General features: G+C 48.3%; 1 protein-coding gene across 1 annotated transcript; it reads left to right on the top strand.

The window, feature by feature from the left end:
* Positions 1-39378: 39378 nt before the first annotated feature.
* On the top strand, positions 39379-95897 carry ICE1 (interactor of little elongation complex ELL subunit 1). Its single transcript, XM_044234151.1, has 19 exons — positions 39379-39663; positions 52323-52381; positions 52910-52944; positions 55353-55371; positions 56115-56226; positions 57751-57827; positions 58824-58861; positions 60205-60287; positions 60472-60511; positions 60593-60649; positions 67493-67579; positions 70462-70871; positions 72954-77741; positions 78947-79115; positions 81902-82062; positions 85952-86142; positions 88192-88298; positions 93946-94044; positions 94836-95897. Exons 1-19 carry the CDS (start codon positions 39580-39582, stop codon positions 95015-95017), a joined length of 6798 nt encoding a protein of 2265 aa, XP_044090086.1. The 5' UTR covers positions 39379-39579; the 3' UTR covers positions 95018-95897.
* Positions 95898-143376: the final 47479 nt, after the last annotated feature.

Here is a 143376-nt window from a genome sequence, read left to right as displayed (position 1 = left end):
GAGCAAGCCTTCCATTTTCTCCAGAGGAAAAAGAAGGGGTTTGGGATTGCTGCTGCCTGGGGTCGCTTTGAGCCCAAAGTGACCTAAATGTATGATGCTAACCTCTTCAGACACCTGCAGGCTGTAAGCCACTCCAGACGGCCACCTAGATGGTCAGTTCTTCATTCCTGGGTCCACAAGCCTCTGGGTTTTTTATTTTGTTTTTTAAAAGATATTTATTTATTTATTTATTTGAGTGAGTGGGAGAGAAGGAGCATGCATGGGGGTGGACAGAAGGAGCCCCCGCTGAGCAGGGAGCCCGACGCGGGGCTCCATCCCAGGACCCTGAGATCATGACCTGAGTCAATGGAAGATGCTTAAGCACCTGAGCCACCCAGGCGTCCCCATAAAATCTCTGCTTTTGGATCCTGAATTGGAGGTGAGTCTACAGAGCTGTGACTCCCAGGAGGGCTGTCTGGCTGGAGCCCTCGACACATCCATGTTTTCAGGCTGCCTCGGTGCCCACGTAGGCTCTGCCAGCCCTGCTGGGGGATCTAGGGTCCCAAGTCCCTCCACCTTGAAGCCAGCATGGTACTGGGGCCTCGCTCCCCCTGGGTCTGGGCCCACAGGTCACCTCCCCGCACCAGTGGCCAGGCTGTCGTGCATCCTCAGAGTCGGCCAGCCCCAGGCCGGGGGGCCCACCTGTAGGACACTCCTAGGCCTCTCAGTGGGTGGACCACAGGGAGGTGGCAGGCTTTCTGCGACCTAACATGGGCATTTCCCTGAGGAGGCTTCAGCATGACATCAAATAAAAACTAACCCAGACTCAGCACAGGAGACTTTCTTCAAAAGGATCAAGGCGGTACGGGGAGCATTTGCATGGTCGGGTCTTCACACTTCTCGAGAGTTAGGGGAAGAGTGTTTTGTTTTATAAGAAGGTGTCCCAGGGCTCAGAAGAACCCAGTGTGAGGGTGTGGGGGCAAAGGGTGGGCTGAGGGGTCAGAGGATGTCCCAGCCCCCAGGGCAGGCCCGAAGGCCCCTCGTGGGCAGCAGTGACTTGACCTTCTGCCTTGGAGCTGCAGAAGGCCCTCCGAAACGGCTGCAGACAGAGCCATGCGGAGAGCTGCAGGCAGAGGGACAGCCCCGTCCCCTTCGCCTTGAGCACCCAGCAGCCATACTCAGGCCTGACCACATGGGACACCGCTTGCTGCCAAAGTTGCACGTATTTAAGAAGCTTTGGTTAAGGCTTCTGTACCTGAGCTGGGCCCAGGCAGCTGCACGAGGTCTGTGGGGAGAGGCTGGTGACAGGACTTAGATCGGGGTCCCCCAAAGACCACTGGATCAGGGTTTCTGGGGGACAGACCTGGCATCGGTGTTCTTTCTCGAAACACGAGTGTTAAAGAAGTGTTGGCAGAGATCCTGGGGCCGGTGGGTCCAAGGGGCGGGGGTAAACGGGAGAAAGTTCCCCACAGAAGAAAGGATTTGAAGAAAAGATAGAGGTGGAATTGAGGCTCCAGGATGGAAACTAGAGAGACTACCCTGAGGCTTACGTCGGTTTGGAGGGCAGGGGCGGGGGCTGCCTGGGGGAAGGTCAGGGGCTTCCAGAAGCTTCCAACGCTGTCCACAGAGCGAGGAGCTGCTTCTTCCAGCCACGACCCAGCCTGCAGGAGACCCCTAGAGCTACTGCTCTGGTGGCATAGTGTACTGTGTGTTATTCTCTGGTAAATACTGGTGTGTTAATTTCTGATAAAGTTCATATAACCAAACAGTCACCATTTTACTGAGTGTCAAATATGCAAATCAGTGGCATCCAGTTAATCCACCTTTTATTTTAGTGTATGAGCCTGTTCCTATGTAATAATTTGATGTTCTATTTTTTTCTATTTATTTATTTTCAGAAAAACATTATTCATTATTTTTTCACCACACCCAGTGCTCCACGCAAGCCGTGCCCTCTATAATACCCACCACCTGGTACCCCAACCTCCCACCCCCCCACCACTTCAAACCCCTCAGATTGTTTTTCAGAGTCCATAGTCTCTCATGGTTCACCTCCCCTTCCAATTTACCCAAATTCCCTTCTCCTCTCTAACACCCCTTGTCCTCCATGCTATTTGTTATGCTCCACAAATAAGTGATGTTCTATTTTTAATTCAACTCTTAAATCTGAATGTCAGCACAAGGTTTGACTTCATGTTCCAACCAGAAAGGATGTGAAAGTAAAAATGAGCAGAAGACATGAACAGACACTTCTGCAAAGAAGACATACAAATGGCTAACAGACACATGAAAAAATGTTAATCAGCATTAGCCATCAGAGAGATTCAAATCAATACCACATTGAGATACCACCTTACACCAGTTAGAATGCCAAAATCAATAAGACAGTGTTTTGGAGAGGATGTGGAGAAAGGTGAACCCTCTTACACTGTTGGTGGGAATGCAAGTTGGTGCGGCCACTTGGAAAACAGTGTGGAGGTTCCTTAAGAAATTAAAAATAGATCTTCCCTGTGATCCTGCAATTGCACTACTGGGTATTTACCTCAAAGATATGGATGTAGTGAAAAGAAGGGCCATCTGTACCCCAATGTTCATAACAGCAATGTCCACAGTCATCAAACTCTGGAAAGAACAAAGGTGCCCTTCAACGGATGAATGGATAAGGAAGATGTGGTCCATATACACTAAGGAGTATTATGCCTCCATCAGAAAGGATGAATACCCAACTTTTATAGCAACATGAACGGGACTGGAGGAGATTGTGCTGAGTGAAATAAGTCAAGCAGAGAGAGTCAACTATCATATGGTTCCACTTACTTGTGGGGCATAAGAAATAACACAGAGGACATGGGGAGATGGAGAGGATAAGTGAGTTGGGGGAAATCGGAGGGGGACAAATCATGAGAGACTGTGGACTCTGAGAAACAAACTGAGGGCTATGGAGGGGTGGTGCTGGGGGTCGGTGAGCCTGGTGGTGGGTATTAAGAAGGACATGGATTGCATGGAGCACTGGGTGTGGTGCATAAACAATGAATCTTGGATCACATAAACATAAAATTAAATTTAAAAAAAAAGCAGTAGCTAATTCCAGGGATGTGTGCCTCAAACTTTCTGTATGGGAGGGTGGTTTGAATGAGGAAACATATTCCCACATCATCTATGTGTATAATAGTACCAATAACATCTTACTAATAGCCACACGGCCTGATGAAGAACTGACCCAGAAAGGGGGAGTGAGGTGCCCTGCTGGCTTCCAGAAAGAGAGGCTTCAGAATTCTGGGTCCCAGTTGCTCCGACTGTCCCTCCCTGCAAGCATAAATAAATGTTTTCTTTCTTCCCTGACAACATCTGTCCAATCACGGTGTCCATCCTCTACAAAAATAGAGCAGAACAAAGTCAGAAGAGACAGGCAAACATTGTACCCCGGCCGTCGACCCCGGACAGTGTTCCCACCTGGGCAGCCTGATCAGTCATCACAGCAGGCCGGTGCCTGGGGGCTGTCCTGCCGTACCCCCTCCTCTTGCCCACCTCGCTGCCCTCTTGCTTCCTATTTGAAAGCAACCACTAAAACTGTGTGTGTGAAGAAAAAAAAAGACTGTGTGTGTGTGTTTGACAGTTGCAAGGAGAGTGCACACACATTCACACATGTACATGCACACTCGTGTGCACTCACACACCACACATGTTCTATGTTGCGTGCTTGCATGTGCCACATACGCATTCCCCTGTCACAGGCACACGTGTGCACCCACATACGCATGCACACACTCTCAACCATGTACACACATGCACACATGTACATACATCATGAGCACACACAAGTACACGTTCTTAACCATGCACATGCACACATATGCACACGAGCACACACACATCCACACAGGCACACACACAGGCACACATCATGAGCACACATGTACACGTGCACACTCTCACCCATGCACACACATATACATCCACACACATCCACATCCACACACATGTATACACACACACAATCTCTTCTATGCACAACTGGCTTTCACTCCCACCTTTTTCAGAGCCGGGATACATCCAAGATTCTTTTTCTCTAAGCCCATGATCCATTTCCCTCCTGTTTCTTTTTTTATGAATATGTATTTTTCCACCAGCAAACTTGTTAGTTTTGAGGGACGGAGAGCAGCCTGAGGTTAACTCCAGGTACAGAAAGCTCTCGTGCTCTGTTGTGCGGCTGCGGAGCGGCCCTCGTGGGTCAGCCGACCTCGTGCCGTCCCCTCCCATGGAAGCCGCTTCCTGAGCGCGTCTGCCTGCTGTGTTCCCCGGAGCCGCCGTGAGTGGGTCGTTTCCCCGCTCTCCCGCTGCTGACTTGTTCTTGTGTCACCCCTGCTCTGGCACCATGGAGAGAGGAACCACATAAATTTAGGGTGGAAGAAAATCAAAGGTGACAACTGAGGGGTGAAGAAACACGTTTCATAAGGAGTGTGTGACACCGGTGTTCCCTCCAGCCCGCTGGAGTGGAGATCCGCATAAACGCACACACTTCTAATTTCTGACCTTGATTCTGCTTCCTTCCTCTAAACAGCAGGATCAGGATAAATCAAGGGGACCTGGCGATAAGCTCATAAAAGAACAGGACAACTTCTGAGTGAAGGCGGCAGACAAGGAGGCCAGGGAGCATTGGGCAGACACGAGAATGGCTGGTTGAATCTCGGCTCACTATTCTCCAGTGATGCAGATGAATTATTTTCTTTCTTCTAAGTGATGTTGGAATGTAAAGTTTCCAGTGACTACAAAACCATATACCTACCCTGACCGTTCCCAAGTAATAGCGGTGATGGCATCAAAGTAGAAGCCCACATCACCTCCTTGTGTTACATTCTCCTGTCTGCACTGTGGCGTTGATCTATTTTTTTTTTTTTAATTTTTCGATTTCAAGATGGGGAGGAAGAAAGAAACTCACTCAGACTCTGCGCTGAGTGCAGAGCAGGGCTCAACCTCACGACCCTGAGATCAGGACCTGTGCCAAAACCAAGAGTAGGACACTTGACCAACTGCCACCCAGGTGTCCCTGCACTGTGGTGTTTAAACAAATGGAGGAAAGGTCACTGGGAGGGAGGGAATTTGGTGACTCGGGCAACTGCCCTGACCTCGTGGATCGTAGACTAGCTTGAAAGACACTCCACCTCCAGGGGGGATTGTGTGGTCTGTGTCTGACCAGAGTCATCGTTTTGATGATGGTGGCCTTGCCGTCACATAGACCTCAGCCAGCCATGACTGCTGGTGACCGCAGATGCACAGAGAGTCCTGTCGCGCGCTAGCCCCTTTCCCACCCTATTTCTTAATTCCCAACTCCCTCCTGGCGTGCCACTCACATTCTTCTGGTTTGGACCCAATCTACGGGTCCTGTTTCACCCATCAAATCCGAACGAGGTGTGCCTGGGGCCGTTACAAGGAGCGGCCGGCGTGAGGCCAGCCGGCCAGGCCTCTTCCACACGGAAACAGCAGCCACTGTCCTACCATCTCAAGAAGAGCCGCCCCGTGTCCTCGGCCCATACCATCACCAGCATCCGTAGTCCTAACAGCAGCCGCTCCACCAGCAACTGGGAGGGTCTCCCTGCGTCCGAGCTCCCACCCGGCTCGCAGAAGCTGCAGGAAGATATTTGGAAATGGAGCTGGGCTACAGGGCTAGGGGACTCGTGTTTTGACTTTATTAAGAATGTGTCATGTTTCCAGGAGTAGGAGTATCCTGAGACTGAACTACGGGCTCCGCCACGAGGGATGGGATCAGCGGTTCCCGGGCCTGCCAGAAACACAGCTGTATAGACAAGCCACAGTGACCTAATCTCCCAGACTATGAGCTGGCCCCGTCCAGCTGTCATGGGGAGTGGGGAGGGATTGGGAGCAGCGTGGAAAGGTATGCAAGTGTGTTTGTGGATATGGGATGGGAGGGAAATGGCTGCGTCAGGCAGAAGCGGAGAGACGTAGACGTTATGATTCCAGGGAAGGGCGATGTGAGCAGACGCTGAGCACCCTGTGCCCGGGGAGAAGAGAAAAGCAGCAGAGACAGGACGGGCTGCTTGCGTCCAACAGAAGCGAGTTATATTTCATTTCCAGAAAAGTGGCTAATGAAAAGAAATCCCTGGTAAAATGAGTAAGTTTTAAAATCTTTGGTTGTTGGGACACCTGGCTGGCTCAGTCGGAAGGGCATGCGACTCCTAATCTCAGACTCGTGCGTTCGAGCCCCAAGTTGGAGGTAGAGGGGACTTAAAAAAAAAAAAAAAAAGTTAAAAAGTATATGTTACGGGGCACCTGGATGGCTCAATGGGTCAAGCCTCTGCCTTCGGTTCAGGTCATGATTCCAGGATCCTGGGACCGAGCCCCGCATCCGGCTCTCTGCTCAGCGGGGAGCCTGCTTCCCCCTCTCTCTCTGCCTGCCTCTCTGCCTACTTGCGATCCCTGTCTGTCAAGTAAATAAAGAAAATCTTTTTAAAAATGTATATGTTAAAAATAAAATACTGGGTTATTTTAATGAAGGGGCTACTGAGATGTTGAGTTCTCAACCTGACAAGGTTTTCCTTTCCCGGAACGAGGGTGGACAAACTCATATCTCTTCCCCACCCCTTGAGACTTAGTGAGAGGCGGTCTGGTGGGTCTCTTCTGCTCACTCAGTTGACGTCTGCTAAGCACCTGCTAGAGGCTAAACTCTGGTGAATGCAGAGGACGTGCATGGGGAGGGCACTGAAACTCAGTGTGGAAGAACAGAGACGTGACCACATGACAGGGTGGCAGGCTTCACACTGCCAACGGCATGTGGTGAGAGCAGGTGTGCCAGCGGGCGATGGGGAGACCGAGGAGAGGGCAGCCACATCTTCTGGGAGATCAGGGGGTGTGCGGAATGATGCTGGCCCACAGCATCCCTGCAGCTGGCTCACAGGGCAGAGGCTCAGGGGGCTTGAGGACATGGCCAGACCCCAGTTATTTCCTAGATGGAGGGTTACGGACTTGCGTCCAAGGTAAAGTAGATCCAAAAGAAAATGTTGTCTCCTGGCCTGGGATGCTCATTTCAACCCCCCTTCCCCTGTTGATTCTTCTCCTCCCTCTGCCATCAGCCCCCTCCTACCTGCTCAGAGAAGAGGGACCCACCCTGCTCAAGCCCAAGCCCCTGCAAGCCCGGTCCCAGGACCCGAAGCCCTTCTCAGTTATCCCAGGGGTCGTTCTGTCTGTCATTGTAGATCCGTTGGTGGTCTAGCGTTCCCTCCTCCCTGCCCTTCCTCAGTCCCTCCTGACAGCCCTTTCTCCCTAGACGCATTTCCAGAACCAACAGCCCCTGAAGGCAGAAAAGCCTCATCAACAATTTTCCTACTTACTGATCTTTTCCATTTATTGCTGGACAGTGATAAAATCATTAAGGTATTATTGAAAACATGGTTGGCCAGCCCTTTTGAGTCAGGAATTAGGAACAATGTCTCAAGGAAAAGAAACCATTGAAACTTCTAGACAACAAGCTTCAAAGATTCACATTTTCAAATATTTATCTCAAAGCAAAATACTTAAACTAGAAATACAGCACCTGTATTTCTACAGTGCTGGTTTTCAGTCACTCCAACTCTGCACGTAACTGATTTGATGAAAAGGAGACATTTGGGAGGAAATGGAGTGAACCATGATGTCTTGAATGACTCCTCCAATTAATTGGTTTAAAACATTCAAAATTTAGTCCAAATGCTAGAAACAGAGTCCCGTAAAATTGGAATCTTTCCTGCAAATAAGTAAGTTTAGTAAATAGCTCGTGGGGTTCCCCTTTTGTCTTTGTGCCAATACTGCATCGTCGGCAAGGTTGTCGGGGGAGACACAGAAGATCCCGGGGGACCTTGGCTGGATGTGTGGTCTCGCCTCCCCCTGCTTCCTTTTGGGAGCTTCGGAACAGGTGAGCAGCCCATCGGGAGGTCGGGGCCTGGCATAGATTTGACTCAAAAGCAACTTGTTTCAAGAGGAAAGTGCCACACTGAGCTGCTGGGTTCTGCGGACTTCAACAGTAGGAGGGTCACTGCTCGAACCTGTTAGCAATGAATCGTATTTTCAAAACCAAGGGATTTGGAAATAGTAGTGTTCTAAATGGACAGCGGGTGCGGGTGTCCAAGGCTCTGATCTTCTGAGAACCTGGGAAGGGGGGGAGCGGGAGGTGGGGCTTTGAACCACAGTGTAGCTTCACAATCATCCTGTCCTTAGGCACATCCTGAAGGCGGCTGCCGTCTGGTGCAGGCTGCCCGCTACTTGCAGCAGAGTCACAGATTCACCCGTGGAGAGGAGTGGGAAGGACCTGGAGGGGGCATGATGAAATTGCTCAGAAAACAGGAAGCGCTTCCGTCTTCGTGAAACGCATTCGAGCACCTGGACATCCTTTCCAGCTAGCTTTTGCCCCCTTGCCGATTTGGTGCTGATGCATCAGTCTGCTTCCATGAAGACGTATTGGACAGAGCTTCTGCTCAGCACTTGAATTCCCAGGCAGGAGTGCAGGGCTTGGGGCCATCGGTGATGTTGGCCTCTGGACCAGAGGTCGGGGTTCCCTCAACCTTGAAACACGCACTGTCTCCCAGCCTCCTGACTGGGCAACATTGAAACAAAAGAAAACCCAATCTTCTCACCTGTCTGCTTTCGACTTGTTGATGAAGGTTGATAAAAGGTTAAATTGGTAGAAACCAGAATAATATGAGGGTTTTTAATGAACTCAAGTTGGGGAAAACCCAGAGGGCCAGATGAAAGCTCTATGAGGTCGGGACAGCTGATCGCGAAGCCACAGATGTAATGACTTCGGTCATAGCCAGCATGTTCTCGGAGCGCGCCAGAACAGTCTGGAAAGAGACTGGCAAGCCTCACGGCGTTCACCTGGCTGTGTCTGGGCTGCGTTTCCCACTTGTGCTGCAGGATAACCTGCCTCCTAGGTCAACAAAAGGCAGACTGCAGGAAACAAAAAGATAAACCTGCTTGTTCAGAGTGAGATCAAATCCGAAACCGGGTTCCATCCAGCTGGCGTGATTAATTCAAAGAACCCGCTGGAATCAGAGACTTAAGTATGTCAGGCTGCTCTATTTCCATCACTCACCCCTCCGTGCCGTCGTTCAGGGGCTTAAGAAGAAGCCAAATTCAATAGGGACAAGACATTGAAGAAAAAAAAAGCCTCGTTTTATTTAAGACTTCATTTTATTAAACTCAAGGAATTTGTCTCTAGGTTTAGAGAGTTGATCCCGTGACTCAAAGGTTTCGTGCTGGCCTCCTCTGAGGGCTTGGGAAAGCCTCGAGTGCCCACAGAGGATGCAGCTGATAAAACAGAGACGGGGCTTAGCTGCACATCCATGGGCACCTCCCGTGGGCTCAGATGGGGTGGAAATGCCCCACTTGCACTGAGCCCTCTGGGTGCAGGGAAACACAGAAGCATGAGCCTCGCCCCAGGCTAGCAACAGTGTCCTGGTTCTTCATCGGCCACATCTATGACTCTCTCTGAATTGAGAAGCTGATCCAGCTGCCGCATGTCGGCCGATCTCACTTCCTCCCCGTGTCCCTTCCTTCTGTGTCCACTCTGCGGAAGGGCGACACGAACGGACGTCACGGAGGAGCAGAGTCGACGGCAGCCCAGCGCACCCCACCCCTGGAGGCCAAGCGGAGGGCAGAACAGGAGACCCCCCCTCCTGCCGTATAGCCCACCCAAGCCCCGCAAGAGGACAGGACAGCAAGTGTGTGTATGGTCTGCAGCTGTGTGCTTGCGATCACCAGGAGACACGTGTTCCCACAGCAAACCCCGAGCCGGGCCCTGTGTGTGCACAACGGCAAAGCAGATGTTGACTCCTGGAGATGTTTCACAGTGGATTCAATTATCGACATTCTTTGGTCATCCTTAATCACATAAACCAACTTGACGAGCACATATGTCTTTTTATCAACCCCGAAAGTGCTGAGTGATGCCTGGTTGGGAGATGGGGGTGAGGCAACACGCCTCTGTCTCATGCAGAGAAGGAAACGGCTTTCTTCCTGACATGTCTTTGGAGGATGACTGGAGGTCCTCTTCTTAGAAAGTCGATGTGAGGCCAGGCAAAACCCAGGCATATGCGTTTTGCCCCATACACACTCACACGCCCCCTTGCAAATAGCTGTGCCTTTAATTGTTATAGCTAATTAGGAGAGACGATTTTACTCAGAAGAGCTTAGCGGAGACTTTTGTTTATGATGCGCACTTCCCCTCTGAACTGGAAATATCATCGTAAATGCGGTGATTAACATCTTGCTGTCCGGCTCAGAAAGTGTTGACACAGATGTTTGGCTAATCATTCAGAGCAAACAGCTATTCCCATAAAGGCTAAGATTAGTCGGAATTGGCACGCACTTCTTTCTTCTGTGAGCCTCGTTTGATTATAGATGATGTTTTGTTAGAGCGTATCCATGCAACCTCATAAATGATGTAAAACCCAAGAAAAACAGGGACTCTGTGCCAAGACCAAATTAAATACACATCAGAAAAATGTGGGCTTGATCGGGTTCAGGTACCGTGAGCTTGCCTTGGTCTATTATTGCTAAAGCCTTCAGGAAAACTACAACAATCAACCCTGACATTCACGTCCACTTAAAGCTGGTGTGGCTGCCAACATTTATTCCACACCACGCTCACACCATAGAGTGGCGGCCATCGCAGCCTCCGGAAGCTCTGAATGGCCCGTGCAGAGCAGGCAAGGAGAAGCCTGTGTATCTGGGTCAGCACACGGCGACGGCCACCAACCTCCCGGCGCAGCACAGACATCCCTGGGAGTCAGACGCAGACCTCGCGCTCCGGGCGAGTGGCCTCAGAGTCGGTGCCGTGTGTGCCCTCTCCTCCCATCCACCAGCCCCGTGACACACAGCATCCAGCTTGCCGCCCCTCCCCCCACACACACACTGGGCTGGCTCTCCTTTCACGGGCCCCTGGAGATCCTTGCTGAACTACCACAGGTTCCCTCGGGAGCTTCTCAGGGAATCTCAAGTCCTCAAGTCCTCGGTCTTATTTCCCTGCTCCCCACAGTCCTGGTGGATGGGGTTCAGGAGGACCAGGGCAAGGCCAGCCCCCAGCGGAGAGCAGGTGCAGAGCCGGGAAGGCTGGCGTCCGCTCTGAAAAGGTGTGGGTTCCCACGGCAGATGTCTGCCACCGGGGAGCATCTGGGAAGGAAGGAAGCGCTGGGCAGGCAGGGGGTGGGGGAGACCAAGGCGGGAGATGGTTGCCTATACTTTGCCGGCACTTGGAGAGCACAGAAACAAAGTCACAGCAGGAAAGCCCATGCACAGTTGAAACTCCTGGTTGTTGGGCAAACTGGTATCCAACTTCCCCGGCAAATAGGAGCTGTCCCGTGCGAGCAGAGAGAAGGCTGAATCAGCTTCCTCCAGGGGGAGGGCTCTGTGAGTGGGGGCCCCCGTGTGGATGGACCCCGCTCCCCAGCAGCGGTCACTGCTCCCACGAGGTGCTTGGTCTGAGGGAGGTGTGGACTCCCATGGCCCTGATGGTCTTACCTCGAGGTGTTTAGTCCGCATGACATTCTGCACCTCCCGTGATCCCAGGCTAGCTCTTCTATCTCACGGACACTAGTTAAGCTCCTTCCACACGCAGCAGCATGTCTCAACACCCCCAGCATCTGGGCCGGGCTGGGCCTCTCTGTATATGCTAATCTTGCCAGGGACACTAGTGACACGCTCTTGTCTTGGAAGCAGGATGCGTAAGGAAGTGGTGGGCTAATGGGTAAGTGGACACATGCTGGAGGTGTTACATCTGGGAACATTTATATTTATTCTCGGAAGACCTGGTAGGGTCGACCCCGATGGGTCACACTCTGCTCTGCCTGGTGACTGCTGCTTCTCCTTGAGAACCGGGCTCAGGGTCAGCACCTGCAGGGCCCTCCGCCGTCGTGGTGCGGAGGGATAAGCCCCTGTGTGTTCACCCCCAGGAACTCACCGGATCCATCTCCCCGTCCGTCCTCCTGAAGCGGACTCTGCGCTCCTTCCGAGAGCAGGACAGAGGCCTTCCTGCCACAGGGTGTGGACTCCCTGGGCAGGAGGCCTCCGGCAGAGACGCGGGAGCTCCACATCTGTCCCGGGGAGCGGTACACACGTGTCTGGGAGCTGGATTCTAAGGTCTTTGGTAACCCAGGCTGTCATGACCAAGCACCGCAGACAAGGCTGCTGGAAACACAAGCGCCGCGCAGTGTGCGGGGGCAGCAGTCCTAAGAAGCAGGTGCCGTCCCCTCCAGCGTCTCTGTGCCCACCTCCTGTGTGCGCCCACGTGGCACTCCTTATAAGGTGGAACCCCACCCCAGGACTTTATGTAACCCTACTCACCTCCCAAGGGCCCTGCCCCCAAATGCCATCTCCCGGGGGGTAGGGTCTCAACATGAAACGAGAGGACATTTAGTCCACGAGCCGCGCATGGCTTCAGACCTCTTCAGCATGTAGAGTGTGACTGAGGGACTGAATACCTCCTGTCGGCTACCCTAAGTCGATTAAATGTGTATCTCCAGAGTCACATGCCGCTGACCACTCCCAGACTTGATGGCTCAGCTCCGGAAGCTGCCACACTGCTTGGAATAGAGTATTTAGTCCTTTTTTTTTTTTTTTTTTTAAGATTTTATTTATTTATTTGACAGAGAGAGAGATCACAAGCAGGCGGAGAGTCAGGCAGAGAGAGAGAGAGAGAAGCAGGCTCCCGCCAAGCAAAGAGCCCGATGCGGGGCTCGATCCCAGGACACTGAGACCACGACCTGAGCCGAAGGCAGCGGCTCAATCCACTGAGCCACCCAGGCGCCCCTGAACTGAACTCAGCTTAGGAGGAGAAACCATCTTGGCTCTTGCTTTAAAAGAGTTAAACCTTCCAAGATACCAGGGAAGTGACACATCATCATTTCTTCCTTTTCTAGGTGTCAGTGGGACAGCCCTGCACAAGCCAGCTTCGCTCTTGCCTTGGGCACCCCTGCCCCTCGGGGCTCCCATCCTACGGTGGGAAGGCGGGAGCTCTCCGGAGAGGGGATGTCTGAGCAGAGGCCTGGGTGCTCCAGGTAGATGGGTGGGACCCAAATGGGCAGAAAGGAGCGGCCCCTCTTGGAGGCCAGCGGGGGAAGAGGTAGCACAGAGAACGCCGACTGCCTGCACGGTCGTATTTGAATTTCATCTTAAACAAGATGGGCAGCTGTTGGAGGGCTCGAGCAGGTGGGGGTACAAAGCAATGCTATTTGGGTTTGGAACTCATTCCCCTGGCTCGGTGAGGACACGAGGTACTGGGGTGGGATCCTCCCTCCCAGTAGTCTGTGGCTGAGATGGAGCAGGCAGAGGGACGCAGGACAGGAGGGTATCCAGGAGGATATCCTGTCATGGGATCTGAGCTCCGAGAACACAGGAGAAAGCCAGGACCACCTCGTGAGTGAGGTATGAGGGGCAGGGGGCTGCTGATGGGGAGGGGGCTGGGGCCTGCCGAGGGGGACACGGGGAGGGGTGTGCGCCACCCACACCCACGGGGCTCTGTGGGCACGTGGAAGGAGGGAGGTGTCCAGAGTAACTGATCTCACCCAGCCACTGCCCCTGTTCTCGGCCAGGACAGGGCACGGCCTGCGGAGTGAAGCTGCAGCGAGGTTGTGCTGTGCTCCCGGGAAGGGGACTCTGCAGGCTCGGGGGGCTCCTCTAGACAGCAGGCTCGCTGCGGCTGAGCACCCAGGAAGGCCCTGAGGTCTACCCCCTCTTGCCCACACGCTGAACCGTTAGATAAAGTTGTTGAGAAATTCTGGAACGCCCCCCAGATTTCCGTACCGCTTTATTTCTCACAGTGGACTATCAGCAGTGAGATAGATTTAGACTCCCTGCTAAGCGTGACACACCACGGTAATTGTACAAGTATGATGTCTTAAATTACACTTTTATTATCTTGCATTTCTCTTCCAGCTTATAATTCTTCTTTCTCATCACTCTCGGCCTGTGCCTGATCTGTGTCCCTTCCTCCTCCTCACAAGACAATCATTAAATTTCTCCAATCACCAGTAAATGGTGGAAAGAGTGAAAGAGTTTGGCTTTAAACACTTCTAAGCAGACAGCTGGGAAGTGGTTGCAAATTAAACCCAGGCGGCTTAATGATGTTGGCGTTGCCTGCTTGAGAAACCCAGCCCGCCCCACTCCCTGGGTCCGTGGTACCTATGACATCAGAGCTCGGAAGGGACAGAGCAGGGGCACCTTGCGGGGCGGGGGCTTGCGTACTCAGCCCCCCGGGGAGGCTTACTAGTGTTGTAACAGGAAATCCATGGCAGCTTCCTCCAGTAGGTGGGAAGTCGGGGGAGGGGGGAGAGCGGAAGGTTCTGCAGCTGCACTGTGGCAAGGGAGCAGAGGGGCTGTCCCTTCCGCAGCCCTAGGCCCTCCCACCCCCAACACTGGCTGTAGTGGGGAGCTGTGACCAACGGATCAGGGTTCCCCCGTGGAGTCTGGTTTGGCTAAATGTTTTCACTGCTAAATTTCACTGAGCATGTAGGGTGATGTTTACAAACTTCCGATGAGCAGCTCGGCAGGTGAAGGCGGGTGTGCTGAGGAAAGCCAGGAGGGCAAGGATCTGACACTCCTGTCACACAGTCTCAGCGTGGGGGCTTGCAAAGGGCAAGATGATCTCTGTTGAGTGATGGTCAAGGACAAACAAAACCAGGATGATTTTAACGTCCTATAAAGAACAACAGTGGCATTGACTGGGAATGATGTGATTGCCCCCAAAACACTGAGCATTATTTCAGCCACAGACAACAAATGGAGCTTAAAATAGAGTCTTTTAAAAATATTCATTAAAAGGTGACCAATGAAGCACTGTGCAGATGCTCTCCGTCCCTAGGGCAGAAGGGGCAGCCCGCACGGAGGGAATTGGTTTTGCCAGATGCGAGAAGAACCTGGCCTGATTGTCAGCTTCTGCTTCCTGGGAGCCTATCTGGACGTCTCACGTGTTCTACTAAGTCTAAGTGAGAGCAAATCTCTTCTGGCTCATTTTTTATTTCCCCAAACACACATGGACCATCTTAGCAGCACAGAAACTTTCTAAAGCGAGTGCAGTCCTGGTGCCCCACACCAGGAAGGGGAGGCAGCAGGCAGAATTCTCACAGGCCTTCCCAGACTCGCACCACTTCCCCCAACCCTACTGTGTTCACAGATTGCCTCCCAGATACGCGATCATTGCTAATCTAGGTACTGCTGTGCCTGGATCTTGTAGATGGGATTAAGATCCAAACCAAACTGACTTCAAGACAGGAGATTCTCCTGGGTGAGCCTGACCTAATCAGGTGAGCCCATAAAAGAGATGGAGCTCTTCCTGAAGCAGCAACTTGAAGGAAGCATGGGGGGATCAACATGAGGGAGATTCCCTGTTGCTGCCTGAGGAGATGAGAGATCCCACGGCCAGGAGAGTGCACGGCCCCTAGGACCTGGAGTCCTCAGTCCTACGACCATGAGGAACTGAATTCTGCCAACAGCCCACATGAGCTGGAAGCTGAGTCTTCCCTTGAGTCTGCAGAAAGGAAGGAAGTGCAGCCAACCCTGATTTCACCGCATGAGCCCCTGAGGAGAGGACCCAGCGTGCTGTGCTGGATTTCTGACCCGGAGGACTGTAAGCTAACACGTGGCTATTGGTCTATTCCATTAAGCTCTGTCCCTTTACACAGCAAAGGAAAATGAACAAAATCTGCTGTGCAATCAACAGATGCAGGCTCTTGCGTGGGCGCCACTGTCCCACGGCCACGGGACATCAGCCTTCTGGGCAAAGAGGGACGATAAATCATATCCTGCACTCCTCACTGGGGCGCGGGGAGGGCTGCCAAGAACACGTACAGAACTCACTTGGGAAAACGGAAACCGCCACCAAAGATAGAGTGGATCGTGTTCTTTTGTCCATGATTACCATTAATTATGGCTGTTTTCTTTCACTCTGCTGGCGACATTTTGTCTTTTTCAGCTTTGCCTGAAAAATAATAGTATCTGGGAAATGGTGCTCGCCAGGCTTCCGAGTACAGACAGCCTAGTGTTGACTGAGATCTCGGCGAAAGATGCCAAGGTCTAATAACCGCCACAGTCCTGGAGAGTCCCAGGATATGAACAGATTAAAGGTCCTGAGAAGTCCTGCTGCAGAGAACCTTGTTCTACATGGTGTAACAGAGCATTTTCTAACCCTCCTTTTCTGAAAGAACTTTTCTCCAGCCTCTCTGACAAATGTCATGGGCCTGGAGGAGCCCTGTTTGGGAAAACTGCTTCAGAGGTTAATAAAAACAAACAAACAAGCAAATGCATAGAGGGCTGCTGACCCCCCTCCCCCTGCTTGCAACCCCCTGGCCATGCGTGTGATGAGCACAGGAGCGTCTGCGCCCTCATACCCAGATGCCCTCCCTCAGCCGATTTCTGCGCATCCCACTGCGATCCTGGGCTGAAACCTCCCCAGACACGCAGGCATGGGGGAAGCCTGCCTGGTAAAAACATTAAGACAAACGACATGGCCTTTCACTCCACACAGGGGAATTCCATGCCCTCCAAGGGTTCACAGAGAAGTGAAATACCTCTTTAATAGGAGAATGGTTGGTTTGGTGAGAGAGGGAAGACCCGCTGTCCATAATAAAAAACAAAAAGAACACCTTTTTACGTATCTAAATTTTCACAGAGAAGTGAAATACCTCTTTAATAGGAGAATGGTTGGTTTGGTGAGAGAGGGAAGACCCGCTGTCCATAATAAAAAACAAAAAGAACACCTTTTTACGTATCTAAATTCTAGACAAAGAGTCACTCTACCATTTGCAAATAAAACTGGGACATTTGGAACGAGACCTGCTCTGGCAGAGAAAGAAGTGTGTGACGCGTCCGTCCTGAGTTCTACGTTGCGGCCTGGGGCCAAGACGGCAGGCGGGTCGAGAGAGTAGAACAGGCCGTCCAGGAACCGATTCTTCGCACGGGGACTTCGCATCTGAGCAACCGGACTTGAAAACATGAATAATTCAACAGAGCCCGGAAAACTGGGGGAAAAAATTGTCGTATCCAACTCTCATCGTTTAGAAAGGGGCTTGGTGTGGAACACAAACTTAAGTATAAAATAATAATTTCTAAATATATTAGAGGGAAGGGCACAGGTTCCAGGGCTGAGGAAGGGCTTCTCAACCTAAAATCTCAGATGGGAACCCATGAAGGCAGATACAGGGGAGCCACACTCTGTATCAATTTCTTTATTCAAGGGAAATTTGGAAAGAAGAGTTCTAGTATTTCTAAGAGACAAAGGAAGCATAGAGAATCGGGTTGCGAGTAGAGGAGGGGAAGTGGGACTCTTTATGAGGAAAACCGATCAAGGACACGCAGGCAGAGTGGATCCGAGCGGAAACGGCCCGTGACGTGTGAGGAATCCTGGAGCTCGCAGCAGTGAGGGAGAGGGAGTGAGGACGGGAGGCCCCTGCCCTGTGGTGATGGCTGTGGTGATGGCTGCCGAGGGAAAGGGATGCCCCTCTCCCCTGCTGGTGGCTGGGGCGGGGGAGCCTTGCAGTCAGAGGGAGAGGAACATTGGCACAATGTCAGGAAGTGATGGTAAGAGAGAAAAAGATCAAAACGCAGGAATAGGCAAGAGGATGGCTCTGTCTTTGCAAGGACACACGGGGTGTGCGTCAGGCTCCCAGGAGCCATCTGAGTCGTCAGGAGTAGCCACGTTTGCTTTGACTTGTCCTGTGCACTGAGTCGCGTGTTTCAGGCCCCGTGAGAGTCTGTGCTGACACAAGGAGGTCTGAGCGCCATGCAGACGACCCGTGTTCCGGAGCCTCGCAGAGTTAGACCCTCCGTGTGCCTGTGATTGAACAACTCCCTGCAGACTTTTCACCACGCTTTCGGGCACCTTCTCCGTGCTTCCTCCCAAACCAGACTTCACAGCTGCAACGTGTCTCACTGAACAAGACAAAGAATTCTTTGACATAGGCTCCCTAGATATGGGACCGAGGCTGTGCTTTTAACTTTTTGAAAGTGACACTTGGATCAAACTTTGGTAAAAAATGAGGCTAGAGTTCTCCATGGTTGCTTCTTCTCTGCAATAGTAATTCAGCCTCTAGGATGGTTCCCTCCAGGTATGCTTGGATGGAAGCAGAAAGAGGGCTGTAAAGAGATTCGGGCAGCTTTGTGCATGAATGTCAAAGCAAAAACAAAATAAAACAACTTATGCCCTTTCTTAAAAAATAAAGAAAATCTTTAAAAAAATGTAAATGGGGGTGCCTGGGTGGCTCATCAGTTAAGGGTCTGACTCTTGGTTTCAGCTCAGGTCATGGTCCCAGGGTCGTGGGATTGAGCCCCGCATTGGGCTCCACACTGAGCACTGTCTGCTTCTCCCTCTTTCTCTGCTCTTCCCCCGCCCCTAAAAAATAAATAAAACCTTTATTTTTTAATTTTTTATACTTTTTTATTATGTTAGTCACCATATAGTACACCATTAGTTTTTGATGTCGTGTTCCATGATTCATTGTTTGTGTATAACTCCCAGGGGTCCATGCAATATGTGCCCTCCTTAATACCCATCACTGGGCTCAAAAAAATTAAAACAAGCAAAAAACAACTGACATCTGAGGTTCTCAAACTTGGGGGACTCTGCTCTTGGGGGACATTCAGCCTTGGATACAGAGAGCTGTGATGGTCCCACTGGAAAGGGTTGCTTCCAGCGTCCAGGGGACAGAGGCCAAAGATGCTTAATGATGCTGGGCATGGGACTGTCCACCACACCCGGTGATCTAGACCTGAGAGCCCCAAGTGCACTCTGTCCAAAGTCCTCAGCTGTAGAGACGAGGTCGAGTGGATGAAGTGGAATGTTTTGCAACCATCAGGAAAAACTTATTCATGCTGATGCTTAGAGCTCTGCATTAAGTGAAAAAATGGTTCTTAAATTATATTTGTGACAGTCACATGGCTAGAAAAAATAAATATATTAATAGAATATATGCATATTTATAGAATATTATTTCATATTTTTCATAGAATGTATTTTTATAGATCTCTATAGAAAGTATGAAAGAAAAAATATATATAATATACACACATATAATAGTATTTATTCTTCTATACCTTTTCCAATTTCTCTCTCTCTCTCTCTCTCCCCTTGAGCTTTCTTCTATGGTGTGTTGATGCCTGGGGTCCCGCCATCAAGGGGTCTTCTCTCTAAGGGAAGACACCGTTAAGTCTGTAATAACGCGGGTGTCAGTGGGAGATGGCCCACTGACTTATCAGCTGGGCACCCTCCCTATGGAACACCTGATTGGATCGGCTGACCTGCCCATCACTCAGCACCTCCCTGAGGGACAGACAGGTGTGGCCATGATCGAGGACAGGTCCTCCGCGTGGCTCCCAAAAAGGGTCCAGCTCTGAGCAGCATGGGAAGAGCTGAGGCTGTCCTGCTGCCTTCCTGGCGGCCAGCCCTGTGTGTGCACTCACTGCGTCGGCCTGACAGTAGAAGGCATGGGGAGGCGGGGGACACAGGACCGCCTCCCCCAGATCTGGCCTCCAGCCCTGGCTCAGCCTCTGATCCAGGCTCCTCATTTGCAGAACGAGTGCCTCGACCCGGCTGGCTCCAGCGTGTCCTCAGTGCTCTGGTTCTGAGTTCTTCATCTTGGGTCCGTCCTCCGGTTTCGCAACGAACGAATGGTTTACGTCCTTGCTGCTGACGGGTCTGTTGAAATCACCCCCTCGCTTGACAGCTTTCTCCTGTTACTTTTGCATGATCGCAGACACCGGGGCGGAGAATTGAGGTAAATCTCTGTCCAAGTGCTGGGCCCCAAATGTCCCAAAGAAACGTCTTCCTGCAAAGCATTCTCAAGGTCTGGGATGTGAGCGTAGCAATCCAGAGGGCCAGCTGGTCCTCCGGCTCCCTGGGGAAGCAGGCCGTGGAGGAGGCTGGCTCTCTTGTGCATTTTCCAGTTTGGGGTTGGTTCTGATCGATCATTCGGTAACCTAATTTTCCTTCTATTCCTTCAGGCCCAATAAATCTTTTCCCACTCTGCAGCACTTAAAATTTTTGCCTCCTTGTCTAGTGAGTGTGAATGTCTACCCCAGATTGCTGTGGGATTTAAAACGTGCGGAGCTCGCTAGGGGCTTTGCAACCAGCTGCCGGTCACTCTTCCTTCCACCGGGTTGCGCTCCGAGGAGGCGTGATGGACAGAGAAAGAACCGTCTCTGTCTGTAAACAGCCTCCCTGCCCAGGAGCATCGCCTGCTTCACGCTCTCATGGAAGGATCGAGACCGGGTGTGCTTAGCCTGGGCACCACGGATGTGTGAGGTGGGACAATGCTGTGTGTTCATTTTCCTCGGCATCTCTAGGCTCCAACCCCTCGACGCCAGGAGTCCCCCCTCCACCCGAACAGTGTGATAATCAGAAATTCAAAAATGTCATTGCCTGGGGCTCTACTGACCCAGTTGGCCAAAGGCTTCCACTAGCAGGTGGAGAAGGAGCTCCAGAAGCTTCTCTGCCCAGGGAAGATGGACCTGTGCTCTCTGTGCCCTGCAGGGGCTGGCCCCTAACTGTATTTGTGAAGAGGCCTTAGTCACACTGAGCGGTAAGTCATGACTGAAGGAAGCCATGACCCTCAAGTGTCATAAGGGACTATCTCTTCATGGTAGAAATAGTAATAACTAGGAATGATTTTATTTCCTTCTTTGGATTTATTCATGTCATCTACATTTTCTTTATTCATTCCTTTTGTAGTTTTTCAGTGCTTAAGAAATGGAAAGGTTCACATAGTTATTTAATAGACTCTTCAGTGATGTGGTAGATATAGCATGAGGTGACCTCCCCAGTGAGACTGATGTCTTGTATAATCCCCACCCCTTGAAAATGAGCGGGGTTTGTGAATTACTTTGGATGATAGGATATGGCCGAGATGATCGGCAGTCACATAAGGCTTTGAGGAAGAGAGACCCTCCTTTGCTGCCTTTGAGGAAGTGAGCTGTCATTTTGTGTGGACACCTGTGAGGAGGCCATGTGACTGAGTCCTCCAGGAGCTGAGAGTGCTCTCCAAGTGACAGCCAGCCACAAGATGGGGACTTCGGTCCTGCAAGCCCAGCCAACCCCCCGAAACAGCTTGGAAGCTGATGTTTCCCCACTCGGGCCTCTGCTGAGACCCTGTCCCTGCCCAAGGCCTGCCTGCAGCCTGAAGAGACCCAAAGCAGAGAACCCAGCTGGGCCGTGCCCGGATGTCTGAGCAGCACAGAGTAGGAGATGGTTAATGTGTGTTGTTGTATGTCACTAAGTCTGTGGTGATTCATTAGGCAGCAGTAGATTAAAAAAGTGTGGGATGCTTCCTTCTCCTTTGAAAACACATGAGCCAAAAAACACCCTTAAGTACTACAGCTGCCTCTATATAGAGGGAATAGTGAGCCCTTCATTATCCAGTTCCGATGGATCAGAACCTAGGAGTACGTCGGAAGAGAAGAGCGGCCTCCAGGCGCTGGCAGACTCCTGGCAGCCTCGGCCGTGCCCGCGCCGCTGCCGAGGGGTAACAGTGTCTCGGAGCACCAGCGTCCCAGAAGGCCCCTCCGTGGGCACAGTTGTGCAGAGCAAAGTGAAGACTCCTGGAAAATCAGTCTGGACACAGGCAAAGAGCCCTGTCAAACCACACACCTGACTAACTGCCCCTCTGCCCTGGCGAATGGGAGTGGCTGTGGCTTTTAAATCAGCCTCACTCTGTTCTTCCCACCTTCTAGCTGAGAGTTATTGTGACCTGCAGTCCCAGAACCACGTCAGCTGATTCCTCGAAATCCCTCTCTGTCCTGCCCTCCCTCCCAGTAGTATGTATGTACACATGTGTGTCTGCATGTGTGTACGCATGTGTGAACCCACCCAGCCCTCTATCAGTCTATCCATCACTCTGTCCATCTATCCCTCTGTCCATCATCTTCTCTTGGTTCTGTTTTTCTGGAGGACCCTATATTACTCAGACTTCCACGACCATAGGTGGGACAGCTGAATTTCTTCTCCATCACCATCAGCTAAGTGTCCACATCTGGCCCCTTCCCTTCCTCGCTTCTTTGGGACCCTTCCACTCAGTGCCAACCCAAACCATTTCCTCTATCACTGGGTTACATGTCCAGGGAAAATCAGTTCTGGAAGACCAAGACAAACTGAAGGACATCGTTCTGTGGCCACTACTACTCTGTAACTAACTCGGAAACCACCGAGAGCCTCGTAGTGTTTGGAATCGTCTGTGCCGTTGCTTTCTTTCACGAACTGAGCATCTTAAGGGCTGAACATCTGGAATGACAGAGAAAGTAGAACACCATTCAGTGACCTGATGGTCAGCGAATAATTACAGCAGCTCTGCTGGCCTTTGTGTCCCAGAGCTGGAACGCACAGACGTCCTGCCCACAGACAGCTTGGCAGATGTAACAGGATCCGTGGTTTTAGATAGAGATACAATAGATGCGGTATTTACTGTCTGACACTGACCTAGGTCCTTTGTAAGAACTGACTCTGGGAACCCTGTACAAGCCCCCGGAGACGGTTCTAGCTCTAACGCCCTTTAAACACGAGAAAACTGAGTGCGTTCATTCCTTTCCTGCGGCTGCTGTGATGAATAACCACAGCTCGGTGGCTCAAAACAGCACAAATTTATCCCCTTATAGCCTGGAGCAGGCTAACAGCGAGGGGGCTGCGGAAAGAGCTCCTTCGGGAGGCGCCAGAAGCTTTCTTTTCCTGCCTTTTTCAGCCTCAGGCCACCTGTACTCGGGGCTCCCGGCCCCTCCTGCTGTCTTCACAGCACCTGACTCTGCGCTTGGCCCCTTCACATGGCGGCTCCTCTTTGCCGGGACTACCCGGTAGTGTTGGATTTGTCTACGAGGGGTTTGGAAAAAATGACATGTTTACGAAGTTTCTAATGTTTGGTTCGAGGCCAGTCCTCCAAATGGAAGTAGGTTCAGATTACGACTGGTTCAGATCCACAATATAATCTAGCTGGCCCTTGAACAACATGGGTTTGACCCATATAAGCTCACTTATACGTGGATTTTTTTCAATAAATAAAATAGAGGCACCTGGGGGGGCTCAGTGGGTTAAGCATCTGACTTCAGGTCAGGTCATGATCCAGGGGTCCTGGGACCGAGCCCAGCCTTGGGCTCCCTGCTCAGCCGGAGCCTGCTTCTCCCTCCCCTTGCCCTCCTCTTGAGCTCTCTCTCTCTCCCAAAAATAAAATCTTTAAAAATAAATAAATACAGTAGAGTGTTTTAAATGTATTTTCTCTTCCTTAACATTTTTTCTCTGGTTAACTTTATTGTAATAACAAAGCACATAATACCTGTAACACACAAAATACGCGTCAGTTCACTGTTTATGTTATCGGCAAGGCTTCCAGTCAACAGCGGGCTACGAGTAGCGAGGGTTTGCAGGAGTCCGAGATATACAAGGGATTTCCCCCGTGCGGGGCGTCGGCACCCTAACCGCTGTGTTGTCCAAGTGTCACCTGCAGTTTAGGAGAAACGGACTCAGAGAACCTTGAGGGCGTATCGCCAGGCACTGTTGTTCATTGTAAATGGAGGGGCCTGGCACCCATTTAAATTAACATTGGGGAAGTCCCTGAGATTAGCAATAAAGTTATTTGCAAGTTTTATCTTCCTGGGCAAGAGCTATCTGGAGTAGTGTGGTCAGACCGATTTAGACAGTGGGGTAGGTAGTAGACATTACTGTTGATGGCCAGTGACGTGGCTATAGATGCTTTGGTTCTCGATACTCAGCCCACCAAAAATTCCTGAATCAAATTAAGCAGAGCCTGCCTCTGGAGGCTCGTACTGCACAGAAAACCCTGAAGTTACCCCTGAATGAACACTGAGGAAGTTCGGTGGTGAGGACGGGAAGGTGTCACCCGGTAGTCACAAGGAAGGCAGCTGTCAGAGCAGAACACTTTCTCTGCATGACTTCCAAAACCCACACCCTGAATAACTGCCAAGTGTGAGTTCAAATGACAGAAAGTGTGGAGCTGAGACAGAAGGGGGACAAATTCTGTAAGGGACAAGGGCATCTGCCGCAGCCCGGCCACAGACCTGTCCCGCCTGCCACCTAACCATGGAGGATGCTTTCTGCACCGGGGAGAAGGGGTGCCGGCGGTCAAATGTTGCGGTGAGTTCGACTGTTGACAAAGTGCGAGCCCTTCTCATCCTGTAGAAGAACACGGAGCATGTCTGCAGGCGTGCAGACTGTTTGCAGGGAGACAGCAGCCTGGAGCAAAGGGCTGGAGAGAGCTTTTACAAGTACTGAACTTACGAGGAACATGATGTGTCCTCATAGCTCAGCATCTGTCACTTCCTAAGTACCTACTTGCTGACCAGGCACATGATATATGCAACTGAGTCAGCACAAAGAAGTGCTGTTGCCCCATCTTCCAGCGGCGCGAAGAAACCCTCCCCGAGGCTGGCAGGCGAGGCCACACGGTGAGCCGAACCTGAAACTCTTAGCTCCTGCGCGAAGCCGTACTGTCCTCCCCTGGCCTTTCCAGAAAGCCACGGTGACGCTTGCCGCCGCACGCTCCGTGTCATAACTATCCATGTTGGCACGAATCATCCTCGCATTCCACGGGCGCGTTTCTTTCCGTCCCGTAGAAAAGAGGAGTCTCTTCCCAAGACCCTCTCTTCCGTAGAAGTCCGGATTGTCCTTCAAAACCCTTCTCCTTCTCTCCTCCCCACTGAGTGCAGTGTCTTTGGGGCCCGACTTCTGTTTCTGGGACTCAGGGAGCCCTGCGGCCCGTCTTCGTGGAGCCCGTCGCCTCTGCTGCAGCACAACCTTCTTCCTAGCTGCGTGCTACCGGTCAGTGCCCCTCCTGAAGCCAGCATCGCTTCCAAAGCCGTCCCTCCGCCAGGAATGCCCTAGACCTCGCGGCTCTGTTCTCGACACAATCCTTTCTTAGGGTCCACCTCAAAATCCTGGGCTCGTCTCCTCCGTGTGGCTTTCCTGGATATCCAGGGAGATTCCTCTCGGACCGTGCGGAACCTCTCTGTGTCTCTACGTTACGCTCGGGCTGAGCGTCTCAGCTCCAGAGTGCTTAGGAGGCCAGGAGCACCAGCACCTCCTCAGCCCAGAGCAGTGCCCCAGCTGAGCACACGCTCAGTCTGCACGGCTCAGGAGCAAACGCAGGGCAGACAGAGGTGAGCTCTCCATGGTGGGGGGGGGGGGCTGTTTGCAGGAGGAAAGCCTCCTGCTCCTCAAACATATGGTGGCATCATCAGCCCCCGTGCAAAGTAGGAATTCCCCTCCCAAAAGAAGAGGAAAGACTCTCAGATAAGTGAATTAAAAACATAAACTCTGGCAGAAACAAGGATTTTTTGGTCTTCTTTGATAAATTAGTACCACTTGGGTTCAAAGACAATAGATCATGTTTGTCAAGTCTAAGATTTATTAAATTCCTTTTGCTTTCCCCAAATTTTAGATCTGTGACTTAAACATACTTCATAAAGCAAATTACACTGTCCTCTCCATGTGGCTATTTATCAGCGGGAAACAAGGTACTTCATAAACAACTCTGCGCTTTACAGGATTCCTATTAAGTGAGTCAGTATACAGCCCCCGCTTTGGGGGCAGAAAATCTGAAACACGAGCAAAAAAAAAAAAACAAAAAAAAAAAACACCACACACACAAGAAACGCACAGCCAAGTTGATGGTAGACAAAAACTATTTACCACCAGCACCTAGATTTGGTCACACGAGATGTCCTTGCCGCCTGTCCTTCTCAAGTGCCCATACCCCTTGTGTGGTTACAGGTTAAAGCTTATGGGCTGATCCACCCTAGGCATTGTGGAGGACAGTGACACTACAGGGTTCCAAGGACCTGTGCCCTCCTCTCTGACGAGTGCTGGGCTGTCCAAGAGGAACTCTCGATGCAAGGCAGTGCAGCATTTAGCATGGGGCTCAGAGGGATGGGGTCGAGTGCTGTTCCGGACCAGATGAATTAGGGAGGCAGCCCCCCGCCCCCATCTCACGGGACTGGGGCAGGAAGTCAAAGGCAGCAGCACTTGGATGAAGTTATGGGTGGGAGGGAGAGGTTCGGAACGAAAGGTGAGATCATCCAAGGCGTGACTGGGAGTCTGAGGGTTGATTTAATGTTCTAATTGATAACTGAGCTTCAAAGAACTTCCAGAAGGCCGGGGGAGGGCGAGAACGGGTGATGTTAACCTCCTTCTCTGGCAGCAAGGCGTTCTCTTGTGGGTTACTTTAGTGACAGTTTTTAGGACAAGAGAGTAACTTTCTTTAAAAAAAAAAAGAAAGAAAGAAAGAAAGTCTTTGAGAGAACTAGTATGTAAAGTAGTAAGAAGGGCGTGGAAGGATCCAGTGTGGCGCTGAGAGTCAGCAGACACACAGGGGCACACTTGGCTGTGATGAGAGGCAAGGCAGGGAAGCAGACGCGGGAACAAGGGAGCAGGTCAGGTACAGGCTGATGGTGAGAAATCATGAAGGTGAGCAGGGAACCTTGGGCTTGGGCATGGGGCTCAGGAGTAGCTGGTATTCCTGCCTCCAGAGCCCCATCACGTTAACAAGCAAGCAGCAGGAATCCTCCACTATTTTAAACAGATTTAGTGCAGGAACTGTGTGCTTCCATTAGGGTCAGAAGGAGGAGAGGTCTGTACCCCGGGCTGCAGAGGAAGACGAGGCAGGGTGAGGCCACCGCCGGAAGCTTCAGGAACATGCAGCCCTAGCTGCACCCAGACACCAGAAAGCTGCCCTGGCGGTGCAGCCGCCGAGGCCCGAGACAGGGGCTGCAGAAACACAGCGTCTCGGTCCTGCATGTGTCGGCGGTGACGGCCAAGGCAGCCGTGAGCTGGGTGCCCCGTCTCCAGCCTGACAGCGTGCCTGTGACGGTGGCTCCTTCTTGGAAGCTAAGGCACATGCAGAAGGCAGCTAGAACGGGAGGATCGAAATGCAGTGTCAACCGTGGACCTCCGGTGGGCACTTTGGAAAGAGTCTTGAATGGACCTTGATTGCCCGTCTGCCAACGCAGCCCGAATCAGAATCTGCACACACCAGCCAATGGTCGTGCCTGACGTAACAGATTTGTCCTTCATACAAATGAGAAGTGATTCTGCCTTCTCTGCAGGACGAAGAACGAAGCAAGCCTGTGCTTAAATATTTGATTTTTTCCCACCATCAACCATAAAATGCCCCACTGGATAGAAAGTCTCTTCTCACCAGAAATTCCAAATATAACAACAGATTCAGCAGGATACATCCAAGAGATATTTGGGGGTCGTACTTCCCTATCCTTTTTCAATGAAGAACATTATGCTAAGCTCTGTTTTTTTTGTTTTTTTTTTTCGTTCTAGTATAAGTTGAGTGATGGTCTCCGATTGTTGGAGCACCTGCAACAGATCTGGAATGTACCGTTCGAGCATAACACTGTTTTTCTTTACGGCACGGTTTGAAGATGAGCCCAAAGGAAAAATTCTGGCCAAAAGATGCTTGGTATCATTTTGTCTAGAAATTCAAACAACTGCTAGACCCTTATTCTAAATGAAAGACACCCCCCACCACCACTTGGCAATAATTTTCTGCCTGGATAAATTACAGAATGTACTATATTCTCATGATCTTAGAATAAAACCTTTCCAACTCACAATCTGAAACATCAATTTCAGAAATAAGGAAGTTCTGAGAATCACGACTTCTTAAAACCAGTAAGAAATGCAAAACATTGCTTTTCAAAAACTTCCTGACACTGGGGTGCAGGTGGTTTTATTGTGTGCTTTTTCCCAGAAAAAAGGTCAACAGCCTCTTTTAAGTTACATATATGTATGAATGGGCACATCCTTGACTTCCCTACCCAGTGCCGGTTCTTCCTTCCCTAGTGGGGAGATGACAGCCAGTATCCCACTCTATTTCCATATGATAGCCAAAACAAAAGGTTTTAATGCAAATAAGATAATTTCTTTCCATTTCTTAGAACTCCTTAATGGCTGTTTTGAGCACTTAAAATCTAAAACGTTTCTACTCTGGCTTAGGAGACCCTGTGCTATGGGTCTGTGCCAGCTTGGCTCCTGGAGTAATTCACTAGACTCCAGACCCAGAGCTGATTTATCTATCTATCTATCTATCTATCTAGTATTTATTTATTTATTTTAAAGATTTTGTTTATTTATTTGACAGACAGAGTAGGCAGAGAGAGGTGCGGGGGGAAGCAGGCTCCCTGCAGAGCAGAGAGCCCGATGCGGGACTCGATCCCAGGACCCTGAGATCATGACTTGAGCCAGAGGCAGGGGCTTAATCCTCTGAGCCACCCAGGTGCCCCTGAGAGCTGATTCCTGATGCTTTGATGGGCTAAATTCACTCCTGACTTGGAGACTTTCTATTGTTATCCCCACTGCCTGCAACTTTTTGATATATTTTTTAAAAATAGACTTTATTTTTTAGAGCAGTTTTATGTTCACAGCAAAATAGAGTGGAAGGTCCCGAGCCCCCACACGGCCCTGTCCCCGCACGGCGCGTAGCCTCTGTCACGGTCAGCACAGGGCGGGGTACATTTGTTACTGCGGACAAACCTGTGCTGACGCGTCGTCATCACTCAAGTCCATGGTTTGCATTAGGGGTCACCCTTGGTGCTGGACAGTGCACGGATTTGAGCACGCACACACTGACACGTCTGTGATTACTGAACAGTTTCACTGCCTGAACGTCCTCTCTGTGCCTCCCGGTCACCCCTCCCCCCCCAACCCCTGACAACCCGATTGTCTTACTGTCTTTACGGTTTCACCTTTTCCAGAATGACACAGAGTTGGAATCCTACAATATGGAGTCTTGTCAGACTGGCTTCCGTCCATTAAGAATATGCATTTCAGCTTCCTCCGTGTCTTTTCATGGCTTCATAGGTCATTTCATTTTAGGGCTGAATCATATCCCACTGTCTGGATGGAGCCCGAGTTATCTGTTACCTACTGAAGGACATCTTGGTTGCCTCCAAGTTTTGGGCATTTTTTTTTTTTTAAGATTTTGTTTATGACAGAGAGGGACCCGGCGAGAGAGGGAACACAAGCCCGAGGGAGCTGGAGAGGGAGAAGCAGGCTTCCCACTGAGCAAGGAGCCAATATGGGGCTCGGTCCCAGGACCCTGGGATCATGAGCTGAGCTGAAGGCAGATGGTTAACGACAAGCGCCCATGTTTTGACCATTTTAATAAAGCTGCTATAAAGGTGTGTGCAGGCTTTCGTGTGGCAAAACGTTTTTAACTCATTTGGTTAAATACCAAAGTGTGTGACTGCTGGAGCTCTTCTGAATCTCACTAGCTTTACACTTTTATTCAGATGGCCATCTATTTATTTATCCCCCCAGCGATCCTTTCAGCAACTATTTGCCCACTACCTGGCACATGTGAGGCAGGATCTAGGTATTGGGGTGAGGCAGAGGGAGAAGGAAATTAGCTGAGGTTGGGTACCTCTTCCACGGAAGTGTGGGTTTCAGTGGAGGAAAGCCCTCTGCAAATGGGTGATGGCAGATGCTACTGAGAGCACAGAAGACAAGGGGCCAGGGAAAGGGACAGAGATTGCCCAAGCTCACTGCTTTGGGCAGATCTGTGGTCACATGCCCTTGCAACAGAGACAAGAACGGGGTAAGGAGAGAGGCAGATTTTGGGTAGAAGAGCATTCTGTGAGAAGGAAGAGCAACACAAAGAGGCAGGGGGTGTCTGGTGACCCTCTCCAGCCCAGAGACCCCGGGCCATGATGGGGTTACATGGAGAAGTGAGGTGGGAAGGAAGACAGGTCTTCCAGGAGGGCTGAGGCTTTCCCTTCTCTTGGTCCACAGAGGAACCTACTCTGGTTTACGTCTGGAAGCACCAGCTGCATGAGTATGTGATGCAGAGGGGTGGAGCTCTGGGGACCCAGGTGCGTGGATGGCCCAGCTGGTGGAGAGCCGGACGAAGGGCGAGGGTAGTGCAGAATGTGCTGCCCTGCAACGCAGCGAGCGGGGGAATGCTCCGGATTCCTGCCACACATTGCGGGAGAGAGTGCACGGGCCCCGAGCACCTGCCTCTAGCGCCTAGGCCAGAGACCCAGGCTAAAACTGGTCACTCTGAGTCACATGGCTGGAGGAAATCGCCCGGGGTTGGGTGGGAGGGGGTAGAGGGAGTCAAGGGCTGAGCTCCGGAGCACTCCCTCATCAGGGCTGGAGTTGCAGAAGGGGCAGAGGGACCATCGAGAGAGCTGGGAGGAAGCAGCCTGGGGCCGGGGGTGGGGGGAGGCGTCCAGCCAGAGGGTCCAAGGCCCTGAGCTCTTGGGGTCAGGAGGAAGAGTGACAGAGCCGTGACAAAGGTTGCTGAGTCCTGCTGGACAGCAGCTCGAGGCCAGCAAGTGTGCCCCCAGCCTTATCAGTCTGCCCCTTGGGACTCGGGACAACTCTTGTAGGGCCTTCTGGGTCCCTGGAAAGGGTCTGTATTTTATTCCGAGGAGGAGGTCCAACATTCAGAATGACACAAGAGGAGTTCCATGGGCTTACACTGTGGTGAAGTTCACAGACAAGTTGCATTAGATCCTTTTCCTCTCTCCTCCTTTTCCAGGCAAAAATAAATCGATAAAATAAATTAGTCTCTCCCTTGACTCCACATTCCCCCTTCCAGCCACCAGAAAAACTTCAAAAGCAACTGCTAAGATGGAGAGCGGTGTTCTTCTGCCCCCTGCCACTACCCCCCGCAACAAGGACACGAGGCAAAGTCAAGAGTGTCCATGATCTCGGTGGCGCTGGGCCAGGGCGCTCCTGACCTTGCATCTAGTGGGAGGCGCGGGAAGGACACGGCTGCAGGGGACTCAGGATAGCCCCCCGGCCCTATCCCCAGTTCCTGAGAGCCCCAGCAGACCCACCAGGAGTAGCCACCAACTCCAGGCCCTGCTGGCAGAGCCCAGGGGAATGGCCTAGGCCAAGCTCATAAATCCATGAAAGTATGTCCCTGCATGGGACTGGGGACACCAAGGGGCCAGCTTGTGTCAAGCGTCGGAGGGGGTTCCCCAGACCTCAATGTCTAATAATAAAAAGATGACGGTGAACCATTGTTTAGTGTTGACTTCCGGGGAGATGTGTTAGTTAAACGGACAAGCAGGCAGCAATTCCAGGTGGGGCTCCCGGCCCGGGACAGTTTCCCTGGTCCTGGTGAGGCTGCTTCTCTGCAGTGGCTGTGACTCACATGGAAGAGAACAGGGGAGCCCGTCTTATAGGAGCATTACCGGCCTCAGACTGTGCCCATTAGAGAGCCCTCCTACAAGGATTGGGGGGTCACATGTAACCTGTGGACAGGTGCCAGGAGACGGCCTGAAGGTCAGGGTAGCTCTTAGCGTGGATCTCTCATGCTGTCTGCCTTGCTCCCATCACTGGGTACAGGAACCCACTCTTTTGAGGTGGTCATATTGGAAGGTTCTTTATAAGGCATCTGATCTGGAAAAGTCCTGGTGGACTCCTAGGAGGAGAGCCCCCCTCACCTGGCCCCGGCTCCAACTCTGGCAGAGGACACCGTTTCTTCTGGAAGTGAGATCTATCCTTGAGAGGGCATACTGGAGGAAGCCCAGTGGCTGATTTGCTCTGGGAAAAGCGGGCATGAGGGGACAGTAGCTGTCTCTTGCTCTCATGGTCTTTCCTGACCCAATGTTGGTGACGCTCTGAGCTCTCTTCTCAACGAGGCCCTGACTCCTGGGCTTCTGTGCTCATCTCTGCATCATCCAGTCTTACCCAGAGTCCCACTGAGTCAGTCTAACCAGGACCCCACACCCTCGATATCTGACCCTCCTGAATCTAATCCACTGTTCCCCAGAGACATCTGGTCATCTGGTCGGGCTGGCTGCCTCCAGCAAAAAATCCCGTGAAGTCAGTTTTGCCCAAAGCCCTATCCCCCTGATGTTCGCTCTTAGAAATGTTCCATTCTTTACATCATGAGCCCTGGGTGTTATATACAACAGATGAATCACTTAATTCTACCTCTGAAACTAACAGCATACTCTATGTCCATTAAATTTAAAAGAAAAAGTGTCCCCTTCTTAAGCTTCTCCCTGGGTCACCCAGCAGCTGCCCCAGAGCCCCCTGGAATCTTCAGCCAGGCCCCAGGAGAGAGGAGTAATGTACAGCATGGGTGGGAGGGGTCCTTTGTAGTCAGAATTGTGAAGGGCCTGGACAGTTAGAAAGGAGAAGCATGAGACCTGGAACCAGAGCTTGGTGATGGTGAGAAATCGGTCAATGCCCTTGGACTGGCCAGTCGGCAGTGGCTAGAATGGGGGCAGGGCTGCGGAGATAGGGGCAAAGCTCCCTTACAACGCACGGATTCTGAAATCCAGCGTGGGTTGGCCGTGACTGTGGCCCTCGAGGAAGTGGGATTTCGTGGGGGCTGGGAGCAGGTCAGGCTGGGAGGTAGCCACGGCCCAGGTGTGCCATGCGTTCTCACCAGGGAACTCTTGGTCTCACGCTTTGCTGCTGGCATCTTAAAATAAGCTTGAATAAGTTTTGAACGAAGGGCCTGGCTTTTTCGTCTTGCACTGGGCCCTACAAATTGTGTAGTCAGGCTCGGTACTGGAAGGAGGTAGAAGCTGGCTGGGCCTGCAGCACAGGTGCTTTTAAGAAGCAAGCCTGGTCCAAACAGACAAAGTGGCCGGGGACGGGGGAGGACAAGCTGCAGGGCGGCCGCGATGTGCATCCCACGACCCCTCGCTGAGGCGTCCCAGGGTCCCGCGACAGTCGCCGGCACACGTTCTCATCCAGCAGCATCTGCTGCACTGTGAATGAGCGCTGGGGAAGACGCGAGAAGGTGAATGAAATGTGGCCTCTGTGCCTGGTCCTGGTGAGCACACAGGTGAGCAGGAAGCAGGCCTATGTTACCACATAACTGCAGTACAAAGATCCTACTGGAAAGACCCTAGTGGATCCCAGGTGGACCTGGGGATACGCAGGAGGGCACCGAGTGGAGGCGGGGAGAGCCTCGGAGAGCCTGCAGGTGGGGGGTGATGGGATACTCCGGCCGAGTCCAGAGAAGAGCCAGGCAGGCCAACATGGGACGTGGAGGCAGGCACTGGTGGCTGTGGGACCCCGAGGAGGCCTCCATGTCACCTCCTCCCAGTGACATGGGAGACAAGCTACTTCACGGCTCTGAGTCTCACCCTGTAAACTAACATCCCCGTGCAGCTGCTGAGGCAGCGCACTTGTCCCCTCCAGGGCCAGGTGCTCCAGATGTCCACGCTCCTTTTGGCTCCAAGTCTGGGAAACACAAGCTGAGCAGGTGGCTGCTTCCCCACTCCCATCTGGGGAGGACAGGAGACAAGGCGAGGCTTGCATCAAGTGTGGCCCCTCACCCTGTCACATTTACCTTCTTCTGGGAGAAGCAGGGGATTGTTGGGAAGCAAAAGCAAGAGCCATATGTGAGGGGCACATGGGCTGAGATCCGGAGCAGGGGAGCAAGCCGGCCCCAGGAGGTCTGGAGGACAGTGGGGTGCATGTACGAAGGGGGCACGGACCAGATCCAGGGGAGCCTTGCTGGCCATGGACGGAGGTCCCAACCTTGTTTCTACAGCAGTGGAGGCGAAGCAGCGAATCCGGAGCCTGTCCACGTCTCTTCTCTTGGCTGTGTCGCCGTCATGAGCTTCTGGACGCCACTCATGCTGGTGGCAAAGGGCTGGAGCTCGTTGTGAGGGGCTCCCAGGCCATCCAGGAGCCAGTGCTCCTGGAGGGTAGTGGCGGCTATAGGCACGGGGCGGGTGGGCGGCTGGAGACACGGTCCCCACAGGGTCTGAGGATGCTCAGCTGTGCAGAGTGGAGAGGGGAAAAGGAAGAGCAGGAATGATATCAAGACAATAACATGAGATGTGTGGGGGTGCCCACTGGCACGTTGGTTGAGCGTCTGACTTCCGCTCAGGTCATCATCTCAGGGTCAAGGGATGGAATCCCCTGCATCAGGCTCTGCGCTCAGTGTGAAACTCGCTTAAGATTCTCACTGCCTCTCCCTCTGTCCCTTCCTCCACCCCCAATAAATAGATAAGTCTTTAAAACAAGGAGACCAGTAGAGCAATACCAGGAGATACCCACAGGAGGTGTGCGGGCACGAGGCTTGAGCTGGAGGTTGTACCACCGGGGATGCCGACTGCCACCACTCCCAGCGGGGTCCTAGAGTGGCGAGGTGTGCGGGCCATGGGGCTGGGCCTCGCCAGATGCTCGGTGCCCACAGAGAGGCGCAGCAAGGCGGGTGTGGGAAGGAGGGCCACACAGCGCACGCACCCCTAACACACGGCCCTCGTGAAGCCGCTCCACTGATTTTTCAGTCAGCGCCCCTGCGACCGGCTCTCTGGGGCTCCCTTACTCTAGACCATATCTGGGGCCTGGGGCCGCGCCAATGTCCTGCAACTCAAGCCCAGTGTGACTTATGGCCCCTCATCTCCTGTCTTTGGCTTGGCGCTTCTCTCATCTTGGAGGTCTCTGGTCTGGTATCTGATGCCAGCAGGAGGGGTGGGGACGAGAAGGCATGCGGGCTTCGCTCCAACCTCCCCAGGCAGTGTGCAGCCCCTCCAGGGTGGGGCTGGGAGGAGAGGGGACCCAGAGACAAAGACACCCTCTCTCAGGGCTACTTTGCTGTGACCGGAGTTCACGACCTGCTTGGACCAGAGTGTGAGCCTGATGAACTTGCTGTTGGGGTGAGACCCTCCTTGTGTTGGTGCAGGGACCTTCTGTGCTGGCTTAAGACAACCTAGGGAAAAGGCTGGGATGAGCAGAGCAAGGGTACTTGAAGGGCTCGTCTGCTGGAGCTCAAATTCAGACATCCCAGCAGAGGTCCAAGCGACACGGACAGGACGTGGAATCTGATGGGAGGAAAATCGAGGCCCTTCCCCCTCCTCCCAGAGGAGGGAGCAGAGTCTGTGGGATCCCAGTAGGCAAGGTGGACGCGAGACCCTACGGTCTCAGTATCACAAGGCAGGATACACAAGGGGAGGTTTGGGGTTGAGAGACAGTAGCTTCATCGCCAACTGTGTCCTGGGGCTCATGTCTGCTCTCACGGGCAGACACTAAAGAGCATGAAAGGGCCTTATAAGCTGGGCCCCGCTGCTGACATTCAACCAGAACAGAGCTGCAGGACTGCCGTGAGGAGGGCCGGGAGCTCTTGAATGCCGTGGAGAAACGGAAACAGACTTTGCTGAGCACCTATCATGATCTGCGGCTGGTAGCTCACCTAGGGGACCGGAGCTGGCCCTTTCCAGCTGCACTGGAAGCCACATTATCCAGTGGTGGGTGGAAAGCCACATTTTACTTCCAGCTGCGTGCTTCCACTCTGCCTCGGCCCTGGGCATCTACAACACTGGCCAGGCGTCTTACCTGCCTCCTGGCTGAGCTCTTGGGTCCCTGGACTGCTTCCACCCAAAGCCCACAGTACCTAGTGCACAGAAAACCCTTCCTTGGGCGCCTGGGTGGCTCAGTGGGTTAAAGCCTCTGCCTTCGACTTGGGTCATGATCCCAGGGTCCTGGGATCAAGCCCCACATCGGGCTCCCTGCTCAGCGGGGAGCCTACTTCCTCCTCTCTCTCTGCCTACTTCTGATCTTTCTGTCAAATAAGTAAAATCTTAAAAATAAATAAATAAATAAACCCCAAACCCTTCCTCTTGTCCCATGCTGAAGTGCCTCCTGCCCCACTCCCCACAGCCTGGGGCATCTTCCACCCCAATGGCCTTCCCAGTTCCCATGGAGTCACGCTGGGGCACAGGTCTAGCTTGGAGCGGTTCACCCCACATTCCCTGTCCCTCCTCCCTCTGCTGCCCTCTTCTTGGAGGTGGCTGCCCTGCACCCTGACCACCAACCCGAACAGCATCTTCTCCCCCCCTGCCCCTGAGACGGCCAGCCACCTCCCTCCTCCAAATCCCTGGAGCCCCTGGAAGCGTCTTAGGAGACAAGCTGTTACAGCTGCCTGGTGTTCACAAGATACCCCACAAAGGGAGTGATCCCCTATTCCCCTGGAGTCACACAACTGTGAGAGTCCTTTAAAACTGGGCTTGTTAGTAACCGCCATGTCGGTTCCGTGCTCTATTGCAAACGATGCTTGTTTTCAGAAATGGATTCTTCTGCTTGCTGAGTGAGCTTAATCTGCCAGGGAGCACCCTTCTTTCCCCCCCAGCTGTGTATCACTTCCAGGGTGGAAGCTGGGCTCTAAGCGAGGGTCCAGGGCCTCTGCTGCCCACAGGGACAGATCACGGCCTAACCCAGGACAGTAAGAAACACTGGAGCAAAGGTAACTTAGGACCACGTGTGGGGGACAGTGAAGGGGCACAGGTACCCTGCAGAGTGCCTCCCCCTGGGACTTGCAGAAGAGAGCAGAAATCTGTTGGAAAGGCCCTTTGTCTCTAGGACGCAGGGCAAGACTGGCATCTTGTGGCTATTTGTCAGCATTACATCTCGGAGTGGAAAATGCATCGAACTTCATCGGATACTGTCACCGAATCGAATCTACTGTTAGAGCCGCCACGGACTTCATAAAACACACCTAGGGGTTTTTAAAGGAAATAATGTACACGGTTTATTTTCATTACAGATAAGCGCATCAAATGAAAGAATGCTCTTCATGAAGCAAAATATAGAACTTCCAGAGAACAAATCGCTTTTCACTTTGAGTTCAAATGATGATAATCTATCAGCCATTTCGGTGGAAGCACGTGTTAATAAATAATCAGTGTAACCATCCTTTTAATTATGTTACATTCTAATTTGGAGAAGTGACGGACCATCTGGGAGGTCGTGAGGCAAGGACTGTGACTTCCAGAGTCAGATTCTCTGAACAGAGGACTGGACCCCACGGCCACAAGGAAGCTCCCACATCAGAAGCCAGAATCTAGACATTCCCTCCAGGTCTGGTGACACAGACACAAAAGGGCAACATTTTTCTTGGAAATTTGATAAGAAAAATGATTTAAAAAAAAAAAAAAAAAGGAGCAACACCCCAAAATGAAAACCAAAACCACCTACTATTTTTTCTGTAAGGTAAAGACGCATTTGTTTTCCCAAGAGGATCACGCCATCGATAGCTTGTTACGAACTACTCTCTGCATAGCAGATCTTGTGCATTTGGTCCTGTCCTGGTCACCTTTCACTTAAATGACAGCTAATGCTCTGTAAGGGAAGACCAACTCAAATAGGCCACTCACTTGAGAATTTACAGTCAGGTGTTTGGTTCTAAATTCACTGTTCACGGCTCTCTGCAGTGTAAACACTTGCTTGTTTCCATCACAATGACGAACAGGTATGGCTCCTCATGTGGGAAAGAGGAGAAACCCAATTTTCAGGATTCCTCAATGAGTGGCCTATATCAATTCCCATTATTACCTACGACGTGTTTCTGTATCGCCTGGAAGAATGAGTTCTACACTTTTTAAAAAGATTTTAAGTCATCTCTACACCTAACCTGGGGCTCAAATTCACAACCCTGAGACCAAGAGTCACATGCTCCACTCACAGAGCCAGGCAAGAGCCCAAGTTTTATATTTTTAGATGGTTCTTTACGAACCAAAAAGTAATGACAAATACGAAGGGCGATCTGTAGTGCCCCCAAAGCCTAAAACGGTTACCATGTGGCCCTTTACAGAGAATTTGCTGAGGCCGCATTACACAAACAAGACTTTTGTTTCTTTCTCTAAATGCCGTAAGGACGGTTTGAGATAGGCAGAAGGAGAAACAAATGCACCTTCATTTCTGAACGAGTGCTTTTTCTTTTTTACCTTCAATTAGCTGCAGCAAATTGGGTCCGCTCTGACATTCACCGAACACCTACTGTGCACAGCACTTCACAAGGTTTGAAAGAAAAACGGAGAAGTCTTAGAGGACATGAAAGTCACTGTGATCCTAGTCAAAATGTTTTGTTACCAAAAAAAGAGAGAGAGTGCAGAAAAGAAGGCAGGTGTCAGTAGTCCGGGTGGCAGAGGTCAAACACGGGGGCGGGAAGGACTAGCTGGCTGATTCCAGCTGGTGGGGCGGGGAGGACGCGCTCCCCGCAAAGACAAAGGCAGGAAGGCGGCGTGAGAGCTCTGCGCGCCGCGCCGGCGACAGGAGGTGCGCGGTGGGCGCGGGCGGACCGCCTGGAGGAAGAACAGGCTGAAGGCCACGCCGGTGTCCCCCTGAAGTAACCTGGAAACAAAACACAACAAAACACAACGCCCACTTGGGAAACCGTAAATAAAAGGGAAGTTACTGTGAAAACCTATTTGTCTGGGATGCGAAGCCCGAAATGGAAACCATCAGGGCGCACACACGGTCCCCTCTCCCCTTTCTCTCCGGGGCCCCACGGCGGGCTGGGGGGGGGGGTGTCTCCCAAGGCGCGTCCGCTTCCCGCTGGGCCGCTGCGCGCTCCGCCTTTCCCTCCACGCCCGGCTTCGTCTACTCTTGGGTAAAGGGACCCATCAAAGCGGCTCCTCTGCCAGGCGCCGTCGGAGGCGTCAGGGACGAGAAGCGCCGCGGTCAGGTCCCGGACGCCGGGTCCTCACGCCGCAGCACGTGCAGCCGCAGGGTCTGCGCCAAAGGGCAGGGCGGCGTCGGGGCAGGAACCGGCCGCTCTCCCGGAAGGGCTGTGTCCAGCCGCAGGTCCGCGCGCAACGCCGGGGCAGGAGCTGGCGCGGCCCGCACGTCCCCTCCACGCGGACGTCGCGCGAACCGAACGCCACGAACTCGGACTCCGTCGCCAGACGCCGGGACGGCTCGGCAAGTCTCCGCGCGAGGCAGCGACCCCGGAGAAGCGCATCCTGGTGGCGGGGAGAGGGTGAAAGCTCGTTCAAGGAGCGGGTCGGAGCCCGACTGAACCAGAAGCCGCGGGGACAGGACTTTTAACTTTTCCCTCCGAAGAGGCGTGAACCCGGGATCCGGCGGTGGCTGGCCGCGGGACTGCGCTTCGGGCCGCGGCCGGGAAGGACGGACCGCCGTCGCGAAGGCCGGGGCGAGGCGCTCAAGGGCACCCGGCACGGCCTCAGGATCGCTCGGGGGCGTCCGCCGCGCGGGGCGTCGGGAACCGTAGTCCTCCAGCTCCTCCGGGTACCCGGCCAGACTCGCACGGAGCGGTTCCCTCCGGTTACAAATCGCACACCTGCCCGTCCGGGTGCGGGTCCTTCCAGTCTAGCAGGCGCCTGGGTGACGTCATCACGGGGGGGTCACCGCCCCCTCGCTGAAGGCTTTAGGTGTCTATGGAAAGTCTGTCCCACAGCAAGCTGGCAATAAAAGACTAAGCCTCTACACGGCACAAGGAGTGCACCTCCGGTGCCTCTGATCGACCTGACTCTTCTTTGGTGGGCGCCTCTCCCGTCGCCTCGGCCCGACGCCCCCCCCCCCTTCCCATTTTGCTCAGGCGGCACTGCGGGCAGCCCACGCCCAGGCGAGGGGCGGGGCGACCAAGGGCGGGGCGGGGTCCTGGCTGAGCGGTGTCGCGTTCGGGGGCCGCGCCGGGTCGCGTTTCTCTCTAGTGCCCGAGGCGGCTCCTTTCGGGAGAGCCTTTCGCCAGCTCCACGGGGACCTCTGTGCACGGATGGACCCGCCCGGACCCGGCGGGAAGCGGCCTGGCAGGCGGCGGCCCCGGCGGCGTCAGCAGAGGGAGGACAGGGCCGAGGCCGCGGGTCCCTGAGGCGCGCGGGCCCACAGGGCCCGGCGTTGGCACCATGATGCCGGGCGAAACCCACTCGGCGGCGCCCGGGACGGCGGCGGACCTCTCGCGGTGTCAGGGCTGCGCCTCCCTGCAGCAGGTGCGGCGCCTTCCCGGGCCCCGGGCACGGAGGAGCTCAGCCGGCCGGCCAGGGCGCGGGGCTGGGGGTCTGGCCGCGCAGGCTGCGCCCCCGCGCGCTGCTCCGGCTCCGCGGCGGAAGCTCCCCCGCCTCCCCTTCCCGCTCCCCTTTCTACTGCAGTTGTTTGGGGGAACCGCCTCTCTTGCTTTATTTAGGCTTGCAACCCAGGACTCGTTTGCCGGGATGCGGGGCGGGGGGGGGGCGGAGTGAGCGAGGTCTGGAGGGCCCCTTCCTTCACTTACCCGGTCTCAGGGCTCCCCGGGGCTGACTTCGAGCGTGACGAGTGATGGGCGAAGTGCAGGGGGAAGCTCCCTCTCGGAGGGATGAGATTTTCGATTGCTCTGGTTCGCCCTGAGGTATTTTTTGCCTGGAGGCGCGACGTGCGGGTTGGCTGGGAGGGTCGTTCGTCAGTTAAAGGCTCGCAGTTACTGGACGTTTCTAACAGCAGAATGGCCTGTTCTCTACGGTGACAGAAGAGGCGTTCCTAGTGTCCGACTCCCAAGTCCTGTGAGGTAGTGGAAATAGTCCCAGGTACTTACTTCCGAGCAGATCCTCTTCGTTGTCCGATATCGAGAGTTTCTTAGCTTCTAGGGTCTGTGCCTCTAATGGCAAAGTAGGACACGCCCTCCCTCCTAGATTGAATTGAATTATCACCCTTTCTTCGTAGTGTTCTAGACACCAGGGTCACAGTGGTGAACAAAACAGATGATCTGCTCATAGAAGTAAGACACGTGTTGAAGTACGCCCGTATAGTATTTTAAATATTCCGAAAATAAAGGAGGAATTGGAATGGTGGTCTTGTCTCCTGGCTGGGTTCGTTGGCAGGACGTTTCTGGGGAGGTGAGATGGGGAGATCTGAATGTCGAGCAGCAGAGATGTGGGAGGAACTTGCTCCGTGGGGGGACTAACAGGTGGGAAGGATATGAGGGGAGAAGGAGCAGGGTGCCTTTAAGAAGCGGACCAGTGTCTGGTTGACATGAGCTGGGTGCAGAGGGCAGAGTGGCTGTGGTGAGGAGACCAGAAAGGAATGTAGGCTACAGGCTATCAAGATAAGCTGCCCCCTTTTTTTTTTTTTTTTTAAAGTGCATTATCTGTGTAGCGATCCCAGATGTTTTAAGTGTTGAGAACAGGGGAGAGAGGAAGGGATCATGCACTGGCATTCTGGATGGAAGGGAAACAGTTAAATCATTGTTTGAGTTGAGCAGCACTGTGTAGGCGTGTATACGTGCATTTTTATTTTCCCCTTAAAACCCCAGGAGCATGAGTGAAGTTCTCTTGGATCTTTAATAAATTGTATTTATTCTTTGTGCCAGTTTCATCCTAAAAGTATTTATAGGTCACATGCTGTATTTTAGGCAATGTGATTGTAGCAGCAAGAAAAAAGGCAAACATCCTTGATCTCTTGGAGCTTCCATTCTAGGAGGGGGGAGGAGATAGATTAAGCAAGTTACATGAGAAGATAATATGGGAGAGAAAAATTAAGCGAAGAGGGTGGAAAGGGCAGATGGGCGAGGAAGGGGTACTGGCCGGTGGAATTTATGTGGGAAGTCCTCGAAAAGCCTTTCTGAGAAGGTTATATATGAGCCAAGATGGAGAGAGAAGCAGCTCTGGACGTACTTGAGGAGGAGAGCGTCCCATGCTGGGAAGGTCAGGTGTGGAGGCCTGATGCGGGCGTGCTTGATGTGCTTGGGAAGAGGAGGCGGCCACTGTAGCTGGGGCGGAGTGAATGTAGAGGTCTTGCTCTATTCTGGGCTGCTGTAACAAAAGGGCATAGACTGGTGGCTTCTGAGCAATAGAACTTTATTCCTTAGAGTTCTGTTCACCGGGAAGTCCTAGATCAATGAGGCCTGGGCAGATTTGGTGTCTGAGAGGGCCTGATTCCGCTGTTTTCTTGCCCTGCCACCTGGTGGATCATCTAATGGGAAAGCCAAGCTTTGTGAGGTCTTTTTTAAAGGGCACTAATTCCATTCATGGGGGCTCTGCTCTTATGACCTGATCGCTTCCCAAAGGTGTCCTAGCATACAAATTTGGGGAGGGGAGCAGAAAAACAGGTATAGCAGTCAGGAAGTCCGATGACATGAGTAAAAGAAGGGTGGGATTGTGTAGGCCCTCAGACACCATTGCAGGGATTTGGGCTTTTACTCCAAAAGGCTAGTGAGTTATTGGAGGTGCCTCTGCAGGAGAACAGCTGGCATCAGTGACGCTTTTCAGTTGTGGATCTGGTCTTTCTCCAAAAGCCTGATCTGCCCATGACGGTCCTCATCTTTGCTAAAGGTGGCACCTGGCGGGAAACTATAGGTGTCTTCCTTGGTTCCTGTCTTTCTCTTATCTCCTGACCCCCTCCTTGACTCACTCTCTCCTCACTGGTTGCTGCTGCTTTCAGTCCTGGAACCAGAGTGCTCTCTGGCCTAGAGGTTCTGGCTCCAGTCTCCGAGGACGCCTCCTCTTCCACTCTTGCCGCATTCCTCCTCGTGTTCTCAGAGCAGCAGGAGGAGGAATCCCGTAAAGTCCTGCAGTCCAGGGTCTACAGACTTGTTCTGCGAGGGGCAAGAGCCTCAAGATGTAGGGCTTGTGGTGTGTTTATAGGTCCTCTGCCCATTGTTCATAGGTCGTCTCCCTGCTTGGACAGGGTACAAGCCGAGCAGGCAGCAGTAAACGGGTGGGCCTAGCTGGGCTCCAGGGGAACTGGATTTACAAAAGCAGACCCTGCCTTTTGAGATCTCTTTCCTAGGTCAGAATACTTACATTTGGGGTTCTGCTTGAACATCTTTTTAGGGGAAGAGGATGACTCGTTACATGTAGAGTCTCAAATGAATCTTAAATTTTGCAAAGGCAGGCTGAAAAAATAGGTTCGCGGCAGATCATCGAAGATCTTGAATGCTAACCACATTTAAGTTTTATACTTATTTTTCCAGGGTTATGGCATAGAGAAAGATTTTGCACATTACCACATAAGAGCTGTGTTTTGGGTAAAAAGAGCAGGTGGTGGTATACAGGTTAGGTCGGAGGAGGTGCACCTAGCTCGGAAGGGTATTTTCCGAGCGCGCGCTGCTGGGAACAGTGGCCTGGGTGGGAAGCTTCCCGGGAGTGGGAACAGAAAGCGAAAGGGTTTCAGTGTGAGAAACTACCAAGGGGAGATGGGTTTCAGATCTGGGGACGAAAGGATCCAGAGATTAAAACCAGAGTGACCGAGAGCTGTTAGAGGGAAGAGAAGTGGAAACCAAGACAGAAGAGGTGTTGGAAACGTGGGATCGAAGTTTTGGACTGAGGTCGGAGTTGGAATTTTCAGCTGTTTTCACATTTGCCGTTTTTGTGGGACATGGGCCCCCAGAGCACGTGGTGGCCTGCCGAGATGGAGCAGAGGCCTGGCTGGGTTGGCGCCGAGTTCCTTGTGAGCAGTTTCAGGAGGAGAGATGGTGGTAGGAGAACGGGTGAGCACGTTCTGTCCTTTGGAGAGACTTTGAGAACCTTTGTGGCACATCCTGAGACGAGGTGCCGTCCTTCCGGCTGCTGACGGGGGCTGGGCGAGGAGTGGGGACAAGGAGATCGGGAGACGCGCTCTCAGGAAACGGGGGTGGGAGGACAGAGCGGAGCAGGTGTCCGTCAGGGTACGTCCCCTTAGCAGAGGCTGCCGGGCTCCCTCCCTGAGAGACACTTGCGTCCGAGAGCCTGGCGCGTGCCCTGCACGGAGGTGGCCGGCTGGGGGGTGTCACACGGGCGCTTCGCACCTACCGGAAAGGGGCAGGCAGGCTGCGGGTCTCCCCGCGGGAGGTGGTCGCGGCCACACGGGGCTGGTTCGGAACCGCGGCGGGAAGCGCTCTCCCCTGAGTGGAGCCGTCTCGTCTTCTTGCTGGAACTTTCTCCCTGCCGTCTGTGCAGCCGTGTTGACAAATGGGCGCCATGTCTGCGATGGTCGCTCCGTTCGAAGGCTTGTGGGTTAACGCCTGTTTGGTAGCCTTTGCTCTGTAGCCCTCAGTTCACCTCCTGTCTGTGGCCGCTGAGTGATGGGCATGGTCGGTCCCGGAGCTCCAGTCCAAGGTCCCTACGTGTTGCTGGACTTGAGCAGTCCCGTCGGAGCAGCGCGGGTCCTTCCTGCAGGGGCCGTGTGCACGCACACACTTCTAAAGCTGAGTTGTTTTCAGTCCAGCGGCACAGGCTGCTCTGGTGGAGGAGAGCCTCTCTTCACGAGCACCCTCCACTGCAGAGCTCAACAGTTTAGCGCTTGGGAACCCTGGTGAGGGAGCGCGCGGTTCTGCCGCGGAGCTCAAAGCACTGCAGTAGATTCAGCGTAGGTGGTGTTCCGCTGCCCTCGGTGCAGAGTTGAGCCTGTTACTTACTTGAACTTGTGTTGGACTCCCAGTGATATTGCCAGTGGTTTGAACTTGATCATCTGGAACCTAAATCATGATTTCTCTTAGATGCACTGATTTGTAAATGATTATATGACAAAGAAGGCTCACAGAATTGTACTTCATTCAGTGAGTAAACGTTTCTTGGGCATCTCTGGGTCTAGGATGCCATGCGTTGTTTTGGAATACGGCCATGAACAAGAGGCTTGGGGCTCGAGTTCTAGTCGGGGTGACAGATGGTGAGAAAACGACCACAGAAGGAGTATATAAAATAAGTTCCATGCTGGGGGGGCACCCAAGGGAGCCTGGGAGCACCTAGCAGGGACAGGGGAAGGCTCTGGAGGAGGTGAATCTGAATTGAGGTCTGTCTGAAGGGTGGTTCTTAGTTGAGTAAGAGGAAGAGATGGAAGAAACGTGTTGTGGGCAGAGGGGCGCCACGTGCAGAGACCGGGTGGGAGAAGGTAGTTTGTGCTGGAGGAGGCATGATGTATGCAGTCAGGGCAGCTGAAGACCATGCATGTGAGACTGGGGCCTGCCTTCCCAGGAGGCGGAGCCTCTCACCTGGTTTGGTGGAAAAGTTCCCAGAATGGAGTTGGTGGTGGGGGAGGAGGGGTTCACAACCTCCTGCCTTGTTCCAGTCCACTCTGCAGAGGATGTCCCATGGGGGTCCTTGAGCACAGCTCGGGAGATACAGAGATACACTCAGTTCTGATGCAGATCGGTGTAGACTTTCCCTAAGAGCAGTGAATAACAAGTTAACAAGTAGGAGGAGGAAATGTCGCGTATCAGAGAGGATTCAAGCTGAACAGTGAGCCGGATTGCCCCCAGCAGAGCAATTAATGGCATTGGTATGATTTTTAAAAATAATTTCTTTTGAAATAACTAAGAACTTACAAGGAAATCACAGAATGGTACCAAACACTCTGGTATTCTCTTCACCCCATTCACCGGGTGTTCAGATGTCTCCTCCTTTGCTGTGTCATTGATAGGCACACACATGCTTTCTTTGCCCCACACGCCGCAGGGTGTGTTTCCCCGCAATCTGACCACTTTCCAACGGAATGAGCCTTCAGTCCTTCAGTCTGGACATGAACGTCGGTGCTGCCGCTCCTTCCCAATCCCCCAGCCCTTCGGGTATTGCTTGTGGGGCCAGGAATCCCGCCTGCCTTGCTGGTTCCAGGTCTGGTTGGGCATGTGTGTCGTAGGGCACTGTCGCGTCTGTTCAGCCGCCTCCAACTAAGACTTTCTCTGCCTTTCATGTACCTGAAAGCTTAAAGAGCACATTCTTGTATTCTCCTTGGGAAGGTGTGCAGACACTGTGGGAGGTCACGCTGTATCAGGTGTTCCCAGACCCACTCCCAGTTTCAGTGTCGTCCTGCTCTCCAAATGGCTTATTATAGTGAGAGCGTACGAAGCTCCATCCGCCAGGAGGAAAGGCCATGGGCTGGGACCGTGAGGAAGCCCAGTGAGGGTGAGTGACTCACTGAAGTTCTCCAGTAGTGCACTGTGACATGGCGCAGTGTCTCTTGGCACTGGTCCCATATGCCTACCTAGAACTTACCCAAATTCCAGGCTCCCAGAAGGAAAACAAGTTTCAGCATAAAGCACATCTTGTAGTTAAGCACAGGGAACCACTCTTAGCATTGGAAGAAGGGTGGGAAACCTCTAGAAATTCAAGTTCCCAGACACCACCAAGGGCCCACCTTCCTAGCAGGCCTTTCCAGCGACAGTATCTCAGACCTGCTGTGTTAACTCTGCATGTACACCTTAGTGGTTGAGGGAGTGCTCTGGCCACCTGGTTAGTAGAGGCCAGAGATGCTGCCGAACGTTCGCACAGGGCACAGGAGAGCCACCACCAGTAAGAATCCTCCAGCCTGTAATGTTAGTGTTGAGGTTGACTTTGGCAGTGTGCTTGTCCTGTTATCACCTGTATTTATCAGCTGCGTATCTGCACACTGTGCTGACTCCTTTAGTATTGCCATTTTCCCAAGCGTGCTGGCATCCCCTCTCCCCACCTCTGCCCCACGAAACCTGGCTTGCCCCTTGGCCACGGTTATCCTGCTGCCCCCTCCTCGCCCTGTGTGCTCAGCCACTGTGTTGATTCCACTTCTCTGAGAAGGGAGGGAACAGAAACATAGCCTGGATTTCTTTTCCCCAAGTGCTAAAATGTTCACAGTGACATTCGGGGGATATTGTGTGGATAAAATTAAAAGAGTGTGCTTTAGAAAAGGAGCAAATGGGGAATGGAAAGTCATAGAACGTGCTGCTCTGGGGATTGTATTAGCTGCATAAAGTGCAGCTTGAGGGACCAAGCCGGAAGCCAGAGAAAGAAGGAAGATACATGGTGCTTCGGGGAGACGACTGGGAGGAAGCCTGAGCGTTGGAGGCGGCGCTGCAGAAGAGCAAGGCCACCGGGGCAGAATCAGCAGTCAGGGGAAGCACATCGCTTTGCGCTCTCCCGGAGGGGTGCACCCTGCACCTTGCTTCCTCCCAGAGGCTGGACGGCAGTGGGGTGCAGGGTATCCCCATAAACGGACACAGGCTGCCGAGACCCAGCCTGCTGCACTCTGACGCTTCCGAGATACGTTAGAAATGGCTGCAGCCCTGCTAAATAGCATTTGGGCCAGAATGGAGAAGAAGACACTGTGTTGTTTGGGTGCTGTGGTATCTGCCCGAATTTGAGCTCTGAGGAAAAAGTCAGGACCTGGAATTCCGTAGGAAGCTGAGACTCCGTCTGTCCTCCGTCTCCGGTTTTTCCTGTGTCCTGCTTTGTGGTCTTAAATTCCTCTCTTTATCGAATATACGTGAACACAGTTCAGAGAGGTAGCTAGGTGTACAAGACGTGTGAAGCCAGCCGCCCGTTCCTGCTGCACCTCTCCCCTGCCGCTTTCACCTGCGCTGTGTGTTTTGTGATGAGCTCTAGTATCGTGAAATAATAGCCTTGTATTGCTACTTCTTGTTTCTTAGTGTAGGGCATATTCGATTTCTGCCTTTGGAAGGTGCAGACTGAACTCCCCTTCCACTCTGTACCCCACCTACCTGAGCATCCCTCCTGTTACCCCCCACCCCCGTCGTCTTAGCCTGCATAGGGTTTTGCTTAAGTTATTACTCAGAGTGGATGTTATCACTGTGTGTTATTCACAGCTATACTCTGGAGTAAATTATGATTATTTTTCCTTTCCCGTGTGTTTTCTTGTTTCCCCTGATGAATGATGATATCATTGATTCAATTTGCTCATCTCGAAAATGTTAAGGACTATTTACCATATGCTAGGAACTGGGTTAAACCCTTTCTGGGGCTTATCCTGTGTACTCCCTAGAGCTGGCCCACTCGGCCCCTCCCAGCGTTTCAGTCCACTGATCTATAGACTTGGAAAGGGTACTGAGGCAGGGGGAGGCTAAACAAATTTGCCCAAGGTTCACTCAGCCAGAAAGAGGTGGGACAGGAATTTGCATCCAGCTGTGTGTGACTCTGGAGTCTGGTTTCTGGAATGTTTCTTGCATAGCACTTAACATTACAGAACGGCATCTGGAGGCAAGGTGGAGAAAATGAGGCCAACTAACAACTGGAAGAAGGATGGAGGCGGGGGGGAGAATCGCTTGTACTTAAAAAATCATAATTTAAGTGCATGGGGAGTTTTACTTGGAATTCTCTGCCAGTTAGGTAGAAATGTCCTCTTCCTGCGTTCATGCCTCCAGATATTCTAGCACTTTCTTAAGGGAAAAAAATCCCCTCCTGAGCCTTTGTATCTGCTGAATTCTGGGGCGCAGCTCCCTTCCTGGATTCCCCTTCCCTCTCTTTTGGATGCTGCGTCATCTTATCTGGGTTGACTTCCATGCTTTTGGTGGATCGTGTTTACATCCTTTAGTACCTCCCTAAGTAAGGATGTCTGGGAAGTCAATTTGTAGGAATTTTGCAGATTTAAAAATGTCTGTTTTACCATCCCAATCGATTGGTAGCTTGTACAGATTTTATCTTGGAATTCACTTTCCTTCAAAATCTTAAAGACTTGTTTTCTAGGTCCTAGATGGTTGTTAAAGGCCTAAACCACTCTGATTCCCAGATTCTTTGTATATGATGTTTTGGTTTTATTTTTCTCTTGGGATTTCTGTAGGGTCTTTGCTTGTCTCTGATGCTCTGAAATTTGGTGCTGATGGTCTATGGTTTGGATGCTATTTCTGTTTATGTGCTGGGACCTTTCACTTTGGAAACTTCTGGCTTCAGTTCCGAGATTTCAAGAATATCACAGTTTCTTTGTCTTTTCTCTTACTTTCTTTTTGCAACTCATATTGTTGGGCATGTGAGGATCTCACACCAATACACCTGTTTTTATTTGTCCTTGTTCTTTCTCATGTCTGTGTTTTGCATTATTTGGAGGAACTTTGTTTTTTTTTAAATCATCAAATCTTTTGAGGCTTTTATTTTTCTTCCTTGTCTTTAATTTAGTTCTGCAGTTTTAGATATAATTCACATAAAATTCATCCTTTTTATGTGTACAATTCCGTGGGTTTTAGTGCAGTCACAGTTATGCAACTCTGTCACCATTTTGTAATTGTAAGACACGTTCCTCTCCATCCCCCTCACTGTGCCCCTGCCAGGAGCCCTCTGAGGCATTAGGAGTCAGTCCCCGTCTCCCTTACTCCCTGTCTCTGGCAACCGCTAGTCTACTTCTGTCTTTGGATTTGCCTGGGGTGGACAATTCATACGAATGGACTCGTGTGGCCTCTTGTGACCGGCCCCTCGCAGGTAGCGCAGCGTTTTCAAGGTTCATCCCTGTCGTTGCAGGGGTCATTCGTTAGTTTTCATTGCCGAATGGCTGTGTGATAATCTCATTTACTCCTTCATCATTTGATGCACCTGTAGTGTATTTTTGCTTTTTGGCCAGTGTGGCTAATGCTCTGAGTCACAGAGTTCAAGTTCGGCATGGATGTGTGTTTTCGGTTCTCCTGGGCAGGGTCCTTGGGGTGGAATTGCTGGATGACGTGGTGAACTGTGTCGGACATTCGAAGAAGTTACCAGACTGCTGTGCGCTGCGGCCACTCCACGCCAGCCTCGGTCGGGCACAGAATCCAAGGCCCATTTCTCCGCGTCCTCACGGATGCTTGTTATCTGCCATTTTGGTTTCAGGCATCCTCGGGGTGTGGATATTTTTAATTTTTAAGAGCTTTTAAAACAAATTTTCTAGGAACTCTGTATATCCCTTTCAGAAATATCGTTGCTTTATGAATATAACACTTATCTCTAACCATATTACTTTTTGAAGTTTTCTTCTCTGTTTTTGTTTACTCCAAGTTGCTTTCTCTTGTTCTGGTCTCACTTTGGTGTTACAGGTTTTTCTCTGATACGTGGAAGTCCATGATTGTTCCTGTTAAAACTGTTGGCTAATATGTTGGCTGGAAATGCTGAGCGTGTGGGGCTTCTGAAGTCTGAGAAGGTCTGGTGGGCCATTTATTGGAAGGATATCCCGTCAGTGCTGGTTAGATGTCCTCAGAGAAAGCACTTTCTGTCTCGTGCCTAGAGGGCAAAGGATTGGCTGCCACTGTCTGGGAGCGTAATGGGGACAAGCAGGTGGTCAGGGTCAGGTTAGCGTGCACAGGGTTGCCTCGTCCCTTTGTTTTTGGCACAGTGGTCCCAGTATCCCAGGCAGAGAATTCTTTAAACAGCAGACCTTTTGCTGGATGTTGGGGTGGCAGAGAGGTGGGAATTTGAGGATTTAACTCCTCTAAGGGAGCTTGCCACCAGTCCTGTTAGTGCTGCCCCTGCCTCCTGTCTCAGAGCAGCCCAGGGTCACAGACTCTCCCCTCTTCCCACTCTCCCACTCTCTGTAGCCTGCTAAGTCAGTATTCTTGAATCTGCTTTCCAGTTTCCATTTGTGTTTTAGTCGACTTTCATCTTTGTGGGTTTTGCCTTTGGGGAAAAAGTTTCCTGGCTTCAGTTTTAGCTGCCTTTTAGGGAGGGAGTCAAAGGGCCCAGAAATCTGTTGTTACATGAAATTTATTTTGTATATAATGAAAGGTTGTTTTTGAATGTGGAAAGCAAAATATACATTAAATACAAATACGGAATGGTCCACTCATTGTCCTTTTGACTTACGATGTTTAGAGTTTACTGTATAGAATATTAGAATGGTTAAAGATAGGAAAACACAAAACAAAAGCACAGAAGTAGTAGAATAACATAGAGAAGAATCCTTTTACCTTAGCATCTTGGGTGCAGTAGAATTTTCTAAATATATCAGGAAACCAAAACATTTAAAAAGTTAAAGATTTGGCTTTTTAAGATTTTATTTATTTATTTGACAGGCAGAACATAATTAGGCAGAGAGGCAGGCAGAGAGAGAGAGAGGGAAGCAGGCTCCCCGCTGACCGGAGAGCCCAGTGCAGGGCTTGATCCCAGGATCCTGGGATCAGGACCTGAGCCAAAGGCAGAGGCTTTAACCCACTGATCCACCCAGGTGACCCTGAATACATATATTTTTTAAAATGTTATTTACTTATTTGAGAGAGTGAGGGTGCGGGAGAGAACACGAGCAGGAGGAGGGGCAGAGGGAGAGGGAGAAGCAGGCTCCCCACGGAGCAGGAAGCCTGATGTGGGACTCCACCCCAGGGCTCCGGAATCATGACCTGAGCCGAAGGCAGACGCTTAAGGGACTGGGCCCACCAGGCATCCCTCAGCTCCGCATATTTAGAATTTCTGCATGCCTACCTATGTGGTGGTATTTTAGTGAGCAAGTGACAGACATTATGTGTATATTTGTAACATTTAATGAAATGTTGCTATTCAAATAACGCAGCTCATAGGAAAGTGCAGCCATACCAGCGAGCAGAGAGCAGAGTTAAGGAACTATTAGTAGAGAGAAACTGAATGGCAAGAGATTTCTCAGTCACACTCCTACAGAAATGTAAGTGGAAAAATATGGCTCTAAGATTTTCAAAGCTAATGACTATTCTGGAAGCCTATTTGGACTCGATCCTAGGGAAGTAAGTATGTCACAGGAACGGGCAGGGACAGTGATGATGGTATGCGGTTGGTGGGGACAGAGAACCCGAGTGGCCTTCAGTGGTGAGTGGCCGACTGAGCACACGCAGCCGTCCTTCACATGTGCAGGAACACTTCTGAGCAGAGAGCCAGGAGGAGGAATAGAGATTTTTAATTGCTGGCGGGAGTAAAAGAAGACAAAGTGTTTGTTTATTTGTTTGTTTTTAAGATTTTATTTGTCTGTAAGAGAGCCTGTGTAGAGTGTGTGTGTGTGTGCGCGCGCGCTTGCCCTGGGGCAGGGGGCGGGGAATAGAGAAAAAAGAAAGGGACCCAGAGACACGAGCTGAGCATCAGTGGGCATCCAGGCCCTGATCAGGACCTGAGCTGAAACCACGAGTTTTTTGAAACCCGAGTTGCCCAACTGACTGAGCCACCTACGCACCCCAAACTAAGACTTCTCATTTACGTATTTCTGTGTGGACCTTTTTTACTTTTAACTGCTACGTTACATGTCTGACTGCAAAGGAGATGCCCAGACTACTATAAAGGGAAATATTTCTGTAATTCTCAAAATCACTTGGATTATCTAGAAAAAGATGCTTTAGGATAATCAGTGAAAAACAAGTTGTTCTGAAGTATTTACTAAAGTAATATGAAGATATTAAGGGAAAAAGTGCCTTGAAAGAAAAAAATAGGTTTTTAAATCTTAGTAACATTTTGAGTGGTGTTACTAATGACGTCTTCTCTGTTGAATTGATAGCAGTAACTTAGAGCCAGATTTGTGGTTGGTCTCTAAAATATATATAGATCCTTTTAAAATGAGTTTTTCATTGAATTTCTTCCCTATTTTAATTTTCTTATTTGTTCTTCCCATGTTATTATTATTTTTTTTAATGGTTTATGTGACTTTTTGGTGTCTTAAATCCTTTCAGAGACAGTGCAGAGTGAGTTGTAGACTGATGATTACTGGTAATTGGTAAACTAAAAATAGTAAATACATACCAGATTCCCACTAAGAGCACACAGTCAGAGAGAGAGTCTGTACACCACCTTACTGTCAGAGAGAGCGCCGTTCACCTGAAGCAAGATTCAGAGAGGTACAGCATGGGTTCGAGATCAAACAGTTGTCTCTGTTCTTCTGCAACGTAAATAATACCTGTATGTATTTGTATGTTTATGTGAGAGTGAATATATTCACGTTTTACAGTAAGTCACATGGTATGGAAAGAATACTTAAAATCATTCCTATTACAGAAATAAGTAGCTGACTGTGGCTTATTTTTTTCTTTCAGAATTTAAATGAGTATGTTGAAGCATTAATTACCTTGAAGCAGAAAATTATTAATACAGAGTGAGTATGTTTTCCTGTGCTTTGTTGAACTTTGTGAACCTGACAGATAAGCCAGAGCGGGTGGTGTGTTAGGCCTTCAGTCTCTCACCTGAGCCACTGGGCTGTGGGTCATGGTGGAACCCTGGTGGGCTTTGTCCGCAGGCTGAAGCCTGTGTTGTTGGTCCGAAGCCTTTTACAGCCGGCCTGCGGGTCAGGAAGTGATTTTTTCTAGGGTGGCAATTATTTTAAAGCTGTTTTCTATCTTTAAAGCCTCCTTAGCTTTAGGACTGGAGCTCAGATTTCCTCACAGTATTTCATAGCCACAGTAGGAGATTTATTATTTTTTTAAAGTTCATATATCATTGCAATGCTTTAAAAGAATTGAAGGTGGTGTGTGTGTGTGTGTGTGTGTGTGTGTACATATTTAATTAATTAAACATGTTTTGTTGCAGGAGGCCTAGGAAGAAAGGGGCCTGGCATATTTTGAAACATGATGTCAACAGTATTTTCTAGATCAAAAAAGTAACCTAATTCTTTTCTTTGTTGCAGTAATTTATTAACAGAATATCAGAAGAAATGTGATGATATCCTTTTACTAGCTTTTTCCTTTGAGTTTTTAAATTTACTTATTTGTAGTTTCTTAGAAGAACCATGGGAATTGTCAGTTGAAGGTCGTGTTTACAGCTTCTAAGGAGGGAACCCTTCTGAGCAGCGCAGTGAACAGGAGTTTTTTCCTGTGAGCACATGATTCATGATGGTCTCTGTTTTAGAATATTCTGTTTTTGTCACCGATTTTCATTTTCTCAGGTCTTCTAACTTTTTAGTGGGTAGGTCTTTTTCATTTGTACTCAAGACATGACAGGTGCTTCAGGCTTAGGAATAAAGTGAAGCTGAAAAGTGTATGGCGAGAATGTCTCAGGATTTTTGTAAAGCCTGCAGTGGAGGAATATTCGGAATAGTGGAGAAAGGACTTCCGTTAATCAGCTTTATGATTTGTAGAGAATGAGTGTAGATAGATAGATAGATGGATAGATAGATTGATCTCCATAATCACAGTGTGATTTTGTATTTACAAGACAAGTTTGGTGAGCATTTGTTCAGTAACCATTCAGTGCACCTGTAGTGTAGTTGGCCTCTGTGAGATATGTTATTGATAGGGTGAAAACAGTGTGTGTAATTGACTTTTCTGCATTTCTTGGTGAAAACACTGTGAATGAAATCTCCCATGAAAATGAGCATGGATGTATTTTCAGGCATTCACTGAAGTGCCGCTTCAGCCTAGGTCTTGGGACAGATGCTGCTCCTCCACTTCGGCAGGAACCCCAGGCCTGCTGTGATAGGAGTTCTGGCCTCCTAGAACTTACACGTGGTCACTGATTATTTGTTTGTGTTGGTGCCGTCATGTCTGACTTGTCTGATCACAGTAATAAAATCAAGGCCTAAGACTTAGATTTATTTTTAGTACTGAATTTTTACATTAAAAAAGTAGGTCAGTGAAAATTTGTATTTCATTTGTTTAAATTCTCAGTCTGTTAAACTATAAACGTATATTATCACAAGAATACTATCTCTGATTATGAAACCCGTACAGAAACAGTTATTATAAGTATTTTAATTAGCTAAATAGGAGATAGGTAGCCAGTTAATTCCAGTATCAGGACAGCGTACTTTCATTATATCCTTTTTAGCATAAACTTGATGAGGTAATTACACATGTAATCTAGCAGGGAAATCGGTTTACTTTTAGAAATTTATAAAATTTTTAAATCAGAATCATTAAAATAGTTTATTAAAAATTGATAAACCTTGGAATTATGGTGGAATACCCATTCGGTGATATGGTATTCTTCAGCCTTGGGTACAAGTAAATATTGATTCTTTTTTTTTTTTTTAACACATTTTGTGTTTACCCCAAATACGTATTTTTTGTACCTTAGGTGTGTAGTAGTTTGCTCTTCCAACCGGTTTAAATGGGTTTGTTATGTAACTTGGTTTTTTACCCTTTTTTTTAAAGACATTTTATTGGAGAGAGAGCTAGCGAGCAGAGGGAGGAGCAGAGGGAGACTCTCCAGCAGACTCCCCGCTGAGCAGTGAGCCCCACGAGGGCTCCATCTCATGATCCTGAGATCATAGCCTGAGCCAAAACCAGGAGTCACATAGATGCTTAAGTGACGAAGCAACCCAGGCACCCCTTGATTTCTTACCTTTTTGTGTAATTCTGACTGTTCTGTTAAGTTTCTTATTTCCTTTTTCGGAAGGAGAGGATACATTTTATTTCATCAGGTATTTTTGAATTTCTCTTTTTTGCAAGGACTGGTAATTCAGGGTGAGTATAATCCCTAATCTGGAGAAGTCTGTATTTGTATTTGTTACAGAGACATGTTGTTACAGACATTTGCCACCTCATGGTGTATGCATAGAAACTTGGAGGAGGTGAAATTTAAAAGGATAATTGTTTTCACTGGCAGCATGAGATAGGAAATGAAGTTATCATAGTGTGTAAATTGTGAAAGTGAGAGGTTATCTAGGTTTTATGTGTTTCTTTTTTCTTTACTCATTGAGTATAGTGGTATCTGGTTCTCCTTAGTACCTGACTCTTGTCTGTTGGAATTATGCTCTGGACTATTTGAGAAATTCAGGTTAGGCTTTTGGGGGATTTTGTTATTTATAGGATCCAAAGTAGTGTTCCATTTGTTGAATGTTGCTTTGTATTTATTCTCCGAACTCCGTGTTAATCATCGATGTAATTGAATGCCTTTTAGTTTAGAGAAGTATAGATATTTTAACTTTAGGTATATGTTATGGTAAATAGAGTAACTTAGTAAAAATTTTTAACACTGTATTATAAGTGGACCTTGGAATACTGTTTTTTAGGAATTGTGAACTTGCCTGGTATATGCATTGAACAGAGATTTGTACAGGTGTTTTTAAGTGAGTTTAATCTTCTGACAAGTATCAGATAAAACTGAGAGTTTTCTTTAACAAGTTTTACAGCTGCAGTTTGCAAGAAGGTAAGTATATGTCTACATGGTGGGTTGGGGGGTGGACACTGATCAGACTAGATTTATAAATAGTCAAAGCGCTGCATTGGATTGACCCATCATAGAGGATGTTGCTTAGATGGTCATCATAAAAGATTTATATTTTCCTTACTATTAAATTACCCAAATGAATTTCTTACCAAGGTCTTAAATTACAGCCTGGTATTTAAGTTATTAGTTTTACTGATGGCGTGGCCATTGAAATGTAGCTTATTGTTGTCTGCGTGAATTGGATTAATAAGGTGGTTCTCATGTGTTATTTTAAACAATTTAAAATGAAATGAAAATTTAGTGGTGTTTCATATTCTGAATACATTCATCTCCTAGAAAAAGGCAAAACATTGTTATAAACCAGATCACAAATTGCCTGTCATTTAATTTGGATAAATGGGGATTGAGTTTAAGGTTGGAAAAACATAATTATTATTAATACTACTTTTTGGCATATTGTCCTTTCATATATTGTCTATCAGACTGAGAATCTACTTCTCAAGTAGGTTTTCATGTACTTTTATTAGAAGCAGATTATAATGTCAAAGAATAAAGAGCAGTGTGAAAATCATGTTGATATAAAAGGAAGGCATTAAAAAGAGAGATTCTTTTATTCCTTTTTTCTTCCAAGTTAGAAAAAATAGAATAGCAGCAGTTGACATATTTAATAAATTGTTGTAGGTGCTTCTGTATAATAATGCTAATATCTTGTCCATTTTTAGAGAGAATAGTACCCTGCATCACCAAGTGGAACAGATGCTTCAAAAAATTTCTCCTCTGCAGAAATGTCAGGAAGAATTGGGGTCTTTAAAAGCAGAGCTGGAAGAGAAGAAGGTACTGAGAGGAATTTTCCTACAAAAGTTTATCTTCCATAAACTTCCATAAACATCTGTTTATTCACTGTCATTGGTATGAGGGGGTATTTTATGTCTTAACAGAAGAAACAAGGGATACTCAAGAATCACTAAGTATATGTCTCTATTTAGAGAACATCGAACTTGTTAATTAATGGCTTGGTCCTCACAGTAATTACTAGCTCTCTGATGCTGTGTTAGTTGCTTATGTGGTCTTTGAGATTCTGCAGAGAAACCTTCTGGCTGGGAATTTTTAGGGCTGTGTGTGTCCTGTGTTGGTTGCCTTTTCACACTGGTCTTGCTGTAAGTATGAAAGAATCTGCAAAAATTTAAACTTAAAGGTGGAGAGATCGTGTTCTCTGTTTCAAAAGCAAGTTGCACTAACACAGTTATTTAAAATGCTGTGCTTGGGGCAGTACCAAAAAAAATGCCGTAAACTTGCTTGTTGTAAATTTTGGTTTACTCTTTTCAGGAGTCTTAGGAGAGAATTCATAGCTTTTACAGATAACATAATTCAAAGGCCAGTGAAGGTAGTTGGTTTTCATGAGACATATCCTATGGAAGCTGGAATGATGCCTGCCTCTCAGCCTGTTCAGTGAGCGCTTTTCATGGTGGAGTCTGGCTCTCAGTCATCGACAGGTGCTGTTTGTGTAATGCTGTGCACCGGGCTAGGGTCTTACGTAGTACTTGAGCAGCGACTGGCTTCCCTCCTTCTGCAGAAAGTCTTCATTATATATGTAACTACTTGAAGAAGATGAAACAGAACCAACCACAACATTGAATTTTGTCTGCTTCCAATATATAACAGTATTGTCCGCTCTATCTGAGAGGAAGCATGAACACTGGAGTCAGACCTCAATGTGAAATGCTGATTAGTCACTCATTCTCTGTGACTTTGGAAAAATAAGTCAGCTTCTGGATCCTCAGATATCTCATCTATAAAAGGAGGTCATAAAGTCCATCTGGTCGGTGGCCGTTAAAGACCTGTCATATGCACATTATAGTAGGATACAGTGCTTGGCAACAGATTCTTTCCCATCCCGTAGTGGCTATCAGGAGGTACCTACTGAGTGACGGTAGCATTTTCCCCAATGATCGTTAAATATAATGATTGTTTTATATTTTTGTGTACAAGTAATGATAGCTTATATCTGTTGAGCTCTAGAATTTCTTTAGATTTTGTTGAATTTTAACTGTTTAAGGAAAATATTGGCTATTCAGTCTTAGGAAGATTTGGAGTTGCCCTAAAATTAGTACATTTTAATTTGCGTAGCTTTGTTTGATGAGACTGTTAATCATATTACATCTGTTAAGCATCTGATTATCTCTATTAAAATGTTCAAAGAATACGCTTTGGTTTCCTGTCTAATAATAATGTACTCATTTGGTTGATTTTCTTACTGGTAAAAATAGTAATAATTTCACTTATCAAGGTCAGAGTTCCAAGTAAATTCTCACCGATGGTCAGTGACTTTCAAATTGACAACAGCTATCTTTTTCTTAGAGTTCTCTCAAGTTGTACCAAGATACTCACCAGGAATATGCACGTGTAAAAGAAGAATGCTTGAAAACCGATGCTCAGTAAGTTCTAAAATGACTGTCAACATTCGGTTTTCATGTCTGAAAATGGCTAGTTCTTAGATCGGTGCTCTCTCCTCTCTGTCTTTGGGTTATGGGCTGTAACTGTGAGCTTAAACAAGTTAGGCACGCAGCATTAGTCTAGAGGTCTGTCAAGTGGAAATTAGACCTCTCCTGGAGGATTATAAGGAGGATCGATAAGTCTTGATATGTTAAAAAGCTGCGCAAAGGAAGAACTCCATAGGAAGTGTTTTCTGTCTGTACACGTGCACGCATGTGTACATGTCTGTGTTTTCAAACATGATCGTCAGCTCCTTCGTCTGTACCGGGACTTCAGCAGGTGTGCTATGGAATGGGTGTCTGTGTCACCATTAATAGAAAGCTGTTCGCAAGCATCCAGGTGACGATAGTCACGTAATTCACAGAGCTTGTGAGCTCCACACGCAGTAGTCTGATGTAGACGTGAGGTCATGGTACCTCAGCGAGTTTCTCAGAGTTACCTGCCTTCTTTGACCCAAAACTCTCTCTGAAAACTGGTGCAGCTCTCCAGCCTCTTCTTCCCATAAGATGGAATTGTGATCTCTACCGCCACGCATGCTCCCAAGAGTGACGACAGTGGCCATGCTGGACTGGTTGTAGGCCAGTGGGGGGGCATCAGCTTAGCCTGGACATGAGGCCATTGTGGCTCCGGGAGACTCCCAGATGTGGCAGGACAGAAAGATACAGATTTCTTTCTAGAAATGTTATAAACTAAATGGTGTACTGTTCTCCCTTAGTTGACTCTACCTCAGAACGGCTGCTGACGATTTCAGTGGTTGATGCACCGTGCCCACCATGACTGACGTTTCTTGGTTATATCACTTTTACTAATATAAAAAATTTAATTTTAAAAAATGTACCACAAATTGTGTGTATATACACCCACATATATATGTTAATGTATATGTGTATATATATAACATATATGTGTTTTTACTATTTATAAAATTGTTTTCTCAGGAAGAAGAAACTAGAAGCCAAGGTGAAGAAGCTGGAAGGTAACTGGCACGGTTGTTATCTAGCTAATGGAAACCATTGGTCTTTGCACAGATCATTGGTGCAAATTTCAATTTAGCTAGGTGGGGCATATAGGCAAGAACTTGCTGAAAATGCTTCTGGGCTTGAATTTACCTAGATTGAACCCAGGTTTTTAGATTTAAACTGTACAGATACTTTGTTAAAATTTTTCCTCTGATTTGGTGTTCGCACAAGCACAATACGGCAGTAAATGTGGCATCACTGTGTTCTTTTTGAGTATGGCTTTCTCTTGCTGGTGTGTGGAGATAAGTGTCTATCTGAGGAACTGTTTCAAAGAGATCTGAGGTGCCTGTGTGTTTCAGACTCTGTGCAACTTTTAGGACAGATTTCCTTTGAAGGGAAGTACGGCCTTTACTTCTCATGTGACAAAAATATTTCTCCCCGGGGCACCTGGGTGGCTCAGTGGGTTAAAGCCTCTGCCTTCAGCTCAGGTCATGATCCCAGGGTCGTGGGATCGAGCCCCACATCGGGCTCTCTGCTCAGCGGGGAGCCTGCTTCCTCCCCTCTCTCTCTCTACTTGTAATCTCTGTCAAATAAATAAAATCTTTAAAAAAATAATATTTCTCCCTAGTGAGTGATGTGGCATAATAATCAGGTAAAGAAACAGTCCAGCTCAGTAGAGGAGTCAGGAAAGAACTGTTACTGTGGTATTTCATGGGATTTTAGTTTTCATGGCACTTGTTAATACTGGTTAGATTCTTACTAATATATTTGGACCATGAGCTTCAGAATCAAAAACCAGACTGAAGAATTTGCTGAAGATCCAGAGAAGAACTAAAACAATACCTTAAAAGTAGATCTAGAGCAAAGGTATTGGCAGCTGGAACTATCAGCTTGTTGATGGGGATTCCAACAGAAGAAGCATGGAGAAGATTGTCCACTTCCCCAGTACAGAGGAAAGTATCGACTGTATTCTGAGATGAAACCACAGCTCCAAAATCTCTGAAACACGAATGTTGCTTATTGCTGAAGAGTAGGAGGGAACAGTGCCCTCCTAGAGAGGTCATGTGTGTTGGGTTCTTGTTTGACCAGAAGGCTTGGGCTGGCTTGTGCTGGGATTGCAAAGGTGTCTTGGGGCCTCTGCCAAATCAGTGGTTTTATGGTTAATAATTTAAACAAACTGTGTTCCTTCATTTATCCCTGACTGAGGAAGTGCTAAAGGGACAGTAACTTTTTGCAAAATTTGTTTCAAAGTTTTATGAAAAGAGAAAAGCTCTCAGTAGATGATACTTTGAGTATTTTCTTAGTGGTAGCTGTGAAGTCGGTAAATTATTGCTGTCTCTTGTTCACTGTGTCTTTAAAGAGGCTGCTGTCAAGCAAACACAGGACTTCAAGCAACTGAGGAACGAGAAGAAAATACTTGAAAAGGAATTTAAGAAGACACAGGTAATAGATAATAGTGTGCACCCAAGTGACGCTTGTGGCCTCAGGGCTCCATAGCGTCCTTGTCATGCGGGAGTCAGGAACTGGGCCGTCTGGTGGAAGTGACCTCCCCCCCACAATTACATCGGGTATGGGATGCCTGCACTCCCTGCCCCTTTCAAACCCTGTCAGCGCTTTGTTTCCACAGGAACAGCTCGATGAATTTTCTAAACAGAAAAATGAAAAGGGTGAGTGTTCACATACTGCTTGAAAATTCTGTTTTGATATGCAATATTCTTTATTAACTGTATTTCTCCCCATGATTTTAGAGTTGAGGCATATTGGAACACAAATTTCAAGTGATTCTTATGGAAGCATAGATAAAAGTGAGTATATTACAGATTTCTTACAAATTTCTGTGCCTTACTTATGGGCTGGGAGGTTGCTTGTTGCTCTTACCTGTGATTGCAGAACTTCTAGGGTGTAGCAGATGTTTGTGTTAGAGAAGTCATAACCCATTTTGCATCTTTGTGTGATCTGTTGTATGTATGATATCAGCGTGTTGTCTGGTCAAATAATCCGATGAATGAGAGTCAACAAGCAATATTGCTTGGGAAAGGGAAACCAGTCTGTGGTATAATCTCCATACTTTTCAATAAGTAAATATAGTTTTTTTATTAGGTTACAGTTTGCCAGTTTAATTTATAAAATTTCGTGGGTGCCAAGTATATAAAAATTGTTAAAGTCAAGCAGGAAAACTGGAATCAAAGCCCTCCAGTGTATTTTTGGAGGGAAGGCCAAGTGTTCTGGGGAAGTAAGACAGTAGTTGTGGAACAGGGAGTCACAGACGCTTCGGTCTTTGTTTTGTCATGCAGTGTGTTTTCTTGCAGGCGAGAAGATACAGCACTGGGTGCTGAGAAGTTGAAGCGTTTGCTTTAATATTTCTCTTTACTAGTTGTGTGATCCTTGGCCATTTACTTCTCTGCATTTCATTCTCCATTTTTAAAAAGGAGATATGGATTTCTGCTCTACCTGTTTTACTTTCTTGGTAGAGATAAAATTCAAATGATAAATAAGGAAATAATGGTATTTTTATGTCACCAATGTGTTATTTTTCCTCTAAGTGGAGATTACTGAAACCACTTCCATTGTTCCTACAAGGATATAGCGTCTCTTTACAAGCCTCCTTTACCCTTTCTCTTCATCCTGTCCTTTTGTTTTTAATTCAGAACACAAGATCACCTTTTCTTGGACTAAAGGCTTTAATAGTTAACACCTTTCAGTTGCCTGGGCACTGGTTTGGTGTTTGCCACAGTCGCTGCTTCATAGGATACGCCTCAGCCCTCTTTTCCTCGCCCTCCATGTGGAAGGCTAGTCTCTGAGTTCTAAGCGCTGCCGAGGGAAGCGGAGGGCTCACGGGGCTCGGTTGGCCCAGCCAGTGCTCAGCTGCTTTTGTCATCTTCTCTTTCGGGCTGACGGGTTTGTTTTAGGATTTGACTGTTTTCAGTTCTTGCTGTTTAAAACTGGACCCTCCCACGGTGTCCTCAGAATTGCTCTCTATCCCTGCATTCTGTTTTCTCCGCCCTCACCAAGAGGGTGAGTGTTGTCTGCTGTACATTTTACTTCTTCCAGGTAAATACACGAAGGCTTTAGGAATCTGTTAATTATTTACCTGTGGACATTGGGGGATTTAATTCCTAATTACTAAGTATATTTTTAATACTTTCCTCCCATATAGTTGACCCTTCACCAGCGCTGAGTTGAACCGCATGCATATCCACTTCTGTGCGGGTATTCTCCTATAAATACAATGCATGTATTTTCTCATGTGAATGTATTTTCTCTCTCTTAGGGTTTTTTAAGTTTTCTTTCTTCTAGCTTATTCATTGTAAAAATATAGTATATGATGCACATGGTGTATAAAATACATATTATTGCATTTTGTGTTATCAGGAAATGTTCTGGTTCACACTGAGCTATTAGTAGTTAGGTTTTAGGGGAGTCAGAGTTACAGATGGATTTTCAATTCTGCAGGGGGTCAGCGCCTCTGACCTCCGTGTTCAAGGCTCATCTGTACTTTTGAAAGAGATTCACAAGTGAGAAAGTATATTGGATTGACTTCACTTTTTGAAAGGCCACCTGAATGCCGCATTTGCCTTTCCTTCTTTCTCAATCCATTAGAGATGTCAGAAAATAAACAATACCAAAACAACAACAACAACAACAAATTCTTGTTTAGAGTTAAAAAGTTTACTACCAGTGGAGAAAAATATAAAGCAGATGGTATCAGTTGGTGATGAAACTCAAAATTACAGCAAAAATAGCAGGTTTCAAAAAGCAAACTTGATTGTAGAAGCCCTGCGTTTCTTGCGATCAGAGGTGCAGGGCGTGGGAGATGGAGCAGGACATTAGTGGTTTGTCACGTAATGGATTCAGGTTGAAAAATACATGTATAGCCTTCTGGTTTCAGAAACAGTTGCTGGCATTTATCCATACGTTGTGGCCTGAAGTTTAGTTCTGTGAAGTGTCATTTGCGACATAGGAGGCACTCTGAGTGGGTGTGGATATAAGAAAATCAGAAAATTGGGTAATTACACTGGCTTTGAAGGATAGCCACTCCTGTTCACAGAAGATGAGATACTTAGGTTCTCCGTATAAATCCTCGTACCTGCTTCACTCTGCATCCCTTCCCCCCGAAGGCAGGGCCCCATAGGTCCATGCAGTGAGCACTTTCATGTATTGCCAGAGGACTGTAGGCTGAAGAAGTGCACGCTGGCTCTCAGAGATGGCCGGCCTCAGCTTTCATCTCGAACTGAGAAGCAGCAGTCACGGGGAAGAAAAGTACCAAGGAAAAAACCCTGAGGAGATGGTATTAAATCACGAACGGGAGGAAAGAAAATATCAAAAATAGAGTCCGTGCCCTTAGAGGATCTCTTGGTGCAGGAGTTGAGCCAGTGGGAAAACAGGATCATACACGCTGCACTGGTCACCTGTCAGGACCTCTCCAAGGGGAGGCCAGAGCTCGAGGAAGAGGTCAGCAAGAAGTGATTGAAGGACACATCTCAGAGCGGGACACACATGCGGTATTTCTATGAGAAATGCTGTCAGGTGTTGAGCATGACTTTTGTGTATGGCCTTTATTTCTGGCATGTTAGTAGGAAGTATTTTTAGAATCAACTGAAGTGGGGATTGAATGTAGGGAGATGGACAGCGAAATTCGGAGCAAATGCTGACTTGAAAGGAGTAACCAGGCAGAAAGGACTTCAAGCCTGGAAAGGAGTTTACAAGGATGGAAAGGAAATAGCCAGGTTAGGTGCAGTTCGCCAGGGAGATGGTGCTGTCATAGACTAGGAATGTGAGACTCGGTGGTAAAATGCCTGGAAATGCTAGAGGGAGTAGTCGCCTGTTTCCGTGAGCGGCTTTAGTGTGTTTCTCAGATGCTGTCGTCTGTAAAAGCAGACAGAATGGTTGGAATTGGATTTGTAATTTCAGGATTGATGATTTACATCTAACTCTTAAACCGCAAACCTAGGATTCTTTAAAATCCTTTCAGATATATATGAAATCTGTTTGCTAGACAGCAGAAACTCCAGCCTAATATGAGATACTATTATGATACTGAAATTTAATAAGATATTAATAAAAATCTCTCCCTCCCCCCGAATCCCCCAGAACCCCACAACTTTCCATGTCTGTCTGATAAGTGAGCATGCGTTAACATAAACCAACTCCTTTTGGGTAGCAGAGAACATAAAAACTGAAACAACTGTAGGGCAGTATTAAAGTCTCTGAGATATTGTCAGTGTGGTATTCACTGGAATGAGTGATCTTACGAGATTATTTTAGAAAGCAAGAATGACAGGAAAGTAGGAAAATGCAACAGAAATGAGGAAAATGGAAAGAAGGAGAAGTTGTTGATTTGGGCCCATTAGAACAAACAGCTGGAACTTTGTAGGGCTGTTGAAACCGACAGTTTTTCGACAAGTCTGATCAAGAAAGGAAGGAACAGAAACACAAAGGCCTCACGGCTGGGAAAGCTACGAAAAAGCCACAATGAGAGAATTTCCAAATTCACACATTTATATTCCGATTGAATCTTGTTTGTGAAATGAACCATTTTCAAGGGAAGCATGCTCAGATTGACTTGGGATGGTTGTTGGAAACCTGAACAGAAAAATAATGCAAAAGAAATTAAAAAAAATTAGTTAAAGATCTAATACCATACAAGATCCAAATGACTTACAAGTGAGTTCTATAAAGGCTTCAGTGAATAAAACTAATGTCTTCTTTGTGTCTGAGAACTTAGAAAAATATAGACTTCTTTCCATGTCATTGTCTTAGACTCAAATAGGCCTGTACCAGAACCAGCTAAGAGTCACACACGCACACCCTCAAACACGTGCTGTCAGTTGGGAATACAGCTGCAAAAATACCAAATGAAATTTTGAGAACTCCATTCTCGGGGGAGTAGAATATATGGACTCGTTATGATTTAAGGGTTTATCTCAGGAAGACCACTGCCACTGGCTAAGAGAAAAATGATACGATCATCTCAATTCAGCACCCATTTTTCATAAAAAAAATATTTGGTGAGGTAATGGTAGAAAAACACGTTTGGAAATTGAGAAAGGTGGAAGCTGAAGAGCCTGGTCTTTACTGTCAGAAGGGGGCACGGCGCTTCTGGTTACCTCCGTTCTTTGTTATGCACTGGGGGCCCCGCTGAGCGGTGCAGCAGAGCCCTCACGGAAGAGCGGGGGCCATAAGTTGTCATAAGTTGTCACGGCAGAATTGTCATGGTTTCAAATGACAAGACAGTCTCGGTAGACTCAGTTGGAAAACAAGTATCCGAGTTTGGCAGAGTGGTGACATCGGCTTTGGGCACATCGAATGCGCTGTCCTCAGCCTATCGGAATCAGGACGGAATGAGAACCACCTGTTAAGGCAGTGGGACCAACGTGTCTAGGAAGAGAAAACTGGACAAGCAGTGTGCAAGGCCTCTGTGAAGAAGCCTGTAAAGCTGCGGAAGAGTGTGAAAACCAGACACGGGAGCGAACATTGTTACTGGGTCAGAGGCTCACTGCATAAAGATGGGAAGTTTCCCCAGAGGTATTTCTAAAGATCCAGCCTTACTCAAATCCCACTGAGTTTTAGATGGGAAAGGGCAAGCAGATGGTAAATTTAGGCTTATCAGGGTAGAATAATAGATGTTTGGAAGAATCAGGTTTTTGAAGAGGAAAAACCTGAGTGAGGCTCATGCGTACCCAGATTGTAAAACACAATTGTGACGGTGTCACTGTGAGCGTGGCGTTCGCGTGACGCCGGACAGGTCAGCGGAGCAAAGTACAGAGACTGGCATGGACGCCTTAGGTTTTGATACGGGCAGTTGATACTTAGCTTTGATCCGGGGGTTGGTGGAAGGTGTGCGGTTCAACATAATGAGCTTTTCTCTTCACAGCTAAGTAATGAAGCCACAGTGTGCGGTTTTTTGGAGGGGTGTGTGTTTGCGTTTTCTTCTTTATTGGGAACGGATAGTTCTGTTTTGTGAGCTTAGAGGTAGTGAGCGAGTGCTCAGAAAAGGCATAGCTCTGCTTAATAGCTTCCATAGGGACAGAAAAGTAACTTTCTCTCTTTTTTTTTAAGGTTCCTTGTTTGCTGCTTTGGGTATACGTAATAAGCAGGGATCCTGGTCAGGTCATTTAAGCAAAGGGGATTACAGTATTTGGAAGCAGGCTTTTGGGTAGGTTAAATCACAATGTAGATAAGTTACTTGATCACAGAATTTTCAAACTCGAGAATGGGTGTGCCTCATACACGGTGACAGAAGTCGATTGGGCTTCAGAGAGGTTGGAAATGGGAAACTTTTAAGCTTGCCTTGTTACTTTGTCCTCACCACTTACCCTAGCCCGCTCTTCTGGGGACAGCGCTCTTTGTGGAGTGATGCAGTTGGCCAGCGTAAATAGGGCTGACCTATTTCAAAATATGTGAGTTCTTGCAGATATTTTGGGTTAAAAGGTTGGTCTTTCATCTTCTCTAGAACTGGATTAAAGATTTCAGTATTTTCAATAAATGCTTCAGGCCAATTTAAGAACTTAAGGGAAATTATAATAGAACTTGAGGAGGCCTGAAATTATCTAATACTTAAAGCTTTTTTTTAGTTGAATTTTTATTAGCGCGGTTGGTCTTTTTATGCATATTTGGCCACAAGCTAGTCATACTTAAATTTTTATGAATATTTTTTGTTCTGGGAGTTTTTTGGGAATGTATATACATATTAATGTTAAACTCACTATAAAACCATAGCGTCATTTCTTAGTTATATGAATTTCATTAGGCTTGCTGTATTTAAAACGATCTGAATTCACAGATGATGGAGGATCTAAATCTGTAGAAATGCGTACTCAACCTGAACCAGTGGTTCTTAACTATTCTAGGAATCCTAATCCCTTTGAAAATGTAAAAATTCCAAGGCTTTCATTCCCTTTTAAAAGCTTATGTTTCTCTGTGAGTCTGCCTGTTTGTGTGATAATCTCTTCCTTTCCACGTGTTTATACAGGTTTCTCTCTTCCACCCTTTTAACCCCTTAAGACTGTTAATGAGTCTTCTATTCTCCACAAAGCCCCCAGGTTAGTTACAACATGGCCATTTTTTTTGTCTTTTTGATTTTTGTCTTTTAAGATTTTTAAAGTAATCTCTACATCAGTGTGGGGCTTGAACTCACAATCTTGAGATCATGAATTGGACACTCTACCCAGCGTGGTCAGTTCTGATGAGTTTTCTGACTCCCTCATGTCACTGAGGGGTGTTTTCTGCTATTGTTTGCAGTAAACGTAGAGCCAGCGTTTCCTATGTCAGACATTATATCTGTGCTTCTGTCCCTCATCTCTCACCACTTTCTGTAGAAAGTGCCAAAAATGTGTATGGTCCATTCATACAAATAGGTGATAAAGACTTTTACCAGCAAGTAGATTTGGTCTTAGGAGTCTTATGCCCTCCCATTCCCCTCACCCCTAGGGAAAAAACAAGCCTGTCCTCATCGTTCAGCTGGAGCGTTGCAGGCCTTCCCATCAGCAGCTTAGCTATTTATGCACAGTGGTTGGATTTGGGGAAGAAGTCTTGGTCCCTAACTGTTTCCCCAGCCCCTAAGAAATCCTGATTTCCCAGGAGTGTGTGTCGGCCTTTTGTAGATTGAGCCATATGACCTATCTTTAATACTCTGCTCTTTTGTGCAGGAAAAGTAAAGCTACTTCTGAAGGAGCTCTGGCTCTGCATAAACACAACACACAGACTACCTGGTGAAGGCAGCCGATGCATCACAGGTGAGAGAGAAGCTTCCAGAAGGACATTTCATGCACGGAAGTAGAAATGTTTACCGTGGGCATTATATGCCTTCAGCAAGCTTTGCTGCCTCCTAATCTGACATTGAAAGAATCAGGTAGACTGGAATGGGTACTTTGAGTTACCGAGCTCCTTCCCCGTCAGCGTGGCTTCTCGTCTCAGTAAGTGCATTTGGCTTGTACTGTTCCGATGGTGGCTTTCGTCAGAGGACGTGCAAGGAAGCTGGAAGGGCACATAGTGGAGTGCGTGTGGCAGGAACATGCAGAGTACTGGGGAGGCCTGGTGCTTTCCGAATCATTTCTCGGTGTCCTCTGTCCAGTAGCAGCCTCATTGGATTTACTTTTGTAAGCAGTTCCTGTGGTTGAGCTGTCTGCTGTACATTCACTGTGTCCTTTAGAATACTGGTGGTGTCCGAGAAGCAGTGGTTTCCTTTCATGCTGTCACGTCAGATTAGCACTCCGCAGTGCTGTCCGCTCATTTTCAGGTGTGGCTTCGTCTGTGGGCTGTCTTGATCTGCAGGCAAAACTGTGGAGGCCTTCTGCCACGTTCTCAGTTACACCCTACTTAGGATTTAAGCTTTGGATATAGGTATTAGTTATCCCAGAGTGGATGGGGAGACATTAGCTGTCATGCATAAGATTAAAATGCCCCTTACTTAACCCCCCCCCCCCCATTATACTGGTTTCTTATGATTCGCTGCTGTGAGTTCACAGATTGCTGAGGAGCTGAGTCTGGAGAGGCGCGTACCTAGTTTTCTCTCTCAGGCTCCAGAAGGCAGAGTTCCCTCAGAAAAGTGTTACCAGGCAAGTTGCTGATTCTCCTTTGTGCTTGACTCCGTGAGGTTTTGTGAGATGCAGAGAGGCCTGTTGGATGGGGCGCTGTTCAGTCAGTTGTCACGCGCTGTGTGGGGACCCTGCTGATACAAGCAGGTGGCACCTGGGTCTGCTGAGCCAGCCTCCGAGGATCATGGTCCAAGTCCTCATCTGCTTGGGCAGAAGTAGCCTGGGCCTTTTCTCAGTCAGCTTCATCAGCTAGTAGCCGTGTTTTATTCTAAACACTTGGTTTTATGTTGTTTAAGATGTTATTAAAAGGGCTCCCTATTTAATCTTTTTTTTTTTAAAGATTTTATTTATTTATTTGTCACAGATAGATACTACAGGTAGGCAGAGATGCAGGCAGAGGGAGGGGAAGCAGGCTCCCTGCTGAGCAGAGAGCCTGGTGTGGGGCTCGATCCCAGGACCCTGAGACCATGATCTGAGCTGAAGGCAGAGGCTTAACCCACTGAGCCACCCAGGCGCCCTGGAATCTTCAGTCTTAAAACATACTTTTTTTGTTTTTGTAATTTTTTGTTTTTATATGAGAAGGTTTGCAAAAATAGTGCAGGGAATTCTCTTAGACTCCAAATCCAGATTCCCCCAAATTTAACCCTTGGTGCAAGATGGTTAAGCTCAGTGAAAGCTCACATGGATGTGTGGGCGCGTGTTGGTCCCCGGAGCCCACCTTGCACCTAGCAGCCTTCTGCCTTTCGGCCCCCAGGTCTGGCGGTTCATCTGTGTTTCTTTGTCTCCTGTCTTCCTACTTTCAGAGAGGAAGCATCATTTCATAGGAAACCTGTCAGTTTTGTCTCGTGTGCTGTTTTCTCATATTAAGTGAAGTTTGAGTCTTTCCAGCAAGAACTCTGCAGTGGTTTCCTTGTTCTCTGCTCTGGACATTGTACCAGCGAGGGATTGGAGGAATGGATGACTTGGGGTGACAGCGGACGTGCTTGTTTAAGGTGGTGTCTGCCAGGCTTCTCGAGTGTTAAGTTACTGTGAATTATCTTGAGAGAGACACGTGGGTGCTCTGCAGTCAGTCACTTTCTCCCCGCTCTGGCCCGCTGAGTCTAGTGTCTGCCGATGAAGCCTGCATGTTACCATTACTGCCTGGTCTGCTAGTGATTTTGTCGTTCTCTGTTCCTTCTACGTTCATTAACTGGAACTCTTTATTCTCTGCCTGTACTTCATAACTTTGGTTTATTTCATCGTTCATATTGCTCCAGCTTTGGTTGTTGGGACTGTTTTTGGGTTGGCTCCCGGGCCCTTGAGGCACACCCCAGCCTGTTTTGAGAACTTCTTTCTGGCTCTGCAAGTTGTTTCAGGCCCTGTTTGTATTTTCCACTCCCCAGCCCTATAGTCAGTCACTTCTCCAGGGAGCCTTGAGTCCTATGTACAGCTTTTGAGTATGAAAAATGGTTATTTGTGGCTATTTCCCAGGACACAAATATCTTCACTGATAATTAGCACCACGGCAGTTCATCAAAATCAAGACCCCCAAACCACTGGCTTTTTACAGTAACTTTCCCATTGCACCGTAATGCGATGTATGTATGTGACCTAGTTGAGGTTCTTCATCACAGCCTTGTACAAATGTGGTTATTGGGTAGGCTTGATCGTTGGCTGATTTTTTATTGTTTTGCAGACAGAGGAAATTGTGTTCCCTGTCAGTCTCTCTGCACAAAGATGTGTCTCCGAATGCTGCCGGTTGTGTGGAAAGACAGTTACTGAAAAGGGGAGTGTGCCGACGAGGCCCGTTCCCGCCACCGTGATGCCTTTCCACTGTGCGCCCTGAGGCCCATGGGCCGCAGGCCATCATCTCCACCCCCGCCCTTCTCCTTGTGCTGCTTATAGTCAAGGAACTGTACCTACATGGAATGTGCTTAGGTCTTACAGAGTGATTATTCGCTAGAAAGGGAATGGGTGTCTTTTGAAAAATGTTCTTCTTTTTTGGGTTTCTTCAATAAAGCAGGCATTTTGAATACTTAGGGTAATTTTTGAAGTTTTCTTAATGTTACATATGTTTGATACTTACTCTTTTTCTCCCACAGAGAAACCTGCCAAAGAAAACCCCGGGCCCACAGAGTCCAGGGACGATGGTGTGCCCCCTCCCGCAGGAGGCAGGCCACCCCAGGCCGCAGCTGTGCAGACGTGCCTGGCAGAACTGTCCATGGAGATAGAGGGCGACTTCTCTGCATGTAGACATGTGGGGAGACACGAGTATGGTGGAGCCGCGCACTGCAATGACCACGTAGCTGACGAGGGCCGGCATCCTGAACTTGAGATGCCAAGGACTGACGAGGACAGTACTGACTTCTCTGATCGTGATCACTGTTTCGATGAAGACCTCCAGGCTGCAGTTGACTTCTTCAGACGTCCCCCTCCTCTGTTGTCTCCGGTGCCATCACCCCCTTTGGTGTCCCTACCACCCCTGAGCACGTTACCGTCTTCACTGGCGCCTGTGAGTCTGTACTTGGCATTTGAGTTCTCCTGCGGGCGCGCTGCTCCTGCGGGCACGCTGGCTATGTTCAGGGAGTGCTGCTCAGTGATATTCAAACCAGATTTGCTTGGGGCAGATGCGCGCATTGACGAGGGCATGCCCGCGCTCTTTACAAGAACGTGGAGCCCATGACATGTTCACTTAAGGTTGCGTTCTGTGTGTCTTTATCCGCACCCTAATTCACATTCCCCTGTGGGAGGACCGTGTTCTAGTTGTTCTTCTCTCTGCTGCCTGGAACCTAGCGCAGTGAATGCATTAAGGTATGGTTGCAGGCCTGGAGCTTTTCAGAGATGGGGAGTCCATGTAAGTAGCACACATGCCCATTAACCTGTTTGCCAGATTCCCTGCTTCCGTTTGATGACTTCATCACCTTTTCATGTGTTTGCAGAATGGTTTATTGTAAATTCTTAGGGAGTTAAGTCTTGATGAAGCAGATTTGTATGCTTTTTGGCTTAAGGAGCAGATAAATGCATTGCTTTGAGTCACTCCCTTTCTTCGGGAAGCAGTGTACATCTCTTCTGTTCCAGGGCCGCGCTTGGCCTGGGAACACGGATGTGACTTAGTCTGTGGTTACCACTTGGCTGGATCTTGTGTGGCAGTCGGGCAGGGGAGGGAGCAGGTGATCGCACAGCTGTGATAGAGACTGCCGGGCTGGGGGCACACCAGCTGGAGAGGCTCCTGAGGGAGGCCAAGGAGGGCAGGGATGCTCCGGGAAGACGGGACCCAGCTGAGTGTTCAAGAGGGTGGGGTGCTTCAGGTGGAGGACCTCTTTCACAGGGTCATGGGCCCAAAGGTGAGCTTGTGCCAAAGAACGTTCGCGCTTACCAGGTCAGCAGAGGCCGTCTGTGTCCTTAGGACTTTCCATTTTATCGTGAGGGCAGTAGGAAGTCCTTGGTGGATCTGGGAAGTGGATTTAAAGATAGACGTTCAGTTGCAAGTTTCCGTTTAGCCTCTGTGTGCTGGAGTAGGGAGTGGGGATAATCTGGACAGAGGTAAGAGCATAGGGGGGTATCCCGGCCTGAATCAGCAGCTTCCAGCGTTCTCCACACCTCATCCCCGCAGCAGCACTGGGGTCCAAGAGGTGGGGCTGGTTTGAGAAATGTTAGGAGGCTGATGAGCAGCATTTGGTGAGGTTTTTAGTGTGGTGGTTGCGGAGGTGGAGGAGGCGGGGATGCTGCGAAGTAGCGAAGGAAGGAAAGCAGCGGCCCTGCTCCGGGGAGGGGAGGGGCGCGCGTCAGTGTCCGCCGGGGGTGCGGGGCGCGCACGGGGCTTGCAGGGGACACGGGCACTAGGATTTTAGAGCCACGAGCCTGGTGGCGGTGGAGGAGCCAGCTCTCCTGCTGCGCCGTGCGACGGGGGCAGTTCAGCCAAAACAGCAGGGGCTGCCCTGGGGTGTGGGGGGTTTCTGGAGCAGAGATGGGGTGGGGGCTGAGTGGGAAGGAGCAGTGTCGGTGTGCATACTGTTGAAAGAGGTAGAGCTCGGTCACTTGGTAACAGCAGCCAGATGCAGCCCAGGCACGAGGACGCGTCTGCAGGAGGTACGTGGAGGTCGCTCCCCGGAGTGGTGGCCAGTTCCGCTCTGCTGGAGCTGGACGCCTGCCGAGGAGTGACCTGGAAGCGGGGGGTGGAAGGCCGTGCAGCTGGAGTTGGACATGTTCTGTGCCCGGAAACGGGGAGGAAGAGCCGGAGAGTAGGAATGTTTGGCCCTTTGGAGGATAGACTAACGCTGGCCCTGTCGGTTGTGGGAGGAGCGTGCCGTGGGAGTGCGGGGGGCTCAGGGAGGCGGTCCGGGAATGGTGGCAGGGGCCGCTCGGACTGCAGCTCGGCTCCCTGCTGGCAGCTTCCGGATGGGGCTACCCTTTCCTCCCCCTTTCCTCGGCTGTGTCTGAAAGGATTCTTCAGGAATGCATTTGATTAATAGTTAGACGCAGTCGGTCCAATTAGGATTTTTTAAGAATCGCTTTTTAAGGCATTTAATTGTTGGGTATGTTTAGTCATTTTAGTTAACATTTAACTAATAAGAATAACTCATTCATTTTTAAGGAAACGTACTTCGGAGAATATACAGATTCCAGTGATAATGAATTGTCCCAACATAGAAACTCTGCTGAGTCTGTTTCAGAAGATGAGACATCTGAATCACAGTATTTTGGTTCATCCAGAAAAAGTAAAGGAAGTGTTGGTACCTGGGAGGAAAAGCTCAAATCACATGAAGCCACCCAGGCTCTGACTACGTTGGAAGTAAATGAAGTGACAACTGTCGGGTTTGGGACATTCACAGCAACGCTGAGAGAGCCTTCAGCTGCGTACCCCGTAGCTCGCGAGAAACACTGGATGGTGTCACGTGAGTCCGCGAGGGACGGGAGAAGAACCGTTTCGGATGAGGCACAAGGACAGAGAGAGGTCAGGGAGGTGGATAAGTCGGTGCAGACCGAGAGCACACTTCATGAACCCATCAGAAACGTGTGTGCTGAGATGTCGTCTGGCAGCCAGGCACAGGGCAGCGGAGCGGCCCTCCGGAAGTCTGACGTGGGTTCCTCTCCCCTCGGCAAGAGGCCATTCAGTGAATTCATGGAATCCGAAGGAAAAACCCTACTATCCAAAATGATAGGCTCCCCCAAATCACAGTTTACTAAGTGGACATTAACTAATGAAATCCCTCTTGAATCCGATCGTCTGTCAATCTCTGACCACTTGCAGGGAATGTGTAGCGTATTGGGAAAGAAGCGAGATGTTCAAGGCTTCATTTTAGGAGCATCGCCTGAGCCAGAGGACGATGCAGGTGACGCAGCGGGTGCCCCAGGGCTCTGTGGTGATGCCGGCCTTTCTTCCTCTTCTACCTCGGGAGCATCGTCTGTCTGCAGTGACTCCCCATCTTCCTCTGGATTAAAGTACGCTCATGACCCACACATTCCTGCTAAAGTTACCGCGATGGAACTGCACCACTCAGAAGAGAAGCTACAAGCTGAAACCTTGAACGTGCTAGATCTGCAGCCTGCGCCCCCAGAGTGTCCTGCCGGAGAGAACCATCTGGAGAAGAGCTTGTGTGCTTTGAGCCCTGAGTTGGGAGCATCACATTTTAATGAGAGCGGCAGTGAGGTCAAGTCCAGAGACATTTTGAAAGGCATTCCCAAAGTCTGTTCACTTGCACAGTCAGTATTTATACAAGCTATGAAAGAGGCACAGTGCAGAAGCCAGGGTCCCAGCGCTGAGCTCCCCCTGACTAGGGCGGATTCTACACCATTGCTAGCGTCTCAGCGTAGCTTGACCAAGGGTGGGTTTGTTTTTAAAAGCCCTTCGTGGCACCATAGTGATGTGTTACGGAGAGGTGGGGAAGAAAGGCTAAGGGCTAAGTCAGAACCCGAACAGAAGACTAACCATCAGGTACAGCAGGCAGCATCATCCTTAGAAAGTAGACGGTCCACATCGAAGCCTGAACTTGCCTCAGAAAACAACCCCATGGGGCCCAGGGTTGCTACGTCACTGTTGCCTAACCAAGTGTCCGTGATCACTAAGCAGGCCCGGCCCGACAGAGTGCAGAGCGCTAGACTGGAACCCTGGAGGCAGCAGAGGACTGAGCCTCCCTTTGTGGCAGCACATGCCGGTCCTGGGGCTGTTCCCACATCCTCTGCAGCCAGACGTGGCGGAGAAAGCGAGGACACGGCGTGGGCTGCCCAGGGAGCGGCTGCTAAGGAAGGGACCTCGCCACAAGTTTCTGCCTCGTGGAGAAAATTAAATTTCAGTTTTCCAAGTGGTTCTTCACCAGTCGGAAGTTCTCATTGTTCCACAAATAGCAAACCGTCTTTCTCCCCTAAAAACATCCCTGTCCCAAACCATGGTGTCACAACCGGAGCCTCAGCACAGGAGGCAGTGCCGAAGCAAAGTCTGCTCCTTCATGCCTCGAGTCTGGACTCCCCTGGGCTGGATGGGGACCGACTCTGTCCCGCTCCAGAAGTGCCAGTGTCGAGAAGTTTCGCTGTTGACAGAGTGCCCTACGGGGGCACGGGCAGGTCTGGTAGCGAGGCTCTAGCCATCCCGGAGGGCTCTCCCCGTGTCCGCCCGAGCCTGCAGGAGTCCCCAGAGCTGCCGTCTCAGACTCCTGGCGGGGCTTCTCCTGAAGGTCCAGGCACCACAGGGACGGCTCTCCCGTCGGCGATTCTCAGAAGAGATGAAGAGACGTGTGCTGCCCCCGCGAGTGCTCTCGCCGGGCCTCTGTGTTGTTACACGGGCATTCGGGAGGGAGGAGGTGGCGACACAGAGGTGGAGGAGAGCGAGGCGCCCAGCGGCAGCGAGTGGGAGAGCGAGCCCGAAGCCGCGCTGGGGGACAGACTGCAGGGGGCTGCCCGCACCTCCAGAAGAGGTTTAGGAGCCCCAGGTGCTGGCGCAGCTGAGACCCGGCCTTCCGTCGAGGTGGGCTGTCTGACCTCCGCGCTGCAGGACTTCAACATCAGTACTCTTTCCGAGATGGACGGGCTCTCTACAGCAGAGGTCGTGATGTTTCTTGAAAGTTGTCAGTTACGCGATTACAGTTCAGGGGACTCTGTTTCAGAATGTTCTAGCAAAGGAACCCTGCATAAAGAAACGAACAAAGACTCAAAGCCAGGTGACCTCTCAGGAGGAAAGGACAGAAAGCAGCTCTGTGAGGAAGAGACCCTTGAAACCTCCGAAGAGTGGATTGAATCGGAGGAGGAGGACGGTCCTCTGAAGAGCACAGGGCAGCTCGCTCGGCGCTCCTGGGAAGCGCTGTCCGCGGTGCTCACCGGGTTTGGACGCGAGCTTCAGGCCGGCTGCGGGAGCTCTCCGAGAAAAGACGCTGCTGACTTAGTGCTCTCAAACACGCACGGTGGCGTGACCCGTGAGCCTGGCAGAGAGCACGACCCCCCTCAGGGGGCGAGGGGCTTCCCGCCACACCCCTCAGGTTCATCCCCTCCAGTAGCCAGCACGACCGGCAAGGGCCCTTCTCCTGCTAGCGGCTCCTCGAGTCACGGCGTCCCTCCTGGCAGTCCTGAGGGCGTTCCCAGTGTGGGCGGCCCGGTGGGCGGTGGGGCAGGGCCCTCCCCCCGGCGCTCTGACTCCGTGGCAGGGCGGACCATAGAAGGCAGTGCTGAGGAGGGGGCAGAAACGACGTTTCAGTGCCAGATATCCACAGTGACCTCCGAAGTCATAAACGTGCTCATCAATAAGGATCAAAATCTCGTCATTGAAAAGGGGGACCACTGGACCATCATAAATGGGGTAGCTCTCATGCCAGATGTGGACCAGGTCATACTGTGTGACACTCCTGAAGACACCCCTGTTTCCCCAGATGGAGGAGGCCTGGGAGCTGGCTTCATTTCCCTTACTTCCATGGAGAAGTCTCCAGAGACCGGTCACCCTGGCCCTCCGTTTCCAGAGCCCCAGTGCGGCAGCAACCCATCATGTGCCCAAGAGGAAATTTCCAGCAGTAGCCAGAGCACCAACTTTGATAAAAGCCGTTTGCGTAACAGGCCTGTCAAACCTAGCGTAAGGATTAGTTCTGAGATCTATGATCAGAACTTTGAGTCTCAGACCATTGCATCTGATCACACGTACTTTAACTCGAAACTAGAGCCGTTCAGCAAAAATAAGAATCGATCAAAGATTTCAAACAAAGATCAATCAAACAAGTCGGCAAAGGCTTTGGCATCAAGCCGAGTTGACACTAATCAGAATGAAGGTTCTCAGTCATTTGCAGGGGAAAGAGAGAACACAAAAACTCAGAGAAATCAAACTCAGACCATTCTAGCCAATGCTGACACATCAACTCCTACAGACTGTTCTGACACCCTGAGTAAAATCCGCCAGGAGGTGGGGCCCCCTCTGCCGCCCTTGCTTGCTCCTCTGGTCGCTACACCTCCAAGGACTTCGCAGCCAGTTTCTCCGCTGCTAGCCACTTCTTCTCCCTCCTCACCTACCTCTCCGCTTGGCCAGATTTCTCCCTTGTGTGAACTCCCTGTGCCTCCTGTGATGTCTCCTTTGCCGGAAGAGCCGGGATGCCTCTCTCCCCCGTGCACATCTCCGTCCCCATCTGCTGCACCGGCCGGCGAGAGGATATTGTCCTCACCCTTGCAATTTTGTGCTGCCACCCCAAAGCATGCCCTCCCTGTGCCTGGCCGCCTCCCGCCTCTGGCATCGGCCCACACAGCTGTGGCTGGACCCCAGGAGAATTCCGTTAAAATCCTCGACACCATGTACCCAGAGCTGTCTGCCAGGGCCCGTACCCTCAACATTCTCAAAGGGAACATTCAGCTCACTCGAGGTCCTCCTGCAGACCGTAAGAGCTTAGCGGGGCCTGTCAGTGCTATCACAGGCTTCAAGGCAATCACCTCAACATCCACCGCCTTTGTTAAGACAGGGGGCAGCTCAGGGAGCGACTGTAGTCAGGAGAAGTCCAGAGACGGGGGGACTCGCCAGGATGTAGGGGGGAAAAGGACGTTGTCTGCATCTACACTGAGGAGTGCCAAAAGACTGCGGCTGGACAGTGGGTCCCCAGAACCAGAAACTGGGGGCGCCACTACAGAAGGAGTCAGCAAGGCCCTCCGGAGGAGCCTCCCTCAAACTGAAGCTGTGGCGGCAGAGGAAGAAAGTTCTCCTCTGACCGTCAGTGCGGTTTCACAGTTGCCTCCAAACCCAAAAGAAACCGTAGAGTCGCATGACAAAGCCATAGCCGACGCGCTGAAGAAGATCGCCGAGTCTTCTTTTGATCTCCTACCTGTCATTCGAAGTCACGTGTATGTAGGAAATATCTCCAAAAAGCCTGTCATGAGAGATCAAGAGAAGGAAGTTGTTCATGAATTTAGCACAACCAAAAAGGTACGTGGTTGCTCTTCTGTAGGCGCGCTAGGAACTGCATGTCCTCAGAGACAGGCTCTCTGCTCGCAGCAAAGTGGTAGATGACCCTGAACAGAAACTTGATTTCAGAGATAGATATCCATATAAACACTGTGACCTACACTTTGTTTCTGGTCAGCATTTTGTGTACTTGAGTTGGGAAAAGACACTGGGGATCTGATCATTTGTATTCATCAAATACCTTAAAATTTTAAAGAAATAAAAGTGATTGTCAGGACTTCAGTTGCATATTTCCCATCAATTCTGGCATGATTAAAAGCTCAAAGTGATTTGCTCCAAAATAACAAATTACTTTCCTGTAATGGAGCCTCTCTTTTCTGTGAACGGTACGCACACATTTGAGTCGGAGCATCTTCCAGAAAGAGAGCAAGGGGTTCCCCTGTGCCGCCTTTAGTATCTGTCACCGACGAAACAGAAACCGATCTTGGTTTCAAGATAGGGACAGTTAAAGTGGGAACACTGTGCAGATCCACACAACTGGTGTCTTAGGAATTCTCTAGGGTTCAATTTTCCAAGTTTCCACGTCGACACCTTGTGTGGATTCTTCCCAGTGTCTCCTGGATCGCGCTGTGTTGGTTTCCTGCACACCCGAGAGCCACGGTGGGAACAATACGGATGTGTCTTCTGTAGATTGCTTACTTTCAGAAAGTAGAGAAAGTAATACATGTCACTTTGAAAAGATAGTTTTATTTTCAAATGAACAAATGGATCAAATTATTTAATGCCCTTCTTCTTAAGTAGGAAAATGGTTGCCCAGTATTTTTAAGACCTAAACAGGGAAAATGTGTAGGGCACATCAGAATTCAGAAAACAGGAATGGGCGAAGAACGTAGAGTGAGTTCAGTACACACACACTGAATTATTTTAGCCCAAACAAGGAAGAACACTTGGTTGGCGCGGCCGCAGGCAGACGGATGTGCTCGGCCAGGGCCCCTGGCCCCTGCAGGCAGCCTGCAGATTTGGACCTCTTGCCCCCCCACACCAGCGGGGGGACGGGAGGTGGGTCACTGGGCTGAGTAAAAGCAGGTTGGTTTGCCACAGTGACCGCTCTTTTCTGCTGGCTGATTTATGGCCTTATTTCAGTTTTGTAACTTTAACTATTTAGTAGACAGAAGCAATTCAAGTGTACATTACCTTTTCTTTTTTCTTCTTTTTCTCAAACCTAGCATTTAGCAGAGTGCTTGCTGCACTCTATTCTCTCAGAACTGAAAATTCAGAAGATCTCCATGGAGCGCAATTACATTCACGCCCTCTGCAGAGTGTATGTGGGCATCTGTCGGCAACTTGGGGACTTGGAAAGAGCTCGTTTGTTTTGCTACAGCCTACTTAAGGAAGGTACGTTTAGGTAGTGACATTTCTGTGTTGGAAGCCCACTTCTGCCTTTTTTCCTCATCGTTATGCTTGGATCTGTGTTTGCAGCTAAGTGTTTGCGGTGTATCTTTCAAAATAGTGTTAATGTTTGGGCATTTATCAGAGGCCATGAAGAGCCTGAGCTGTCCCACGCCCTGCCTGGTTTTCAGTGGGAGAATTGACATGACATACACGTGCTTCTGTCAACACATACGTGTCCACTGGCACATAATTCAGGGTCTCTCATCGCTGCGTGTTTGTCTCCTCCTGGTGTAGTTACTGAAGAGTCAGATGCTGGCAACACGAGGTAAGGGAATGACTGTAAAGTCAGGGACATACCCCAGTGCTGCATCGGAAGCTGGAGAAGGCAGAACTCTCTTACGGTGCAGCGATCCTGGAGCAAGAAGAGGAGCAGAGGGCGGGGGAAGGAGGGCTCTCCTGAGCCCCTTTTCCTTTCCTCTGCTTCCATCCCCACTAACGGGGCGGATCAGGAGTCAGCCTCTGTAACAGGACATCCTCAGTGGGAACATTTGTAAACAGAGTAATGATAAACAAATGCAGCTCAGTTTCCTATCAGAAAGTCTCAGCTCGACAGGGTTTTTCATCCTTCTTAGGGAGTTCACAGGGCTTGTGAAGCAGGGAATGGAATGTGCCCGGCGTGTGTCCATCTGTGAGCGAGGCTGCCGTCTGTGGCCCTCTTCCTTTCTTTGTTTCCTCTCTCAGTCGTTGGTGGACTCAGCAGTAGTTCATGGTGTGCTCGCTGGGTGTTAGGGCCTGGACGGGGACTGGAACCAGACGCAGACACGCCCGAGTGGTGAGGCCCGTGTTGGCTGGTCACGTGGCCCCGGCGCATGTGGGGCTCCCGCAGTGGCGGGTACTAGCGAGGCGAGCAGCGTGGACTCGGCTAGGCCCCCGCAAGGTTCTGTTCTTGTCAAACACCGCCAGCGCCCTTTCTCGTCAGGCTCGTGGGGAGCAGGTGTCTCCCTCAGAAGCGATCCCCCCCTGTTGTCGGGACTCCCATGGCCTTCCTCCTGCAGGCTCCTGGCTTTTTCTTCACGGTGCTTACCCCCCTTGCCTTGTATCCCGAACCCTTCTGTTTGCTGTCTCCGCTTACCAGATTGTGTGCTCTGTCAGGGCAGGGATTGTGTCTTGTCCCTACTTACCCCTACCCCTCAAGGATGCATTGTACGCAGCCATGGAGGATCTGTTGCTTGAGGGGCTGTGCCGTGGAGGGGGATTTGTGAGACTGAGGGGTCACAGAAGCTCTCCTTGTCAGAGCGGCTTCCGAACTGGAGGTGTGAAGACACCAGCGAGGGCCTGTAAGAAATGTGAGGGAGGGGGCGCCTGAGGGCCTCAGTGGGTTAAACGTCTGCCTTCGGCTCAGGTCATGACCCCAGGGTCCTGGGATCAAGCCCCGAATCGGGCTCCCTGCTCGGTGGGAAGCCTGCTTCTCCCTCTCCCTCTCCCGCTGCTTGTGTTCCCTCTCTGGCTGTGTCTCTCTGTCAAATAAATAAAATCTTAAAAAAAACAAACCAACAAACGAGGGAGAAGATGCCAGGCAGATGGCACCGCATGTGGAGAGGGGTCCTGGGGTGGATTTTCCGTCTCCGAAACAGCAGGTCAGAATAGACTGTGAGCGTCTGCTTTGGTTACTTGCTCTGGAAACGCAAGATGTGGCTTCCTGCCAAACGGTAACAATCTGTGTCCACTGGTTCAACCAAGTTGCAAAACACGGACGCTTTCTTACAAGATCAAAATCTTCGTTGGTCGTATGACCCAGAAATCGCACTCGCACGTCCTTAGCTAGCAGACGTGGAGCCATGCCTCCCCTAGACGGGTGCTCACGCCCCCGCAGACCTTCCCGGGCAGCCGCCCGGAGCCGGACGCGGACGTCTGTTGGCTGAAGGAGGGACGGGTGTGTGGTCTCAAGCAGCTCAGTACGGCGTGGCCACACCAAGGGAGGGGCTGCTGACGTGGTGGCAGCACCGTGGGTCGCGGAAGCATTCTGCTGAGTCAGGGAGCCGGGCAGAAAAGAGTCGTGCTGTCCGAGCGCGCCGACGGACAGCAGCGGAAAGAGCCAACCTGCAGTGTCGGTGAGCGGGTCGGGGTCGTCTGTGTCGGGGGCCAAGGGAGGCACCGGAAGGGTGCAGGCCGTGGCTTTGGGGAGGGGGAAATGTTCTGTGTGTTGGTTGTGGTGGGGGTTATACGTACACGTTCACTCATCAGAATCCATCAGACGGTGCTTAAGAGTGTATTTCATTGTGTGTGAGCGGCACGTGGGTTAGGTTGATGAAACAGAGCCAACTGTGGGAGAGCATTCACAGTAGAAGACTTTCATCCGTGACGGATAAAAACATCTACATATCAAAAGCCTTTTATGTGTTGCACAGGTGAGTTCTGTCTTCCCAGTGCATAAGAAATAGCCTGAAATGACACTTCTGAAATGGGGAGGTTCTAGGGTTTCAGAAGTCTGAAGAGAGAGGCTTGCCTTTGCTTCGTGTTTGGATTTGATGGCTCTTTTCATAAGAAAGTGCTGTATATTGTCCAGGTATTCTGTTTCAAATCTAGATAAGGAAGGTTTGCCAAAGGGAAAGGGTTGGGGGAGAGACAAGCAGATTTGCACAAAGCAGGGCCTCCTCGGGCACCCGCCTTCAGTGGTAGGAGACCCTGCAAGGCACAAGTGAAATTCTTAAAATTGGTTCTTAGCTTGTAATTTATTCACTTGATTAGACATAAAGGTTTTTTTGTTTTGTTTTGTTTTTTCCTCATAGATTTTCCAGAGTCAGAGAAACTGACTTTGTTCATTGCAAATATGTGGCATGATATATTTATTTCCCAATCGGTGATTAATAAGGCGATGCAGTTGGTTGCCAGGCAACGTGCTAAAGGAGAGGTCCGGAACTGTTTGAGAGCCTTTCTCAACTGGGAAAAGGTAAGGTTTGTTTTTATTTCTCAATTGTCAGACCTCACTTGTAGATCTCATATGAATGTCCTTACTCAGTTTTGTGTTCCGTGTTGAATTAGTTCATAGGCATTTCAGGGACAGGACTCTTCCTGTTGAATCCTTTAAAATACCATTTTAGCCTAAGCTTATGCATTTAGTTCAGGAAATGCGCATGAGGCACTTGGGGAAGGATTGGAGCTGTAGGTGTTTTGGTAATTTACCAAAAATTTTCTTTTCGTTCACTAATTTATGACTGATGATCATGTAGAATGTGTATGTAGGGGGTGGTTCATAGGAGCTGCATAGCATTGCCTTCTGTAGTGGGCACTTGGAGAGCTGAAAACTGGCATTGCAACTCATTCCTGTCTTGACTTTTTAAAATCTAAATATTGTGTTTTTCTTTTTGATTGATGGAATTTTTATTTAAATACTTAGTTCTTACGTGTTCTTTTCCTCTTTTTTTGGTTTTCTTTGGTAACTGAGTGCTAATATACCATCTAGATTAGTGTTCTTCTATGTTACAGCTGTGGTCTAGTGAGAATCTCTGGAGGCTGAATTGACAGTGGTAAACTCTAAGAAGCAATGTGAAATTCAGTGAGAGGTTGATCTTTGTTTTTTATTTTTTATTTATTTAGAGAAAGTGTGCACGTGTGTGTGGGAGGAGTGGCAGAGGGAGAGAATCTCTCTCTCTCTGTTTTTTGTTTTTTTGTTGTTGTTGTTGTTGTTTTGTTTTTAAGAGAAAGAGAGAGAGAGAGAGAGAGTGCAGGAGGGGCACAGGGGAGAGGGAGAGAGAAAATCCCAAGCAGATTCCATGCTGAGCAGAGAGCCTAATTCAGGGCTTGAGCTCATGAAACTGAGATCATGACCTGAGCCTAAATCAAGGGTTGGACACTTAATTGAGCCACCCTGGAGTCCCAACCTTGGTTTGTTTTTAAATGACCGTGTATTAATTTCCTCTTAAAGTTATCCTGGCTTATGTGTGTGGTGCAGTTTTATATGTCATTTTGCTTTCCGTTTTTGTGCATTTTGATATTAATATTCATTAGGTTTTTTTTTTTTTTTTAAAAGAGCATGAGTGGGGGCAGAGGGAAGGGGAGAGAGAATTTTTCTCTTTTTTTAAAGAGAGAGCTAGAGCATGGGAGGGACACAGGAGAGAGGGAGAGAGAGCATCCCAGCCCTACTCCGTGCTGAGCAGAGAGCCTGATGCCGGGCTCAGGCTCACAACCCGAAGATCCTAACCTGAGCTGAAATCAAGAGTCCCAACACCCAACTGGTTGAACCACCCAGGTGCCCCGACTTCTATTTTCTTGTAAGAAATAGAGGAAAGGAATATTGGTAAACAGAAGTTAAGGAAACATTAAAAAGCAAGACTGTAATCATCTTTCCAGCAACTCGTCTAGAGAAATGAGTGTCATCTTGGGAGACCCCATCGGACTCAGGTCGGCAGCTTAGTCAGAAGAGCCCTTCCACCTCATGCCGTTGACCTGCCTCAGTCATGCCGCGTCCTCCCAGATTCCTGCCGGCCAGTAGCCCCTGCTTGGTCCTCCTGCTTGTACACTGGCGCCTCCTGGTGGCCTGGTCGGGGTGAAACCAGACGTGGTAGTTTGATGATCAAAGACATTATAAAGAAAATAGAATTTCACTAAATGTGTTTGTTCTATATCATATCAAATAAAAATATAAAATCAAAGGTATAAAAAGTGAGTAATACTTGAGATAAAAATACCATTATAAGACTTCCAGATTTTCTCTCACAGAATTCAGCAGATCAGATAGACAAAAATGAGTAGAACAGTGGAATTCAATAATATAACAAGTAAACTTGAAAGAATATGTATTTCTTTGCATGTCTGTGGCACATCTATAAAACCAGTGATGAATTTGGCCACATAAAAACTTTAATTCCTAAAAAGTAAAGATTCCATACACAAAGTTCTTTGGTAGTAATTCCATGAAATCCTCTATAAGTAATTCAGAGATTCCATAAACACTACTTGAAAGTTGGCATACGTGGTCCTGGACAACCTGGGAATAAACGGGAGCTCAAAAGTAAGACGAATGTTGTAAAGTCATTGATTGAGAAGGAGAACGTCCCATACCAAAGAGTTCTAGTTTTTGTAAAACTTACACTCATTAAGGTAGTTTAAATGTTTTAAGACTAGATAATAGAATGGCTGATTGTCATCTTAGAAATTAAATATCTGAGATCCTAGAAGGGATCTAGAAAAAAGGGAATAGAGTTTAAAAGGTAATAGTAATGAAACAGAGAAGGAAAAAACACGTAGAAAAAGAACTCATTGCCTTTAAGAAATAGTAGCAAAATATAGAGCTCCCAGATCAGATTAATGAAAAAAGAGAAAATAGAAAATATTGAGGATTTCAAAAATGAGAAAGAAAACAGACTCCAGGGGCGCCTGGGTGGCTCAGTGGGTTAAGCCGCTGCCTTCGGCTCAGGTCATGATCTCAGGGTCCTGGGATCGAGCCCCGCATCGGGCTCTCTGCTCAGCAGGGAGCCTGCTTCCCTCTCTCTCTCTCTGCCTGCCTCTCTGTCTACTTGTGATCTCTGTCTGTCAAATAAACAAATAAAATCTTTAAAAAAAAAGAAAACAGACTCCAGATGTGGGAGAGAGGTTGAGAAGCCCACCACCTGCAGCTTTGTAGTGACAGGCCGGAAGCTGAGGATGCTTTCTTAGCAAAATAAAAATGACCAAACTTGGTTTTAGAGGTGGAACGCTTGATAAATCAGTTGTTTTCAGTTGTCACAAAAGAAGTGGAAATGTTGATGTATAGTTTACTGTATAAAAAGCATGTGTAGATTCCACTGAATTTTGGCTAGTTTTCTGAAGAACCAAGTAATTCCAGTCTTTTGCTAGTATGTTTTGCAAGTTTTTTATTTTTTACTTATTGAATTATTTTTTTTAATGTAGACTCCGCGCCCATTGTGGAGCCCAACACAGGGCTTGAACTTATGACCCTGAGATCAAGACCTGAACTGAGATCAAGAATCAGACATTTAACTGACTGAGTCACCCAGGCACCCCCTGTTTATTTTTAGTAACAGAACCCAGTAAAAAAAGGCATAAGAAAGGAAAAAAATTACAAATCCATTGCTAGGTATTTGTTCAAGAGATGTCAAATTAATGTCCACATAAAGACAGGTTATATGCACGCTCATAGCATTTCACGGGTAACGTGGGCTGGATAGTGTGGATGTCTGTGGGGGTGAGTGCGTAAGCAGACTGGTCCCTCACATAAAGGATAACATCCAGCTACAGGAGCGACTGTTCGGGCTCCCGGGACGTAGAGCATCAAATGTGCACAGGTGTGAAAGATGCCGGGTGAGGAGTCTGGTGCTGGCCGACTCGAGTTTATGAATTTTTGTAAAAAGACTGATACTGAGGGTCAGAGGATGATAGAACTGGAAGAACTTTTTCAAAGTTTAAAAAAGTTACAACTTTTCTTCACTGATTTGAGGTAAAACAAATTTGCATTTCTATCTGTATTGCAGCTTATCTCCTTTCTGCCTGATTAGATTCTGCTTTCTGCCTGGAGGCTTTTTTTTTTTTTTTTAATATTTTATTGATTTATTTTAGAAAGCACAAGTGAGTAAGCCTCTTCCCTGGGGCAGAGCCAGAGGGAGAGTCTGGAACATGGAGCCCCGAGGTTCGACCTCAGGACCTTGAGTTCATGACCAGAGCCAAAACCGAGAGTTGGCATGCGTAACCAACTGAGCCACCCAGGTGCCCCCTGCCTGGAGTTTTCTTATCTTAAATGATTATTCATCTAATGCTTATTACGTTCTTCCTTACGAGATGACTAACATAAGATGTGTTATATTTGAACCTCGAAATTTTCTTTTTTCTTTTGCATTTGCTAGAATGCTCCTGTGGATGTGGGTTTCATGGTTTCTAAGCTGCTGTTGACCATACAGTTGTGTCCAAAAACGGAGTTTCAGTCCAGTGAAAAATTTGGGGAAGACTTAAGTGATAACACTTGGGAGTACATATTTGCTATCGACCTGCTCTGCTGCCATCAGAAGTGGATTTGGACACATGATAACATTATAAGGTACAAGGCTGTTGTGCTAACTCAAAGTTGGGTTCTTGAATTGGAAGGTAGGCTGTCACATGGTTGCTGAATTGTGGTTTGAATTGGTTTTGCTCTTGAAGGTTGGGGAAACATTTTACAAGCAACATTCGATTTGGGTAAAAATTGGTAAAACTCTCGTTAAAAGACATGTATTATTGTTACATCCCCTTGCTTTGTTTTTGTGGTGGCTGTAACTTACTTTCCTTATATTCTGTTACTACTTTCTCTCTCCCAAGGAGCGGTGACCCCTGTGAAGGAGGGGTTTGGGTTCACTGGAACATCCCCAGCTCATAGAGCAGTGCCCAGAAAGGCAGCCCTCCATGACTGGTGTAGGGGAAAGTGCCATGATCAAATCTTAACATTCAGATACTTGGGAAGCCCATGTGAACAGACACAGGCAGAATGCCGTGTGGGCAGCTCTTCTCACCTGGCTTTCAGGAGGGAGCTCAGTCTCAGGCATCTGTTTTATGTCATGAATCCGCTCTTCTCTGTGCATGGAGAATTCTGGCACTAGCCATATACTATCTCTGGAAGAACAGGAGGTGGGAGAGCGGAGAAAATCGTCATTCAGGTGATTTTTCCATAGATCTTAATTTTCTTGGAAGCCTGATTGAGAAAGACTGATTTAAAGGAGTCTGGAATTTAAGAGGATTCGCAAAGGATTAACAGTCCGTATCCTGGAGGTACTTGAATGTGTTCTGTGGAGAACTGTTCCTCCTTAACACTAGAGACAGATTATGTGTCTAAATGTCAAATGATAGGGAATTGACTTATGGTACTGCCACAGTAAAGTAATCGCTGTAAGTGGATGTTTAGATACTGACATGGAAGTAGCTCCCATGCTTTGCTGGCCAAGGGAGTGACGGTGTGGCATGTCAGCACTGTCTGTATAAAGATGTGAGTGCCTCCTGTGGGCCTCGTCTCCTGACTCAGAGGAGCCCAGCAGGCAGGGTGACAGGTAAGTCCACCACAGGTGGTTCTGGGCACCCCTGCTGGGGGCGAGGACAGAGTGTTGAAGAGTGGAATCTGTGCCTGAGCCAGTGCCACACCCGGAGCCCCGAGTGCTGTGGTCACCTTCCCTGGATTTAAACTTGTGCGCCTAGAGAAGTACAGGGAAAGAAAAGTCCAGAATTAGTTGAGTAATGTTATCTGAAAATATCTTAATTTGAGGTGCTTTTAATTTGCCTTTTTTTCTGTGTGTTGGCATTTAACTTTTTAATACTATGAATACTATATAAGAAGTAAATACACTTTGGAAGGAAGGGAGAGCAAAGAGGAGCTGGCACTGCCTTCAGTCAGTAGAGAGTTTGTAAGGTGTGGTTTGATTGTTGCCTCCGAGCTCCACGCTCCCCTGAGGACATGGCAGAGGCTTCTAGAACTCAGGTGCCACATGCACGTCTGGAATGTCCCCAGTGAAAATCCAGACTCCCACCTCTTCCAATTCTGTGACTTGGGGACATTGTCTAGCGTCCCTCTTCAAAGCCTTGTCGAAGGGGTGGAAGCAGAATAAAGGTCCAAGCCTGTAGGTACTTGCAGCTTCTTTTAAGGCAGTGTGGACCCAAGTATCTGAATGGTTGGAGACTGGTGAGCTTCCGGTGTCTGGTCTCTTTTTAACCTAAAAGGTCACGTCTGCAGAAGACCTTGTTCTGGGGTGCCTGACTGGCGTAGTAGAGCATGTGACTCCTGATCTCACATGGGGAGGTGGCAGAGCGGGGACCACGGTTCGCATGCTGCTGGATCACGTTGAGTGCAGGGCTACATGGTACCTTTTCTGTCCCCAGAGAGCTCGTGAACTACCCCTGGCCCATCTGGTATTGACTGGATGACTCCTAATCATGCCCCACGTTGGGCATGGAGCCTACTTTAAAATAAGTAAATTAAGAAGAAAAGTCCTTCTTTATCAATTGTCTGTTTCTTATGGACCATTTTGAAGTTGTTGATCTTTGAGTGACGGTGAGCCTGCAAGCTTTCCACATTCGTGTATGTATATGCATGTGTATGTATATATATATTCTGTTGTTTTTTTAGTAAAGAGCTGTGGCCTGTAATGGATAAGTGGATAAAATACAGAAAAGGACATGCGAACATTGCATATACTCCTGATATTATTATAGCGTCGATACTGAGGCTGATCGGTGAGTTGTCTGTTTTAATAAAACGTTTTATTGTTACTGATCACATATTATATGTGGGAGAAGAAGTGTAATAATGCTTGCTGACCAAAACCTCCCGTAGTGACGGATTTCTGCCACCACCGTATCACAGGCATCCTCACTTCCTTCTCCTCGCTCAGACCCTTTCTTTATAAATCAGTGTTTTCTCTGACTTTGTCAGAGATGAGGTCTTCACGCGGTCCACTGGACATGTTCTTCCACATTTGGCTGGATGTCCAGTTGCCTGAAAAGCTTTTTAGAAGATGCGTGTGTGGATACCGACATCATTAAAGTCATACGTAGTCATATATTACAGGAATAATTGACAATACATAGTTACCAGTATTGTTGAACGTGTGCTGCTTGGTTCCTGCTGGGACACGCACATGCCCACGTGCCCACCAGCCCATGGAATTGCAGCCTGTGATGCTCGGGACTCGTTCGGTGTCTGTAATATGCTGTGTCCTGCTCGTGTACCACGTTCTTCTCTGCTGGCCCGTGGAAGGGCCACATCATGCAACTCCATGACCAGGGACTACTAGCCTTGTTCTCCTCCAAGCCCATATACAGAAATTAAAATGTTGCTTAAACAGATTTTAAATGGGACATAGATGCTCTTCTGTCTTGCGTAAGCAGGATCTCTGGGGTTTTTGGTTCTGCTCCCTGTCGCCCATCCTTTTTTATTTTTTATTTTTACTTATTTTTTCCTCCTTGCATCATCTTTGACGAGTTGCTCTCCAGACCGTGCAGAGTTATCACTGATGAGATCGGTTAATTTTGGGAAGGCTCTTCTTACTTTGAATGGACTTCTCCATCTCTAGCACATAGTCTTGCCCCCTGAGCCACACCATCAAGGCTCATCTGATAACCAGTGTTGTAGCCTCTCGGATCCTAGAACATACTCACCATGACTTTTAAGGATCTTTGGAGTTTAGTTAGTTAGAGCTTCAAGATAGTACCACTTGAAGTAAGGTTTGCGAATATTTAAGTTACCTAAGTAAGTCCCATAACTAGATCGTCTGTGACATGTGTCTAGCAGCTAGTTAGGTTGCCGTTCCAGGAAACCGGCATTGCTGCTCTGAAGCACATGGTGCTAAGTGAATGTGCAAAATGGTCCAAGCAGCAGCCTGCTCTTAGGGAAGACCTCTCCTTCCACTGGATAGAGCCAGAAGTACACCTAGGGGGAAGTTACCAGAAAGAGAGCCTGTGGGCCAAGTGATTGCTGGAGGCGGTAGGGGAATTCGAAGAGACGCCTCCAAAGACAGCTTGAGGTGTGGAAGTGGATGAGCTGCTCCCTGGGGGGACTGTCTCAAAACACAGTTTGCAGAGTCCCTTATTTCCGGAAGCCCTGAGAAACCATTTCAGCCCTCCCCGGCAGCAGTACGCAGGGAGCGGGGCTGGGGACACGCTCTCAGCAGGGCACCGGCCTCTGCACATCTCGCTCTGCTTTCAGTAGCTTCTTCTCTCCAGGAGTCAAGAAAAGTGTTCACACTTGGAAATGACATTTTAAATTGTAGAACCTATTTGAAAATTTTAAAAATTGAGAGATGTTGTTAAATCCTTAAATAGATCTATTGATCTAGATAAAGTATCTTTGGAATCTTGAAAAGAACATGATAAACTTTTTGAAGTCACACTTAGGAAATACGGTGTGATTTTTGCTGTTGTTTACAGATTTGTTTGTTTACATACACATACGTGTTGGCCGTTAACAGGAGAGGGGACGGGTGTGGGAGAGCGGGTCACTTCTGGTGACTTCCGCACAGTCCCTTGGCGTCCGTGGCAGAGCGTCCGCCTCATGCATGAATCTCCCCTACACTGGGCTTTCAGGAGTCTTCCACGTTTGGCTGGATGTCCAATTGCCTGAAAAGCTTTTCAGAAGATGCGTATGTGGATACTGACATCATTAAAGTCACACATGGTCGTCTATGACGGGAATAATTGACAATACATAGTTACCAGTATTGTGGGATAAAATGTCGACATATAAATACCGAATGTGACCCAGAGGGTGAATAGCTCGGAGGTGGCGATGGTGAAAGTGAGAGCAGAGGCGGCCTGGGAGCCTCCTTAGTTCCGTAGACAGGAGAGGGCCGCTGGGACGGCCGGGCTGGCCATGGTTCCGCGGGCTGGGGCTGGCCAGTGGCGGCTCAGCTTTGCCCGCTCTGGCTGGCTGTCCACCGAAGCGATACTCCTGGGCGACGGGGCGGGGTGCGGGTGGATGGCGAGGGTGGGGGCAGAGACAGGCGAGGCCTGCTGGCAGAGTTCTGAGGAGTCATGTCAAGGTCAGATGTGCGTGGGCCCGTCTGCACCCCTGTCAGACTTGGGAGGTGGAACTGTTTCTAAGAAGGTAGTCCGTTGGAGAACTTCCTGCGGTTTCTGAAGCTGACACTGAAGAATTTAGCAAGTAATTTACTTGCTGGGTTGTGATTTAATAATGACCAAAATCACTAATCATTCATAAAATAAAGGAGTTATGTTTATTTTTATTTCTAGATTTGCAAAACCCTAACTGGATTTTCACTCCATGGGAAATAAAAGATAAAATGCTTTCTGTCAGAGCAGTTCTGTGTTGTCTGGTGCTGGATAGGGGTGTGAAGATTGCTCTTGGCGAGTGTAGGATTGTGAGATCGGGGTCTGACATCTTCAACGATGACGTGTCAGCGCATTTTGTAGAGTGCATTGCTGTGGGTTCAGGGGGCCATGAGAAGTGGAAGAACCTACCTCCGTCAGGGCAGACATGAGCTTGGAAAGGCTCAGCCCTTGTTTCTGGGGCCACATAGGGGGAGGTGGCAGAGCGGGGACCACGGTTCGCATGCTGCTGGATCACGTTGAGTGCAGGGCTACGTGGTACCTTTTCTGCCCCCAGAGAGCTCGTGAACTAACCCTGGTCCGTCTGGTATTGACTGGATCCTAGAAGCTAGGAGAACGCCATTTCCCACAGCAGTTTTTTGTGGGGCCAGCTGAAGTAACCATTGTTGATTTGTACCCTGTCTCTTCTCGGGTTTGTTCCCTTTTCTTTGAAATTATCTCAGCGCACTTTTCCCTCGGGATGTCTGTATCTGCACTCCTGAATGAAAACCCTGGTGGCTACACAGGCACCTTCCCGGCTGGCCCCCAGCTGCCCTCCTCACGCTTCCCTGGGTGCTGGGCAGTCCGTAGACTTGGAGGTTAAGTCCACGTCTCTTACTGGTGTTTTAATGTGGCTGGGCCACCCTGGCCTCACATTCCTTCTGTAGGAGACTTTTCTTCCCATGTAGTGAGCGAATTTGTCCATCATCTTTGTCATCGTGGATGTAAGTTTTTTCCCCTAAGCCACCTACCTCTGAGTTATGACTTCCTCTTACTATAACCCTGATAGCTCCGTTAATTTAAATCACTTACAAAATCCAATTCATTAAGCATTTTTAATTGAAAGAACGGAAGCCATTTTCATAGGGTTCTCTATTACCTGCGATTACACTCACATCCTATGGCCGGATGAGCCCACATCTGTGTTTGGCACACGCCCGTTCCTATCTCTGCTGCCGCTAACGGGTTGAACACCCCGGTAGATTGTCTTGCAGGACAGATCTGGGGACATACCATTACCAGTCTGATCCGATTGGAAGCAGATAATTATCTGCTATTGAGTGATCAGTAAGTGAAGTTCCTGATCCCTGAAGTACAATACTTTTCAGCCTCAGTGGAAGATTTACCAGAAATTATCCAGATATTTATAGTTTCATCCTGGATTTGAAATTTTCCAGGCATTCATCCATCAGTAGGAATTTATGGAGCGTTTGCTCATATCATGGCATTTAGGGTGCATGTAACCAGCACTAAGTTGGTTTTTCTCGGGGATAGTAAGTAATAAAGGTTTGTGTAGTGCCCTCGGCCTGTTCTCCATATTAGAGAAAGAGATGCAGCTGAGGGCCTGGGCTCACGTGCAGACCGAGAATGCGTGTGGTACTGAGAAAACATGGATACAGAACTGTGAGATCGCGGGGTCCTGTCGTAAGAACCCAGGAAAAAGGTGGTAAGAGCGCGTCCGGGTGTGTTCCAGAGTCCTCTCCCCGTGAGACCGAGAATGGGGCCTCTGCTTTGAAGCAAGCTCGAGTCCCCGGATCCTGGGAATGAAGGAAGGACCGGGTGAGTGGGAACTAGCTGTGTGGCCTCCTCTTGTTTGCGTTAGCCTTCAGTTGGTGTTCGCTGCCCCCAGTGAGAAACCCCAGAGCTTCTGTCACTCCAGGTCGTACCTACCAGGTGCTAACATGTTCAGGAGTGAAAATAACATGTAGCTATTCATTTAACATTAATAACGATAAACCATTGTTCACATAGACGACATTCTCCGTGGGCAGGATTTGCCCAGCGACAGCAACGGTGAGGAGGACGGCATTTATCCTGTCGCAGACCTCTTCGCTGTCTGGTTCGGGGGCCTCTCTGCTCTGCACTCAGGCTCTTGCAGTACGTTGTTTTGGTTGAAGTGTGTGAAGAAAATCCAGTTTTGTGTGGAGCTGATAAAGGGAGAGGAGTATTGTAATAGCCTCTTCAGAGCATCGTGGATGTTCTTCGACACTGTGTTGAGCTTCCACAAGGGGGACCTCCCGGAAGGCTGGCTGCGGCTTGAAGTCTGAACCTCCCCAGGGAGTCTTCTGCTGAGCGGCCTGGGGCTCTCGCAGCGCGTGGAGGTGGCCTTCTGCCCAGTCGTGATTCTGTGACTTGCTCCGCGCACTTGGAAAATTCTGACTTGCACAGGTCTTCCGGATATCAGCAGTATCGAGAAAACAGGCATGAATGTCGTCACTGATCTCATCGGATTTTTGAAGCTGTCAAGCTCTGGGTGGCTGATGGAAGGTTTTCCAAAATTCTGGTTTTGCTGAAGAGCTCACATTTTATCTTGGACAACAGCGATAAATTTCCTTGCAGTGACTAGGTTCACTTTATTCGTTTTTGAGAAAGTGTCTATCTTGGTCTGAAGAGCTGTAGTCAGTCAGTCATTCTTTCAGGGAGATGTGGGTGTTGCACGGGGGAGCGTCCTGGTCCCCTCCCCGTTCCAGCAGCTCCCAGGTCCTGGGGCCCCGGCTTTCGTGCCGTCCGTCTGGGCTGAGCCCTGGGAAGAAGGCAGGTCGCTCCTGAGTGCAAGCGGTGGGACAATTGTTCTGACCCTGAGGACCCTGGGGGTCTGCGAGCCACACTCCGGTGCCGCTGTGCTTCTCGGCTGGCCCAGAACGGCTGTGGGTCGGACCCGAGCCAGGCCTGCCGGGCAGCTGTGCGGGGCTTCCTGGAACTTCACAGAAGTCCGCCGTTGCCCAGTGAGCCCGCGGCGGCCCGTCTTTCCCCTGAGTTCCACTCCTTGTGACCCCTTGGCTGAGACAGCCAGGTGCTGTCGTGTCCTGCGTGTGAGTGAGAGCAGGGGTGGCTGGTCGCCTCGGTCCCCACCGCCCCCAGTAAGATACATGGCGCTCCGTGGGGTCCCGGGGCCTCACGTTTTAACCTGTTTTCATGTAAGAAACATGTTCCCATTTGAACTTCAGGATCCTTCACGTACACGGGGTTACAGGAAGGAAAGCAGAATTTTAGAGCTTTACGAGAAGTTCACACTTCACTGAAGGTGGCTCGCGTTTTGGTTTCCTTGTGTCCTCAGGTCGCCTAGGCCAGCTGGGCTTGAAGGAGGGCTTCCCGTCCGCTGTGAAGAACATCAGCTCCGTTATCGGCATGTTCATCCAGCACGCCCGGGACGAAGGTAAAACCTTGGTTGACGGAAGTGGGTTTTGAGTCCCTTGCGTTCCTCCCGTTACACCGCATCTGCGTCTTTCCGCGCGCGGTGCTCGGTGCCCCCCTCACTGCCGCGCGCTTGCGGGGATCGGCTCGAGGCCGCTCGGCCTGCGCGCCCCGCGTGGGAGCTGCTGTGTGGTTTCGATTACAATTTAACTAAAAGTTAGCTGTTTTTAGTTAGATAACTTCTGAAAAGCCTTCTGCGAAATGAGAAGGCCCTCACGGCGGGGTCTCGGGCCTGGCTGCGGCCCGGCGGCCCCGGCTGCTGCTCCGGTGGTGCACTGCGGTGTGCGGGGCGGGGCGGGGCGGGCTAAGCTCCCCCAGGGCTGCGTTCCTCGTGTTCAGAGCCACGGGTAAAACTCCCACTGGATAGCCCGTGGGCTCACCACTTGGCCAAATGCTTTGGGATCCACGTTTTATGGAGACTCTGGAATGGAGTGTGATCCTTCCAGAGCTGCTCCGGGAAGCGTTGGCGTGGGTCACACGAGGCTGGGAGCTTTTTGGCCGCGTGGCCTGTGCTGGCTCTGCCAGGGCTGGGGGCCGGGCCCGCACCGGGGCCCTTCTGCTCGCTGCTCTTCTGTTCTTCCCATCTGCACACGTGTGCTTCACCCATTGTCTCATTACAGGACTTTCCTTCCATAGTTTTCATGCCGGCAGCGGGTATCCCGTATGTGAATGGTGATTCAGTGGAAGACAGCATGAACATTTTGAATCACAAGCATCTTCTTGTGTAATGACGGATATGAAAATTCCTTGCAGATATCCCGTGGGGCATCCAGCTGGCGGCTGTGTACGCGCTCTGTGATTTGAGTCCCAGCAATCCAGCGGAAATATCCAAGATCCTGGAGGCCTGGCGCCAAGAGACCGCGCACAGCGTGCCCTCCGCGGTGCTCAGCTGCCTGGAGGAAGTCAGCTCACTGTGCGCGGAGGAAGTCGGCTAAGCCACCCCGCGCCCGGTGTCTAGAGAAGTGCCTTTACGTATCTCGAGTACAAATAGATGAGTCAGCTCGCGGAGCACAAACTGAGGTTTCAAAAGGAAAGACATCGAAGAGAGAAAATGCCCAGAGGCTCTCCTCACCGTGCTGAGGAGACAGAAGCCGGCCGTGGCGGGGCTGCCTTTCCCTAAACCGCATACATTTCACTTAAGGCTGTTGTGATTCCATGACATGTGGGTTGTATTATTGTGTCTTGGTCAAACAACAAAAACTTGAACTTAGCCCTTTTTTGCTGCAGAAAGTGTCCTTTAGTCGCTTTTTAAAATTGAGTGGCATTTTATAATGAATTTAATATAAAAGCATTGATTTGGTTCCTAGGCTAATTTTGAACTTTGCGCTGAAATGACTGACTAGGGAAAAATAAGCTGGCTGAGAAAGAGCTAGAAGACTCTTCGGCTGTCTCAGCTGGAAATGGGCTTCAAATTGTTTCTCAAGGTATAGTGCGCGACTGATCAGAGGAGAACCCAAGAGAACCTTAGAGACCCGCTCTAGTGCATCATCTTCCTATCTCTGCAGGCCCTTCAAACTGTCACTGTATCAGGACGAGGAGGGCTGAGGAGTAGACGTTCACTTGCAGGCTTTGTGTCAGCGACCTGTACATAGACGATTCAGAGACGCACAGGCAGGTCTCTGTGTGTGCCGTGTATATATGGACCGTGCTATGATGTGCTTCACATTTGATGATATTCCACTTTCGGAATTTTAGTATTTGTACATAGAAAATGGGTTTAATAACTCACCGTGGTTCTGATTTGTCTTATATTCATCATTTCTTAAAATTCTTGTATGTGTTTTTTATAATAAAAAATTAAAAGTAAGCCATGCACATGATTGTTCTGATCAGTGAAGAGTGACACTTGGCATTCCTTCTACTCGAACCAAAGACGGAAAATTCTCCACTCTAACCAAAGATAAAACGGCCATTGCAAGTGGTAGAAACATGCTACATTACCATTGTCTAGCGGGTTTCTCCGAGATGCTCTTAGTGACATTGGAAACCGGATGATTACATACTGATTGGCCCCCGTGATTGGGTTTGTTTACTTACAAGTACTGCTGCCCTTTAAAAATTACATTTGACAACTATTTTGCTACTCCTGCCTCGTGTTTTTAAAGTAATTATAACAAACATAGTTGAGATTTATAAATAACTCTTCATTGCCCTTTGGAAGCTCTTGTTGGTGTGTTGCTCCTTATTCCAGTGTTCGCTGAGTATGTGCTCGTGCTAGGGGCCTCGCTGGGAGGAGCCAGAGAGCAGACAGCCAGGGCCCAGTTGGCAAAGACCTGTGACCTGCTGGGAGAGAAAATCCTACCCCACCCCAGTGAAGGAGCGTCCGAAACTGTAGTAAGGGCGTGAAGGCAGCGTGGAGCTGTGCACAGGAGAGGTGGGGGGCACTCCTCTCGTTCTGTGGATTGGGCAAGGAGTGTCCCTCTGAGGAGGCAGCAGGTGAGCTAGGGCCTGGGAGGAGACAGGTGACCGTCCTGGACCGGTGACTGGCTCTGAGAGGGAGGAGCCCATTATATGCGGGAAGGAGGCCGGTATAGCCCGGACACGCCGTTTAAGGAGGCGAGCGTTTGGTCCGTCACGCAGGTGACTGCCATCATTTGGACCTGGGCAGCTCCAGGCTTGGTGGTGGTTGGATGGAGGTTTGAGCAGAGGTCTCCTATGCGAGATCACATTTTAGTAGGGCCGTTCTGGGGCCGCAGGATGGGAGCAGGGCAAGAAGGGGCACCAAGACCGCTTAGGAAGTCTGGGGAGAGCCCAGGGTGGCCGTAGAAGATAAAGGGTACGTGGGTTTCAAATCTATCTTGGAGGTTCCCTGCTAAATTCACGCACTGGGGAACAGGGCCAGGTAGAAGTCGAGACTCTGAGGTTACTGGGTTAGGCACCAGGGGTTGGGGACGGGCACAGGTTTGGTGGTTGGAATCACACCTACTAAGTGTGCTTTCAGGATGTGGGAATCACGAGCATAATTTTTACAGGCAAAAGTATGGAGGTAGAATAAATCGGGCAGAAGCTGGGGAGTTGACATCGTGGGGGGACTATTTAAAAGGTGTGTACCTGCGTGTGTGTGTGTGTGTGTGTGTGTGCGCGCGCATGCACATGTGAAGTCACAAGGGAGAAGACCTTGGCAACAAGTACCTCCTTGTGACTTGAAGTTGCAGGGGCTGGAGGCAGTGGTGTGGTCCCTTGACGGTTGTCTCCTGGTCATAGCTAAGAAGGCGGGGAGGCAGGCAGGTGGCCACTTGTGCCACAAGGTCAGGCGAGGTGATGAGTGCATTTTGTCTTCAGTGGGTGGCAGTGACCTTGGGGAGCATTTCTCAAAGGTAAGCATGTTAAGCCAAAGAGATTACATTTGCAGGTGGCTTGTGGGGGAATTTTCTGGTGAATGGGTTGGTCATAGTTTTATAACCTCGGTAGGCTTATGTGTTTTTTGTTTTTTTTTTTTAAAGATTTTATTCATTTATTTGACAGAGATCACAAGCAGGCAGAGAGAGGGGGAAGCAGGCTCCCTGCTGAGCAGAAAGCCCGATGTGGGACTCGATCCCAGGACCCTGAGATCATGACCTGAGCCGAAGGCAGAGGCTTTAATCCACTGAGCCACCCAGGTGCCCCAGGCTTATGTGTTTTTAATTGGCAGAAGATAGGGAACCCCCGACTTTTTCCATTGGTTTCTCAGCTCTGGTCACCAGGGCTGTAGAGCTCACTTGTCAGTGTCCGTTTGGTGTTGTGGCCTATTGGACAGACCCGACGTCCCCTGGAGCGCTCTGGCACCCTCAGGCTGTGAAGCAGTTCTAAGCTACGGTTAGACTGAATTTCTGGTATCCAAGCCGACCCCTGGGCTGTGGGGTGTAGGATTTAAACGAGCGTGTCAACAGGTGAGTGAATGAGCACTTGAAGCCGGAGTGAATGGGGAGGCCTTAGACCAGCGCTGGGTCCAGGGCACCCGGGAAGCACACGGGCTCTGGGTGGCCCAAGCTGAGCAGCCAGGACAAGCCTGGCCCTCTGCTCCTCTGCTCCTGCGGCGACACTCACAAGGGGCCACACGCTCCAGGCTGGGCTGCTGGACACAAAGGGCACAGGATCCTGAGGAGCTGCCCCTGGGATGGCGCCAGAGAGGAGGGGCAGTGAGCAGTGTGGCCCATGATCTTAGCTCACTTCTGAGCCCTGTGCCCGTGAACTTTCCTGAGAAATCCCCAGCCTTACATCCCAAACACATAATCCACTGGCGTGTGATACTTCAGGCTGTCATTTCTCTCTCTCAAGACAGGGTGTGACTGTGGAGCTCACAGCCTGAATGTGGAGAGCGGGAGACTGCGCGTGAGCTTGGGAATGGAAAGAGTCGCACCGTGGCCGTTAGGGGGCGCTGCAGCCTCGCCCATGGACCGCACCACCGGGACCACAGAGGGCACCTTCGCAGGGATGCAGGCCGAGTCCAGTCACCCTCCCCGCGCCTGTCACCCAGGGACACCTACTTCTGCGCACGTGTTGGGCCTTGAGTGGAGTGCGTTCTCCCCAGCAGTGAACGGGAGGGATGCGTGGAGGTAACGTGGGAGACCGTGGAGCTGGGGAGCACTCCTCCCCCTCCCCGCCAACTACAAATGCAGATTTTGCCTCTTTGCTGGGTTCTTTTCTGGATATTCTTTAATGATCTTGAGCGGGATGCTTTGACAAAACGAAGAGTAAATAAGGCGGCCAGGTGCGTCAGTGGTGGCGCTGTGGGGGGAAGGCTGTGTGAGCGCTCCCACGGTTAGCCAGGCGTGTGACGCCAACCTGCCCATGCTGAGCGTTCCCGCTCCTCCAGGTCACATTCCTCATGTGTCCTCTCACGTCGCACGGTATTGTCAGGAACCTAGTGCAGAGAGCCCAGAAGTATACGTCTAACCGTGCCTCGTGAAGACTGAAGAAGCCACACAGGCTTCAGTGTGGAATGTTCTGGAAACACAGGGGAAGTGCTTCAGAAGGAAGACACAGCCACTAACTTAAAGCCTTCCTCCGTGTCATCCTTCTGTTTGCTGGGCACTTTCTGAGAAATTCAGTGCATGGTTTTCAAACCGTTCGCGTTCCTGCCTCGAGACTCCCGAGGAGGGACCTACGTGTACGGCGCCACATTTTGTCTTTATGTGCAGGGGTCATTTGTGTGAGGTCCAGAGTGGTCCTGTACTGAGCCAGCGTGTTGGTGCAGTGTGGTCAACGACCGAGCTGTGAGTGACGTGCCGGCGGGAGGTGGCGCGCTCCAGCTGCAGGGAAGCGACGGGGTCTGCGTTCTGTGGAGGACCTCGGGGGTTTGCGAACAACGCTACAACCAGGCCTTCCTGGCACACGTGCCCCCGCGTGTCCATGCCCACACTCGGAGCCTTGCCTCCCCCAGGTGGACCTCTGACTCTCCTACTGGACCAGAAAGCTGGTCCTGCCCAGCCCATTCAAGGGCTCTGTGCCCAGGGAGGGGACCCTGGGGGGCGCCGGGCAGACCAATCCCGGGATCCCTGGTTCTCAGAGGGCATGACTTCCGCCCACACCCGTTGAGTGCCAGGTTGTGTGTAACGATCCTGCAGGCCAGGTGCACACCTCCAGCAACGGGGGTCCCTGAGAGCTACCTCTGCCCTCCCAGCCACTCTCGGCTGAGCCCCCCTTGTCCCCTCCTGCTTCAATGTGGGGGAAACGGGAGAGGAAGAGGAGGGAGCCTGGTACTCTCTGCCCACCATGTAGAACCCTCGTTCTTTGTTTTAAATTATTTGCGGAGTCTTTAAAAGTGTTAATTTTTTTCTTAACAAACAGTCATTAATTGGCTGCTCCGGGATAATCTGCCCTAAATCAAGAGTGTACAGCCGCAGAGAAGGAAAGCTAGGGATCGAGTATGTAAGCTCTGAGCCCAGCACGCCTTTGCATTCATGGGAGCTGCTCCACTCCATTGTCCTGTTTCTGTCTGTAAATATGTATGATTATAGATCCATTTTAATCGTCTAATTGGGATACGGTGTATTTTTTATTTAATTTCCATGTTGATTTTGTACTGTTTGCATGTCATAAATTAAAAATGAAAGCAGGTCACACACTAGCCCATCAGTCTCCCTCCAGCCCCGTTCCTCCAGACCTGCTTTCTGGGCCGGCAGCTCCACGACCGGGCTCCTGGGCTTCCTTCCACATCCACAGGTGGTGTCCTGAGGCCAGTATCAGGGGCCACATGCCCCTCTCCTCCCTGTCTGCCACAGACCCCAGAGGTCACCAACAGCTGAGCTGCAGATTCTCCTGCCCATGGGGAACTGGGTCCTCTGGGGAAGCTGTCCCTTTGGTGGAAGGCACGGGGACGGGAGGGCCTGGGGTGACCCAAGAGAGCTGAATCATGTTGAGCTGTTGGAAGTGGGCACTCTCTGAAGTGGAAGATGCCGGGGGGTCTGGAGGGCTGTCCCTTTGCTCCAGCCTCAGGATTTGGAGCTCCCACTGGGGCTCTTGCTCCCCCTGAAGGGTGGGGAGCACTGCCGGAGCCCGCTGGCAGAAGGGGAGGGCTGGTGAGCAGGGGCGTGTGGCGGCCTGAACCCACCTTTCACCCAGACAGCTCATGCATCTGAACCTTTGTCTCGGGTGGGTGACTTCTATGATCGCCTGATGTCCAAGCCAACACCAGTCCGATTCTTGCAAACAACCTAATAATTAGGTAGCAAACCCCGAAGTGAAGGAACCATTCTGCCTTCTGGAATGGTATTTAAGCTGTTGTGACAATCCTTCAAAAATGAACACCTAGTAATGTTTTGGGAGTTGGAATCTAGAGGCAAGGAGTATGTTGTATGATGCGGAATTAACCAAGTCAGCATCTGTTTACACCTGCTTTGTTCCGTGCTGTATTTAAGGCCTCTCAATCGTATGGACTAACAGAAGGGGTCAAGAGGTTAGTGAACCGTTGGCAGAATGGCCGAGGCCTCACATGTCAGGCACTCTGCCTGGTCCCTGCACCTCTCCCACGGGGACCTGGGAACCACCTCGACCTGCCCATCCATCATGAGCAGAGATGATCCGGCACTCGTTTTCTTTTAATCATGACCAGTCCTGTTTGCCAATGTTTGGACAACCCGAATCCGACCTGCAGAAACTTCTTTGGCAGGAAGACTGGGTAAGTGCTGAGTGTGCCAACGCAGGCAGAAGGCTCTCCTGGCCTGTATCTCTGTAGTTCTTTAACAATGCTTCTCCGTCTGGAAAAAAAAATGAGTTTGTGGAGAAAAAGTGTAGAGTCTTTAAAAAAAAAAAAAAAAAAAAAAGGCATTTAGCCTACAAGGGTTTCTTGTGTTCCACGGAACGCTGCCAGCCCCCATAGCTGCCCTGCACAGAGCAGGGGGCGCCCCCATCAATGATTCAAATGTTCCTGTGATTTCGTCTGGAGCATCTGCAAGCACATCACCCTGGGGGTATGGGGGAGAAGAGGGAAAGAGACACCCCACATGGGGAGGACCTGCCTCTTGCAGAGTGTTTACTAATTCTGGAGCCTTATGAGTGTGGAAACTTCTAGAAAGGTAGAGTTGGGGTCCTTCATGGTGGCAACAAGTACTCAAGAGTCCTGTCTCTTCTGGAGAAATCCAGGGGGAGACCAATTGAGAAAACCAAACAGGACGCTGGCCTCCACCTTCAGATGCAAAAGAGCCGCTTTATGAAGTGGGAGGAGTCCCTGTGCGGGGCGGTCTCCAGCTGGGTCCCCAGGGACAGTCCCTGGGGAGCCCTCTTGCAGTGGGAGCAGGGGTGAGACCCAGGCCCCGGGGCTGTGCAGACCGCCTCTCCTCTGTCTACACCCACGGGCCAGCCTTTGTTTGCAGCCGGGAAATCTGTGTGTCTGCACTGGGATGGGAAGTAGTTTTGAAAGCGCTCACTCCTGACCTTTCCGAATTTGTATTTTTGAGGGGACCAACACAGGCCCTGACACAGGCTCTGGACATGGTGGCGGTCGTCCAGAGTAATGTCTTCAGATGTCTTTGCTCATAAAGCCTGCTTGTCTAGTGATGAGGAAATGAGTTCTCTGGATTCTGGTGCAACTGTGAAATCTATAACTTTCATTTCTAAATAGAAACACTGGCACTGAAAAAAACGAATTAAGATAAATACAAGTGGGAACGATCCGCTCACGTGGCTTTATTTTTGGCTTTCTCCAGCTGCCCACCCCCGTTTTCTCAGTGCACCCGAGACAAGGGAGAGGTTATGGTGCATGGTTTGTTTTTACATGTGGCCCTTTACCTGGCAATTCCGTTTCACTCACGTTCCACGGTGTGGCCAAGTGGGGAGAAAGGAGAGAGAGAAGGAAAATCTTAGAGTAAGAAGACTCTCCTGCCCAGGATTTCAAAACCATCCGGTGCAGGCGGGGTCTGTGACAAGCGTGGTGCGGGCTCTGCCTGGTGGGGGCGCGCTGCACCTGGCCCGCAGCCTGCAGAACGCCTCAGGCCGGCCCAGCCGCAGGGTCCCAGGTTCAGAAGTTCAGAAGGGCATAGACAAAAAAGGACCTCATGCATATCACAGGTGAGCCCAGATGTGCCCCCCGGGTGTGTTCCAGGGATGACCTACTGCGGAAGCACAGACGCAGGGGCTGGTGTTGGCGGGGCTCCTGAAGGGCCTGGAAAAGGGCTTCAAGCAAGGGGCTTTGGAGACCAAGCTCTTCCCCATTAACCCAATCCCAAGGCAGCTTCCCTGGAACCCTGGGGCTGGAAGCAGGGCCAGGGATGCGTGCTGTTTCTCAGGCGGAGTTGGAGGGGACAATGTTTATAGTCTTTGGTGACTTCTCGAGGCTCCTGGCATCCTTGGGATGGGTCTTCTGTCCTGGTGCAGCCATCACTGGTGCACACTCTAAGTCATATCCTTCTAAGAGTCGCCCAAGAGATTTTGGTGGGGCTCAAAACTGTTCTATAGAAAAGCACGGTGTCCCCCCAAAATGTCCATTCAGATCTTGAGAATCTGAGCTCAGGAGACATCACTTCTCACTAGCACAGCCCACTAAAGCTCTGACAGTCTTCTGCCAGGGTCCTGGTGGCCTGGTGATTGCAGCTAGTAATCTTGCACCATTGGAATGGAGTTGTTTTGATGGCTTTCTTCTACCTTTATTGTTTCCTTATTGATTCTGATTTTTGGGGAGTGGGATGGGAGATTTGCTTTAAATGTTCAAGTTTATATCCAAATATCACAATATTCTTTGTTAACTATTGAAGTAATTAAGTGCCACTAATTTCAATTGATTAAGCTTTTGAATTTTTTGCTTGGTAGGGAGTTTTTCAAGGCAAGCTACTTTTATTTAAACAGAGGAATGTTATACATCTCTTTCTTCCTTTGAGGCCATTTGAAACTCCGCTACGGCCATCACTGTAGCTGCTCCCAGAGCTGAGGGAAGGCAGGCTAGGACTCCTTGACATTAGTGACGATACGGGCTGGTAAAGAGCACTAGGCAGAATTGCAGGAACTTGTTGCTGGTCTGTGAAGTGTCCTTGTCAATGGATAAGGTGTTTCCTGCATCCCAGATCCTGGGTTTCACCAGGTAGACTGAGCAAAGCATAACATAAGGTGTCAGAAAGGTCAGACTTGGTTTATGGTCATTCCTGTTCTCTCTCTCTCTCTTTTTAATTTTAAAGATTTTATTTATTCATTTGACAGAGACACAATGAGAGAGGGAACACAAGCACAGTGAGTGGGAGAGGGAGAAGCAAGCTTCCCGCTGAGCAGGGAGCCCAATGCAGGGCTTGATCCCAGGATCCTGGGGTCATGACCTGAGCAAAAGGCAGACGCCCAACAACTGAGCCACCAAGGTGACCCTCCCATTGTCTCTTGATGTCTCTTGGAAGAAGGGAGCTGCGGATGTGCCCCAATCAAAAAGAGGATGGCCACTGCACCGCACGAGGCAGGTGAGTGTCAACCCCATTGCCCCAAGACCCAGCCATGGGGAGGCAGAGATGGCGTCCGAGTCTCTGTGGCTTCAGTCTAGAACCTGCCTTTCCTTCCTTTCTTCCTTTTTTCCTTAGATTTCATTTAACCTCCTGAGAGCGAGAGAGAGCACAAGCAGTGGGAGCAGCAGAGGGTGAGGGAAAAGCAGGCTGACCTCTGAGCCTAGTGCAGGACTCGATCCCAGGGCCCTGAGATCATGACCTGAGTCTAAGGCAGAAGCTTAACCAGCTGATACCCCCAGCTGCCCCAAGAACCTGCAGTTTCTAATGCCCACTGTGTCTTCCCCAGCTTGTGCCCACACATAAAGTATTTCTTCTCTGCAGGACGGGAAAGCATATTAAGAATTCCAAGACTGATTGCACTGTTCCCCTGGACTGGCCCACAGCATGTCTGTGTAGTTCCAGATTTGGCTATGGATTTCCTTTTACTGAGCTTGCACAGACTTACTCCACCTTTCACTCCAGAAAATCTCTAAGAGCAGTTAACACCAGACAATTTCTAGTCATCATTTAGAAGTGTGTATTTCTGCCCAATGATTAATTTAAAATTAGAAATGATTGTTAAGCATTTTTTTAAAATCATAAGGTCTTGTTTGAAATTTAATTTGACTAAAAGTAAGTTTGTGGTGATACTCTTAGACTTACTTTTAAACTAATATAAAAGTCACTTTAACCCAATATTTTAAAAATCCAAACGGGCTAGTGGACTGAGAAAGAAGCAGGCTTTCCCCTTCAGAAGCTCTGTAAGGTGGGTATCTGGATGAGTGTGTGGCTGCCTTATCTGACAAGTACACACAGTTACCCACACTTACCCAAATCCCAATGTGTGCTTTAAAAATACGGCTCCCAGGGTGCCTGCGAGGCTCAGTTGGCTAAGCGTCCGACTCTTGGTTTCAGCTCAGGTCTTGATCTCAGGGTCATAAGTTCGAGGCCTCAATGGCCTCCACGATGGGTGTGGAATCTGCTTAAAATTCTTTTCCTCTCTCTGCCCCTCCCCACTCTCTCTAGAATGCATGAATGAATGAATGAATGAATGAATGAAATGGCTCCTGAGTGCCCCTGGAAACCACAAACTTGCACACTAGTTGTCAGGTGAGCCCAGTAGAAGTGAAAGATCAAGAGGGAATCCTGCAGAAATGCAGACAAGGAGCACAACTAAAAAATGCTGAATAAAACCTGAAAACCTAGTGCACAGTCGAGGTGGCAGAAAATCAGAAAATCTCCTGAAGGTGAGAGGACAAGGAAGCTGAAATCCACAAAGGGAGGGATCCGAATCTGCCTGGGTGAGAAAGGGATGCAGTCAGCCAGGCTCAGATGGCAAACAGGTTGAGGTTTGCAGGCTGCAGAGAAGGGTAAAAATGACAAGACCTAGAGCCAGAAGAGCAGGAGGTCCACCAGTGACAACCAACCATGTCCCATGAAGCCAGGACACAGGTAGAGATGAAACTCTGGGGCAAGCCAAGAAAAAAATCCCACAGAAGGAGAAGGTAGAGATGGAATTCCCGGTTAATCCTAGTTATGGCTGGAACAAGGAAAACACACAGACACACACACACACACACACACACACCAGTTCTTGCACGATAATTTCTACCCCAAATCCTGCACCCAAGTGAACATGGGCAGGAATGTACACCACTTGTATGGCCCCAACCCTCCAGATTCATTCACAGCGATCCCAATTTAGTTATTTGGGAACTTAAAGCACCTGAGTTAAATGTCAATCCTTATAGAAGAAAGGTATTTTTAAGCCCAGTCTTTAAAGAATTTCCATAGAGCAATTTCTAAGGAACACGAATTCTTACTCATACCCATGAAATTACTTAACAGATGAGAAAATAAAACCCATCCTATGAGTGGGAACTTCCAGAGACAACAAAGTAGGTTTTTAATTGGATTTATGGAGTTTGTGTATGTCTTATTTCTCAGATTTAGGCTACATGCAATAATGGTATTTTGTATCTTAAAGAAATTGGATGGGAATGTGAAAGAATAACAGGAGAAGAGATTAGGGAGACTCATCAGTCAACAGATGTGAAGAACAAAGTAAAACTTCTAAAAACAAAGATACAGACATACACATGTATATATTTCAAAATATAAAGCTAGAAGGCAGGATATAAGCATATTAATTACAAATGATGAGATACTGGTTTATAGAAGGCACAATATAAGATTAATTACAAATGATGAGATATTAGTTTAAGATGGCTCTGTACATAATTACAAAAGACAACTCAAACAAAAATGGTAGAAAACAGAAGGTAAGAGACTCAGAAGATGTCTCCCAAGAGTCTCTCGCTCTCAGTAATCCAAACAAGATGTATAACCTGCAAAATCCTAGTCTTTCTAAACCAATCATAGAGTTTAGGATGTAAAAAAAATCCCATCAGGAACTGAACTCCAGAAAATGGCAAGGTATTCAGAGGTGAGAAGAGATCTATAGCTACTCTCGTTCCTGGTGTAGATATAAGAAAAAAGGATTCTGCCCTAGGTGGGGATAAGGAGAAGTGGGCATGAATTTTAACAATCTTTTAACAGCCACACAAGGTTAACAGATTAGAATTCTGAGGACCCCCCCTCCCCCAGTCACAGAGCAAGTCTTTCCCACATGCCTTAATCAAGTGCTCAGGATCAGAGCTGCACGGAAAGCAGGAGAATGTCCCCTGACAATCATGGCACCTCCTCCAAGTCCAAGACAACCACCTACCAAGGAGGGGAGAAGCAGAGCATGAGAACAGATATAAGTGAATCGGAGGCACTCTGGATGCACAGCTGCCAAAGGCCGGGCATGAGCAAGAGACCTGGGAGACTGTCCGTGAATGTTTTGCATGTGGAATGGGAGAGCTGAAAGAACCCATCCACCCACTCAAGGCAGAACAAGATCTCTGCCCATACGCCAAGGCCTGCGGCTGCCCCAGAGAGCAAAGAGAGCACCCTGACGATGTACAGACCTATTGGTTGACTTACAAACCAGAAAGATCTCATAGTATGGAAAACTGGTGTTTTGGGTAAATTAAGAAATTTGGGAAGTCTTGCTGCTGCCCAGACCCCAAGCACTGCAGAATAGAAAATCCTAAGCCCAGTCTCAAAATAATTGAAGATAGTGGTGAATTAACTAAACTTGCCAAGAAGCTCAGAGGTAGCTTAACTGTAAAACAAACCATTTACTTGGTTGCTCCAAGCCAGTGGCTAAACCAAAAGAGAAGTGCCTAAAGGGGAATATTACTTACTTCAGTCTCTACTGTTCTCATATATAATAATCAAGAAAAGAAATGGTAAATAGAAGTAGACCCATAAGTGGCCTAGATATTGGAATTATTTGACAAAAGCTTTAAAATAGCTAGAAATATGCTAAATGGTCGACTAGGAAAAGTATACAATAGCTATGAAAAGATGGTGAATTTTAACAAACACATAGAAACTATAAAAACGAATCCAGTAGAAATAAGAAATAGCAAATCAGAAATAAATATTTTATTGGGTTTAATAACAGAGTGACTCAGCAGAGGAAATAATCAGTACACTTGAGGACAGGTCTGTTGGAAGTATCCAAACAAAAATATAAAGAGGAAAAAAATATATATATATATATATATCAGATTAGATAAGAGTGTTTTAATTCGTAGGATAATATCAAATGGTCCAGCAAGTGTGTAACTGAAATCTAAGGAGAAGAGAGAATAAGAAACAATAAGTAATTAATGAAATATTTGCTCTGAATGGTCTAAAATTGATGAAAGACATCAACCAATAATTCCAAAATTCTCAGAAAAAGCCAATCAGGAAAAATACAGAGGATACACACACACACACACACACACACACACACACATGACTATCAACTATATCTATATCCTGAAAATTCTATATCCTGAAATTCTATATCCTGAAAAATAGGCTTAAAAAATGAAGCTAAGGCAATCTCAAATTGTTACATCCTATAGTTTCATTCATGAAATGGCAACATTACAGAAATGGGACACAGATTAGTGGCTTCCAGGGGTCACTGTTAGGGGATGGAGAGTGTGAGGTGTTACTACAGAGAATGCCATAGTAGATTCTTATAGGATGGACATTCTGTATCTTGACCGAACCAGTGTCAATATCCTGGCTGTGGTAGTGTAGACAGCTTTGGTAAGATGTTATCATTGAAAGAAATTGAGTAAAGCATACATGGGATCTCTCTGTTTCTTAAAATTGCATGTGGGGTAAATATTCTCTCAAAATAAAAAGAAACTTAAAAATGGGAGCAAAATACATTTTGAGATGATAAAACTAAGCGTATTTCTTTCTATTAAATTTCCCTAAGAAACACTAAAATAATTTTTTCGGGCTAAAGAAATATGTCAACTCCAATTCCAAATCTGTAGGAAGCAATGAAGAGCACCAGAAAATGTACATATTTGTATAAATATAGGAAACATTTTAAGTGTGCATGTGTTCAAGTAGAGAGAGGAAGAAATCAGGGGAGGTGAATCATCTGGAGACTGCCAGTCTGCACTATGCTAAACAATGGAGGGATGGAAGAAAACATTCTTTTGATGACAAGGAGACAAACAGTGATAAACAATTGTGGTTGGTAGGTCTGAGTGGCACTCAAGAGAAGCTGGACAGACAAGAAGGGCAGGTAGACCTCAGTGGACCATCGTTCCCAGGTGTATGAAAGCCAATTGTCAACATCTTTGCTAATTGCCAAATTGATGAAAGAGAATATTAATTGCTCTATATTAATACCTTGTATTTCAGTTTTTAAAATGTGCTTTGCACAAGATCCTTTTTTTTTTTTTTTTTTTTTCCAGAGAGAGAGCAAGAGCACAGAGGGATAGGGAGAAGGAGAGGGGGAGAGAGAGAGAGAGTCCAAGCAGGCTCCACACTCAGCACAGAGCTTGAAGCGGAGCTAGATCTAACCATCCTGAGATCATGACCTGAGCCAAAATCAAGAGTCAGATGCTCAACTGACTGAACCACCCAGGTGCCACTGCATGAGGTACATTTTTATAAAAAGAAACCCCAATCACAAATTCACTCCAAACAAAATCCTATTTGAGATTTTATAAAATGTAAAGGCTCAAACAAGAAAAAAGGAAAACATAGAAGACCATATTTTTGAGCTTAGGATAAACTAAGATTTCTTATAAGACAAAAGGCGAGTTCATAAAATTTAAAAACTGGTAAATTAAATTTCATAAAACTACAAAAAAGACAGTCTCTTCAATAAATGGTGCTGGGAAAACTGGACAGCTATATGTAGAAGAATGAAACATGACCTCACACCGTACACAAAGATAGACTCGAAATGGATAAAAGACCTCAATGTGAGACAGGAATCCATCAGAATCCTAGAGGAAAACATAGGCAGTAACCTCTTTCATATCAGCCACAGCAACTTCTTACAAGATATGTCTCCAAAGGCAAAGGAAACAAAAGCAAAAATGAACATTTGGGACTTCTTCAAGATCAAAAGCTTCTGCACAGCAAAGGAAACAGTCAACAAAACAAAGAGGCAACCCACGGAATGGAAGAAGATACTCACAAATGACACTCCAGACAAAGGGCTGATATCCAGGATCTATAAAGAACTTCTCAAACTCAACACACACAAAATCGATAATCATGCCAAAAAATGGGCAGAAGACATGAACAGACACTTCTCCAATGAAGACATACAAATGGCTATCAGACACATGAAAAACTGTTCATCATCACTAGCTATCAGGGAGATACAAATTAAAACCACATTGAGATACCACCTTACACCAGTTAGAATGGCCAAAATTAGCAAGACAGGAAACAACATGTGTTGGAGGGGATGTGGAGAAAGAGGAACTCTCTTACATTGTTGGTGTGAATTCAATTTGGTGCAGCCAATTTGGAGAACAGTGTAGAGATTCCTTAAGAAATTAAAAATAGAGATTCCCTATGACCCTGCGATTGCACTACTGGGTATTTACCCCAAAGATACAGATGTAGTGAACAGAAGGGCCATCTGTACCCCAATGTTCATAGCAGCAATGGCAATGGTTGCCAAACTGTGGAAAGAACCAAGATGCCCCTCAATGGATGAATGGATAAGGAAGATGTGGTCCATACTCCACTATGGAGTATTATGCCTCCATCAGAAAGAATGAATCCCCAACTTTTGTAGGAACATGGATGGGACTGGAAGAGATTATGCTGAGTGAAATAAGTCAAGCAGAGAGAGTCAATTATCATATGGTTTCGCTTATTTGTGGAGAATAAGGAATAACACGGAGGACACGGGGAGATGGAAAGGAGAAGGAAGTTGAGGGAAATTGGAGGGGGAGATGAACCATGAGAGACTATGGACTCTGAAAAACAATCGAGGGTTTTGAAGGGGCGGGGGGTGGGAGGTTGGAGGAGCCTGGTGGTGGGTATTATGGAGGGCATGTATTGCATGGAGCACTGGGTGTGGTGCATAAACAATGAATTCTGTTACACTGAAAAGAAATTAAATAAAAAAAATCATCCCCCCAAAAAAAATTTAAAAGAAAGTTAAACACTATCAATAAACTAAACTAAACTAAGATAAATGAGCAAGTCATAGACTGTGAGGATATATTCATAAGACAAAGTGTTTGTATCTAGAATATATAAAGACCTCCTGAATTCAATAATAAGGCAACAGTGTCAAAGTGTTAAAGGCAAATAGTCACTTCACACACACACACACACACACACACACAATGGTTAATAAGCACATGAAAAAGTATTCAGCTTTATTAATCGTCAAGAAAATTAGACATTAGAAACCCAATGCAATATTGGCTATGATATGATATGATGGTATTAATGATATACATGCTGTGCCAGAATGTCTAAATGCATAGGGTTGACCGCAGCCGAGACTGGAAGAGAGAAAGGACACCAGAACTCTCGCATGTTTTTGGCAGGAATATGACCACTTTGTCAAACTGTCAGTTCCTATGACACGGTAATCCCGCTCTTAGGTATTTGTACAAAATAAACGTGCGTGTCCAAGAAAAGCCCTTAATAGGATATTTATAGTAGTCACACCTGAATTATTGATCCACAGAATGGATAAGCCATGCTTTGTGCACACAGTTGAATATTATTCAGCAATGAGAAGAAATGAACTACACATTCACACACTATGTGTAAGTCTCAAAAATAATAGGCTGAGTGAAAAAAAGACACAAAAATATATAACCTGTGTCATTCCATAGATACAAATTGCTAGAATAAGCAAAAGAGACCTGTGGTGGTAGAAATCAGATCAGTGCTTGCCTCAAAGACCGAGGAATTGTCTGGGGAAGGAGCAAGACAACTTTCTGCTCAGGGAAGTGCTGTGTGCCTCAGTGGATATTCACAGCACCTCGTGGAATAGTTCACTTGACATCTGAGCATTTCAGTGTGTGTAAAACCCATTAAAAATGGAAATTGGGTACTATTGCTACCCAATAGTGAAATTGGGTACTATTGCTACCCCTGAGGCTGAGAGAGCAAAGCTGAAATGTGAAGTGGACTTCAGGGAGATTTCTTGAGGGGAGAAAGGAGCAGATCTTGAGAACACTCCTAGAAGAGCTGGCTCTACCTGCCCTCCCCCAGACCCTCCACCCTCCCTGGTTTCCTATCACCTCAGCTCTCTTTTTTTTTTTTTTCCCAATTTATTTATTTTCAGAAAAACAGTATTCATTATTTTTTCACCACACCCAGTGCTCCATGCAAGCTGTGCCCTCTATAATACCCACCACCTGGTACCCCAACCTCCCACCCCCCCGCCACTTCAAACCCCTCAGACTGTTTTTCAGAGTCCATAGTCTCTCATGGTTCACCTCCCCTTCCAATTTACCCAAATTCCCTACTACTCTCTAACGCCTCTTGTCCTCCATGCTATTGGTTATGCTCCACAAATGAGTGAAACCATATGATAATTGACTCTCTCTGCTTGACTTATTTCACTCAGCATAATCTCTTCCAGTCCCGTCCATGTTGCTACAAAAGTTGGATATTCGTCCTTTCTGATGGAGGCATAATACTCCATAGTGTATATGGACCACATCTTCCTTATCCATTCATCCGTTGAAGGGCATCTTGGTTCTTTCCATAGTTTGGCGACTGTGGCCATTGCCGCTATAAACATTGGGGTACAGATGGCCCTTCTTTTCACGACATCTGTATCTTTGGGGTAAATACCCAGGAGTGCAATTGCAGGGTCGTAGGGAAGCTCTATTTTTAATTTCTTGAGGAATCTCCACACTGTTCTCCAAAGAGGCTGCACCAACTTGCATTCCCACCAACAGTGGAAGAGGGTTCCCCTTTCTCCACATCCTCTCCAACACATGTTGTTTCCTGTTTTGTTAATTTTGGCCATTCTAACTGGTGTAAGGTGATATCTCAATGTGGTTTTAATTTGAATCTCCCTGAGGGCTAATGATGATGAGCATTTTTTCATGTGTCTGATAGCCATTTGTATTTCTTGATTGGAGAAGTGTCTGTTCATATCTTCTGCCCATTTTTTGATGTGTTTGTCTGTTTCGTGTGGGTTGAGTTTGAGGAGTTCATTATAGATCCTGGATATCAACCTTTTGTCTGTACTGTCATTTGCAAATATCTTCTCCCATTCCGTGGGTTGCCTCTTTGTTTTTTTGACTGTTTCCTTTGCTGTGCAGAAGCTTTTGATTTTGATGAAGTCCCAGAAGTTTATTTTCGCTTTTGTTTCCTTTGCCTTTGGAGACGTATCTTGAAAGAAGTTGCTGTGGCTGATATCGGAGAGATTACTGCCTATGTTCTCCTCTAAGATTCTGATAGATTCCTGTCTCACGTTGAGGTCTTTTATCCATTTTGAGTTGATCTTTGTGTACGGTGTAAGAGAATGGTCGAGTTTCATTCTTCTACATATAGCTGTCCAGTTTTCCCAGCACCATTTATTGAAGAGACTGTCTTTTTTCCACTGTATATTTTTTCCTGTTTTGTCGAAGATTAATTGACCATAGAGTTGAGGGTCCATATCAGGGCTCTCTACTCTGTTCCACTGGTCTATGTGTCTGTTTTTATGCCAGTACCATGCTGTCTTGGTGATCACAGCTTTGTAATAAAGCTTGAAATCAGGTAAGGTGATGCCGCCAGCTTTATTTTTGTTTTTCAACATTTCCTTAGCGATTCGGGGTTTCTTCTGATTCCATACAAATTTTAGGATTATTTGCTCCAGCTCTTTAAATCAATCAATGTGATACAACAAATTAATATGAGAAGAGAGAAGAACCACATGGTCCTCTCAATTGATGCAGAAAAAGCATTTGACAAAATCCAACATCCGTTCCTGATTAAAACGCTTCAAAGTATAGGGATAGAGGGAACATTCCTGAACCTCATCAAATCTATCTATGAAAGACCCACAGCAAATATCATCCTCAATGGGAAAAAGCTTGCAGCCTTCCCGTTGAGATCAGGAACAAGACAAGGATGCCCACTTTCACCACTCTTGTTCAACATAGTATTAGAAGTCCTAGCAACAGCAATCAGACCTCAGCTCTCTTTGCTTCCTCATGTAGGGCTGATGGACTCAGCAGCGTGCGTGTTCTCTGGGGAAGGAGGACTCTTCCTGCCCTGTGGAAGTTCTAGAGGGAAGGAAATCCATGCCAGCTAGGTTGGTTAGCTCTATCCTATACAGTTTGGCAGCGCTGTGGCGCTCAGATGTTTGGTCCAAGAGATGTTGCTGTGAAGGAAATTTCCAAATGTGATTAATATCTACCATAGATATATAGGTTTTTCTTTTCTTCAAAATATTTTATTCATTTATTTGACAGAGGCAGGCAGAGAGAGAGGGGGAAGCAGGCTCCCCACTGAGCAGAGAGCCTGATGCAGGGCTCGATTCCAGGACCCTGAGATCATGACCTGAGCCAAAGGCAGAGGCTTAACCCACTGAGCCACCCAGGCGCCCTGATATATAGCTTTAGGTATGTATATAGGTAGACAGAATCTCTCTATATCTATTCACATAAATAGCTATATAGCTATATAGAGATAGCATATCTATATATGTCTGAAACTAATATGTATCTGTTGTCTTTTTCTTATCTACCTAAGTGCATTAGTCAGGGTTCTCCAGAGACACAGAACTGCATATTCCTAATATATGTCTTCTTGGTCCTCTGTCTCTAAAGAACCTGGACTGATATAATATAAATAGGTAGATAGGTAGAATTATAGAGAGAATCTGTCTATGTATCTATAGATTTATAAAGATCTATCTACCTATCATCTATCCATCCATCCATGAGATCAGGGTTCTCCAGACAGAGGAAAATGACGTATTCATTACTAATATATGTCCTATTGGTCTGTGCCTCTGGAGAACCCACACTAACACACCAGCACAGCATCCCATTTTGGAGGAAGCAGGTCATCTAGTGTGAAAAGTGATTTATTTGGAAGGAAATGTTCTTGAAGTGATTCACAAGGGGATCTTCAGGCTGGCATTTTTGGAGAAAGGGGCATTCATATTTCTGAATCCAGATTCCCTAAAACAGTGTGCGTAATTGCTTGTCACAAACTCCTTCACGATGCACCTGTGCATTATTTCCTCAGTGAAAAGCAGAGGTTGGCTGAAAACTGGTTGAAGTGACATCTCTCCGTCTCGAGGCTGCAAGGGTTTCAGTCACCAGGTGCTCCTTTCTTCTGAGAGCAGTGCATTGTGGGTCACCCTAGGTGAGTACACCGGGTGGGAGAATGTCGCTTCTCACATTCGTCACAGGCGTAAGTGCTTGACTGTGACGGGAACCATGGAGTGGATGGGTATGGGAGCTTTGTCGACCCCGCCTGCACCCTGTCACCCTGGTCCCCGCCAGCACAAGGCACGCAGGCAGTCCCACTCACCCTCACAGCCTCTCGCCGCCTCCCCTCCCCTTAGGGTGTATGAGGCCCTTTGCTCCTAATCCCGGAGCAGCAGCTCCTTTCCGTAGTCCCACCACTGCCCCTTGAGAGCCACACGATATTCTGTCTCCCAGGGGTGCTCAGCTAGACTGCAGAAGCCCATGAGGGGGCCCAGCTGCAGCCTGTGGCCCTCGCTGTGTCCCGTGGCACGGGGTGTCATCAGCACAGAGCTGAAGAAGACAGTTGCCTCCAAACTGAGAGAGGCCACCGATTCCAGAGCAGAAGGAAGGTAAAGCCCGGGGGCTTAGAAAGAAGCAGTTCAACAGTACCCGATCCCCAAGTTCCTCTCAGGGACACGAAATCACCCAGCTTCAGACCTTGCCGTTCTCCGGATCGGCACCTCAGTCCTATCCCTGGCGCCCCAGCTCCTCTCCTTCCTCTCCTCCTTTCGGGTGAGGCCAGGAAGCCTGTCCGTCCCCTAGCACACCTCATCTTGGAGATGACCCACAGGGAGTCCTCAGTCTCCTTCCAGGCTTGAATCATTTTCCCCTGCTGGTTGTGAGGACGCTAATTCCACTGCCTTGACAGGGCACCTGCCTCCACTCACCTGCCACCCAGGCTATTGGGTGGGCCCATGGGGGAACCGGCATTATTGGCCCCTTGCTTCTCCAGCCTCTTCTTCTCACACACCACCGTGCACTGTGAACATCCAGCTGGGTACACTGCTGCCCCCCATGGCTTGGCTCATGTTACCTGTATCTGGGATTTCCTTCCCTTCAGACTCTTGGACAGCAAGTACCATGCATTTCAACAATGGAAGCCTCACCCCCTGCAGCCTTCCTGAGGAGGTTCCCCCGCTGCCCAGACTCTGCCCTTTGCCCTTCGCTCGGGCACGAAGACCCTTGGCCGCTTCCTTCTTCGATCTGCCACTCTCCCACCGGTCCCGGGGCTAGGCTTGTGCCTAAAAGCTGCACAAGAACACAGAAAGCAGCTGGCATCGATTTCTCCAACTATCGGGAAGTAGCATACATGCCGGCTTCCCCGGAGTGATAAAACATTTCCTCTATGGCTGAAAGGAACGAGGTGAGAGGAGAGGCTCAGGCGCGCCCCTCGTGCTGTGCACGGGCAAGAGTACGGAGAAAGAACACAAGGGGCTCTGGACTCAAGCATGCCTCGATCCCAATTGTTGACTTCTAATTCATCTGTTTCCCTGGAATCAAAGAGTTATTTGCAAAATCATTAAGTCAAAAAGAACCAAATATGATAAAATTGAATAACTTTTCAGTACTACAAAAAGAATCAATATGCTGCGCGTAGATTCAGCAATAACACAGCTTCCGGGAACACATATTTATTAAGATGGCCACTTGTGCATGTTTAAGGATCGTGCACAGTAATTTTATGGCATCCTTTCAATAGTCCCTTCATTTTGCTTTTTCTGAGACTCAATCCCCAATGCTGTAGCAGCGCTTACAGGAGATGTCATGGGGATGGTGGTCTCCAGAGCTAGAAACACACGTCGGGGGATGATCATGTTACAAAATAATGTTGAACTAAAAGCTGGTGTTCTATCATAATGGTAAACACAGCTGGAGGGGCAGGGAAGTCATCACCTACTAACCACTCCTGGCTTTCCAGATCCCATACGGTGGTAAAGAAAGTGTTGTCGCAGGGCTGGAATGGCAAGTGTGGAGCCCTGGGGAGCCTCTGACCTCACAATTTGACCTTAACCAAATCTCTGCAAATCTCTCTGCCTCACTTTCCTCCTCCATGAAGCAGGACTGCCTCCACAGGTTGTTTGAGGACTGAGAATCCTGTTTGTAGGAAATTTAGCACCATATCAAGAGGCGGCTAACGCACAAGAAATGAAGGCTTCTTCACGTTTGATTCCATTCTCACAGCAAGCCTTCCAGTCTCTATTTAAAAAAACCAAAATACTTGAGACCAAACCTTCATTCTCCAGAAAGCAGAGCCTGGGGAAAGGATTATGTGCTGCTGAATTATGTGTGTTGGGGAGTGAGGGAGGAGTGTGAGGCACCAGGGGTGCCTCATCTCCTCAGTCTGCCATGACAAATGACCACAGACTGGACCGCTTAAATGACACATATTTATTTCTTATCAGTCTGGAGATCAAGGTGCTAGGAAACCCAGGGAGGTCTGCTCCAAGTCTGCAGACAGCTGTCTTCTTGCTGCATCCTTGCATGTCAGAGAGAGCACAGAAGAAGTGATCCCTCTAGTGACTTCTCTTATGAGGACACAAATCCCATCATGCCAGTTCCACCTTTATTACCTTGTGGAGACCTCGTTACCTCTTGAGGAGCCCATCTCCGTATACCATCTCACTGGGGTTAGGCTTCAGCATATGAATTGGGGGAACACATTCAGTTCATAGCAGGTGGGAAGTGGAGCCAGGGAGAGCCATGGTCAAGTAGATGTGCACAGACGAACCTGCTCTGCAGGATGGCTCCAGGCAAAACCACCACAGGAAGGAGAAAAGAGGAGAAAGTTGTGGTCCTTTTTATCCTGACTCATACTGGCAAACATCCCCCAAGTTGATGAGATTGCATGTCCCCGGGAAAACTGCTGGGGTACAGATCCCATGTGTTGGTATCTTGACCAGTTTTGGAAGTGGTGGTGGTGCCAGAGGTGAGAGGAGGTCAGTGGTGATGGCGTTGGAGAAGTGCCACGCTCTGGGCAGTCTGCTGAGGCTCGGGGGGGATCTGGAGGTGCCTTGTGGCTCAGGCAAAGTCAAGTGCTCGGCGGTTTGGAGAGGTGGCAGCAGGAGGCTCCGAGGAAGGCAGGTGATGAATGGGAGGGATGCGGAGAAGCCGTGGGATTAGTCCCAGAAACTCAGCAGTGAGTCGTCAGGGGACCGGTCTGTTTGGTGCCGGTCTGCTCCCCTCTCCCTGCCAATTCAGTGCGAGCAGCTGGGCTCTTCCTCGAGGCTCTGACCTGGGCTGCTGGACCTGTCCTCCCTTCTGCACAGAGCAGAAGTGCTGGGAGTTTAGAGGTGACTGCTGACTGTGTCCCTGCGTGTGGGCGCCTGGCACTGGCTGCCTTTTTTGAGAAGGCAGAGCTCATGCCCAGAGCTCCCTGTGGGGTCAGGGAGGACTTGAAGGACTCTGCGGACATCACCCCTCGCTTGGCTTCCTTCCTGTCCTTGTCCAGCTTTGACCCTGGCACTGTTTTCCACATGGCCTTCCTCCCTATCACATGCACATCCTTCCTTGTCTAGGTCTGCTTTTCAAGACCCCAATTGGACACATCACCAAAGGCTGCCCAGCTCCAAGAAGGGGACTCTGGATTGAAACCACTCTGCTGCTCTGTCCTTTGTCCTGCTGCCCCTTCCATATGTGGTCCCATTTCTGGTCCTACAGTGCAAGTCTGCTGAGGTGCTGGGAGAGATGCACTAACGGCCCCTTGAAGGACCAACTGGGGGCCTGGCGCCAGTCAGCACCTCCCAGAGTTCCCACCAAACAGCATTCAAAGCCACCGTGTTGTTTTCCCTTCTTTTCAAAGGCCCACAAATGCAACCAATGCTTCTCCAACAATGAATGCTCTCTACCTGAGCAGAAAGCTAGTTGGATAACACCAGTCATCTCTGCAAAAAACTCTGGACGGAGAGAGAGGACTTTCTGTTCCATTAGGAGTGTCCATGTAGGGACGCCTGGTGGCTCAGTTGGTTGGACGACTGCCTTCGGCCCAGGTCATGATCCCGGAGTCTTGGGATCGAGTCCCACATCAGGCTCCCAGCTCCATGGGGAGTCTGCTTCACTCTCTGACCTTCTCCTCGCTCATGCTCTCTCTCACTGTCTCTCTCTCAAATAAATAAATAAAATCTTTAAAAAAAAAAAAGGAGTGTCCATGTAAACCGGAGAGTTCTCCAGAAAATGATGTCGAAGGTTGTCCTCAGACCCCCTGGGACCTTAAAAGTTCTTTTATTCATCATGGGCCCGTGTTAGGTTCACCGTGAGAACTACAGGTGGTAGAACCCATAGGGGCCCCTGATAATTATAATGGAGAAGTGGGTGAGGGCTGCAGGACAGAGGTGGGCTTTCAGGCAGAGCCCAGAATCCATGCTGAGGCTGGAGTCCACTCGGGCTCAGGCCTGGTGGCCTAAGGACCCAGGTGAGGCTAGAATCTCAGGGCCCAGGCGTGGTGGGAGTCTGGGGGCCCAGGCGTGGTGAAGGGCCTCACGGCTCAAGTACACAGGAGAACACATATTTGAAAGCACATTCTTCGGTGCTAGTATGATTTCTGCCCTTTCCACTGGCTGTCCACATGGAGGCAAGCGGTTGGCCCCATCCAGGACCAGAGTTTTGAAAAGTGGAGACATTAATAGTTTAGTTTAGCATTGTTTTGTTTTTGTCAAATTGTGCTAACGAAATGGGATACTACACGGGAAATTACCATGCATACCACAGGTCAGTATACAAATATAAGTGATCTTTGGTCATGGACCATCTGCACACACCTGATCTATAAATAGAGCTCACATCATAAACTAGAATATTTAATTTACCCATTTCCTGGCCATGCAGAAAACCAACTTTTGATTATTTTCTGTACATGAGATGTCTGTGCCTCGCGGGTGAATGTGATCTGGGGGAAGATGCATTTCTTGCTGCAAGTGCAGGAATCCCGAATTACTGGGCGCTGGACGGCAGCACCAGGCAGAGCCCGGAAGAAGGGACTGTGCTGTTGTTCCCCTCCTGTGGAGGAGGCTTAATTGGCAGTTTATTTCATATTGTTCTTGGAAAACAGGGTAGCTACGGCATCAGCTGCAATGGTGTGACGCATCTTAAGCAGGTATTGATTTCCATAATGTGCTACTGCCACAACCCAGCTCCCATAGGCCAGACTTTTTTTTTTTTTAAATCACAAACCCTTGGTATCCGGTAAAAAATAGGACAGCATAGCACGCTGACCGTGAAACAGTGAGATTTCAAGAAACACCCTCCTTAGAATGCTATTGTGAATAATCTCATAAACTTCTTCATTCGAGGAGCAACCCTTATCTGAAAGGAGGCGAGCTGTTAGCTGGAAAACAATGGTAAGAGTATTTGAATCAAATTTTGTGCCAAAGGCACTCCCATTCCAAATTGTTATTTTTTTCTTGTAATTTTTTCCCTAATGCTATTTGTCTAAACCTTGTGTTCTAACGCCTAGTTGCCCTCGGAGGAAACCACGGGGTGATAAACAGGGCGGGAATTCCATTCTAGTGACGCCAGGGGTCAGCACTTTTTTCCCTCCTTCTCTTAAGAACCCTTGTCTGGGTGTCTCCAATACCTGGTCTGCTCCGCCGAGCCCGCAGTCCTGAAAACCCCACCGACACGGAGCCTCCTCCAGCATATGCCCCGACACTCAGCCCCAGCGACTTTCATGGAGCCTCAGAAACCCACCAGACACATGGTGCCCCAGCGGCTTAGCGCGCTCTGTTTCTGTCTCTCTCCCTTTCCGTGCACCGAGGCTTGGCCAGGCTCTGAGTATCCCTCCTGCTGCATTTTTCCCTCTTGCCTTCTCGTGCTCCCTCAGGTCTGACAGCTACGATTTCTGTTTGTTTGTTCCGTTTTCTCACTTCCAAATCCTGCTTCATCTGGTTTTCCGCCCACACGGCAACGTGCCTATTGTTCTAGCTGCTCGTGTTGTTCCAGGTCTGCGTGTTCCGGAGAGAAATTAATCAGTGCATGTGATGCTTCAGATGAATATTTTTCTTAATTTTAAAACTTAATTTAGCTGGTGAGGGTACAGCTATACGGACATGCTCATATATTATTGGTGTCATCCTAAATCGTTATAACTCTTTGAAAATAAATCTGACAGGATGCCTCCAGAGCCTTAAGTCATTAATCCTCTTTAACCTAGTAATTGGACTTCTGAAAATCTGTCTTATAAAACCAATCCCACACTCAAGCACAAAATCACACACAAAGCTATTCATGATAGAATCACCCCTTAGTGCATCCAATGGGAAAAAAAAAAATCTAAATGAAATATTGGGATGGTTTTAAAAATGAAAATAAGGGTACCCGCGTGACTCCGTTGGTTAAGCGACTGACTTTTGATTTCAGCTCAGGTCATGTTTTCAGGGTCATGAGAGTGAGCCCCGAGTTGGGTGCCACACTTGGTGCGGAGTCTGTTTGAGCTTCTGTCTCTGCCCCTCTCCCTGCTCTCATGTGCTTTCTCTCCCCTCTTGAAAATAAGTAAATAAGTCAGCACATAAATAAATAAATACATAAAATCTTTAAAAATGGAAGTAAATGCACCAAAATAGGACCGTGAGAAATATAGTGAAAACTGGGTAAGTGGTAAATGGAAAAGTGGCACAAGGACAGGCAGAGACCAGAGCTCAGGAAAGAGAAGGCCTGTGACGGGGACACCGCGCACGGTTCAATGATGTGCCAGAACCACGGTGGGTGCAGGAGCTACCAGGGCTGTGTAACAAAGAACCCGGAGCTTAGTGGCCTAAAGCAGCAGTCACTCATCATGTTCACCGATCCCGCGGGGCTGGAATCTGCAGGGTGTGGAAGGTCTGGGGTCTCATCTGGAAAGACTCGAATGGCTGGGGTGACCTGAGTTGGGGACAGGACGCATCTGGCAGCTGCTTCACCGAGACATCCTGTGCCTGCGCTGCGGTGGCTCAAAGGCTGGACTCCGACAGGACGGTGAGGAGAGGGCCGGCGCAGTGGCTCTCCATGAGGCCACGTGGAGGCTGCCTGACTTCCGTGACCTTCCTTCCAAAGTCAGGCGGTGTTGCTTCCACAGTATCGACTGACTGAGGCAGTCACAGGCCTGCCTCTTGAGGGGACGGTCTGAGGGGAGACAACAGCACAGAGATGCGGCCGTGGAGGCCTGCCCGCGGATCTGTCATGCCGCTCTGTGGTCTCTCCCCATGTGTCTGGTGCAAATGTGTCCAGCCTTCAGAGAGCAGCTCACAACTCAAAGGGGCTTTAGTGTCAGAACACCAGACGCTAGGGGTTCTCATATCTTCTTTCTAGGAGAGCTACAAAATAAAGTAATAATAGTCCATGTTGAATAGTCTAAAGATATTTCTATTTAAGGTGAAGAAATCACACCAAATTCTTGGTTTCTATGGTTCATTTATAGAGGCCGTTTTCCCTTTTATTAACCTTTGAAGATCTGTAAGCAGAAATTAAAAGCCATGTCATGAGTCCCGAGATAAATTGGTTTAGTACTGGATGCTTATTATATACAATCCTACAAAGGTTCCTGGGCATAAACATGAATAATTAGCAGCCTGGTTTATTCATATCCATCTAAGGACTCCAGGAGGGGGGGAAAAAAATAGGAGAGGACTAAATCCACAGAATTGAAAGAAATACCTCTCTCCCTCTTTCCTTCTTGAATTTGAAAGTAAATTGAAAATATTTATAAAAATGAAATTCATGCTCCTTTAGTCATCATTCTGAATGCTTATTTCCAAATCTCCTGATTCGATGATCTCCCTGGCATTTTCCCTGTGTCTGTCCAACATCATGTATCATATCTTGTCTCAGATTATAGTCATTTGTACACCTATCCAATCTGTATTAGATTATATTCTAGTATATTATATGCATTTTACATATGGTCCAATTAAATATTTATTTTAATGAATTGAACTGCGGTTTTCCTGCCTTGTTTTGGGGTATTCACAATGACTAGCACCTAAAGTTTTAAATCCTAAAGGCATTTTTTTGTATTTTCTTATATGTTTGGAGCATTAACCATTTGTGGTCTTCCATCAGTGATAAGAAAAAAGACTATCTTCATGATCATTCATAATTTTATATTTTAATTATGTTTTATAATAAATTCTGAATTATGTGTTTAATTCGTTGGCATGAATAGGCAGGGGATGCCTGGCAACTCAACTGATGGAGCTTCTGACTCCCGATTTCTGCAACCATCTCAGGGTTGTGAGATCAAGCCCCATGTGGGCCTCCTACTTGGCAGGGAGTCTGCTTCTCCCTCTTCCTTTGTCCCTCCCTCACCTGTGCTCTCTCTCATCTCTTGCTCTCTTTCAAATAAATAAATAAATCTTTAAAAAAGTGAAAGGTTAGACTCATTTGCTATTTAGAGAATATTTCCTGTGTTCTTTGAAATCAATGTTGTGAATATCTTTGCCTGATCCTTTTTTTTTTTTTTTTTCCCAATGTGGTGCCTGGTCATCAGGCACCTGCTGACTTCCTTACGACTGTGGGAAAGTGGAACAGAAAAGGGAGCAACAGTCAGTAAGGAGCTGGGGGTAATGTGGTCAAATCCTGGGACGTTCCATATTGCCGCTTTCTTACTTGTAAATAGGATTTATGATACCTGCCTTACCGATATCATGAGGTTGATTTAGAAACAAGAGAAAAAATAATGATGCACCCTAACAGCACAGCAAGTCTGGAGTAATGGTCATTGCACACATTTTAATGGGAGAAGTGGCAAATACAGAAACACCTGTGCACTGCAAGCCTGACACTTAGTGTCCTTTGTCATTGACCTTGATTCAGCCTCAGAATGTTTCTCAACACAGTGGTCATTGGTAAGCTTTGGAACAGGAGATAAAGGTTTTTAGGGAGTATGTTTTCTAAGTGACTTAAAATAGTGATAAGTCAAGGAGAGTGTGGGCTCTTCGCCCCTCCTTTCCCATCTGCATCTGTGAGGATATCTTTGCCCATTTGTACGGGGGCAGCTCCCCCAACGCCATCTCTACTCTGTACAGTGAGCTCCCCTTCTGTGCCTCCTTACCCAGCCCTCGTGCCTCAGGCTTTGAGATGGGGTCCCAAGTGTAACAAGGCCCAGAGTCTGGGGGATACACAAAGGCAGACTGTGAGCAAGGCTTCAGCTCAAACTAATTACTGGCTCTCATCCTGCATGCTGTGTCTGAAGAAGAAATGGATAATAAATTAGGCTATGTAGGATAGACTTGCCTGATGCTATTTTCTCTGATCTGTCATTTTGCTTCTTAATTAGAGTTCCTTATTCCCCCTGAAAATATATTTATTAAGTATGAGGTTAGGTTGTCCATCCTGAAACACTGTATCCTGCCCCAACTGCTACTTGGAAACTTATAACCCACATGTTTTAATGAGACATGGACAGTTTCTAAGAACACAACATGCTGAAACCCAAGAGAGATTTACTAATTTCATAAAAAACGAACTCTTTAAGCCCTTTCTGACACAAAAGGAGGCAGGGGAAAAAAAGAAGCTTCATTAAGGAGGTTACTTGAATGAGTGAGCTTAATGCACTATATGAAGTCATTTGTGTTTGTACCTGTGGGGACAGCCCAGTGAACTGTGTCTTTCTAGGACTGTGCCGTGCTGATGGGCTATGAAGCTAAAAGGACCTTTGTGAACCTGCTATAAGCAACTAAGAAAAGACTTCTATTTCTGGTGATGAAGTCTAGATAATGCAGACCAACCTTTTCATCCAAAACAGTAAAAAAAACTAAACACAGAAGAAAGGAAAGAGACCAGTCTGTTTGTGGTTGTGGCCATTTCAAGGCCACAGGGTTTGAGGTCCGGGACCCTGGAAGGATGACGAGAGCTGAAAAGCCCTAACGTCAGGTGCCACTCTACCCTGAAGATGCTGTAGTAACCAAACGTCGGAGGGGCTGCTGAGCTCTCACAGTCTCCTGGGCCTCGGAGGACAGAAACAGGATCTCAGACACCTTCCTGAAGAAGTCCTTGGAATTATCCCAGACTTTCAGGTGAGAATCATACAGGATCGTATGTAAGAGAAGGACTAAGTCAGAAACCATTTAGGTCTTCTGAAGGAGCCCCACTGCACATTCTCCCAACCCTGACCACTAGGCCAAGGTGAGAGGTAGTCTTCCCCACAGAATGCTAGTGTAATGGAAACAAGCAGGGTGAGACAAATCAGCCAGACAATAGGAACCAAACCAAACCCAGACACTGGAATCAGCAGACACGGACTTAAAATAATAGTGATGAATATGTTCAAGAATCAAAAGTCAGGTTTTTCCCGAGAACCAGAGGTAGGAGAAGGAAAATATCCAAACTGAATCACAGAAAGAGGAAGTGATGGAAAATATGGCAAAGAACGGACAGAGAAGCATAATGAAAAGGTCGGATGTTCTTAGAATCAACAGCCCAAAGGTGAGAAAACAGAGAATGGATCAGAGATATCTTTTTTTTTCCTTTTATATTTTTAAAAATTTTATTTCTTTTCAGTGTAACAGTATTTATTGTTTTTGCACCACACCCAGTGCTCCATGCAATCTGTGCCCTCTCTAATACCCACCACCTGGTTCCCCCAACCTCCCACCCCCCCGCCCCTTCAAAACCCTCAGATTGTTTTTCAGAGTCCATAGTCTTTCATGGTTCACCTCCCTTCCAATTTCCCTCAACTTCCTTCTCCATCTCCCCTTGTCCTCCATGTTATTTGTTATGCTCCACAAATAAATGAAACCATATGATAATTGACTCTTTCTGCTTGACTTATTTCACTCAGCATAATCTCCTCCAGTCCCGTCCATGTTGCTACAAAAGTTGGGTATTCATCCTTTCTGATGGAGGCATAATACTCCATAGTAGAGTATGGACCACATCTTCCTTATCCATTCGTCCATTGAAGGGCATCTTGGTTCTTTCCACAGTTTGGCGACGGTGGCCATTGCTGCTATAAATATTGGGGTACAGATGGCCCTTCTGTTCACTACATCTGTATCTTTGGGGGCAAATACCCAGGAGTGCAATTGCAGGGTCATAGGGAAGCTCTATTTTTGATTTCTTGAGGAATCTCCACACTGTTCTCCAAAGAGGCTGTACCAACTTGCATTCCCACCAACAGTGTAAGAGGGTTCCCCTTTCTCCACATCCCCTCCAACACATGTTGTTTCCTGTCTTGCTAATTTTGGCCATTCTAACTGGTGTAAGGTGGTATCTCAATGTGGTTTTAATTTTAATCTCCCTGATGGCTAGTGATGGTGAACATTTCTTCATGTGTCTGATAGCCATTTGCATGTCTTCATTGGAGAAGTGTCTGTACATATCTTCTGCCCATTTTTTGATATGATTATCTGTTTTGTGTGTGTTGAGTTTGAGGAGTTCTTTATAGATCCTGGATATCAGCCCTTTGTCTGGAGTGTCATTTGTGAGTATCTTCTTCCATTCCGTGGGTTGCCTCTTTATTTTGTTGACTGTTTCCTTTGCTGTGCAGAAGCTTTTGATCTTGATGAAGTCCCAAATGTTCATTTTCACTTTTGTTTCTTTTGCCTTTGGAAACATATCTTGTAAGAAGTTGCTGTGGCTGATATGAAAGAGGTTACTGCCTATGTTCTCCTCTAGGATTCTGATGGATTCCTGTCTCACATTGAGGTCTTTTATCCATTTCGAGTTTATCTTTGTGTATGGTGTAAGAGAATGGTTGAGTTTCATTCTTCTACATATAGCTGTCCAGTTTTCCCAGCACCATTTATTGAAGAGACTGTCTTTTTTCTAGAGCAATCTATACTTTTAATGCCATCCCGATCAAAATTCCACTGGTATTTTTCAAAGAGATGGAGCAAATAATCATAAAATTTGTATGGAATCAGAAGAGACCCCAAATTGCTAAGGAAATGTTGAAAAACAAAAATAAAACTGGGGGCATCACGTTACCTGATTTCAAGCTTTACTACAAAGCTGTGATCACCAAGACAGCATGGTACTGGCATAAAAGCAGACACATAGACCGGTGGAACAGAGTAGGGAGCCCAGATATGGACCCTCAACTCTATGGGCAAATAAACTTTGACAAAACAGGAAAAAATATACAGTGGAAAAAAGAGAGGATCAGAGATATCTTCAAAGACGTGATGGCTGAGAATTTCCCAAATGTCCTCCTGATGAAGGATATTGACTCACAGATACAAGAAGCTCATTGATTATTATCACTTTGTGATGTTTGTTTAGCTGTACACATCTGGACTCATTTTCTTATATTTAATTTAAAAAAATGTAAACAAGGCACTTTGAAAAAGACAAAGAAAACCCACAAAAAGCAGTGCAGTTGGAAGTGGTGTGACTGATACAGTGGCCAAGGGAACCCCATGCCTATGACATACGGCATAATATCCATACAGAATACACCATCCTTTATTGAGCAGTAAGTTTCTACTGTGGTAGAAAAGCCAGTGTGTCTCAGGTCTGCAGGACCTGGGTTTGAATCCTAAATCAGTGTCTCTCCAGCTCAGTGATTTCAGGCAAGTTACTCAACCCATTTCCTCAAATTAAAAAAGGAATAAGACTTCACAGGGTGGTTGAAATGAGGGGCCTTGCTTGTTTTTCTGCACCTCTTGTGATTGCTGGAGCTCCAGTCCTCCATTAGGGCAGGTGGGTTCTCTTCCCCTCCTTGCTTTCCAAGCCTTAATGCCTCTTCCCTTCTCTGCTATCACTTCGTTCTTCTGATTTTAAATGTCATACATACACTTTTGGTTCCCAATTTGTGCCTCCAGCCATGACCCATGTATTGACTCCAGACTTTCAACTCTAAGTGGCTGGCTATCAAGTGAGTCCAAGGGGTGTCCTAGATGTGACATGTTCAGATGTAATCCCTCAGTGTGCCCTTACTACCTGTCCCCTGCTATCTATATCACGGAACCCAGCAGTTCCATTCTGCCCACTATGAGGGCCCAGGGAACTCAGAGTAATTGCCACTGATTTGTCATATCTTCCACATCCCCGTCCCTCGGCAAATCTTGAGAGCTGTGTCCTCAACATATATCCCGAGGATAGTTAGACCTCCCCAGGACTGCCCAGCTCCCCTGTCCCTGAAGGAAGGGGAGGGACCAGAGGCTGGTCATGGTGCTGTCTGGGGTGGGAGGGAGTGTCCCAAGCAGGGGAAAGAGTAGAGGCAAAGATCTTAAGGCTCAGGTGGAGCTGGCAAATTTGAGGACTGAACTGTGCTATGTGTGCACAGGGTCCCACCCTGGCTGCCGCTGGACCCCAGAGTACAAAACCCCCCATCATTGCATGCCACCAGTGCTGTGTTCTGGTGTGCTGACCCAGGCCCTACCCTGCCTGGGCATCAGCACTTCCCTGTCCCCCACCCCCACCCATTATGAGGGTCCCTGCCTGGGTTTCCTCCTTTGATGGGGTGAGTCTCAGAGGAAAGAGTCCAACTCTTTCTAGTGGGGACATGCTGACGCTAGCCAGGGCCTCTCTCGGTGAGAGTTGTCCCGAAGCCTGTGTGTCCTGACTTTGCCTGCCCAGCCAGAGCGTGTGTGGCCAAGGGAAAGAGTCCCTGTCCCCACAGAGCTGCTCTTTAGGGAACTGGGCTTGGCCCACTGTGGGGGGTGGGGTCAGAAACTACAGACCAGGTTAGGCCACAGAAGGCCCTCTGTGTGCTCTGTAAGGGAAGGCTTCTGCCTTCAGCTTCTCTGTGTCTGTATCTTCAGTGTTTCCAGTGTAAAGGGAATTCCCTAAAGAAAAACAGAAGAGAGAAACAAGACCGGACACATAATAATAATACCTAAAAGTAGTCACCAGTTGTGAAGTGCTCGTGATGGCAGGCAGCATTGGAATGGCCTGAGCACATGCCTGCACTGCATTCGAACATCTCACTAGAGCCGGGAGGTGGGCTTCTGATCTGGTAAGGAAGCTGGGATGGAGGCAAATTGACCTGCTCAGGCTCCCGTGAATGAATGAAGAGCAGAGCTGAGGCTCCTGTGAGTGAATAAAGAGCAGAGCTGAGGCAAAGCGCACAGCCTCTGGTCCTGCACTGGTAGCCACAATGCCTCTGTGCCCGCCTCCCCAGGCAATGGGCAGCTCTGGATGCTCCCGTGTCTGCATCTGGCCCAGCCACTAGGAGAGCTTCCATTTCAGCTACAGACCCCTTGCCTTTCCGGCAAGGGCCGCCCACTCTCTCTGAGGCAGCCAGACCTGCACCATTAGATGGGCTCAGATCCATGGGATGGCCAGATGGAGGCAGGGGACCAAAGCAGGGGCTGCTGCTCTCTGGCAGCCAGACTGACTGCGGACGCTCATGCCAGTGGCTGTGTGGTTTTGGCACTCCAAGATGCCAAACACCTGCTGGTTCAAATGGGTGGACATGGCCTCTGGGCTGATGCGACTGAGCAGGCCATCGGCCTCCGCAGGACGAGCACATCACAACGCCCACTTTGACTCTGAAGAAAAACCCTGAATGAGCCTCTAGCTCACATTGCTGGACCTCAGTTTCCTTCTACATGATACAAAGAGATTGGATGATGTTAAAACTAGGAAGCCTATGGCTCTCTTAGTCTTTTGACTATAAAATTTCTATCAAGACCAAAGCTGGCTTTGCCTCAGCTGGAGACAAACAAATGCAAACCACGTGCAGGAGACACAGGGCCATGCACATGCTGGTCTCCCCCAAACTCTGACCCCTCCACACGGAGGTTGATGTGTCCTTTATTGCATTTCAGCATGATGATCCACACACCCCACTAGCTGTGGTTGTTGTGTAGGGGACGCTGGGTGACGTGCAGCCTCACCGTTCACTATGGGTGTGACGTGTCTTCTGACAGTACCTACGTCTGCAGCTATCACCCCGGAGAGTCTGGATTCTGCTGCTGTGCTCATCCTTTGCAACCTCATATTTAAGTCATTGTCTTGACTTGTCGTGTTTATATTGCAAAATCGAATTTGCTTCTTAGCAGCCGGAGGCTGGGTGGCCTTGAACTTTGTTTTCCCCTAGCATGTGGCCTTCAAGCTGGTGACATGGCATGGTTCCTGTATCACAGCTGGCTTACTTTTTACCCCTTTCTTTTCTTTTTCTGTTTCAGAAAGGCAGAACTATTCAAGTATTTCCTTGTGAAATTAGGAATATATAGATTGCTTTTCAAGAGCGTTCATTTTTCAAAGGAATGTAAGATTAAGGTGCACACATCTGCAGTCTGTAAAAGGCCTTGAGGATACATCTTTTCAATAAAGAGATTGTCTTTTTATTTGCTTTGATTAAAAACAGCAGCATTCCCTGCTGCCAAAGAATTCACCTGGGCTTTATCTCATCACTATAAATAAGCAGAACAGGCATGCATCACAATGAGCTCTATTCAAAACATCAAGGTGAAAGTCTCCAAAAAGGGTCCCCATGGCCATGAGTCAGTTGTGCTCTCAAGATCACAGGCAGCCAATTTCTCACTATCTTTATTCTTAGCCATCTGGTCATACCACTTCCTGGGACTGGGGTCCTCCTGCTCGGTGTCCACTGAGCTCAAAGCCGTATGTCCAGGCTTGTCTGTGTTGTGCCTGGTTCACACAGTGCATGGTGGCTGTTGACAAGCATCCCTGCCATTTTCATGTGGTCAGTGGGGAGCACGCCACTTTGCCAGTGCCTCTGATATGGGCATAGCTGGGTGCACTTCATTCCAGAGGTCTGAGGTGGAGCACTCAGGAGTGTGGGAGAGTGGAAAAGCAAAGAGGGAAGAAATAATACACCAGCTCCAGAATAATGATGATAGTCATGATGATGATAGATAATGATGGTCGTGATGATGGTGATGTGATGATGATGGTGATGATGGTGATGTGATGATGGCAGTGATGGTGATAGTGACGATGGTGGTGATGGTGATAGCGATGATGGTGATGTGATGATGGTGGTGGTGATGGTGTTGATGGTGATGATGGCAGTGATGGTGATAGCGATGATGGCGGTGATGGTGATAGCGATGATGGTGATGTGATGATGGTGATGGTGATGGTGATGATCATGATGGTGATGATGGTGATGATGGTGATAGTGATGATGGTGGTGGTGATGATGGTGATGATGATCATGATCATGATGGTGATGATGATGGTGATGTGATGATGGTGGTGGTGATGATGATGTTGATGTTGATGGTGATAGTGGTGGTGATGGTAATGATGGTGATATGATGATGGCAGTGATAGTGATAGTGATGATGACGGTGATGGTGATAGTGATGATGGTGATGGGGATGGAATTAATGAAGATGATGATGGTGATGATGATGGTGATAGGAATGATGGTGGTGAAGATGATGATGATAATGATGGTGTTGATGGTGATAATGAAGATGGTGGTGATGATGGTGTGGATGTTGATGGAGAACAAGGATGGGAGAGATGATGATGACAATAATGATGATGGTGATTCTATTGTTTGTAGAACTTACTCTGTTTCAGGTGCTTACCTCTAATTAAATCTAATCTAAGCCTGAAGCCCTAGGATTTAGTCATTATAATGAGCCTAGTTAGTTGATTTGGAAACTCTCCTTAATGGAGTTTTATGCCTCTTGCTTGGGACAGTTTTTTGGAAAAGATATAATAAGGAATAACAGAAGGGCCCTCTCATGGATCTATCCTCACACATGTGGTATTGAAATCAAGATGCCATCCATGCCTGTCTGATGGCCCCATGAAGTGAGATGTTGAAACTGAGGCAAAGTGCTCAGAGGAAGATGAGAGAAGATGAAGGAAGATTAATAGGCCAGTCTCCACCAGGAATATCACTTACACCATCCACGGTTAGATGGACTCTCTCAGAGTTCCCAAGGAAGGTGTGGGTTAAGGCACAATGTCATTGCTGATCATGATTTTGCTCTTTCCTGAACTGGAGAGAGCTTTTTCTGACAGACCAGAGTGAAGGACGCACAAGCTCAGGGCAGTGATTCCTGACTAGATACCAGCAGAACCAACCTTACACATTTATTCTCAAAGATTAGAGCTCCAAGATGTGTTGGGGCTGTTTACATTGTCTCTCTGAGGACCCTCTCACTCTCCCAATACCTCAGAAATTCACCATGTGGAATGGGTTCTTGGGGAGAATTTGACCACCTGATTCCTTATCAGGTCTTCGTTTTTCTGGGGTTCATCCACTTCCAACCCCATGGGATTTCTGACTATATGACCGCCTACATTTCACTTAAAGTCTATATTATGAGCAAGGTCATAAAACTATAATGTTTCATTTTACTTTCAAAAATGATAAATACTCTGTATTTTCTCTTCCAGATCTTTCTTGTCAAAAGATCTGACAAAACAATGTAATTTAATGGTTGCACTGGGTCTAAACTGTATTTGTTGTTATTTCAAAGCCCATGTTCTTTTGTCTACTTCCTGGGCCCCGCCTTTATAGTACTGCAGATAATACATATATATCATTATCCGACGCCATCATCACACTTCTGTGGCAGAGGTCAAGAGACAGAGTACAACTATGTGAGGGATATGGGGTCTTCTTACCAGGTACTGGTTTCTGAGCCAGTTACATACCTGCTCTATGATCAATGCTTGACAGTTCCTTGGTGAATGACTTCCCTGTTATCTGGAAGATATGTTTTTCTTTATAAGATTGCCTTTTTTATTAAACTGGTTAAGATTTGTTCCATCCTCCACTCTCATTATCTTCATCATTATGTACTCTTTTTAAGCCAGTGATTACCCTCGAGAAAGCAACAGGCACCCTGACCTGCCAATAGTTTCCAGCTACAACAGGAAAGATAGGATGCTCTGACTGTATGTAGCCTTGTCTCACTGCTTGTGTTATTGTCATTTACTTTGTGTATTTTTTGTACTTGATGTGGACATTTCTATGTAGATTTGCTTGCATGTTTGAAGTTTACCCTTCTCTTTCTTGTCTCAGGTCTTACCTGGACTCATTTCTCTTCTCCTGGGAGGACATCCTTCAGCCTTTCCTTCAGAGTGGTCTTCATGCTGATGGATTCTGTCCATTTTTGACTCAACATCTTTTAATTTTACATTCATTTTTGATATATATTTTTCCTAGAATCTTAATTTAAATTCTTGGTTTTGTTGCTGCTGTTCTAAAGTTCTGAAGTCAGAACTTGGTTCTCTCCTGTCTTCTGTCATTTCTAGAAAACAGTCAGCTATAACTCTTACTGACACCACTCTGCAATCACTCATCTTTTCTCTCTGCCTGATTTCTCACTTGTTTTTCTGCATTTTCCGATGTTGTGTGTAAGTGGGGGTTTTTGTAATTATCCTGTTTGGGTTTGTGGAGCTGATTGAACATATGGCTTTAGTTCTTTCATTAGTTTTGGAAAATTATCACAATTTCCTCTGCTTCTTTATTTTTCTCCTTGTGTCTGGGTCTTCAGTTGCAGGTAATAGAGACCTTCTTGCCACATCCCTGCCTCTCCTGTGTTCTTTCTGTCATCTTCATCATGTTATCTGGATAATTCCTACTGACCAACCTGTCAGCTTGCTAATTCTGTTTTCAGCTCTTCATAATTTTCTATTAAATTCATTTAACATGGTGTCATTATATTTTTGGTCCTTGAAGAGCTGCTTGGGCTTTTATAAATACTTTGTAGCTCTCTACAAAAATAGTTTCTAGTTCTGTGCAAAATTTCTCAGCCTGTCCTTTATTTCTTTAAGCACATTGAGCCTTGTTACTTTCCGCCTGTGTCTGACAATGCGATAGTCTAGATCACTTGTGGGTTGAGGTTTTTCTGTATTTTAAATAATGTTTTCTTATCTCCTCATGCATGATAATTTTTGACTGGTGCAGACACTGTATTTGAAAACTTGTAGAAATAATTTGAGGCTCAGTGTGATGCTCTCTTCCTACATATACGACCCTAACTAGGCATAGGAATTCAAAGTTGGGGTTACCTTGACTCTTAGGGACAGATGTGGGTCAATGCTTGACTGTTGTCTATTTTTGAAAGCCAGTTTATTTCTAGTTTACCCTTATTCCTAGTTTTTTTTCAAGATTAATTTATTTTTATTTTAGAGTATGTAAGCAAGGAGAGAGGAAGAGGGAGGGAATCTCAGGCAGATTTTCCACTGAGCATGGAGCCCAACTTGGGGCTCAATCCCTGAGATCTCATGATCTCAATCTCCATGACCCTGAGATCATGATCTGAGCCAAAATCAAGAGTCAGATGCTTAACAGGCTGCGCTCCCCAGGTGCTCCCCCTTTATTCTTAAGTTTTACCTCTTTGATGTTCCAACTTAATGCCTAGATATTTATAGAGCGGCCCTCTGTTCCTGGAGTATCCTGAGATCCAGTTTTTTCTCTATCCTTGGGAGTCTCTCAAAGGCTCTGGTTGTCACTTTGTGTTCTGTTGCTCATTTCAGCAAGAGAAGAAGCTTCTGGGGTAAATGTCCCCAAATGTTAGACTCACCTGTTTTATTTTTCTCTCAAACCTCAGTTCTATAATTTATCTTTATTGCTGTATTAGTTTTATGACAATTTTAAATACATTTCAACAATATTTTCTCAGATTTTATGGTTGTTCTCATTGGGAAGGATTAGTCTGGTATTAGTGAAGCTGAACTCATCTGTACAGCAGTATCTTAACCATTTATTAGGTAAATCTATTTCATCAAAATTTTGCATATAATACATGGGAAAGAAATTAAACCTTCCTGCCAATCTTCTTCTATGTAGCTATGATCATGTTAAAAAAGACAGCTCTCATGACAGTGTAGAAATATTTTTCCTCTAGAATGTTCAAGACACTCAGATACCCTGCCAACCTGATTGTGTTTTCTGCTATTAATTGCCCTGTGAAATCAGCATGGAGACGGTCATCCCCTTACACCTGGCCCTGGACCAACTGGCTGCATCTTCCACGTCCTCACCTGCCTAGAAACTGCAGAGTATTGGCCACTGCCAATTCCCCTTCTGTCTTGAAGCTCAGATATTTTTACTGCTCAGGTAACCTTATGGCCTTCGTGTGAGTCTGCCTTTGTTATCTTGCCCATGGTAGACAGTAATTTGAAGCCCTTTCTGGCTCGCTCTCACAGCCCTGGTTTGTTGAGCCCTGCTTTGTTAAGCACAGTCGTGTGCCTCTGAGACTCCCTTCTGGGTCTCATGCACACCTCTTCACGCTGCTCTGCGACTTCCATGCTTCTGTGCTCACCGGACAGGTTGGGAAACAAGGCCAAAGAGATTACATCAGTTGTCCAAGGTTACGCAGGGAGTCTAGAAAGGAGGCAAGGTGTGAACTCAGATCGGACTGAGTCTAAAACCTGTGCCCTGGGTCTTGCACTACACCACTTTGTTAAAGCACCCTGCACAAACGGAATCACCTCAGTTTCCAGAAAGGACAACTTAGGTCCATCGAGGTATTTATTCTTAGGAATGAAGAATGTCTAATGCTATTGACTTTTATTTTATTTCATAGGATTTTAGCCCAGAGAACTCCAGTATATGGCTGCCCACAGGTAGACAATTAGCTCGTTCCATGGACGTTCTTTGCTACTAACCATTCCTCTGTATATGTGTGAATGTGCATTTGGCAATTTAATGTGTCAGCTTGGCTGTGCCATACCCAGTGTTTAGTCAAAGCCCCTATTAAGGCCATCTATGGCCATCTAATGCCCCTATTTTTTAGAATTAATTAGCATTTGAATAGTAAAATTTTTTTTTTGAATAGTAAAATTTAATTAAAGCAAATTTTCTTACTTCGTATGGGTGGGCCTCATCCAATCAGGTGAAGGCCTTAGAAGGAGAGACTGAAGTTCAGGAAAAAGGAATGCGGTCTGCCTACGGCCTTCTGACCTGAGCTGCAGTGTGAACTGTCCCCTGGGTCTCCAGCCCACAGTGCTCCCTGAGGATTTCAGGCCAGCCACGTCTCACAATTATATGAGCCAATTCCTTAAAATAAATCTCTCTTTCTCTCTCTATACATATCCTACAATTCTGTTTCTCTGGAGAAGCTAATACAACATATATCAAAAAACATTTTATTTGTAAGTAGTTTACTGAGCGAATCCCAAGCTTCCGTAGACATCCTCACATTTAATAGGGTTTATGTTCTGAGGAAACGTTCTGTAGGTGGAACGTGGTTTCATCTAGAAACAGTTTCTCAGGACCTGCTACCGCATGTGCGACCAGTTTTCCAGAAGACCAAAGCCTGATATTGCTTAAAACAGATGGAAATACTCAAGGGACAACCATGGGCTGTAGTTTGCCAGCCTCTGGTCTGTCACCTGGTCGACGTTGTCTGGGGCACAGACGCTTGGACGTGTGAGCACTGGGTCACCGGCAGCCTGTGCGGGAGGGCATTAGCGTCTAGCCAACACGGTGCTTCCAGCTGAGAACCAGAAGCTTTTATCCATGTAAGCCTTCCACTGAACACATTTTTTTTTTCCATTAGTGGAGACGTCTTTCAGCTTTGCGTTAGATTTCTAGAACATGAAGGAACCTCAGGAGGTTCCAAGTGTCTTTGTTTTCAAGGTGGTGTGTCTTTCAGATGCTCAGTATGGATTCTGCAGGCCGTCGTCTCACTCTGTGGGCTCAAGGACGGGGGCTAAGAACTTTCTCATCTGGACACCAGGGAGGCTGTCATCACAGAGCAGGGAGATGGTGGACTTTGAGTTATAGAGAGTGAAGCAAAACTAGCCAGGCCACTCAGGGGACAAGGCTGATGGGGCTGGAAGAGGAGCTTGAATGACCGGAAGGATGGAGAAAGCCCTTGGTCCCTGTCACTTCCTCTGGAAAAGTATTCTTTAAGTTTGGGTGGAGCAGGAGCCCCACAAGCTCTCAGACTGTGGAGCCTGTCTCGGGCACACCTGTAAGGCTGCTTTTGAACAACTATGTTACAGAGTGTTTACCTTACTTCCGCTATTGTTGGTCTCTGGGGTCAACGAAGGAAGATAAGCAGAAGAATGATACCATTTTACTCTTCGAGTGTGGAAAAAAGCAGCAAGCATCTACCTCCACATTTTATCCAATTCTGATTTACCTAACCTGGTGTCATGGTGGTTTTTCTCAGCAAGGCAAGACGGGTCAGTGCACACACTGGGCTCATGCGCTCGCATTGTTCTCAGCGACAAAAGAGGCTCAGAGTGGACGTGTGCACACACTGCGCAGAGCAGATTCGCTTTAAAGGCAATCAGCATTCCTGAGAGAAAGAATGAGCGCAAGCCCAGCTCTGGTGGGGAGGCCTCTCTCCAGCTGTCTTCAGGGTCCGATTTTGTCTGACTTTGCTCTCTACAGCCGGGGTGCTCTGATGTGAGCTGCAGACTTGTTTTCAATAGCAGGGATGACAGTGACCAATCTTCCCTATTCACAAGTCGCTCATTAGGGAGGCATCGAGAGCACACGGGAAATCATGGGCGAGCATCCCTGATTCACACGCTCCATTCTGAAGGAGGGATTTGCCTGATGTTAGGAGAGCTTCCGATTTCCGTTGAAGGTGACACAAGAAACAAAACAGCAACTCATGTTAGGCTCCAGGACAACTTCAGCGGTGCCCATGGACAGAACTGGCCCACAGACATGGATCAGTCAGGCCCAGCAGAAGATAAAATCTGAGTGAGATGGTTCAGGAGACCTTGACAAGAGGTTTGTTCTCAGACATGTGGGCTTCTCTGAAGGAAAGAATGAGGGAAAATTACCATTACTCCCAGACCTGGAGGGTCGGGGCGGGCGAAGCATCCCTCCTTCACCACACTCCAGTCAGGACTCTCTGAGTCTCTTCCCAACTGGACCCTGACTTCTGGACTTCTCCGTCCATCTCTGCATCATACAATTTTAGCAAAAGTCCCACTAAGTTGGTTTAGCCAGAATCACCCACCCTGCACAGTAGGGTTACCCTCAATATCTGGTCTGGTACCTCACCCGCACTGTCCTGGTGACGCTGGACCCTGGCCTCGCTTCACCGAGAGTCCTGGGAGGCCAGCTGAGCCGGAATCCCTCCTCGCTTATAAACTCCCACGTTTCCTTCTCATATTCAGAGTTGAGCCCAACCTCCCTCTCCTACTGCAAACTCTGCTGTGGCTGGTGGTTCCTGGAGCTCTTGGAAGAGTCCCTCTGAATAAAGTCTGTCTTGCCATCTTACCAAGTGTCGTGAATAATTTTTCCCTTTAATAAAAAGGAGGAAAGGATTTTATGTGAACTCAGCAGGAGTGGGAGCGGTGAAGAAGGGACCCCAGTCACGGCCAGAAACATGGTCTGGAACAGGAAATGGCGGAGACACGGCCTCTCTTTCCTTGCCTCTCGTCTCCTGCTGGTGCCTCCTCAGGCAGAGACTGAAGGGAAGCCTGCTGACCAGGGAGCTCTGCTGCAACAGCCCAACGGGCCTGGTGGGGAAGCTGGTGGACAGCCGGCAGCGTGAGCCCAGTAGGCTGGACCGTGGCGCGCTTGGCCTTTTGTCCTGCCTCTCTGCAACCCAGTGAGTCCACACTTGGCATGGTATGTGGGTGTGGGCTGGTTTGTTGGGTCCGTCTTTGCACAGAAAGTAATCTCTGCAGGCTTTAAAGCATGGATGCCTCTGGTCATGTCCACTGTACGGAGGATGGCCAGAAACATGGTGAGCCCGTGTTGTCAGCCAGTTTAGAATTACTGAGTCTGAGAGAAAGAAGGCAGATGGAGGTCCAAGACCCCAGGACTGCTTCTCTTTGGTCCCTTTGCCCAGTTCTTCGTGTGGTGACTGGAAGATAAGGAGCATGTTAGAGCTTTTCAAATGTGCACAGGAATGAAGGAATTCCATTCAAGGCATAAAGATTTAGAAGAAGCCACAGCACAAAGTTAGAACATGACTCTCTTTACATTAATTCACAGCAGAGTAAGGGCATGAGTTCAGGAGCCCTGATACTGGAACTTCCCTCTCCTTATCCCCAGCTCCATGGGATCCAGGCTCGGTGGGTTTCCCCGGGGACTGGTGCTTGGACGACGTGGACACCGTTACACACTGATGTACGGCAGCGGAAAAGAAAACGAGAAGTTGAGTTGCGTATTCTGGATTAATCCACGTTCGTCTTTCTCTGTGACATTTGCTCCTTGTAGTCCCACAGCACAGGGACCCGGAGAGGGTCAAGAAGGGATATATATGCCCATGGTGGGAACACATGCTTCTTAGAATAACGGCAGACAGGACACAGAGTGTGTAAGCCTGAGTATGTGTGCGCACCCGAATGTGATTGTGTTGGGAGGTGTTAGGGGTTGAATTGTGGCCCTCCCCCAAATTCATCTGTTGACATTGTAACCTCTACTACCTCAGAATGTGACCTTATTGAAAACTAGAGTCCTTGCTGGTGTATTTAGTTGAGATGAGGTCATCTTGGAGTAGGTGGGCTCCTGACCCAACAGGACAAGCGTCTTTATAAAAAATGGGGGGAGCAATTTGAACACAGGCATGCACACAGGGAAGATGAAGGCAGAGTCTGGGTGATACGTTCACAAGCCAACAAAAGCCAAAGAGGACCCACGAACCGGAAGTCAGGGGACAGGTGGGAAACAGATTCTTCCTGAGACCTCAGAAGGTACCAACCCTGTTGGCACTTTGATCTTGCACTTCCGGCCTCCAGAACTGGGACAAAACACATTTCTCTTGTTTATTCCGCCTGGTCTGTGTTGCTTAGCGTGCAGCTGTGACTCTATCGTAGATGTCCGTCTTCGTGTGTGCTTGTGTATGCACGTGAATGTGTGTAACACACACACACACACACACACACACACCCTGAACGCATCTTCCAAATGGATAAAGGAATCCTTAAATGCTCCCACCTGCACCCCAAAGTCCCTGTTGGCCTTCCTTTCCCCTTGCTCAGAGGGAGGAGCAGCCTGGGAGCCGAGTCAACCGCAGCCTACACGAGCCAACTCCCTTCCCTTCCGGTCTCGGCGCCGCAGGTGTCCTCCCATCCCAGAGGGGGACCCTGCGGGAGGTGACGCCCCCTCAGCCAGGGCCCGGGAGCGGGCACTGACACTGTCCAGCCCTCTGACCTGGAGGAGCTGCCCTGACTCCGATTCCGGTACTCAGCTGCGGGTTCGATCCCAGGCTTAAAGATAGACCAGGTGGCCGAGGAGAAAGTGAAGGAGACGGAGGGGTTCCGGGTCGGCGTGAACGCAGGCAGGGGGGCGTGTGCAGGTGGGTGCCCCCGGCTGTGTTCTCTTGGCACAGGGGACTGCGCCTGTCACAGAGCAAGCTGTCCTCCTGTGTGTGTGCGACAGTCCTGTCACCGATGCAGCCGGGGGCAGACGCGGCTCTCTGTGTCCCCTCCCCGCGTGTTTTTAGACAAGCATGGGGCACACACCTGAGGAGCCGAAAGAGATTTATGACTTTTGAAACTTTATATTTTAGTCAGTTTGTTGTTCTTTTCAGTTTTATTAAGGCCTTCTGCTGTTGTTTGAATATTTAAAACAAAACCCATGTTAACATTTTAAACCATCTTAAGATGGAAACTACCTTTTCCTAATGGCTGGATGGCTTCCAGTGGGCTGTGGTAATTTCTAAGCCCTCCCCCAAGCCAGAAAAAAGAACACAGGAGCTGCTTACGCTCAGCCCTACATTCCTGAACCAAGGACCACCTGACTCCGAGTTCGGGCTCTCCCAGAAATGGAAGCTTAACTGAGTCAGTCAGATGCCCTCGTTTCTGCAGGAGGTAGGTGATCTGCCTGACATGACACACCCTATAGGGGCCAGTGCCCTGCCCCAAACTGCCACTTTGACATAGTGATTATTTATTTTTAATTAAAAGATACTTAATAACAACCAGTGAAGGGTGCCTGGGTGGCTCAGTGGGTTAAGGCCTCTGCCTTCGGCTCAGGTCATGATCTCAGGGTCCTGGGATTGAGCCCTGCATTGGGCTCCCTGCTTGGCAGGGAGCCTGCTTCCCCCTCTCTCTCTGCCTGCAGCTCTGCCTACTTGTGATCTCTGTCTGTCAAATAAATAAATAAAATCTTAAAAAAAAAAAAACAAACAAACAGCCAGTACAAAAAGAATACTCTAACCCTCAATCTTTCTCCAGAAAGCAGGAAAAAACGTCCTGTGTGAAAGATAGCAGAACATAAAGAGATACCCTTTCCTCCAGAGGTACGGAACTGGGAGTCCAGAAGGCCGTACAAACACCCGTTGCAGAAGGAGCCAGGATGCCCTTCAGCAGACAAGTGGATAAAGCAGATGTGGTCCACAGATCCAGTGGAGCATGACTCAGCCATCAGGAAGGATGAACGCCCCCCGTTTGAATCAATGTAGACGGCACTGGAGGGATGATGCTGAGTCAGTCCAGCAGAGAAAGACGATTTTCACATGGTGCCACTCACATGTGGAACATAAGGAATAGCACGGAGGACCATACGGGAAGGGAGGGGAAAACGGAATGGGAAGAAATCAGAGATGGAGACAAACCATGAGAGACTCTGGACTCCGGGAACCAAACTGAGGGGCTGGGGGCTGGGGTTACCAGGGGATGGGTATCAAGGAGGGCGCGTGTGGTGATGAGCCCTGGTGTAGACGCAACTGAGGAGTCATTGAACATTGTATCAAAAACTAATGATGTACTATATAGTGGCTAATCGAATTTAAATAAAAAAAGAAGAAAACAAAAGCACCTCTTGTTACCTTTTACTAAGAGTAAAAACCCAAATTCTCTTTAGAATCCCCTACTAATTGAAGCTCCCAAAGTTAAGTTATTTTTGCCTTAACAGTTCCTCACAGATTTATTGTCTGTCTAAAAAGTATAAAAACCATCTGCCTTGGTCATTTCTTTGGGTCTCAGTTTCATTAGTGGGTCTCTGAGTGCACATAACAAAACTATGTGTCTTGGGGTGCCTGGGTGACTCAGTGGGTTAAGCCTCTGCCTTCAGCTCAGGTCATGATCTCAGGGTCCTGAGATCGAGTCCCACATCGGGCTCTCTGCTCAGCGGGAAGTCTGCTTCCTCCTCTCTCTCTGCCTGCCGCTCTACTTATGATCTCTGTCTCTCAAATAAATAAATAAATAAATTAGAAAAAAATAAACTATGTGTCTTTTTCTTTCTCCTTATAATCTCTGTCATGTCAATCTAATTACTAGACCAGCTGGAAGAATTCTGGAGGGCAGAGAGATTTCTTTCTCTTTTCTACAGCTCCTTCCAGCCCCTAAAGGAAATTGACCTTGCAATAACCAACCTGGGTTCTGTTTGTTTGTTTGTTTGGATTTTTTGTTGTATAACTTCTTTGTTTATGCTTTACTCTGCCTATAAAAATATTTATTTATTTATTTATTTATTTTTTACAGGACCTTGGATCTCCTTTTTAGCTGGCTAGATAGGGTGTTGCCGAGTTAAATGGATTTCTGCTCAAATAAATTCTTAAAAATTTTAATAGGCCTCAGTTAACTTTCTAACACTGCCAAATGCCAAAAACACATTCATGTGCAGTTGAGGGATACCAATGAGCAAGAGGAACTATGTCTGAAGTCTGACTGTCCTCCTTTGCAAAGAATGTCCTGCTTGAAGTGGGTTCCACATTTCTCCAGTGACTAACCTTGTGAATTTGATTGTGGTATTGTTAAGTTGCTGGAACATCCTGGAACCCTGGAAGTCTACCTTCTTTCCTGACAATATCAGAAAAGAAAGAAGGTGCTAGCGTGTGTAGACAAAGTCGGGTCCAGCCACAGGATGACGGGAGACTGAGCTCAAGGTGGGGCCTGCAGACAGGTGGAGAAAATGAAGCTGACCTTCAGGGCTCCACCACCTCCCTTTGGGAATTCCTCCCCGTCCGTCCCTACTTTCTTTTGTTGAAAGCTGCCTCCGTCTTGTCTTCTGCCTGTGCCAGCTCTCGGGGTCTCCAGCCTGACCCAGGCTTTGGTAGGAAGCACAATGTGGTTTTCAGTTGCTGGCCATCTGTCCCATATGGTTTTTTTTTTTTTTTTTTTGGCTGAAGGTCATGTCAACTTAACAGGTAACATCTCATGGCACTCTGTCTCCTCCCAGGACCATCTGCAGACAAAGTTTCGGCTCCAGAGTGGGGCACTGATTGATACTAGTGGTGGAGACAGGACTGGGGAGGGAGGCCTCAGGGTCCCAGTGGACAGGCAGTCCCCTTTGGAGAGGTGGGATGACCATGATTACACTCAGTCCTCAGAGTCGCAGTGAGAGAAGCTGCAGGGAGCAATGACAAATGAAAGAGACAGAACAGCAGGCCGGGCCGCTGATCCGGGTCCGCTGATCGGGGCCGACTTCTGTTTGTTGACATGTGTTCCTTGATCTTGTCCCAGCACTGGGAAAACTAGCACTAAGACTGGACGATGTCATTTGCCATCCACAAACACCTGGCATTGGGGTCATTTTTTGCTGTTTGTATGGCTTTATTCTTCACAAGTCAATAGATTCTGAATGGTGTTTCTTACTTAACGTCCTTCCCATTCAAGAGAACTCATTTCATCGGATTTTCCCAAGTGAAGGGTCCCAAAACATGTTTTATTTTTTGTAATTGGGATAAATTCATATAATATAAAATCTACCATTCAACTACTTCAAAGTTGACATTTTAGTGGCTTTTAGTACACGGGCGGTGCATACAACTGTCACCTCTACTACCTCGTTGAGGAATATTTTCACTGCCCCAAAGGGAAACCGTAACCCGTTAGCACTCACTGCCCATTGTCTGCTCACCCGTCCCCGGGGGTCGCTGATCACTTTCCGTCTCATTTGCTTTGCATACTCTGGACATTTCATATTAGTTGAATCGTAAAACACACGGCCTCGGTGTCTGGTTTCTTTCACGTAGTGTCCCATTTTCAAGGTCCATTCACACTGCACGGTGTGTCAGATCTTTCTTCCTCTCTATCCTAAGTGACATGGACAGACTTTTCTTGCTCACCATCCATCGCTGATGAATATTTAGGTGGTTCCACATT

The sequence above is a fragment of the Neovison vison genome, chromosome 1 (genome assembly GCF_020171115.1).
Source record: "Neovison vison isolate M4711 chromosome 1, ASM_NN_V1, whole genome shotgun sequence".
Classification (NCBI taxonomy): Eukaryota; Metazoa; Chordata; class Mammalia; order Carnivora; family Mustelidae; genus Neogale; species Neogale vison.
This window is presented reverse-complemented; position numbering and strand designations above follow the sequence as displayed.

Coding starts and splice junctions, on each gene's coding strand:
- ICE1 (XM_044234151.1), top strand. CDS start 39,580: ATGATGCCGGGCGAAACCCACTCGGCGGCGCCCGGGACGGCGGCGGAC. Junction 70,872..72,953: donor TACCGTCTTCACTGGCGCCT/GTGAGTCTGTAC, acceptor TTCATTTTTAAG/GAAACGTACTTCGGAGAATA. Junction 77,742..78,946: donor AATTTAGCACAACCAAAAAG/GTACGTGGTTGC, acceptor TCTCAAACCTAG/CATTTAGCAGAGTGCTTGCT.